At 60.7% G+C, this 126,664-nt stretch overlaps 2 protein-coding genes across 14 annotated transcripts in view; one reads left to right on the top strand and one right to left on the bottom strand.

Moving 5' to 3' along the window:
* The first annotated feature begins 32,320 nt into the window (after positions 1-32,320).
* TNK2 (tyrosine kinase non receptor 2) lies at positions 32,321-113,258 on the top strand. 11 transcript variants are annotated; one of them, XM_073359082.1, is made up of 17 exons: positions 32,322-33,706; positions 51,283-51,601; positions 76,544-76,721; positions 78,754-78,824; positions 81,579-81,788; positions 82,400-82,552; positions 82,862-83,139; positions 83,438-83,564; positions 86,054-86,200; positions 87,279-87,373; positions 100,342-100,536; positions 104,079-104,170; positions 105,200-105,304; positions 107,797-109,109; positions 111,581-111,676; positions 112,169-112,296; positions 112,992-113,085. In XM_073359082.1, exons 2-17 carry the CDS (start codon positions 51,404-51,406, stop codon positions 112,996-112,998), a joined length of 3,393 nt encoding a protein of 1,130 aa, XP_073215183.1. In that variant the 5' UTR covers positions 32,322-33,706; positions 51,283-51,403; the 3' UTR covers positions 112,999-113,085. The 11 variants fall into 11 exon arrangements, with proteins under 11 accessions (XP_073215181.1, XP_073215189.1, XP_073215183.1 ...); XM_073359084.1 differs by having other exon boundaries at positions 105,200-105,244; XM_073359080.1 differs by lacking the exon at positions 112,169-112,296 and having other exon boundaries at positions 32,321-33,706; positions 112,992-113,258.
* Positions 113,259-117,366: 4,108 nt separating this feature from the next.
* Positions 117,367-126,664, bottom strand: part of MUC4 (mucin 4, cell surface associated) — an 18,759-nt gene continuing 9,461 nt past the window's right edge. For 2 of the 3 annotated variants that reach the window (XM_073359092.1, XM_073359091.1), the window contains exons 5-13: positions 126,161-126,325; positions 125,613-125,768; positions 123,247-123,377; positions 122,419-122,507; positions 121,626-121,805; positions 120,262-120,414; positions 119,455-119,574; positions 118,702-118,746; positions 117,367-117,616 (exon numbers count right to left, since the gene is read on the bottom strand). In XM_073359092.1, coding sequence (XP_073215193.1) covers positions 117,612-117,616; positions 118,702-118,746; positions 119,455-119,574; positions 120,262-120,414; positions 121,626-121,805; positions 122,419-122,507; positions 123,247-123,377; positions 125,613-125,768; positions 126,161-126,325 — 1,044 coding nt within the window. In that variant the 3' untranslated portion in view covers positions 117,367-117,611. Of the gene's footprint in view, positions 117,617-118,701; positions 118,747-119,454; positions 119,575-120,261; positions 120,415-121,620; positions 121,806-122,418; positions 122,508-123,246; positions 123,378-125,612; positions 125,769-126,160; positions 126,326-126,664 lie in introns of those variants that run through there. The other variant, XM_073359093.1, reaches the window with a different exon arrangement.

A 126,664-nucleotide genomic window follows, 5' to 3' on the forward strand; every position in this document is an offset into this window, starting at 1 on the left:
TTATGGGGCCCTGCGTGATCTGCCCAGTTCACCTGCGTGATCTGCCCAGTTCACCTGCGTGATCTGCCCAGTTCACCTGCGTGATCTGCCCAGTTCACCTGCGTGATCTGCCCAGTTCACCTGCGTGATCTGCCCAGTTCACCTGCGTGATCTGCCCAGTTCACCTGCGTGATCTGCCCAGTTCACCTGCGTGATCTGCCCAGTTCACCTGCGTGATCTGCCCAGTTCACCTGCGTGATCTGCCCAGTTCACCTGCGTGATCTGCCCAGTTCACCTCCCTTCAAAGCTACTGCTTCAATATCTGCAGATTGGAGCAGAGGTCACTGCATGAGTTACTCAGTGTGTGTGTGAGGTTTTCTTTGTGCTTTAAATGCTACAAGCCCAGGAAGTAGCCTGGCATACCCTGGATGGTAAGGTGGCTGAAACACATCAAGGACAGCCTTAGATTCTGAATCACTGTCTTCTTTGTGCCCAGGAACAAAATCAGGCATCCATGCACTGGATCTAGCAAACTAGGGCTGCAGTTCCACCAAAATGCTATAGATGGGGCAATTACCTGCCCAGGCTAAGACTTCTCAGGGTATGTCTACACTACAAAATTAGGTCAAATTTATAGAAGTTTGTCTTTTAGAAATCATTTTTATATATTCAAGTGTCTCCCACAGAAAATGCTTTAAGTGCATTAACTCAGCAGAGTGCTGCCACAGTACCAAGGCAAGCATCAACTTCCAGAGTGTTGCACTGTGGGTAGCTATCCCATAGTTTCCATAAATGAGATTCAAAAGTTTGCAGTTCTTTTCCTGTCTACCTGGCCAGTGCATCTGAGTTGAGAGCGCTGTCCAGAGCAGTCACAATGGAGCACTCTGGGATAGCTTCCAGAGGCCAATACTGTCAAATTTTGTCCACAGTACCCCAAATTCAACCTGGCAAGGCCAATTTAAGCACTAATCCACTTGTCAAGGGTGGAGTAAGGAAATCAATATTAAGTCAAAAAAAAGGGGCTTCATCATGTGGACAGGTGCAGGTTTACATAGATTTAATGCTGCTAAATTCAACCTAAAGTCCTAGTGTAGACCAGGGCTCAGGCTGGCAGCCAGCCTTGCCTGCCCTCCACCCTCACTGCTGGACATGGACAATGGGCTGCTGCTTCCTCCCCCTCCTGCTAGGGGAGCAAGTAGTCATGATTCTGGAGTCTAACATACTGATATCAGTGATCAGGAACAGCCAGCATGGATTCACCAAGGGAAGGTCATGCCTGACTAATCTAATCGCCTTTTATGATGAGATTACTGGTTCTGTGGATGAAGGGAAAGCAGTGGATGTATTGTTTCTTGACTTTAGCAAAGCTTTTGACACAGTCTCCCACAGTATTCTTGTCAGCAAGTTAAGGAAGTATGGGCTGGATGAATGCACTATAAGGTGGGTAGAAAGCTGGCTAGATTGTCGGGCTCAACAGGTAGTGATCAATGGCTCCATGTCTAGTTGGCAGCCGGTATCAAGTGGAGTGCCCCAAGGGTCAGTCCTGGGGCCGGTTTTGTTCAATATCTTCATAAATGATCTGGAGGATGGTGTGGATTGCACCCTCAGCAAATTTGCAGATGATACTAAACTGGGAGGAGTGGTAGATACACTGGAGGGGAGGGATAGGATACAGAAGGACCTAGACAAATTGGAGGATTGGGCCAAAAGAAATCTGATGAGGTTCAATAAGGATAAGTGCAGGGTCCTGCACTTAGGACGGAAGAATCCCATGCACAGCTACAGACTAGGGACCGAATGGCTAGACAGCAGTTCTGCGGAAAAGGACCTAGGGGTGACAGTGGACGAGAAGCTGGATATGAGTCAGCAGTGTGCCCTTGTTGCCAAGAAGGCCAATGGCATTTTGGGATGTATAAGTAGGGGCATAGCAAGCAGATCGAGGGACGTGATCGTTCCCCTCTATTCGACATTGGTGAGGCCTCATCTGGAGTACTGTGTCCAGTTTTGGGCTCCACACTTCAAGAAGGATGTGGATAAATTGGAGAGAGTCCAGCGAAGGGCAACAAAAATTATTAGGGGACTGGAACACATGAGTTATGAGGAGAGGCTGAGGGAGCTGGGATTGTTTAGCCTGCAGAAAAGAAGAATGAGGGGGGATTTGATAGCTGCTTTCAACTACCTGAAAGGGGGTTCCAAAGAGGATGGCTCTAGACTGTTCTCAATGGTAGCAGATGACAGAATGAGGAGTAATGGTCTCAAGTTGCAGTGGGGGAGGTTTAGGTTGGATATTAGGAAAAACTTTTTCACTAAGAGGGTGGTGAAGCACTGGAATGGGTTACCTAGGGAGGTGGTAGAATCTCCTTCCTTAGAGGTTTTTAAGGTCAGGCTTGACAAAGCCCTGGCTGGGATGATTTAACTGGGAATTGGTCCTGCTTCGAGCAGGGGGTTGGACTAGATGACCTTCTGGGGTCCCTTCCAACCCTGATATTCTATGATGTACATAGCTGAACAGCTGTTGCCAAACTCCTTCCCCCTCCCCCCCAAACCCCATGCAAGGAAGGAAGAGTACAGATGGAGATAAAAGCTGGAAATGGGATTTCCTGGTCCTGTATCTGGCACAGGAATACATTTCAACAGGTGGGGATTATATATAGGAAAAATGCATTCCTTCCAGACGACAGCTGTTTTCATGTCACCTGCATAGAACTAAACATTTAGGTAAAACTTTGTGCCACTGACAATGTCCCTGTACTGATGTGAGTAGTGGAATCACGCAGGGAGTGTCTGGGACCTGGCAAACAACCACCTTGCAGGCAGGGGTTTGACCTATCAAGTAAAACCAGCCAGATCCAGAATACTGGAGATAGTTGAGGGTCTCTTCTCTCTCTCTCCCCCAACTAACATGGTTAATGGACTGTGTGAGAAAGGAGGCTAGTTAACAGATGCTGACAGTCCAGCATAAGCACAAGGAGCAGCAGGCTCAGTGGAAGGGACATGTGCTCAAGGAAGTGGCTGGTAGCTTGTAACAAAGACTCACCCTGGCCCAGAGCTGTGGTAAGTTTTGTTTCTGGCTTACTCCCCTACCGCAGTCCAATGATTTGAGTGTCTGAAATCTCATCCTTCTCCTCCCCAGGGAGAATCAGGCAGGCTTCTAGCTTGCTGTTGGGATGGGATGAGGCAGTGCCCGTGCAGTGGAAATATTTGCAGGGGGGGCCTGATCCATGCTTCTGCCCCTGCACATTCCCTGTACGCTGCATGCATAGTGTGGGGGGTGAGAGCCAGACCTGGAGCAGCTGCTATGGTGCCTGGGCTTGGGCTGGGGACCAGCTCTCCCCATCTGGCACTTGCTGGCTGTCCAGGGCAGGGCTGATGAGCAGGGATGAAGGTGGGTACCTCCCTGCCATGATAGACTGGTGTGGCCCCAGGGCACAATGAAGAGGAGGGCCCAGGCCTCCCCTTGGCCATTAACACCCTCTCCAGTGCAGGGAGAAGTCCTGGTTAGTCCAGGCCTCTGATGGCAGGGGAGGGAAAGGCCTAACTGGTCTCTCACAGGCCTGGTCCTGGTCCTGGTAGGTGTCAGCAACCAGTACAGCCTGGACTCTGCAGCAGCTCCTTTGGGGGCTACAGCTGTGACTGCTATGGCAGGTACCTGCCATGGCAGACAGGCAGCCTTTGCTCTCCTGGTCCTATCTGGTCACATTCCCTCACTAGCCAGCTCTGGTGCTAGAGCTGTTGGCCAAGACAGTAGCAGCCTTCAGCTCAACCTGAGTCCAGGGGACTTGTCCAAAGGCAGGTGCCACCGCCCTCACCAAGAAGCTCTGGCTTGTCCCTGTTTTGGCCAGGGGAGCGTGACAGGGGCAAGGTTACTAGGTTCCTCCTAGGCTCCATGAAACATCTGGCTTCCATGTCATTCCAGGGTACCAAATTCTCCTCTTTGTCAAGGTCATTTGGAATTCTAATCGTGTCCTTCGAACTGCTTGCAACCCCTCCCAGCTTGGTGTGATCTGCAAGTTCTATAGGTGTGCTCTCCACTCTTCTTATCCTAGCCTCTAATGAAAATATTGAACAGTGCCAGACTCAGAGCTGACTCCTGTGGGACCCCACTAGCTACATCCTTCCTGGCTGAGCAGATCATTGGTAACTATTTTGAGTGTGGGCTTTCAACCCATTGTTTGCCCACCTCACAGTAATTTCATCTAGGCCACATTTCCATAGTTCACTTACGAGCATGTCAGGTGGGGCTGTCAACAGCCTTACTAAAATCAGTAGTGTATCTTAGGAAGGGAGGCAGTGACCCCACGAATTGAGAAGCGCTGGCTGGCAATAGGGTGCAATGGCGTTGCATCATACATCAAGCCGCAGCCTGTTTTGAAGAGACTCACCTTGCTGAAGAGGCTGAGAAAGGGGAGAGGAGGAAGGAAAGGGTACGGCATCCCAGCCAGGAGCTGTGCTCTCTCCAAGCAACCGCCTCTCGTGTGTGGAAAAAACCTATAGAGCACAGATTGGACTCCTCAGACATCTTAAGTCTCATCAGTGACTTTCTTTCCCCCAACAGACATCCTCATATCAAGGGATGGCCGACAAAAATCAAGGTCTGTCAAGTCTACTGCATCCCCCCCATCCTTTGCTGGGGTTACTGGCTTAGTGAAGGAAATCTGGGTGCAGCGTGATTTGTTCTTGAGAGATGAATGCTGCCTGTTCCTTAGCCCTCTGATCCTCTACCCTAGAAGGTCCAGGACTTTGGCCGGGTGAAGCCTGAAGCCCCTTGCAGGGCAGCAGAACTAGCCTTTCGTTGGCCCCTTTCCATGCCCTGGGAGGGATGGACACAGCTTGTGGCCTAGCTTAAGACTTAATTCCTGGTAGCTAGCACCTGTGGCCAGAAGGGTGGGAGAACTCAGAGCTCATGGCCGATCTACCAGCGTTACATTCTACTATGATGTGGTCATGCTGTGTCCCCATCCTCAATTTCTACCAAAGATCTTGTCAAGGTTCCTTCCCCACTCTGAACTCTAAGGTACAGATGTGGGGACCTGCATGCAAGACCCCCTAAGCTTATTCTTACCAGCTTAGGTTAAAAACTTCCCCAAAGTACAAACTTTGCCTTGTCCTTGAACAGTATGCTGCCACCACCAAGCATTTAAACAAAGAACAGGGAAAGAGAGCACTTGGAGATGTCTTCCCCCCACAAAATATCCCCCCAAGCCCTACACCCCTTTGCTGGGGAGGCTTGAGAATAATCCTCACCAATTGGTACAGGTGAACACAGACCCAAACCCTTGGATCAATCAGGTTCTTAAAAAGAATTTTAATTAAAGAAAAGGTAAAAGAATCACCTCTATAAAATCAGGATGGTAAATACCTTACAGGGTGATCAGATTCAAAACATAGAGAATCCCTCTAGGCAAAACCTTAAGTTACAAAAAGACTCAAAAACAGGAATATACATTCCCTCCAGCACAGCTTATTTTACCAGCCATTAAACAAAAGAAAATCAAATGCATTTTCTAGCTAGATTACTTACTAACTTAACAGGAGTTGGAAGGCTTGCATTTCTGATCTGTTCCTGGCAAAAGCATCACACAGACAGTCCCCTTTGTTCCCCGCCCCACTCCAGATTTGAAAGTATCTTGCCCCCTCATTGGTCATTTTGGGCCAGGTGCCAGCTAGGTTACCTTAGCTTCTTAACCCTTTACAGGTGAAAGTGTTTTTCCTCTGGCCAGGAGGGATTTTTTAGCACTGTATACAGAAAGGTGGTTACTCTTCCCTTTATATTTATGACAGATCTCATCAGATTTCTGTATCAGTCAGGATACCTATTTGCCAGTAGTCTTTTTTCCCAGCCCTCACTCCTCAAGAGAAGTGGCTAGTCTCCTCACCTTGGGCATTAGGAGGGTGCTCATCTTCTATCTGGACAGGGCGAGAAGCAGTGAGGCTTCCCCCAGCCAGTTTGTATTCTTTGCTGAAAGAATGAAGGGCCAGTTGATTTCCATGCAGACTCTATCAAAGTAGGTATCTGGTTGCAGCCCAGCCTGCTATGAAGCCACCGGGCCACATCCCCCTCCCACAGTGACAGTCCACTCCACCGGGGCTCTGTCCAGTTCTATAGCCTTCCTTACGGACATTCCTATTCGACATTGGTGAGGCCTCATCTGGAGTACTGTGTCCAGTTTTGGGCCCCACACTTCAAGAAGGATGTGGATAAATTGGAGAGAGTCCAGCGAAGGGCAACAAAAATTATTAGGGGACTGGAACACATGAGTTATGAGGAGAGGCTGAGGGAGCTGGGATTGTTTAGCCTGCAGAAGAGAAGAATGAGGGGGGATTTGATAGCTGCTTTCAACTACCTGAAAGGGGGTTCCAAAGAGGATGGCTCTAGACTGTTCTCAATGGTAGCAGACGACAGAACGAGGAGTAATGGTCTCAAGTTGCAGTGGGGGAGGTTTAGGTTGGATATTAGGAAAAACTTTTTCACTAAGAGGGTGGTGAAACACTGGAATGCGTTACCTAGGGAGGTGGTAGAATCTCCTTCCTTAGAGGTTTTTAAGGTCAGGCTTGACAAAGCCCTGGCTGGGATGATTTAACTGGGAATTGGTCCTGCTTTGAGCAGGGGGTTGGACTAGATGACCTTCTGGGGTCCCTTCCAACCCTGATATTCTATGATTCTATGATTCCCATAGCGGAAATTTGACAGGCTGCAACCTGGTGTTCAGTTCGCACATTTGCCAAATGCTATCCGTCCCATGTGCAAGGTGGATGCAAGCTCTGGCGGTGCTGTCCTCCCAACTGCCTTCGATCAGCCTCTTCAGTGTCCATCTCCATGTTGAGTCACTGCTTGGCAGTCTCCTACCATGGAGCACCCATGGGGACATAATTCCAAAGGAGAGGTTGCTTACCTGTACAGTAACGTGAGTTCTTCAAGATGTTTTGTCCCTATGGGTGTTCACTTCCTGCCCTCCTTCCCCTCAGCTGCACAGTCTTCTGGGCTTTGTAGTTGAGAAGAAACTGAAGAGGCAGAGGGTCCATCCCTCTCTGTATACCAGCTCTGGAGCATAAGGTTGTGTAGTGCACAGGTGGGGGCCCACAGACACTGCTAATCAAAGTCTCCTGGTCCAGAGCTGTTGTATTAATTTGGATTAAATATATGGGCTGAATATTAAACAAGGTTCAGTGTTTGGTATACAGAGATCTCAACATGCTTAGTACCCTGGCAAACAAACTATTAAACATTCTTTTATTAAAAGTACAGAAAAAGAAGGAAAAATAGTTAAAGCATTTAAGGGATTCAGCCGGAGCTGATAGAGGTGGCTGTGACAGGATCCATGGGGTACAACCTGAAATTGTGGGACCGCTGTGCCCCCTTAACTCTCCAGCTTGGGCTGTCTCTCACAATCCTATGCTAATGACAAGCAGTAAACCACTCCAGGTGCTGTGATCACTCAGCCATCAATCAACATGTGGACACACTCCCAGCTGAATTGCATTAATGCTCTAAGCTGCTCATGAACTGTATAGAGACACCAGCAAATCTCCACAGCCTTGCACCTTGGTAATGTACCATCTTACACTGCTTAAGACTTCCTTGGGCAGTGCAAGCTCATTAATTAGTTCTCCGCTCCATCAAAGGGTAGTGGGCATGCAACAGCCCTTGTAATCTGAGCAGATTCCCCAAGCACTTTAGACAAATTCACTGGTAAGGATAAAACATTAGAATAAGTGTATTAACTACTGTGACGGGGCAAGGCCAGATGGCTATAGTAAAGTAATGGGAGACAAATATATTAGTCACAGGCTAAACAAATCCCTGTTACCAGAATAAGCAAATGGCAGCTGCTCCAGGTCAATTAAGACACCTGGGGCCAATTAAGATCTTTCCAGAAGGCAGGGAGGACAGCTAGGTTGATTGGGACACTTGAAGCCAATCAGGGGCTGGCTGAAACTAGTTAAAAGCCTCCCAGTTAGTCACATGGGGGCACATGTCACGAGCTGTAGGAGGAAGTTGTGCTGTTGGAGAGACTGAGCAGTACATACCGTATCAGGCACAAGGAAGGAGGCCCTGAGGTAAGGGTGAAGGGGATCATGAGGAAGTGGGGGCTGCTGTGGGAAAGTAGCCCAGGGAATTGTATGTGTCCTGTTTCTAAAAAGTCAGCTATCATAGCTGATACTATTAGGGTCCCTGGGCTGGAGCCCAGAGTAGAGGGCAGGCCCAGGCCCCCCTTTTGCTCCCCCCCAATTAATCACTGAGACTGAGAGACAACAGAGATTGTGCAAGGGAGGATAGCTTCTCCTCACGTCCCTCGCTGGCTTATGATGAAAATGGCTCAGTAGTCTGTAACCCTTTTCTCTAGAGAGAGAAGGGCTACGTGGAGGGTCACAGTGAGCCTCTGAGGCTAGGGAAATCTTTGCCAGGAAACACGGGACCCACGGAGACAAGGACAGAGCTTTGTCACACTACAGCAATGGTTCTCAAACTTTTGTACTGGTGACCCCTTTCACATAGCAAGCCTCTCAGTGCAACCCCCCCTTACATATTAAAAACACTTTTTTATATATTTAATACCACTATAAATGCTGGAGGCAAAGCAGGGTTTAGGGTGGAGGCTGACAGCTCGCGACATCCCCCCCAATGTAATAACCTCGCGATCCCCTGAGGGGCCCCGACCAATGTTCCCTCTAATTTTTGACAGGCTGTGTGAGCAAAAAATTTCATCTGTGCAAATTCTTATGCTTCTGTACAGATTTTTGTGTATGCGGTGTTTCGCCGTGTGTGCAGGGTTTAGGATCTGTGTGCGTGCACACACACAGCTTAGAGGGAACAATGGTCCCGACCCCCAGTTTGAGAACCCTTGCACTACAGAAAGAGAGATTTTAAGTGATAAGTGTTGGTTATATAAGAAATAAAAATAAAACCGCAGTCTAAACTCTACAAACTAAGCAAGATTTGAATCAAGCAGTTTCTCACCCCACTAGATGTTCCAGGCAGTCTACAGTTTTTATTATACAGGTTGAATTTCCTTCTCAGCCTGGGGCCAGTCTTCCCAGTGTTCTTGTTGCCTCCTTCATAGAATCATAGAATATCAGGGTTGGAAGGGACCCCAGAAGGTCATCTAGTCCAACCCCCTGCTCAAAGCAGGACCAATTCCCAGTTAAATCATCCCAGCCAGGGCTTTGTCAAGCCTGACCTGGACACAGTACTCCAGATGAGGCCTCACCAATGTCGAATAGAGGGGGACGATCACGTCCCTCGATCTGCTCGCTATGCTCCTACTTATACATCCCAAAATGCCATTGGCCTTCTTGGCAACTAGGGCACACTGCTGACTCATATCCAGCTTCTCGTCCACTGTCACCCCTAGGTCCTTTTCCGCAGAACTGCTGCCTAGCCATTCGGTCCCTAGTCTGTAGCTGTGCATTCGGTTCTTCCGTCCTAAGTGCAGGACCCTGCACTTATCCTTATTGAACCTCATCAGATTTCTTTTGGCCCAATCCTCCAATTTGTCTAGGTCTTTCTGTATCCTATCCCTCCCCTCCAGCGTATCTACCACTCCTCCCAGTTTAGTATCATCCGCAAATTTGCTGAGAGTGCAATCCACACCATCCACCAGATCATTTATGAAGATATTGAACAAAACCGGCCCCAGGACCGACCCTTGGGGTACTCCACTTGATACCGGCTGCCAACTAGATATGGAGCCATTGATCACTACCCGTTGAGCCCGACAATCTAGTCAGCTTTCTACCCACCTTGTAGTGCATTCATCCAGCCCATACTTCCTTAACTTGCTGACAAGAATACTGTGGGAGACCGTGTCAAAAGCTTTGCTAAAGTCAAGAAACAATACATCCACTGCTTTCCCTTCATCCACAGAACCAGTAATCTCATCAGAAAAGGCGATCAGATTAGTCAGGCATGACCTTCCCTTGGTGAATCCATGCTGGCTGTTCCTGATCACTTTCCTCTCATGCAAGTGCTTCAGGATTGATTCTTTGAGGACCTGCTCCATGATTTTTCCAGGGACTGAAGTGAGGCTGACTGGCCTGTAGTTCCCAGTATCCTCCTTCTTCCCTTTTTTAAAGATTGGCACTACATTAGCCTTTTTCCAGTCATCCGGGACTTCCCCGGTTCGCCACGAGTTTTCAAAGATAATGGCCAATGGCTCTGCAATCACAGCCGCCAATTCCTTCAGCACTCTCGGATGCAACTCGTCCGGCCCCATGGACTTGTGCACGTCCAGCTTTTCTAAATAGTCCCTAACCACCTCTATCTCCACAGGGGGCTGGCCATCTCTTCCCCATTTTGTGATGCCCAGCGCAGCAGTCTGGGAGCTGACCTTGTTAGTGAAAACAGAGGCAAAAAAAGCATTGAGTACATCAGCTTTTTCCACATCCTCTGTCACTAGGTTGCCTCCCTCATTCAGTAAGGGGCCCACACATTCCTTGGCTTTCTTCTTGTTGCCAACATACCTGAAGAAACCCTTCTTGTTACTCTTGACATCTCTGGCTAGCTGCAGCTCCAGGTGCGATTTGGCCCTCCTGATAACATTCCTACATGCCAGAGCAATATTTTTATACTCTTCCCTGGTCATGTGTCCAACCTTCCACTTCTTGTAAGCTTCTTTTTTATGTTTAAGATCCGTTAGGATTTCACCATTAAGCCAAGCTGGTCGCCTGCCATATTTACTATTCTTTCGACTCATTGGGATGGTTTGTCCCTGTAACCTCAACAGGGATTCCTTGAAATACAGCCAGCTCTCCTGGACTCCTTTCCCCTTCAAGTTAGTCCCCCAGGGGATCCTGGCCATCCGTTCCCTGAGGGAGTCGAAGTCTGCTTTCCTGAAGTCCAGGGTCCGTATCCTGCTGCTTACCTTTCTTCCCTGCATCAGGATCCTGAACTCAACCAACTCATGGTCACTGCCTCCCAGATTCCCATCCACTTTTGCTTCCCCCACTAATTCTACCCGGTTTGTGAGCAGCAGGTCAAGAAAAGCGCCCCCCCTAGTTGGCTCCTCTAGCACTTGCACCAGGAAATCGTCCCCTACGCTTTCCAAAAACTTCCTGGATTGTCTATGCACCGCTGTATTGCTCTCCCAGCAGATATCAGGAAAATTAAAGTCACCCATGAGAATCAGGGCATGCGATCTAGTAGCTTCCGTGAGCTGCCGGAAGAAAGCCTCATCTACCTCATCCCCCTGGTCCGGTGGTCTATAGCAGACTCCCACCACTACATCACTCTTGTTGCACACACTTCTAAACTTAATCCAGAGACACTCAGGTTTTTCTGCAGTTTCGTACCGGAGCTCTGAGCAGTCATACTGCTCCCTTACATACAGTGCTACTCCCCCACCTTTTCTGCCCTGCCTGTCCTTCCTGAACAGTTTATAACCATCCATGACAGTACTCCAGTCATGTGAGTTATCCCACCAAGTCTCTGTTATTCCGATCACGTCATAGTTCCTTGACATCACCAGGACCTCCAGTTCTCCCTGCTTGTTTCCAAGGCTTTGTGCATTTGTATATAAGCACTTGAGATAACCTGTTGATCGCCCCTCATTCCCAGTATGAGGCAGGAGCCCTCCCCTCACAGACATTCCTGCCTGTGCTTCCTCCCGGTATCCCGCTTTCCCACTTACCTCAGGGCTTTGGTCTCCTTCCCCCGGTGAACCTAGTTTAAAGCCCTCCTCACTAGGTTAGCCAGCCTGCTGGCAAAGATGCTCTTCCCTCTCTTCGTAAGATGGAGCCCGTCTCTGCCCAGCACTCCTCCTTCATGGAACACCATCCCATGGTCAAAGAAACCAAAGCCTTCTCTCCGACACCACCTGCGTAGCCATTAGTTGACTTCCACGATTCGACGCTCCCTACCTAGGCCTTTTCCTTCCACTGGGAGGATGGACGAGAACACCACTTGCGCCTCCAACTCCTTCATCCTTCTTCCTAGAGCCACATAGTCCGCAGTGATCCGCTCAAGGTCATTCTTGGCAGTATCATTGGTGCCCACGTGGAGAAGCAGGAAGGGGTAGCGATCCGAGGGCTTGATGAGTCTCGGCAGTCTCTCCGTCACATCGCGAATCTTAGCCCCTGGCAAGCAGCAGACTTCTCGGTTTTCCCGGTCAGGGCGGCAGATAGATGACTCAGTCCCCAGGAGGAGAGTCCCCGACCACCACCACCCGCCTTCTCCTCTTGGGAGTGGTGGTCGTGGAACTCCCAACCTCAGGACAGTGCATCTCATGCCTTCCAACCAGCGGAGTCTCCTTCTGCTTTCTCGTCCCAGACATATCATCTGGTCCACTCTCCGCAACGGTACCTGTGGAGAGAACATGAAAGCGGTTAGTTACCTGTGTCTGTGTTACTGGAACCCGGACATTCCGCTTACCTCTTCTGGAGGTCACATGTTGCCAAGCTTCTTCACTGGCCTCTTGGCTCCTCTGTGCGACCTGCTCTCTATCTGTAGAGCTTTGTGCCCCTAGAAGCCTATCCTGAGTTTTGTCCAGAAAATCCTCAGTTTCCCGTATGCAACGCAGGGTTGTTATCTGTTGCTCCAGACCTTCAATCTTCTCTTCCAATATGGAGACCAGCTTGCACTTTGTACAGACAAAGTGTCTGTGTCAGTGTCAGTGTGGAAGGAGAGAGGCCCAGTGGTGATGTCATTGAACCTCATTTATACTTTCTCTCACATGTTACTGTGACATCTTATGAACTTCCACATACTTTTGACAGTCGAGCTCACAATTAGGGGAAATGTCTAGGCCAAAACCTCTCAAAGAACTCAAGGTACTGGAAGGCAAATAACCTCACCCCCTCACTCATTTACAAAACCAGCTGAGGACTCTGCCAGATTTGATTGGTGCAGCCAATAAGCACGTTCCGACGCTAAACATGACTAACATCCCCAACATGGGAACTTTGATGTGGTCATTGCTGTCCTGTCTTCTGACCTTTTGTTCTTCAAGTTCATTGACTGTCGCGATTGTTCCTCACCTTACCAGTATTGACCACTATGGCTGAGCGGAGCTTCTCTGCACTGCAAAAAAACTGAAGACCTTTCTCAGGATGATGACAACCCAAGAACGTTTACACAATCCAATGCTTTCGTATGCGCATAAACGCACTGCGGATGGAGTGAAGATATCTGAAATTGCAAAGGAATTCTTTTCAGCTAATGACTGGCACATCCACTTTTGGGGAACATTTTAAGACCAGGCTTCTTTTCTTGTGTGACTGGTTACTCTCACCAACTCAAGCTGGTCCAAGATATCACCTCACCCACCTTATTTCTCTGGTTTCCCCATTGTCGTTGTGTGTCACAAAATTTACCCTCATTTTAGTAAAAACGTCCTACCGTTCACAAAGCATGCGAGTTTGAGGAGCGGTTTGGTGGGCGCGAGTTCAAGCAGCGCGGCTTGCTGTGGGGTGTGTCATGTATGGAAAGACCTGGGTCTTGAGGGGCATAGGGGCTCAGCTTGATACAGGGCTTAGTACATTTAGGGTTCAATAGGCACCTTCAAAGCCAGCTCACCCTGGAGAAGCCTGCTGTGGTACAAGCATCTAGGAACCTAGGCACCTACTCTGGTTTTGGTTGGGAAGAGCAGGTGGAGGGGCAAGAGCTGGTGGTGGGCTCTCCCCCCAGCCTTGTCTACACTCGGAGATGTTGCCAGTGTAGCTATACCTGCAACACCCCTAGTGTGAGCAGTTATCAGTAGACAAGGGCTTATACTGGCATAAGCTATACCAATATAACTGTGTCTACACGAGGGCTTTTTCTAGCATAGCTATGTTGGTAGAAGATCACAAGCCTAGTCAACATAGCTATGTTCGTAAAACTTCAAGTCTGGACAAGGCTGGAGGGGTAACCTAGATGCCGTGGTGTAATGGTGTAGGTGAAGCCCATGCGCTGCACTACTGTGTCGGTTCCCCAGGGGTGCGCTAAGTACTGATAGCTGCCTGGCAGGAATTCCTCCATGTGGCAAACCTGTTTCTGGTCTTGGTACAACATCTGCCTGCTCCATACCAACTTCACGTGCTACTCGTGCCACGTAAACAAGGGCATGCTCTAAGTGGGTTTAATCAGTTGCCAGTGGCAGACCCGTGACTGTGGTGTTGCTAGCCAAACCTCAGCTGTTTAACAGTCAGATTGATCTCCAGCAGAAGTTCCCAGAGGTGTGGTCCACGCTCCGCTGATGGTCTCTGGGCTTGTCATGTGATGGCAGCTGCTTGGTTGCAAAATACTTCCCTGATTACCCTTCTGTCTAAGCAGAGGTGTAGTCATCATGGGGACTAGGTATGGGAACGGAAGGGGAGCCAGCCTCAGGTGGTCCACACCACGAAAGTTAGAGTGGCTGGTTCTGGCGTAGGCTGGCACTGAACGCTGCAGCTTTTTGGGAAGAGCTCTCTCAAGCCAGAGGAACAGTCGTCTTCTCTGAGCATTAGTAAACGCAGCGCCAGCTCTTGGCAGAAGGTGCTGCGCCATCAAGCTCCCAGGTCCGCTTCACATAGCCATGCGAGTGCTGTTCTCACCTGCACGGTTTGTCCCTGGAGCAGGTAGGAGCAAGGGCTAACCTCCTGGTTGCAATGTCCGTACTGTCACTTCACCACCACCACCACCCCGGCTCACGAGGTAAGTTCGGGTTTTCTAAAAGCCAATTACTTAACAGTTTGATAATGTGCTTTCAGTGTGTGAAACATGCTTACTAGCTAACCGTTTTAAGGCCTTAGGTAGGTGGAGAGCATCCAGAGCAGATGAGGTAATATTAGCAATCTGAATGAATGGAGTCTGGTTGCTTGCTCCCAAGGTCTTGTTCATTGAAGGCAGCCAACATCCCCAGTTTGTGTTAAAAAATAAAATAGAGGCAAAAGTCAAATACTGGAGAACAGGCCCCCAGGGGCTTTCAGCTAAGCCATCGATACCCATTTTCAATTACTTTGAAGTTTTGTTAAGTCTTCGAAATGATTGGCTGGCCATGAGAGGCTCACCTGGCCAGGGGCAAGGTGACTAACACGCATTCTATTTAAGTAGCTTCTTGCTGGAGCTAGAGCATGTCACGTACACAGCTGAAATGCCTCTGGGTGAAAGGTTGGAACGTGCTTATAGCATGTCTGTTGAAGCCAAGTCCTGTTGTCTTCCGTTGAGGAAAGAGGGAGGGCAGCTACAAAGCCCGCTGAAAGTTTGCATGGAAGTATCAGCATGAAAACTAGACAGCGGCCTGCATATGCATCGGCTTTTTACTCAGTTCTAGGGCGGTTGTGCTCCATTGATGCTCCATGGTGGTAGGCACTCTACATGGAGCTGGGGTGTGTGAGACTCACCCTGAAGGTAAGACAGACCAAGTGGGAAGAGAGGAGGTGGTAGCCACGTTCCTCAGCTGAGATGAGACCTCTATCATATCCCCCCTTAGTCGTCTCTTTTCCAAGTTTTAACCTCTTCAAACAGAAGCTGTTCCACACCCCTAATCATTTTTGTTGCCCGTCTCTGCACCTTTTGCAGTTTTAATATGTCTTTTTTGAGATGGGGTGACCAGAACTGCACGCAGTATTCCAGCTGTGGAGGTACCATGGTTGCTAGATAATACTAGGAGTTCTTCGCCACCCATGAAAGGGGCACACGGATCCCATGGTACAGAGAGAGAAAGGAAAAGGGCCAAGCCACTCGCAGCCTGATGTCACCATATGGGGCCAGAATGTGCCAAGCTGATGATGTTCTCCAGAATCATCATTTTGTTGATCTAGAAGTTGATCTAGATGTTTCTGCAAACATTTCCTGGCACCCCTGGGGCCAATTCCTTGCCCCTCCCTGTCTGGACGTGGGTAACTCAGTGTTGGCCCAGTGTTTGGAGCTGGAGCTGCAGCGATGGAAGTGGGGTGCTAGCCCCAAGGAGCTCATGTGCTGAGGGCTTCACTCTGCCTCTGGCATAGAGAGCTGCAGGCCAGGCCGGGATGTTCTGTACCTTGGCGCGGTGGAGTACCTGCTGAGGGCAAGGCGCCATGCCTGGAGGGGCCTTACCTTTGTACAGCAGAGTGCCGGCTGGGCACTTGGGGAAAAACCGCCAGCCAAGCTGCAGGATATGCCCTGCCTGTAGAACAGGTGTGACCAGTCTCTGTCCCTCACACCCCCACCCAGCCCCAAGGGACAGCCAGAGCTGGGAGAGGCACCTGTGGAGCTGTGGCTTGGGGCCATACGCCGTCCCAAAACACACAGATGCGGGCTCCCTTTGCCCAGTTCTGTCCTCGCACGCAAGGCAACCAGCTTGTTCCTGCTGTGCTGGGCATAAGGACAGCCAGGCTCTTACGTGGCTCCCTGCTTAGCCCCTCACACCGTCCTGGCCCTTTCCAGATGCTGCCACACAACACCCATCTCCCCGCGGAGCGCTTCCACCTCAGAGCTGGGCTAGAACTGGGGCCCCTCTCACTTCTCCCATCACCCCTCTCCCAGGGAGCGGCTTCCACGCCCTTCAGCAGCCTGGAGGGTAGGAGTGGTGTCCTGGCCATAGTGGCCCCATTCCCTGATGGAGGAAGCGGGCTCTGAGGTGTCCCCTGCCGAGCCACAGGGGGCTGGACACCCCCTCTCCCAGGGCGGGGAAGAAGCAGCAGGGGACAGAGCTGCCAGAGGGCAGCTGCCGGGCTGCTACCAGCTCGCGTAGGGGCCTGCAGCTCCCTGGGCAGGGCCTTGGCCCGATAGCGGCCAGGTTGGCGGCCCCTGGGCCTTGAATTGCTTCATGCAGATGCTTTGTTAAAACAGCCGGTGGGGGGCTCAATTCCTGACCGAGTGAAGTGAGGCCGGACCCTTGACGTGAGGGTGTTTCTCGGCCTGTCTGTCTGCACGTGTAGCCTGAGTGCTTCTGCACCCTGCAGCCAGGCCGCTCCAAAATGACCTGCCCCCGGGGCCCCAGCTCAGCCTCGGAAACCCAGCCCAGAAGGGCTGCCTGGACACACTCTGTCCTCCAGGCGGCATTGTCACCCCACTGCTTGGACCCCAGCTGCAGCCACGTCGAGACCCCCTGGCTTCTTCACCTGTAACTAGCCCCCCCTGTCGCTGGGGGCCGGCTGGGGGGCGTGAGCCTTCTCTGGCCCCTTAGCCAAGCCTTTCAGCCTCCTTTGAGATGACTAGGGCTCTGAGCCGCTACAAATAAATACAAATAGGGCATTATACTGATTAATCACACATCACCCAAATGATCTGTCTAATCTGTCCCCCCACCCTGCAGCCCTCCTGGGCGTGCAAAGGCAGAGAGGTGCTGTCTGCAGCTGTATGGCATGGCGCGGTTCTGTTCATCCCTGCAGGGTGAGGGGGTTGCTGTGCCTGCGGCCCAGTGGGTTTGGCTCACTCTGGGTGTGGCGCTGGTCCTCCCAATGGCTGGGGTTGCTCCGCTAGAGGCAGGCATTTTGGGGCAGCAGGTGGTAGGTAGCTAGCCTGGCAAACAGCCCCGGCTGGCTGGTCGTGCAGCCCCGTTCGCAGGCGTCCGTCAGCGCGGTGAGAGTTGTAAAGGGCCGAGCTTATAAAGGCGGCATTACTGATCATGCCTGGGTAGGCTGGAGCCAAGACATGCCAAGCTGGGTTCGAGAGGCGGCCGAGTTACCGCACGCGGGGAGCAGGGGAACATTTCCGACATGTCCTAGCCAGGTCTGCTCCGGGACTCCCACCAGATAATGACCGAGCCTGCAGGATCCTGGCTGGGTCCCAAGGCCAAATCTCCCACATGGCACCATCCCCGGGGTGCAGCCGGGGGAGCCGTAGTGCAGTCTGACGAGAGCCAACACACAGCATGAGCCAGGAGCATAAGGCCTGGGCCCGCAGCCTGCCCGAGGAGACCTGCTGAGCTGCGGGGTGCACGGTGTGGGGTCTGGGTGAGGAAGCCCTCAGGGATCTGGGGAGCCAGGCAGCCTCTGCCACTCAGGAGATGCTGTGTAGTGCTGAGCAAGTCTTGAAGAGCCCTCCCTCCCCTCCAACTGCATGTTCTGAACTCCCCATGAGGCCGCTGACCCGGACCCCTGTTCGCAGCCTGCTGGCCTCACCTCTCGCCCAGCCTGCCAGGGAGCCGTGGCCAGAAGTTGGGGCAGTGCTGGGGTGACAAGGTGGAGATGTCGGCCCAGCTGACGGAGCCCCGGGAGGGCCAGGGAGCCTGCGGGAACCTTTGGCAGGCTGGGCCGGGTCTGCGATCGTCAGCACTGGGGTAGCACTGTAACCGAGCAGGCTGCAGCTGGGGGAACGCTAGCTCCGCATCAGGATCCTAGCGTTTCGGCGGGGGGAGGGGTGGTAACAACGAGCCCGATCCTGCTCTCCTCCACACACAGGCTTTGGGGGCGCTGCAGGGCCATGCCCAACACCCTGAGCAGGGGGCAAAAGAAAGCTCCTTCTGTTTCCACCCTCCAGAAATTTCACAAGCAGCATTAAAACCAGACTCACAATCCCACTGGCTGCATTAGCCCCATGGCTGAGGACCTCGCCCACTGTGGCCCCAGGGTGAAAGCTGGCAGGCTGTGTGGTGCGGACAACCATCAACTTCACCCTCCGGTGACCAGCGTTGGATCAGGGGGCCCAGGCAGCTCCTTATGTAAGCAGTGTCAGGATGAGCTCCACCCTGACATCTGGTGGTGAGGAGTGGCAAGTTGTGGAAAAGAACTTCAGGGGCCGATCTCATTTGCATAGGCACACCCACCACGCCTAGAATGAGACCATAGCTGCCCAAATGGTCACTTTGGCTGCTGTGGGATCCCCAGTGTCTCTGTTATTGGGGCAGGAAGAATAAATTGTTATTACCCTGATTATGGGAACTGTGCTTGGAACTGTACGTGGCCTTTTGTTATGATGGAGGGATTCACCATCAACTAAGTAGCACTCGCTAGGCAAGGGTCATGGGTTCCAAAACTGTGTGAATGGAGAGAGGCTGGGGACAAGTAGTAGTACTTGGTGGCATGGGCCCCTTGGTGAGGGCCTTACATGCTGATTGCACTTCCTCCTCTCTCCACTGTGGAATATCAGAGCTAATTTTGATTTCATTAGAAGTCTAGTTATAGGCTGCTGAGCTCACTTTGGGCTGACAGTGCACCAGCACTGGGGCTCCCCTACTATAAGCTGAATTCACCTAAGAGCTGAAATCACTGAGTGTTGTGTTAAGTAGTGGGGGAGCCTGAAGATATATTGTGGAGCAGTTTGCGGGACGGCTGGTGAAGCAGTTCGACGCGGAGCAGTGTGTGGATGGCAGGAGCTGCTTGTGGGCCGTGGAGCTGAGTTCGTGGGGCAGCTGAGCGAAGGAGTTCGTGGGGCGGCTGGCGGAGCGGAGCGCAGCTGAGCGAGGGAGTTTGTGGGGCGGCTGGCGGAGCGGAGCGGAGCGCAGCTGAGCGAAGGAGTTCGTGGGGCGGCTGGCGGAGCGGAGCGCAGCTGAGCAAAGGAGTTCGTGGGGCGGCTGGCGGAGCGCCGCTATGGAGCTATGGGGCGGTCAGCTTCAGATCACGTAAGGTGCCTCTTACCCCCGTCCCATTTCCACCCAGGTTGGGAGGTAAAGCTCCGCCGATAAACTTTCGAACTCTGGGGCTGCCCTGACCAGGGACAGAGACTTTTGGGGCATTGGACTTTTGGGACTTTGGGTGATTTGGGGTTGCTGGACTCAAGAACCAAAGGGAAAAGGGCATGCCCCAATTTGCCTGGGGTGGGGTTGTTTTTTGCTCATGGGTTGTGTTATGAATCCGGTTGGTGGTGTTTCCCCAACATGAACCCGGCCCTTGTTGCTGCCAACTCTGACGGGCAGAAGGGTTACATTTTTGGGGGCTCGTCCGGGATGAGAGATGTGAAAGGGCTTTTCGAGAAATCATTACTTGCCTAACTCATGCTCCAGTCCTAGTTTTTGCTGACCCAAGCAAACCATTTATCCTGCATACTGATGCCAGTTTGGAGGGTCTGGGAGCAGTCCTGTACCAGGAAGTGGAAGGCAAATGTAAACCGGTAGCCTTTGCCAGCCGAGGATTGTCTGATAGTGAAACTCGCTATCCCACCCACAAGCTGGAGTTTTTGGCCTTGAAATGGGCCATCACTGAGAAATTTCGAGACTACTTGTATGGTGCTCAGTTCCAGGTGTGGACAGACAACAACCCACTGACTTATGTGTTAACAAGTGCTAAGCTGGATGCTACAGGGCAGAGATGGGTGGCCGCCTTGGCTAGCTATGAGTTCAGCATTCAGTACCGATCAGGGAGAAGCAATGTAGATGCAGATGCATTGTCCAGGCGTCCGCAGGCTCCAGAAGTTGCTGTGATACCCACAGATGGAGTGAGAGCTATTTGCAGTGTGAGTCGCCGAGAGCCAGAGGCCCGTGAAGACTTTCAGGGATGTGTTGCAGAAGCTTTGGGCCTGCCCCCTGAATGCATGCCTTCTGCTTCGGTGAACTATATTGCATTAGACCAATCTCCTTTGCCCATGCTCAATGCGGCTGACTGGCAAGAAGCCCAGCGGCAAGATATTGACATTCGTGATACACTACTTGCCAAAAGGGAGGGGCGAAGCCCAGCTGCGGTTGTCCCACCTAACCCGGAGGGTAAACTACTATTGAGAGAATGGACCAAACTAAAACTGATTCAGGGAGTGCTACACCGAATGACCACTGACCCTTTACAAAAACAACGAGCACAACTAGTACTGCCAAAAAAGTACAGAGCCCTGGCCATGAGGGCCCTGCATGATGACTTTGGGCATTTAGGGATGGAGAGGACCCTGGAACTTATTCGTAGTAGGTTCTATTGGCCCCGAATGGCTGAAGATGTTCGCAGGAAATGTGAGACTTGCGCTCGATGTGTTCAAAGGAAAACTCTGCCCACGAGGGCTGCATATCTCAAGAACATCACCAGCAACAAACCTTTGGAGTTGGTATGCATTGATTTCTTGTCTGTGGAGGTAGACAAGAGGAATGTTGGAAACATTCTAGTAGTGACTGACCATTTTACACGGTATGCACAAGCATATCCCACACGTGATCAGAGGGCCACCACCATTGCTCGAGTATTGTGGGACAAATATTTCTCAGTCTATGGATTCCCGGCTCGGATACACTCTGATCAGGGGCGGGATTTTGAGAGTCACCTTCTGAAGGAGGTGCTGAAGATAGCAGGAATTAAAAAGTCTAGGACAACGCCTTATCACCCCCAAGGTGATCCTCAGCCCGAGAGGTTCAATCGAACCCTATTAGATATGTTGGGAACTTTGCGACCAGAGCAGAAGGCAACCTGGAGCCAGCATGTCGCATTTCTGGTGCATGCCTACAATGCCACAAAGAACGATGCTACGGGAGTCACCCCATATCTCTTGATGTTTGGGCGAGAACCAAGATTACCCATAGACTTGTGCTTTGGTGTATCAGAGGATGGAGATAGCTATGAAACTCATCAGCAGTATGTATCCCGACTAAGAGAAAAGCTGCGGGATGCTTATCGCTTAGCTACCGCTGCGGCTCGGAAGAACGCAGACCGCAACAAACATCGATATGATGCTAGAGTGCGTTCGCAGGAGCTCCAGCCGGGGGACAGAGTCCTGCTGCGAAATTTGGGTATTGCTGGCAAACACAAGATAGCTGACAGATGGAAGGCAATACCTTACCTGGTGATGGAAAAGCTGGGAGATCTGCCAGTCTACAAGATCAAACCTGAAGACGGTCCAGGGCAAATAAAGACGGTGCATAGAAACCTTTTGCTCCCTGTGGGGGAATTGGTAAGCACCCCTTGTGAGATGGGCCACGGCAGGGCCGCCGGGCAGAACAGAGGTGCTAGACCAAAGCCGCCATCCAACACAGACAGTGGGCCCCCTGCAGCTAACTTACCCCTATTCTGCACATCTGAGAGTGAGTCTGAGGAGGAAGACACAACCCTGGTGTATCCTGGGATGGAGACAAGATTTCAGTCTCGATCAGCTGAACCAAACGAGAGTTTTCCCTCTTCCGCCCTAAACCCAATGGCGGAACTATTTAGGCCCATTTCTGATACCCCGGTGCTGCTGATGAGACCCCCCTGTGATGACACACACAGGTTATTGGACAATGGGGACAGACAGGTAGAGGATGTCCTGGGCACCTTGGACCCTCCAGCGTTAGAACTAGGAGTGCAGGGGCCTACGCCAGTAGCCGAGGGACCCTCCAGGGAAGCCTCTCCATCCGTCACTCAAGAGGATGTTCCCCCTACCTCGGCAACAGAGATTCTCAATAGACGAGACAGGGTGATAAGACCAGTGAAACGGTTAACTTATGATGCACCTGGGGTGACTAGTGAGGAGCCAATACATTTAGCACACAGGCTGGTGGAAGCTAAAGTGGGCTTCCTGAGGCCCTTTGGAGGAAACCAATGAGTTGGTATAAAGGGAGTGTGATTTGTCGGGACGACAAAGTCTCGGCTGGGGAGAGGATGTAAGCAGTGTCAGGATGAGCTCCACCCTGACATCTGGTGGTGAGGTGTGGCAAGTTGTGGAAAAGAACTTCAGGGGCCGATCTCATTTGCATAGGCACACCCACCACGCCTAGAATGAGACCATAGCTGCCCAAATGGTCACTTTGGCTGCTGTGGGATCCCCAGTGTCTCTGTTATTGGGGCAGGAAGAATAAATTGTTATTACCCTGATTATGGGAACTGTGCTTGGAACTGTACGTGGCCTTTTGTTATGATGGAGGGATTCACCATCAACTAAGTAGCACTCGCTAGGCAAGGGTCATGGGTTCCAAAACTGTGTGAATGGAGAGAGGCTGGGGATAAGTAGTAGTACTTGGTGGCATGGGCCCCTTGGTGAGGGCCTTACATGCTGATTGCACTTCCTCCTCTCTCCACTGTGGAATATCAGAGCTAATTTTGATTTCATTAGAAGTCTAGTTATAGGCTGCTGAGCTCACTTTGGGCTGACAGTGCACCAGCACTGGGGCTCCCCTACTATAAGCTGAATTCACCTAAGAGCTGAAATCACTGAGTGTTGTGTTAAGTAGTGGGGGAGCCTGAAGATATATTGTGGAGCAGTTTGCGGGACGGCTGGTGAAGCAGTTCGACGCGGAGCAGTGTGTGGATGGCAGGAGCTGCTTGTGGGCCGTGGAGCTGAGTTCGTGGGGCAGCTGAGCGAAGGAGTTCGTGGGGCGGCTGGCGGAGCGGAGCGCAGCTGAGCGAGGGAGTTTGTGGGGCGGCTGGCGGAGCGGAGCGCAGCTGAGCGAAGGAGTTCGTGGGGCGGCTGGCGGAGCGGAGCGCAGCTGAGCGAAGGAGTTCGTGGGGCGGCTGGCGGAGCGCCGCTATGGAGCTATGGGGCGGTCAGCTTCAGATCACGTAAGGTGCCTCTTACCCCCGTCCCATTTCCACCCAGGTTGGGAGGTAAAGCTCCGCCGATAAACTTTCGAACTCTGGGGCTGCCCTGACCAGGGACAGAGACTTTTGGGGCATTGGACTTTTGGGACTTTGGGTGATTTGGGGTTGCTGGACTCAAGAACCAAAGGGAAAAGGGCATGCCCCAATTTGCCTGGGGTGGGGTTGTTTTTTGCTCATGGGTTGTGTTATGAATCCGGTTGGTGGTGTTTCCCCAACATAATGCCACATTGTTTCTCTCTGTTATTAAAAGACTTTTGCTACACTCAGACTATGTGCTTGCGAGAGGGGAAGTATTGCCTCTTGGAGGCGCCCAGCGGGGGTGGTATATATTTGTCCCAGGTCACTGGGTGGGGGCTCGAGCCGGTTTGCATTGTGTTATTGGAATGGATCCCCTAGATACTGAACCCGGCCCTTGTTGCTGCCAACTCTGACGGGCAGAAGGGTTACACTTAAATTGGGGCCCTGAGACTCCAGAGGCAGGAGCCTCACCTAGGAGTGGATTGAGCTCTCACACAGCTCAGACTGAATGCCCTGCTTCCCCTGCCAGCAAGCTCTAGGCTGGGTCCTGCTCCACCCCAGTGAGCTCTGGGCTGGGTCCTGCCCCGTCCCAGCATGCTCTGGGCTGGGCTCGCTGTCGTCCCAAGATGCTCTGGGCTGGGTCCTGCTCCGTGCCAGCATGCTCTGGGCCGCGCTCGCTGCCGTCCTAGCATGCTCCGGGCTGGGTCCTGCTCTGTCCCAACATGCTCTGGGCCACGATCTGTGCCATCCCAGCAAGCTCTAGGCTGCGTCCTGCTCCATCCCAGCGAGCTCTGGGCTGGGTCCTGCTCCGTCCCAGCATGCTCTGGGCAGTGCTCGCTGCCATCCCAGCATGCTCTGGGCTGGGCTCGCTGTCGTCCCAAGATGCTCTGGGCTGGGTCCTGCTCCGTCCCAGCATGCTCTGGGCCACGCTTGCTGCCGTCCCAGCATGCTCTGGGCTGGGCTCGCTGTCGTCCCAAGATGCTCTGGGCTGGGTCCTGCTCCGTCCCAGCATGCTCTGGGCCACGCTTGCTGCCGTCCCAGCATGCTCTGGGCTGGGCTCGCTGTCGTCCCAAGATGCTCTGGGCTGGGTCCTGCTCCGTGCCAGCATGCTCTGGGTCGCACTCGCTGCCGTCCTAGCATGCTCTGGGCTGGGTCCTGCTCTGTCCCAACATGCTCTGGGCCACGATCTGTGCCATCCCAGCAAGCTCTAGGCTGGGTCCTGCTCCATCCCAGTGAGCTCTGGGCTGGGTCCTGCTCCGTCCCAGCATGCTCTGGGCAGTGCTCGCTGCCATCCCAGCATGCTCTGGGCTGGGCTCGCTGCCATCCCAGCATGCTCTGGGCTGGGTCCTGCTCTGTCCCAACATGCTCTGGGCCACGATCCGTGCCATCCCAGCATGCTCTGGGCTGGGTCCTGCTCTGTCCCAGCATGCTCTGGGCCATGATCCATGCCATCCCAGCATGCTCTGGGCTGGGTCCTGCTCCGTCCCAGCATGCTCTGGGCAGTGCTCGCTGCCATCCCAGCATGCTCTGGGCTGGGTCCTGCTCCGTCCTAGCATGCTCTGGGCCGCGCTCGCGGCCGTCCTAGCATGCTCTGGGCTGGGTCCTGCTCCGTCCCAGCAAGCTCTGGGCTGGGTCCTGCTCCATCCCAGCATGCTCTGGGCAGCGCTCGCTGCCGTCCCAGCATGCTCTGGGCCGGGCTCGCTGCTGTCCCAGCATGCTCTGGGCTGGGTCCTGCTCTGTCCCAGCATGCTCTGGGCCATGATCCATGCCATCCCAGCATGCTCTGGGCTGGGTTCTGTTCAGTCCCAGCATGCTCTGGGCCACGATCCGTGCCATCCCAGCATGCTCTGGGCTGGGTCCTGCTCTGTCCCAGCATGCTCTGGGCCATGATCCATGCCATCCCAGCATGCTCTGGGCTGGGTCCTGCTCCGTCCCAGCAAGCTCTGGGCTGGGTCCTGCTCCATCCCAGCATGCTCTGGGCAGCGCTCGCTGCCGTCCCAGCATGCTCTGGGCCGGGCTCGCTGCTGTCCCAGCATGCTCTGGGCTGGGTCCTGCTCTGTCCCAGCATGCTCTGGGCCATGATCCATGCCATCCCAGCATGCTCTGGGCTGGGTCCTGCTCCGTCCCAGCAAGCTCTGGGCTGGGTCCTGCTCCATCCCAGCATGCTCTGGGCAGCGCTCGCTGCCATCCCAGCATGCTCTGGGCCGGGCTCGCTGCTGTCCCAGCATGCTCTGGGCTGGGTCCTGCTCTGTCCCAGCATGCTCTGGGCCATGATCCATGCCATCCCAGCATGCTCTGGTCTGGGTTCTGCTCTGTCCCAGCATGCTCTGGGCCACGATCCGTGCCATCCCAGCATGCTCTGGGCTGGGTCCTGCTCTGTCCCAGCATGCTCTGGGCCATGATCCCTGCCATCCCAGCATGCTCTGGGCTGGGTTCTGCTCTGTCCCAGCATGCTCTGGGCCACGATCCGTGCCATCCCAGCATGCTCTGGGCTGGGTTCTGCTCTGTCCCAGCGTGCTCTGGGCCACGATCCATGCCATCCCAGCATGCTCTGGGCTGGGTCCTGCTCTGTCCCAGCATGCTCTGGGCTGGGCTCGCTGTCGTCCCAAGATGCTCTGGGCTGGGTCCTGCTCTGTCCCAGCATGCTCTGGGCCACGATCCGTGCCATCCCAGCATGCTCTGGGCTGGGTCCTGCTCTGTCCCAGCATGCTCTGGGCTGGGCTGGGCTCTTTGCCGCATGGGGCGGAAGGTGCCGTTCCAATGTCCCTGCTGCACTCTCATAGGGACGCACCACAAGGCCGCGCTCAGCCATGCTTTCAGGACCGCGCATGGCGTCGCCACTCACCAGCTCTGGCCGTGTTCTCGCAGCGACGGGATTGGGCTAGGCTGGAGCCCGTGTGGCCACTGTGTGAGGAGGAGCTGCAGCCCACTGACACATCTGAGCCCTCTGACGGGCTGCCTGCCTGGGGCTGAAGAACCAGTCAGAGCTGCTGTAGGAGGAGCGCTCTCTCTCCACCGCCCCCATAGCACCCCGTACTTGCAAGACGGTGGGGGGATCGAGAAGCCCAGCACCCAGGGTGGTCCTGCCCCCTCACCCTCTCCTGTGAGCAATGCGGACAGGATGTGGACTCTGCTTCTCCTCCTCCCTCCCTGCAGCCCCTGGCCTGGGAAGGGGCAGAGGAGGATGAAGAACCCCAGGGGCTGCCCCCTCCCCGGCCAAGCCTAGAAGTGGGAGGGGACCCCACTGCAGCCACCCCTGCCCCAGGCTTTGGAGAGAGGAGTGAAGAGCCCCAAGAGGGCAGACAGCTCAACTGACGAGGGGGCTGGGGAGGGCAGCCGTGGGGTGAACAGAGCCAAGGTCTCCCAGCTCCAGCCCCTCCCCACAGGCCCAGCTCACTGCTGAGCAGCACTTGGTGCTGGAAAGAGGCCTGTCATGCAGGGCTCTCAGCCTGACACCACTCACCAGCGCAGCATCCCCTGGGGGAACTGCCAGTCTTTGGGTCAGGCCCTGGAACCTGCGACACGGTCTGCACACTCACCGGAATTTCTCCTGCAACCAAGCCTGAAGGATCTGCTCCTCTCAGGGCCTTTGAGGCCTGATCCAAAGCTGGCTGGACTCAGCGGAAAGACTTGGCCCTGCCGTGCACAATGCCTGGATCCAGGGATGTGCCCCATTCCAAATCCCCAGCCCTTTAATCCCTCGAAGTAACGAACAGGGCCAACTCTGCTCTGCCGTGCCAGTGCGAATCCAGAGTGACTAGGCTGCAATGGGTGGAGTTACTCCTGATTTACCCTGGGTTAACAAGAGTGGAGTCTTGTGGCGTTGAAAAGTGGGTTGGAATTGTAGGCTGTCGCGGCCATTTGTAAGGGGTTTCCTGGTCCTGCTTGCAGGCTAGAGGGCGATCAGTCAATCTGCAGCCAGCTGGCCTAGGGTAAAGGTGGGGTGAGTTGTGCCTCACTGTTTCAGGGAGCAGTCTGCTTTGTCTGTCTCTGTTTTTAGTTCTTGTGTGTTAACATTCTGCATTCTAGGAAATAAAGTCATGGTATGTTGCAGCCTTCCAGCAAGAGTAGTTATGTTTTTATCTAACACATGTACGTGCTGTGAAACATAACAAGTCTGGCTCGATGTCTTCCAGCTGCCAGTTGGAACCGACTGTGGCAGTCAACTGCAAAGGCAGAGGGGAAGTGCTTGGGAGGGACTTGCCCAGGCTCCAGTTGCCTTGCAGGAGTTAATGAGCGTGCCATGCAGGCAGCAATGGGCAGCTCCTGAGTGCTTGGTTCTGCTCTTCAGGTGCAGGCTCGGGCTTGGTCCCAACAGCTCCCTGTTGATCTGCCACTGGATAAGGTTGCACTTTAGGCTGCCGTCCATGCAGGTGCAATCAGGCCTGCTTCTCTCCAGGCTGTTCCCACCTCCAACCCCTTGGGCTAGCGGCTAGCGGACTGAGCCCATCTCTTCTCTAACTTTCTCTCCTGTTCTCTCTCTCCCAGTAGTGCTAGCAGCAACAGGAACAGACACTGGGCCTCGTTTTTAGCGGGGGTGAAGCACCAGTGAAGAGAGGCTGATTTACACTGGCTGAGGATCTGGTCCTTGGTGGGCGCGGGTGTGGCAAGCAACCATGCCATGTAGGGAGGATAGGGGTCCATAGCTGGGGATGGGTTGGGGGTTGGAAAGGTCCTGCTGCCTCGGGCCAGGGCCCTGCCTGCCGGCTGCACCCCAGCAAATCAAAACAAAATCTCAGCCCTGAGGTTGGTTTTGCTCTGTGTTTATCTGTGTCATTGACATGCTCTAATGCTCCGTCCCAGCATCACTGGCACCTAGTGGCCAGAACAGCGCCTCACCATGGCTACCAGCCCAGCATCCATGCTAACCAAAGGGGCGCACAGCCAGAAACGAATGGACCCTCCCTCTGGCTGCCCCTGCCTCTGGGCAGCATCTTCAGCACCATAACAAAGGCAGGGAGGAACAGGCCCAACAAGCAGGGACTAGGGGGGCGGAGGGCACTCAGCGCCAGGGGTATGTGTCTGTGAGGGAGAGACAGCAAGAGAAAGGCAGCACGTGTGTTCAGCGAGCATGCCTGTCTCTCGAGGTCAGCTCTGTCTCTGCAGCCATCCTCTATGCACCCGTCCCTAGAGCCTAGTGCAGTGGGTTCCAGGCTTTTTTCATTGGCGGACTCCTTTGGCAATTTTGAATGGAGGGGCGGCCCCCCTTGGAAACCCCTCGTCTGTGTACATAGCTGAATTCGGGTCAGTCTAAAGACAGAATTCAACTGGAAATGTTGCAGGTGCAGGACAAGGCATTTGACGCAGCGTCAGAAAGTGCGCTAAGTTGTTGGCTGCTATGGTACGGCCAACACTTCAGGGTTTGGCCTGTAGGTGGGGGTGCGCGCGTACTTTTGATTGCTCAGAAAACCGGAATATCTGAACAGGATCAGAAACTTTATTTTCTCAAAAAGAAAAGGAGGACTGGTGGCACCTTAGAGACGAAAGCTCACGCTCAAATAAATTGGTTCGTCTCTAAGGTGCCACCAGTCCTCCTTTTCTTTTATTTTCTCAGTCACCTGTTGCGGACCCTTTAGACTTCGTTTGTGGACCCTGGGTTAAAAAACACTGGCCTAGTAGTGTGCCTGTCTATCCATCCCCACACACACCCATCCATCTCCATACACACCCCTCTACCCACCCATCCCCCCCGCAACCCCACCCCCATTTCCCCCCAAACACATCCCCTCTATTCATCCATCCACTCATTCATCCCCATACACACCCCTCTACCCACCCATCCCCACCCCATCTCCCATACATTCATCCCCAAACACATCCCCTCTACCCACCCAACCCCAAACCCACCCATTCCCCTCTACCCACCCATTCCCCATCCATCCCCATACACACCCCTCTACCCACCCATCCCCCTCTACCCACCCATCTCCACCCCATCGCACATCCCCCACACCATCCATCCCCATCCACACCCCTCTACCCACCCATCCCCCCATCCCCCCACCCCCATTTCCCCCCAAACACATCCCCTCTATTCATCCATCCACTCATTCATCCCCATACACACCCCTCTACCCACCCATCCCCACCCCATCCCCCATACATTCATCCCCAAACACATCCCCTCTACCCACCCAACCCCAAACCCACCCATTCCCCTCTACCCACCCCCCTCTACCCACCCATTCCCCATCCATCCCCATACACACCCCTCTACCCACCCATCTCCCCATCCCCCCCACATCCGCCACCCCATTTCCCCCCAAACACATCCCCTCTATTCATCCATCCGCTCATTCATCCCCATACACACCCCTCTACCCACCTATCCCCACCCCATCCCCCATACATTCATCCCCAAACACTTCCCCTCTACCCACCCAACCCCCATCCCCACCCCACCCCAAACCCACCCATCCCCCTCTACCCACCCATTCCCCATCCATCCCCATCCACACCCCTCTACCCACCCATCTTCACCCCATCCCCCCATCCATTCCCACCCCATCCCACATCCCCCACCCCCATCCGTCCCCATCCACACCCCTCATTCCACCCATCCCCCCACCCCTCCATCCATTCCACCCCCACCCCCATCCATTCATCCCCAAACACACACCCCTCTACCCACCCCACCCCAAACCCACCCATTCCCCTCTACCCACCCATCTCCACCCCATCCCACATCCCCCACCCATCCCCATACACACCCCTCTACCCACCCTTCTCCACCCCATCCCCCCATCCATCCCCACCCCATCCCACATCCCCCACCCCCGATCCATCCCCATACACACCCCTCTACCCACCCATCTCCACCCCATCCCCCCATCCATCCCCATCCATCCCCACCCCATCCCACATCCCCCACCCCCCACCCCCCATCCATCCCCATCCACACCCCTCTATGCACCCATCCCCCCACCCCTCCATCCATTCCATCCCACCCCCATCCATTCATCCCCAAACACACACCCCTCTACCCACCCCACCCCAAACCCACCCATTCCCTTCTACCCACCCATCTCCACCCCATCCCACATCCCCCACCCATCCCCATCCCCACCCCATCCCCCCATCCATCCCCACCCCATCCCCCCATCCATCCCCACCCCATCCCACATCCCCCACCCCCCATCCATCCCCATCCACACCCCTCTACCCACCCATCCCCACCCCATCCCCCCATCCATCCCCACCCCATCCCACATCCCCCACCCCCCATCCATCCCCATACACACCCCTCTACCCACCCATCCCCACCCCATCCCCCCATCCATCCCCACCCCATCCCACATCCCCCACCCCCCATCCATCCCCATACACACCCCTCTACCCACCCATCCCCACCCCATCCCCCCATCCATCCCCACCCCATCCCACATCCCCCACCCCTGATCCATCCCCATCCACACCCCTCTACCCACCCATCTCCACCCCATCCCCCCATCCATCCCCACCCCATCCCACATCCCCCACCCCCCATCCATCCCCATACACACCCCTCTACCCACCCATCCCCCCACCCCTCCATCCCACATCCCCTCCCAACCCCCCCAACGCACCCCTCTACCCCCCACCTCCATCCCGCCCCCGCCCTGCCGCAGGCCGCTCGCCACGTTAACCCCTCGCTGCCCAGGGCTCGCGCCGATCGGGACCCCCCCCCCCCCCCGCGGCTCGGCCCCGCGGGCCGGGCGCGCTCCTCGAGCGCGGGGCCTGCCCCTTTAAGAGCGGGCCCGTGGGGCGGGCGCGCGCAGGCCGGGGGGGCCGGAGCCGCCTGCGAGCGGGGACTGGAGGCTGCGGAGCAGCCGGCCCGGGGGTCCCGGTGCGGCCGGGGAGCTGCGCCGCCAGGGGGAGCGGGGGGGACAGCTGTGGGGTGGGGGAGGGCCAGGGGGGCAGCAGTGGGGTGGGGGAGCCCTAGGGGGTGGGGGAGGACCAGGGGGGCAGCAGTGGGGTGGGGGAGCCCTAGGGGGTGGGGGAGGACCAGGGGGGCAGCAGTGGGGTGAGGGAACCCCAGGGGGCAGCAGCAAGGCAGAGGAGCCCCAGGGGGTGGGGGAGCCGCAGGGGGGCAGCAGTGGGGTGGGGGAGCCCTAGGGGGTGGGGGAGGACCAGGGGGGCAGCAGTGGGGTGGGGGAACCCCAGGGGGCAGCAGTAAGGCAGAGGAGCCCCAGGGGGTGGGGGAGCCGCAGTAAGGTGGGGGAGCCCCAGGGGGTGCGGGAGCCGCAGGGGGGCAGCAGTGGGGTGGGTGGAGCCCTGCGGAGGGGAGGACCAGGGGGGCAGCAGTAAGGCAGAGGAGTCCCAGGGGGTGGGGGAGCCCCAGGGGACAGCAGTGGGGTGGGGGAGCCCCAGGGGGGCAGCAGTAAGGTAGGGGAGCCCCAGGGGGTGCGGGAGCCCCAGGGGGGCAGCAGTAAGGTAGGGGAGCCCCAGGGGGTGTGGGAGCAGGGGTGTGGGGGAAGTCTGAGGGGGGCAGGAAGCAGGGGGAGTCAGGAGCACAACAGCTGCACCATCAGGGGGCAGGGGGTGCACGCAGGGGAGCAGTGGCACTGTCAGGAGTTGGGGCTGGGGTGGGGCGTTCAGGAGTCCGGAGGCCTGAGCTCAGCCGTGCAGGAGGCAGGGGTGAGCCCAGGGGTGCAGGAGTCAGGGGGGATTCTGGGCCTGGGGGAAGAGTATCAGGCAGCAGGGGGGACAAGGCCAGGGGTGCGGGAGCAGTGGGCGGCTGGGGGGGCCAGGCCAGGGGTGCGGGAGCAGTGGGCGGCTGGGGGGGCCAGGCCAGGGGTGCGGGAGCAGTGGGCGGCTGGGGGGGCCAGGCCAGGGGTGCGGGAGCAGTGGGTAGCCAGAGAGGTGAAGCCAGGAGTGTGGGAACAGTGGGTGGCAGTGGGGACAAGGCCAATAGCGCAGGAGCAGTCGGTGACCAGAGAGTCTAGGCCGGGGGTGCGGGAGCAGCGGGCGGCCGTGGGGGAGAGGCCAGGGGTGCGGGAGGCAGTGGGAGGCAGGCCGGAGGTGCGGGAGAAGCGGGTGGCAGTGGGAGAGAGGCCGGGGGTGCGGGAGAAGCGGGTGGCAGTGAGAGAGAGGCTTGGGCTGCGGGTGGCCAGAGAGAAAAGGCCAGGAGTACGGGCACGGGTGGCAGCTAGGGTGAGGCCAAGTGTGCGGGTACGGGTGCCGGGGGGGGTGAGGCTGGGGTTACAGGAGGAGCATCTGGTAGAAGAGGGAAGCCTGGGAGTAAAGTATCAACCTCAGGAGGAGGGGACAGTGAGCTCAGGGGTGCAGGAGCGGGGTGTGGCCCTGGGAGCCCCCCAGGAGCGGGGTGTGGCCCTGGGAGCCCCCCAGGAGCGGGGTGTGGCCCTGGGAGCCCCCCAGGAGTGGGGTGTGGCCCTGGGAGCCCCCCAGGAGTGGGGAGAGGGCCCGTGGGTTCAGCACCAGCCTGAAGGGGAAGGGGAGGCGAGCCCAGGAGTGCAGGGGGGCCAGCAGGGAGAGCAGCAGGAGACAGGAGGGTTTGTCAGGGGCCTGCAGGAGGAAGGGGGCCTGAGGCCGGGCGTGCAGGAGGAGGTTCTCGGGCTGGGCGTGCAGGAGGAGGCCCTTGGGCGTGGGGTGCAAGAGCAGCCTCAGGAGCCTGAGTGGCTGAGCCCAGGTGTTCAGGAAGCCGGGAGGACCCTGGATGTACAGCAGCAGCCGCAGCGGGGGAGGCGGCGAGCAGCACAGGTGTAGGGCGTGAGAGGAGTGAGCCCAGGAGCCTAGCAGTGCCATCCCTTGCCAGCGAGCCTGGAGCTGAGCATCCCCCCATAGGAGGAGCCTGGAGGGGCGAATCCTGGAGAGTCCCAGCCGTAACGCCACTGCCAGCCTGGGTGGCCAGGAGTATAGGAGCAACACCACCCTCATCGTTCACGCACCGAGCCTGGGCACCAAACAGCAGCACCCTCCCATTGCTACACAGTGAGCTTTGCACTGTAAAGCTGCATGCAGTGCTCCTGGTCACATATGCCAACAACTGCTGGAGCATGCAGTGAATCTGGCAACATGGAGCAGCAGCATTTTACTAGCTTAGAGTATAGCAGAAGCAGCAACGCCTTCAGCGTGCAGTGAGCCTGGCAGCGTGCAGTGAGCCTGGCAGCGCGCAGTGAGCCCGGCAGTGTCCTGCGCAGTGCTGTGCAGTGAGCCCGGCAGCGTCCAATACAGCAGCCTCGCCGCCAGCTTGGCCTTCCTGGAATTTAATAGCAGCAGTGCCTTTCCCGTGCAGTGAGCCTGGCAGTTTATACCCTCTCCAGCCTGGCAGCTTGGCAGTGCAGCAGCTGAGGAAGGAGGTGGCCCTGTGGGTACAGTGGCAGGGCCGCATCCAGCCCAGGAGTACGGCAGCGGTGAGAGACGGTGTGGAGTCTGGAGGGCAGGAACTGGAGGTAGAAACTGACAGGTAAGGGAATGCTGAAGACCTGTGTCCCCACAAATCTGCAGCGCTCTCCCTTGTGTGTTCTCGTCACATGCCCAGGGGCCGCTTGTGGAAGGGGAGCATGCGCTCACGGGAAGTGTCTGGCCTAGGCAAATAAGCGCCTAGTGAATGGCTAGCATGTCTGTGTGCAGCACTGGCCTGTGCTGGAGGGAGTCAGGACAGCTCATCTGTGTGTCATAGGCCCCACACTACTGAATTCTCTTTTAGTTTGGGCAACAAGGAGCAGTTCAAGTCCTGCTACTGTGGATTTTGAGACTGTGGCATGCAGCACAATGACCCCTTGAGTGTGTTTCCCTTCAGACAAGGTTTCCTGTAGGTTCCCTCATAGCTGGTTTCCCTTGTCTGAGGGGAAATGGGCAGAGCTCAATTTTTCTCCCAGTTACTGTGGGCGGAAACTGATGACCTGCACACTGGAGCTGCCGCGGTGGAAAGGCTCAACAAGAAAGAGGCCCGGGGCTGTCACGATCTGGGCACTGAACGACACCCATATTTGTGGGAAGGCAGAGGCCCTTGGCTAGAATAAATACTGTGTGATTGCGAACTGCTCTATCACTGCATCCCTCCCTTGTATGCGCATGCAAACTGCTGCATCTGTGCCATGTCCATGCAGGAAACCTGCAGCCAGTGTCCTTCATGCAGCCTGACACTCCTGTCCAAAGCTCAGAAAGGCTACCAGGCACCGAGCCAGATGGCGTGAAACGTGATGGGCCACTGACCAGGCCCCATTGGGAAGCCCGGTCCCCCTCCCACTCTGGTGCACCATCCCTCGGACAGGAGAGGGTGCTGAGATTTCTGTCGGGCTGATCCAGAACCCAGCTTGAGGATCCCTCTTACCTAGCAGCCCCTGGCTAGTGGCTGTTTGACAAATTTGAAATCCTTCCAGCCCCACACTGGCAACTAGAAGGGGAAGGAGGGGCGTCTCAATCCCACCCAGGCTGTTCTGACCCTCCTCTGGCCTCTGTTGCTAAGGCCCTCCTCCCCTGTGGCTACCGCGACTCCAGTGCCTGAATTGGCTGGGATTTGTGCAATGTCATGGCTGCCCTGGGGATTCTGAACAGTAGGTGCAAAACTGACTGGAGTTGGGTTAATTTCACACTGCCCCTGCTTGGCAAAACTCTGAGCTGCACTGGAGCTGTCTGTCTGCAGACTCAGGCAGATGATGCGGTATCAGGCTCGGATCTGGGCCATGCTGGGGTGGCATCCTCTGCCATAGAGGCTAGAGACCCTTTCAAAAATCAAAACTTAAACCCTGCTGAAACTGCTAGCTGGACCTTCCTGCTTCCCCAGGACAAACTGCTAGCTGAGAGGTTTCAGAGTAACAGCCGTGTTAGTCTGTATTCGCAAAAAGAAAAGGAGTACTTGTGGCACCTTAGAGACTAACCAATTTATTTGAGCATGAGCTTTCGTGAGCTACAGTGGCTCACGAAAGCTCATGCTCAAATAAATTGGTTAGTCTCTAAGGTGCCACAAGTCCTCCTTTTCTTTTTGCTAGCTGAGAGGGCAGGAAGGTTGCTGCGGGAGAAGATGTTGTGTAGGAAGCTGCTCTGGGGCACTTGTCTATGTCACCGTCTCAGGGAAAGGGTTAACCCCAGCCCCAGACTGAATTGCCTTTGACACCGTTGTGTGACTCCCTTGACTTCTCAGATACTTGGGGCCATGTTGTGCAGACAGACAGGGCAGTTCTTCCCTGGGCTACTGCAGACGCACATTTACCCTCCCCACGTGCTCCTTCTCCCCAGTGCTCTGAGCCACCCGTTGGACAAAACCCTTCCTCTGTGGTAGGGAGAGGCCCTGCTGCTTTCCCTGGGTACTGCTCTATGGGAGGGCCAGGTGGGGCATGCCTCCTCTTCCCAGTGGCTGTAGGACCTCCAGCTGTCTCCCTGAAGTGCCCCCAGAGGACTCACAAATAACTCGTCCCAAGGGCTGAAATAACAGCAGTAGCCAGCCCACCTGAGAGCTGGGGGACTCGGGGGCTGGCTGTACCACAGCAGAGGTGCTCAGGCTGTGGGGTCAAGCAGCAAGGGAGCTGGGTCAGAAGGCGAGGAGGGGGACTGCATTCCCGACTCCAGAGGGCGTAGAGCAGAATTTCAGAGAGACACTATCCGCATATCCCAAAGCAGAATTTCTTTGCCTCTCTTCTCCTGTTCCTACTAATACGGCTACTGATCGGGCCATGCTGGCCCGGCTTGCTGCTTCCCTTTTACCAACCCCATGGGGAAACACTCTTGCGAACATTTCTCCTCTGACTGGGTTTGGCAGATCCCTTAGGTGTTGGGGGACTCGGGACTCCTGGGTTCCCTCCCCAGCTCTGCCGCTAGCTTGGGCAAGTCCTTGATCTGCTCAGAGGTTCAATTCACTCACCTGTGAAACAGGGATGATCATTTCTGCCACTTAGGTGTGTGCAGATAGCACGCACAGTGCAAGTGTTAACTACGTATAATTACCGTGCTGGCAGAGTGGCTGGAACATTGCTGAAGCAGACAGCTAGGGGGCTGATGATTGTCATGGTGGTGCTGGCTGCAGGTTGGGTCCCTGAAGCTCAAGGGTGTTTAGACCCGCACTTGTGTTGGGGGCCTGTCCCCCTCGGGTGCCTCTGATCTGGGTTAATCTCCCCTGCAGGGCTCTGCTTTTCCCACTTGCTTCCAAGAGGTCACTGTTCTTATCACGCCGAGCTCGATGCCAGCGCTGGGACTGAAAATACCATGGGCTGCACCTCCAGCAGCCCCACTGCGAGCAGCCTCTCCTAGCTGGCTCAGCCCTCCCTCCTCTCAGCTCTGGCATGGGTACTGCTCAGCTCCCACTGAAATCCGAGGGAGCTGCCGACCCCAGCTTGTCTGGTGTCTGGCCAGCGCAGTGCAGACCTGGACCCATCCCGCCCTTGGCCCCTCCGCTGAGGCTGCCAGTGAGGGGCTGCTGGTAGTGTGGACACCTGCCTGCTAGGAACAGCTGGAGGCTAGGTTGCTTCACAGAGGGGGGTGGACAGCCAGAGCTGCTAGCCTGGGCTGCATTCAGGTCAGCACCAGGTTCTGTGACCTGGTACCGATCCCTCGAGCTGCCCAGGCCTCACTGGCCTGGGTCTCGATAGCGCCGTGCTTTGGGCCGGGACTGGGGAGCGGGCTCTGGGTGCATGGCAAGGCGGGCAGGGGATTGTGGGTAAGGCTCCGGGCTGGCGCGCTGCCCGTCTCTGTGATTTCCCCTCTCTCTGGCTCCTCGGCAGCTGGCAGCTCTGTGGCTGCGCCCAGGGTGCTGCGTGTGGGTGTCGGGCTGAGTGACTCAGTCTGCGAGTGGAAACCCTGCGAGCGCTTTGCCCATCCTGGGAAAGGCAGCTGGGTCCCCGGGCCTGCGTGTGCACCTCGGTGTGCGGGGACTGGACCAGGAGAGCCAGACACCCAGAACATCCTGCCAAAACAGAGGCTGGCTGCTCCTGTGCAGCTGCTCCCAGCCCATTGCTGTGAGGCCCCACAGTGGAGAACGGCTCCCACAGCAGGGCCATAAATCCTCGCCTGCTGCCAGGCTGTGTTAGCTTCCAGGTGGGGTGCAGCTCTGGCTGGCCACCAGGCTGGCTCTCGCCAGGGTCCTCCTCCCGGGGAAGCCCTCGGGAGGGGTGGGGACTTGCTCACTGGCTCTCAGGTGCCCTGTGGCAGGCACCATGCCTCGGGCAAGACAGCAGCACCCTCAGCTAATGGGGATCCAGCCAGGATGCTCCATTCTGCATCCCTCCGTGTCCCCCGCCAGCTTCACTGGGAGGAGCTATTTGCTTCCTGTTATGAACTGCTGCGCAGTGTTGCTGGGTGGCCAGTAAACAGCTGCGCATTCCACCCCAGAGGTGGCTGCATGTCTGGTGAGTGAAGCAATTTGTAGCGTGTACAGCGTGTTGGAATCTGGCTGGAAGGAACCTTACAGACTCTGCTCACTCCTGTAGAGTGGAGGAGTCTAGCGGGGAGAGGGAAGGATGGAGGGGGCGCTCATTGGCTGTGTTGCATTCTCCTGCCTGGTTCTCTTGACTTTGCTGGTAATTAACTGTGCTCTTGGCCTCTTCCATAGCAGGATCGCCTTGCCCTGCAGCTGGGACCTCACCGGGCCTTGCTCCCAGTCAACCTGGCAAGGGCAGGGTGGCTTAGATCCCCTGCAATGAACTGGTGAGAGAGAGGGAATGTCCGTGTCCATGACCACTGCTGGCCTGCCCCATCCTGCTCCTGCGGGACTCCGTGTGAGGAAGGGGCATTTCCATGCACTGGGGTGGGAGCAGGATCTGGCCCTGCTTCCCCTGTGGGCCCCACAGGGGCAGCAGTCCTGCAGCTGTGCTCAAGCTGTGCCGTGCACCGGAGGTTGGCTGAGCACCCTGAGCACAGTCCTGGCAGCCAGAAGCTCTCGAGTTCCGTCCTGTCTCTGCCACAGACTCCCTCCGTCAAGTCGCTGCCTGCGCGTGCTTCAGTTTCCCGCCTGTAGCAGGGTGATCCTGGGGCTGTGTACTTGTCGGGTGCTGAGCGCGTTAATCAGTGGCTATGCCAGTGCCATTAGCGCAGGGAGCTCCGTCTCAGGCCTGCTCCCGCTCCCGCTGAAGCCAGAGCTTGCCTCTGGATCAGTCTCTGAAATAGCAGCCAGCCCTGAGCAGGCCCAGCCGCTGCTGCTCGTCCGCCCTCGGGGTTCCTTTGAGAGAAGGGTGCTGCTGGCTCCTGTGAGTGCTGGAGCAGAGCTCAGACACCACGGCACTGTCTTGGCCCCAAGCTTTCCATTCCCCTGCTGTGCAGGAAGGCCTGGATTTGGGCTTAGGTTAGAGGAGATAAAGGAGCCTGTTTATAGCCCTCGGGCTCAGCCAGTCACCTGTCTTCTGCCCCGGATAGCTCCTCTGTGCCTCTTGGCGTGGGGAGAAGAGTCCAGTGTCCACTTTACAATCCAGGCTCGGAGAGGCTGATTCAGGGGTCTGAGCTAGGTTCTGCACAGCTGTGCAGCTTCCTGTGGTGGGCTGATAGGAAACACAGGGTAGGCATAAATGGTCAGCTCTCAGAATGGAGAGAGGTAAATGGTGGTGTCCCCCAGGGGTCTCTTCTGGGACCGGTCCTATTCAACATATTCATAAATGATCTGGAAAAAGGGGTAAACAGTGAGGTAGCAAAATTTGCAGATGATACAAAATTACTAAAGATAGTTAAGTCCCAGGCAGACTGTGAAGAGCTACAAAGGGATCTCTCAAAACTGGGTGATTGGGCAACAAAATGGCAGATGAAATTCAATGTTGATAAATGCAAAGTAATGCACATTGAAAAGCATAATCCCAACTATACATATAAAATGATGGGGTCTAAATTAGCTGTTACCACTTAAAAAAGAGATCTTGGCATCATTGTGGATAGTCTCTGAAAATATCCACTCAGTGTGCAGCGGCAGTCAAAAAAGCGAACAGAATGCTGGGAATCATTAAGAAAGGGATAGATAATAGGACAGAAAATATCATGTTGCCTCTATATAAATCCATGGTACGCCCACATCTTGAATACTGCGTGCAGATGTGGTCGCCCCATCTCAAAAAAGATATACTGGAATTGGAAAAGGTTCAGAAAGGAGCAAGAAAAATGATTAGGGATGTGGAACAGCTTCCGTATGAGGAGAGATTAATAGGACTGGGACTTTTCAGTTTGGAAAAGAGACGGCTAAGGAGAGAGATGATATAAGTCTATAAAATCATGACTGGTGTAGAGAAAGTAAATAAGGAAGTGTTATTTACTCCTCATAACACAAGAACTAGGGGTCACCCAATGAAGTTAATAGGCAGCAGGTTAAAAACAAACAAAAGGAAGCATTTCTTCACACAATGCACAGTCAGCCTGTGGAACTCATTGCCAGGGGATGTTGTGAAGGTCAAAAGTACACAAAAGCTTATGCTCAAATAAATTTGTTCGTCTCTAAGGTGCCACAAGTCCTCCTTTTCTTTTTGGGCTCAAAAAAGGATTAGATAAATTCACGGAGGAAAGGTCCGTCAAGGTCTATTAGCCAGGATGGGCAGGGATGGAACAACATGCTCTGAGTGTCCCTAGCCTCTGTTGGCCAGAAGCTGGGAGTGGCGCCACGTCCTGCGGCTCCCATTGGCTGGGAGCGGCGAACCGCAGCCACAGGGAGCTGAGGGGCTCCCTGCCTGCAGACGCTCCTGGTAAACAAAACGTCCCGACCCGCCAGCGGCTTACCCTGACAGGCCGGTGTGGTCAATAGCTACCGGTGTGGTGCTCTGCTCTTGTTCGATGATGATGATGATCGGCCGTGTGCGTGTTTCCTTTGTGTGCTGCCCCGGCTCTGCGCAGATCGCTGGCACAGCAGACCCCAAGAGAACCCCCAAAGACCACAGACTCCAGTAAGGTACGAAGGCACTCGACCAGATTTATTGTCAAACGAAGCACAGTAATAGTTCCCTATAGACTCTACCGGACATACTATGAATATGTGCCCCCGGCAACGGACACAGCTCAGTCAGTGGCGGGACACTCCACTGCCCCCTAGGCTGGATGACGATGTGCCCTTCCAGACCCATTCTTCTACAGGTGCAGAACAGATTACTCATCCCTCCTGACGTATTGAGGTGCAGCCCCTTTATTCTCCCCTCTTACATGTTGGTTCAAACAAATATATCCAACATGTTGTCCTTTTGACCACGTCTTTAAGATGCACCTGCCTGTTCCTTGTTATCTCTGAGGAGTGTTCTGATGCCATCTTGGCACAAGTTCCTCTTATTAGCACTTGTGTGGATGCACCTGCTTCTAGCAGCCCTCTTCTTGCCAACTTCTGTGAGTGGGGCCTGCCTCTGGCTCACAGCCCAGCCTTTGCTTTGCAATGCCTGCAAGTACTTTGGTTTAGGCTTCAGGCCTCAGACTGGGCCTCTGAAACAAGAGTTTGTTTCAGGGCCTCATCTTACTACAGCTGGGAGCCAAAGTTTGCCGACCCATTTATTGATGTCAATACTGCAGCCTTTTAAAGTTGCAAAGGCTTTGTTTAGTGGACCAGGTTGGCTTGAAAGGAAGACTAAAAGAGCAGTGCTGCAGATCTGCATGACATTTCACCCATGCGTTCCGCAAAATGCTCTGCCTTACCAGCCAATCAGAAAAATACAATGAACGATAGTACTGTAGCATTGGTGTCAGTCCGCTGCTGTGTAATTTGATCTCTTCATGCATTTCTACCAAAGGACCTCATAAGTCTTGAGCCAATATGAAACTATAACGTGCAGAATCGATGGAATCTCTAATAAAATTGAAATAGCCTGTTATCCCCACAGACATGCCAATCTACAGGGCTGCTTTGAAATAAACAAAGAACGATAATAATTTGACACTGGTAAAACAGGTGACATTCCTATATAAAGTCCTACAAAATCTATAGCTACAATAACAATAATCTATTTTCATACTAGTATTTAAAATGAACGGTGAAATCAAAAGAAAAAGGTCTGCTTATGATGCAGCGTTCAAACTTAAAGTTGTTGAATATGCAGATGCAAACAACAATTGCTCCGCTGCTCGTGAATTCTGAATCCCTGAGAAGCAAGTAAGAGAATGGCGAAAAAATAAAACAAAGACATGCCAAGAAGCAAGAAAAAATGACCAACGAGGTGCGCTTCATTTCCTGAGCTGGAGAAAGATCTAATTGGGATGTTGAATGTTGACAAGATGGGTACATTGTCACGAGAACTGGAATTCATCTGCGTGCTCTGCAAATGTCGAAAGATGACAAATACAAGTCAGTAAAGCCATCAATGTTTGTCGCATCAGCGGGTTGGTGTACTCGCTTCATGAACCATCATAGTCTCCGTCTTCATCAGCGAACATGATAGCGCAAAAGCTGCTGAGAGATCTGGAAGAAAAAATAGAATCTTTCCAAAGGTTTATTATAAAATATCGAAAGGAATATGCATTTGAACTGTAACAAATAGGAAATATGGGTGACACACCGATGACATTCGATCTCCCGAGCAACAGACCGGTAACTGGTGTTGGTGGAAAAAACAGTTTTAATTAAAACCACTGGCCATGAAAAAATCCATTTTACCGTGGTTTTATCGTGTTTGGCAAACTGATCAAAAGCTTCCTCCTGTTTTTATTTTTAAAAGAAAAAACTTGCCTAAAAACATGAAATTTCCTGCTGGTGTCATCGTACGAGCACACGAAAAGGGATGGATGGATGAAAGTGGGACTATTGAATGGCTGGAAAAAGTGTGGAATAAGAGACCAGGAGCACTTTTCAAGAAACCTGCTATGCTCGTTTGGGACATGTTCAGGGTACACAAGATGAATGAGGTGAAAAATGTGGCCAAAAATATGAAAACTACTTTGGCTGTAATACCTGGAGGCTTAACTTCAGTTCTACAACTGCTTGATGTCTGCCCGAACAAACCCTTTAAAGACAGGCTATGCAAAATGTGGTCTGAATGGATGTGCTCAGGCATGGCGAAGGTGACAAAAGGTGGGAATCTTATGAAACCTGAAAGCAATCTGGTCTCCCAGTGGATCAAGGACGCATGGGTGTCCATTCCCTCGGAAATGATAGAAAAATCATTTCGGAAATGCTGTATGAGCAATGTACTCAACGGGTCAGAAGATGATGCCATAATTTAATGATGACACAACAGAGGCTGATGATGAGAAGGAATCTGAGTCTGAAGACGACACTGCCGACATCTGCAATGAAAATACAGGTGCAGCTGTGACTGAAGCTGAGTTTAATGAACTGTTTGGTGAATCAGAGACTGATTCAGACTTTCAAGGATTTTAAGACTTTTTAAAGTCTCGTATTGTTCTAAGTTACTTGTTTTAAATATCCATTTACTGATTTTAAATATTGACTGTAATTTTGAAGGTGAATACATATTTGTTCAGTTGTTATAACAGGTTTTCTGTTAGATTACATTAAAATAATTCTAGCAAAACTTTTGAGTGTTTCTTGTGATGCCAGCTTTTAAAATATAGCAGGGGTTGGAAAATGTTGGCTCCCGGCCTGTCAGGGTAAGCCGCTGGCAGGTCGGGACGTTTTGTTTACTTGGAGCGTCTGCAGGCACGGAGCCTCTCAGCTCCCTGTGGCCGCGGTTTGCTGTTGCCAGCCAATGGGAGCTGCGGGAAGTGGCTGGGGACGGCATTGGCTGGGGACGGCAAACCGCGGTCCCTGGGAGCTGAGGGGATCTGTGCCTGTGAACACTCCAGGTAAACAAAACGTCTCGACCCGCCAGCGGCTTACCCTGATGGTCCGGGAGCCAAAGTTTGCCAATCCCTGAAATATAGGGTCGGCTTATGAAAGGGTCATACAGTTTTTACTATCTTTACCTATCCATCTTGGGGGGTCGGTTTATAGGTGAACAGGCTAATGAACGAGTGTATATGGTAGATAAATTCATGAAGGATAGGTCCATCGATGGCTATTAACCAGGATGGGCAGGGATGGTATCCCTAGCCTCTGTTTGCCAGAGGCTGGGAATGAGCGACAGGGGATGGATCACTTGCTGATTAGCTGTTCTGTTCATTCCCTCTGGGGCACCTGGCCCTGGCCACTGTTGCAAGACAGGATACTGGGCTAGATGGACCTTTGGTCTGACCCAGTGTGACTGTTCCTATGCTGCTCCTGCGTGTGTATTACTGTAGGGTTGCTTGGAAGCTCTTGCTGGGCTGCTCTCGCTGCTTGCTAGCATTGCTCCCAAGGCAGCTCTGTGCACGCGGGCTTACTGGGGGCTGCCCAGGATTGTTGTGAGTTCATCGGGGAGTTATTGCCGGGCTGTTTGGCAGGCCTGAGCTGGGGGGCATGTCTAGCTGCATTGATTTGATGAGTTAGTCTTTCTGGAGCTGTCTAGTGGGTGTGCACCGCTTGTGCAATGGTGTGTGTGGGGTGTGTGCGCACTAGTGCAATGGCATGCACGGTGTGAGCACACGCGGCTGTCCGTACGTGCGCGTTGCTTGTCCAGTGGTGTGTGTGCTACTTGCGCAATGGCATGCGGGGTGTGCATGCATTTCTCGTGCAATGGGGTGTGGGGTGCATGTACACACCTGCACGCTGCTTGTGCAGTGGCATGTGGGGGGTGTGCACACGGCTTGTGCAAGTGTGTGTGTGAGTGTGCACGTACGCATGCACGCTGCTGACACACCCCTGGCTGGTCGCGTTCAAGGTTCCAGCAAGGTTATTTTCAAAAGCTGTGTCCTGTTGTGACTGCACTATTGAAAATCATTCACTGGCCAGATCAGGGAGTTAGAGGGAAACAGCCTCTGTTTTGCTTTGCAAGGGGTTTGTTTTGTTCTAGAGAGTAACACTCTTTGTAGCTTTTGTCGCACACAAAGGGCTCCTTGCATCGCTTCTTCCCCCCAGCTCCATGTGTGCCACCTCCCATCCCCCTCTATTTCAGGGACTCCCTCAGGCCCCACATTCCTCTTTCATGCCAGGGGTTGTGCCCCCGAGTCTCCCCTCCATTCCTGTTCCACATACCAGGGTCCCCTGGTCTGCGCCCGGGTCATGGGCTCTATGTTGCCTTCATTCCCTCCTCTGTTACATGTCCGGGGCTCTGTCTACCTCATGTCCCCTATTCACCCCCCTCCTTCAACATTAGTTCTTTCCTTCCTTTCTGGAAGTTACATCACTCAGGATGTCAAGAGTTTCACTCTGTGGACAAGATCAGCAGAGCTGAGTTTGGGGAGAAGAATGTTATGCGGGAAGGCGTTAATGGCAACCAGCCACTAACTGGTGCTTTGAACTGTAGACAGTTAGAGGGGGTTGAAGCTGAGGGGCGTGTTAACCGGGTGACCAGGGCTCTGTGCATCCCCACTTCCCTGTCTAGCTTTCCAATTCCCCCCCCCTTCTCTGCAGATCGGGGGAGTTCTGCCCCTTGATGCCTGGAACGTGCCGGGGCGTTTTGGAGTCAGTCGGTTGCTGCGTTCCAGCATTAAGGCATTGCAGAGAAACTCCACTGCGTGCAGGCTGGACTCAAGCACCTGCGTGCGAATTGAAATGTTTCCCCTGACCCTTAGAAACAGAGAGGCCCTATCTGAATGTGGGGAGCTGGAGACTGGAACCACCAGCTCCCTGCCTGGTGCCTAAGGGCATCTCTGCAAAGGCTGGGGAGAGGAGGGGCCAGGTCAATGCTTTCTGTAAGGTCTGCTCTAGCCCAGCTGCAAGCGACTGCACTGGCTGCAGGAGTGGCTGGGGGAGCCTCTGGTCTGTGCCACGCAGCTTGTCAGACTATAGGATCGTAAAGGTCCCGTCTGCTGGCCTGAGACTGACTCATTTATACACGGAAGGAAGGAAGTGACTTTTTCTGGGATTTGGCTTGTTTCAGTGGAGTTGTGTAGCCATTGCAATGTGAAGCCCCAAAGCCGAGGGCCGGGTGAGAAGCCAAGGGATCACGCGGGGAAATGACTGTCGGTGGGGTTCAGGGCACTTGGAGCCTACAGCTGGATAACCATATCGCTAATGTAGGGGAGTTCAGCAAGCTAAGGTATGGGTGAGCAAGCCCCATGCTTCAGGACCAGTGGGTGCAGGGTTCAGGAATCCTGCCCCTTTGTACAGCCTTGCACAATTGTCCTGCTTCACCATGAGCCTGTTTTCCCACCCCTGGAGCGTGTGTTGCTGGCAGCAGGTCAGGTGATCCAGTGCTCTGACTGGTCTGGCAAACCCTGCATGCCTAGGGCACTCTGGCTGCCAGAGGAGAGATGTGCTTGTCATGCAACTGACTGCCCAGCAGTCTTCCCCCCACCCCCCTCCATTCCCACCTGAGACTTCCCCTCTCTTCCTGGAGATGGCCCTCATAGGTGTCCTGTCACATGGTGTGCTGGCAGGTGCTAAGTGCCCTCGCTCCTCAGGGAAGCTGCTGGGACTCGAAGGCACCCGGCACCTTGCAGGATCAGAGGGCATAAGAACGGCCATGCTGGGTCAGATCAACCGTCTTTCCAGCCTGGCACCCTGTCTCTGACGGGGACCGGGACCACATGCTTCAGCGGGGATGAACAGAACAGGGCAAGCGAGTGATCCAGTCCCAGCTTCTGGCCGACTGCGGCTTAGGGACATGGGGTTGTGTCCCGGACCATCTCTGCTGACAGCCATGCATGGACCGCCATGTGCAGCTGGCGGGCTGTGAAGGGCCAGCTGTGGAGGTTACTCTCTTGAGGCAAGCCTGGGGAGGTTTGTAGCCCCCTGTGGGCTCTGGGTTTGTCTCTCTCCCTCGTGGCCTTTTGCACCTCTGCCCTTCACACAACGATCTCCGCAGAAAGCTCCTTTGTGGCTCTGTCTCCCGGGGCTGGAGCAGAGACAAAGGGGCCCTTCTCCCCCTGGCAGCGAGTGGGAAGCGAAGCAGGCGCGGTCTGGCCCCTGCTCCCCTGGAACAGCCCTGGCAGAGGGGCTGGCAGGGGACTGAGAAGGCAGCTTGGGGCTGGTGGTGGTCCAGATGTGGCTGGTGGCATGCCAGATGTTGGCATTCTAGGCTGGGGTGGGGTGGCCATTCCACATGCGCCATAGGATGCGTCTGCTCCCAGGAGCAGCCCCGGCATGCTGCTTCCGGCACAGAGGCCTCCCCTGCGCTCTGGTCTCTGTTCATTCCCTGGCCTTCCTAGCTCTTGACTCCTGGTCCCCTGTGGTGCCCATTTGATCCCCTCCCCAGGGGCCCTGCTGTGCCAAAGTGTCCTTTGCCCTCTAGTGCTGCTGAGGGCAGCTGCCTGCCCAGGGGGTTTTGTCTCTCTGCTCCCCAAAGGTTCCACTTTTGGGCTGTGGAGGAGGAAGCATCTCCCACCTGCGGCCCCAGAGGACCTAGCTGGCAAAGCCCTCTGCACCGCCCAGCTTGTCGGGGTGCTGGGAGTATCCCCCACAGCTGGGCGCTCCCCCTTGGCAGCTGGCAGCCATTTGTGGGTGCCAATGTGCGGTGGTCACTAGTCTGTGACCAGCTGGGCTGAGAGCCACCAAGCGCCGTCCATGCTAGCGTCGCCGGGCTGGCAGGCCACAGCAGCTTTGGGGCATGCCTGGCCCAGGCTAATTTGAACAGGCAGCTGGGAGGTGAGGGGACCAGAGCCAAGCCATGCCAGTGAACCCACCGGTGCCCATTGTGCCATGTGAACTGCTGGGGGGGAGGGAGTATATGTGGGTCTCTGCCTGGGCCCACTGTCCCGCCTCGTCTAGGAGGGGAGTGCGCGTCCCCCAGTGGGCATGGCTGACTGGGGTGAAGGCCAGACTTGGGCTCTCTGTGACCCTGAGCAGGTCCCTGCCCCTCCCTGTGCTCGGTGGGGGAGAGGCCGGTCAGTGCCCAGGCCGCAGGCGCTCTAGGGGCCGGTTGCCAGCTGTACAGTAGTGGGGATGCTACACGGGCACCGTCTCCCAGTGTCAGTGGAGCCGCAGGCTCCAGCCAGGTGGGGAACACGCGTAGTTGGAGCAGTGGAGGGGCTCAGGCAGTACCATGGGGTGGGGGGGGAGAGGGAATGCTGTAGATGGGACCTAGCGGGGCTTTTCCCTCTCCAGCACGTCCAGGGATGGTGAGAGAACAGACGCCGGGGGCTGTGATCATCCCTTAGAACCCCCCTGCTCCCCCATTTCCAGGTGTGGCACATCCCTCCCCCTCCCCCCACCGGGCCGCCAGGTGCACTCCCCCTCCAGTGCGAGGTGGCTGAGCGCCATGCAGCTGCGGCGTGGGCAGGAAGCCGGGGACGTGGGCTGTTGGTGCTGCGGAGCCGTTGGGCAGGTCGGCTGGTGCAGGAGCAGGTCTGAACTCCCCTGGGTGGGCGGAGAGGGGAGCTGGGGGGTTTGGTGGGTGGAGTCTGTGCTGGTCACTCGCTCATGGCTCCCCCAGCCTGGCCTTGGGCTGCAGGGTGCTGCGTGGGCTGGGTTGCTCCCCAGTGCTGCCGGGGCCAGGGGGTGTAGCAACTTCCACTCCCCTCCCTTGGGCATAGCCCTGTGGGTGCCCACGGGAGCCCCTGCACTGCCTGGCTTGTTGGGGGGCAGGGGGAGCCACCCCCCCAGCCCTCTCCATACCCACCGAGCTGAGACACCACAACCCCCTTCCTGGCATGTTCCAGGGTCATTTGGGTGGCTGCTGACGTGATAGCGGAAGCCATGGCTGCGGGGACTGGGTGGGAGAAGGCTGGAGGGATCTTCTGGCTTCCTGCTGAATGGGCCCTGGCCTTGGGCTGGCCGTGGGAGAGCCGGATGCAAGGCTCTGCCCTGAACACCCTGACGCTCCCGCTGTGGCTGGTGGGAATGGGCAGATTAGAGCTGCTGGGGAACAGATACCTGCCAGGGTGAGGCTGTGCCCGCCGAACCAGCCTTCTGCCCTCGGGGTCCCCCACCAGCCTGGGGTACTGGAGGGGGCTCTGGGATTCTCTGCTGCTTGGCAGGCCCAGAGTACATGGCTCTCCTGGGCTGGGCTGCAGCTGGAACTGCTGGGAAGGGAAGTGAGTGGAACTGGGGTAAGGGCACTTGGGGCATGGTGAGATGGGGGGCAGTGCCATGAAGCATGGTCAGGGTCCCCTCCGGGGGTGCTGCATTCGTCTGGCACCTGGCTGTGCACTCCTGGCCCACTCCAAGGCAAGCCTTATCTGTCCGGTCCCCTCTGCCCCCCTGCAGCCACCTGTGTCTCCAAGACAGTGGGTGGTGTGGGTGGCAACTGCCTTCTAGCGGCAGGGTCGGGGGTGAGGATACATACCCTGCCCTGCAGCTTGTGCCCTGGGACGGAGACCTGTGGCTTAGCGCCCAAGGCCCTAGCTTACATGTGATGTTGCTGGTACCCCCAGTGTCCATGTGTGCTGCATGGGGGGGCAGTTGGATGGTGGGTTTGAGGCTCTTGTGTCACCATTGGGGCTTGTCCCCCAGCAGCCATATCCCTAGGGCTCTCTGTCTGGATGCCCTGAACAGCACGTGACAGTGCCCTGGCCCACATGCTCCCCGGCCCCTTCCAAGGCCCTGTGTGCATCCAGCCCGGAACCACCAACAGTGGGCCCATGGTCCTGACTGCCTAGGGTTACACTGTCCCTTTAAGAGCCTTAATTGCTGAGCAGATGTGCACTGAGCTGGGGCCTTTCATCTCCACCCTCTGCAGCTTCATTTCCTTTCCTCTGGCCCCTCTCAGGCTCCTGTGGGTGGGGCCTCCTGCCTGGGGGATGGGTGAATAGCCAGGGGCCACCCCTGTGTAAATGCACCCAGAGGCATTTGGATCCCAGCTGGTACCAGTCAGAAACCTTGGGTTGATCCTGCCCTGGGAGAGGGAAGGAAGGAGGCCCGGTGGGGAGGGGACTGGGGTGTTCCCTGCTCCACCCTGTGGGACCTGGGCTGAGCCGTGCAGCAGCTGCATGGTGCCAGGTGCTGTACGCTGTGCTGACTGTCTGACCTGTGCACCGGCTCGCACGTGGTGAGTGGGGGCGAGACATCCCCACCTCCTGGGGGCGCTGTGGGGCTCAGCCCATCAGTGGCGCTGCGGGGCCCTGTCCGTATCCAGCTCAGGCCCCGGGGCCTCTGTGTGACGGGGGGGAGGGCTTGGGCCAAGGGGAGTTTTGTGGCGTGAGAAGCTCTTGGTGAATGTGAGTGTCGGGCCCAGAGACCCCCCCTGCCACTGCTGGGTCAGCCGCAGCCTCCGGTGTTGCTCCTGGGAGAGGCTGCTCCTGTCTGGCCACGGGGTCCCGCTGGCCCCCGTGCAGCCTCCCGGGGGCAGATCTCCCTCGCCCGGCTGGGGACTGTCATGCCGCAGTCCCAGCATCTGTGCTGCGAGCACAGCTCCGGGGCCGGAGTGAACAGCTTGGCGCGGTGGCTGGTGCTGGCTGCCGAGTGGGATTCTCACCTCTTCTGGACACGGTCCAAAGGAGCCAGCAGCAGGGGAGGAAATGGGCCTATTAATTAGCAGCTGCAGTAATTGGTGCAGCTACATTAGAGCGTGGGGGGTGAGGGGGGAGATGCTGAGTCTGCCTAGGACTGAGGAGCTCATGGAGGGTTCTGGTTCATCCTGTACCGTGTGTGTCAGGAGCGGGGGGCCCTGGCAGAGCTGGGTGTGGGGAGCCCAGGGCTGGGCTAGCAGGGGGCTGCGGGTCAGGAGTGGGGGGCCCCGGCAGAGTTTGGGAGGGAGCCCAGGGCTGGGCTAGCAGGGGGCTGCGGGTCAGGAGTGGGGGGCCCCGGCAGAGTTTGGGAGGGAGCCCAGGGCTGGGCTAGCAGGGGGCTGCGGGTCGGGATTGAGGGGCACTGACAGAGCAGCAGGGGAGCTCAGGGCTGGGATAGTGGTGGGGCTGTGGGTTGGGAGTGGGGGACACCGGCAGAGCTGGGTGTGGGGAGCAGACCATCTCTTCCCTCTAACCAGACCTCTTGGCCCTTTACTGCCAGGAACAGGCTGGTCCCCTCCTCTCCCTGTTCTCAAGGCCCCCGATGTGGGTTGGCTGCGCCCTGGCAGGGTCCCTGAGCGCTGGCTTGGGCGGGGGTGGCTGAGACACGGCTCCGTGTTCCTCACACGCCGGCTCCCCCAGGACTGGGAGCAGGGACAGGACGTCCCAGCTGATCCAGCCAGGGCCCTGAGTCAGAGAGGGGTTGCGTGAGAGCCCCTGATGTGGGGGGAGGGGGGTGAGCACCCACTCAGTCAGGGGCAAATGCCAGAGCGCAGCTCTGCCCCCCCTCCACCCCCCGGACAATGAGCTCATTGACTCCCAGGCCCTGGGAGCTGATGGGGGAGGGCACGGGGCCATTTGTGGACGGCAGCTGAGCCATGGCCTTGGCTGCAGCCTCCGGCCTTACAGCCAGGCTCTCCCCGCTCCAACGGTGCCCCCGTGGGCTGGGGCCCAGCTGGCTGCTCAAAGGCGGGTGGAGAGCCTCGGCCATTGCCAGCTGCGCGCACTGCAGGGAGATTGCTAGAGGCTGGGCTGGGCTGCCAAGGTAGGGGTACAGCTGGGGCAGGCCGCGTCCCAGGGGTGGGGGCCAGTGCTCCCTTCCTCCCCTGTGGTGTGCATGGGGCTGCACTCCATCCCAGAGGGGCTGCGTGCCAGGGCTGCCGACTGGCCAGGCAGAGCAGGGCTCTGGGGGCAGTGGGGGGAACAACAGCATCCATCTTGGGGGCCGCTCAAAGAGGGATCCTGATTCCTCCCCACTAGGGTCCCGTGGCCTGGCTCTGCCCCGGTGCCATGGGGAGCTGTGCTCTAGCAACCCCGTCTGTATGTTCTGCCCTGGGCAGAGCTGGAAGGGTCCCTGACTCTGGGATCCCCCCTCCCTGTCCCAGAGAATGGCATGTCCGGCCTCCCTGTTTGCATTGGCACCTGGGCACGCCGGGGGCCAGCTGCAAGGAGCCTGCCTGCCTGTCTCCACCAGAGCCAGTGAGCAGGTGCTGGGTTCGAGCCCAGTCCCTGGTCCCCTCTCAAATGGGAGGGTGGCACTTCCCCTGCGGGGCTGGTTTCCCTCTGGGGTTGGTGCCTGGAGGGGGGTGGGGGCTTTGGCATGGAGTCATCCCGGCCAGGCAGTGACTTCGCTCTGCACCCTGGTGGCTCCGGGTGGCAGCACCCTCCCTGCAGAGCGTGATGCTGTGCCCGGCTGGAGGAGATGTGCCCTGAGACTGGGACCTCTTTTCTCTCTTCCAGACTGAGCCCATGGGCTGCCACAGCCAGGCCCCGGCCCTGGACGGACGCGCTGGCAAGTCGCAGGGCGCCACCCTCTGGATCGTGCTGGGACCCCCCCTGGGATCTCGCGCCCTGGAGGCGGATGGGCCAGGATTATCGGCGCTTTAGGACTCAGCCCCCCTCAGTCCTCTGTACAACTCAAGACTCTGTGGGAGGCCAAAACGGACGCCCTCCCGGCCCCCCGGAATATCCCCCCAACGCTGCTGGAGCCCCCCTGCCCTCTGACGAGTCCCCTGGGGCAGGACCGCAAGGCCCAGACGGAGCAGCGCCCGAGCCTCAGGTAGGGCCCTCCGCTGCACTGCACTGCCAGCCTTCCCGCGCTCACCAGAGGCCTGTCCCCACTCACGGGCCGGCAGCACCAGTGCCGGCTGGGAGCGATCTTGCCAGGCCCACAGGACCAGACACTGGTGTGGATATGGAGGGGTTTGGTGTAACTGAGAACAGGTTCTGGGCTGGGGGTCCCTGCAGGGCTGGGGTTCTCTGCTGCCTGTTTCTCAGCAGGTCCTGGGCCTAGCAGGGTGTGATTGGGCCAGACTAGCTGCTCAGGTGGGTGAAGGAAGTGCAGCGCTCCTGTTTTCTGGGCTGGGGGTTTGGTTCCCCTCCACCTCTGCCAAGGCCCCCCAGCCCCTGCCCACACCCTCCACCGATCGTCGGCGGGTTGGTGTCGGGTGCCTGGGACGGTATCACAAACTGAGTGAAGTGCGCTCTCCTGTGGCCAAGCAGAAAGGTGCCCAGCTGAAGCCAGCTCTGTGCCAGGGTGGTGCTGTACCCAGCTCTGGACCGGAGGGAATTGCCTGTTTTCAGGCTCTGGGCTGGCTCCCAGCTGCCCCCACCTGGGCTCTCCTGATGCGGCATTTGTGACTCACGCCACATCCCTGCCTGCCAGTCGGCTTGTCCTGCTCCGTCCGTAGCGCTGCGAGCTGGGGTCAGGGCTGGGCTCGGGAGCCTGGTTCATATGTGGGTATATCTCCCATGACTGAGGGCAACCCAGCTGCTCAGGGTGTTGTGAGGGAGTTTCCTTGGGGGCCCACTCTCCTTAGGGTGGTGCCAGGGATGCTGGATGGCCAGGAGTGGAGCAGGACACGCTCCTCTGGCAGTCGGTATCGGCCCCCATGCCCAGTGTGATGCCGGGGGGTGCTGTGCTCCGGGGAATGGGGCCTGGGGGCTGAGTAGGGAGGGGCTTTCTGCAGTGCTGACCCCCATGCCCAGATTGATGCCAGGAGATGCTGTGCTGCAGACAGACGGGGGGGGGGGAGGAATGTCTGAATAGGGGGCACTCTTAGGCGGTGGCAAGGGGCACCGTGCTGCAGGCAGCAGGGGGGCTGGGGCTCACCAGGGGGTGCTCACATGTGGTGCCGGGGATACTCTGCTGCAGGGAGTGGGGGGGCTCAGTAGGGGGCGTTCTCAGGTGGTGGCGGGGGGAGGCATTGTCCTGCGGGCGGTGGGGGGCTCTCAGGCAGTGCCACCCCCATGCCCAGTGTAATGCTAGGGGGTGCTCTCAGACAGTGGCAGGGGGCTCTATGCTGTAGGTAGTGGGGAGGCTCCCTGGGGGGGCTCTCATTCAGTGCTGGGGGCTCAGTAGGGGGCGCTCTCAAGCAGTTCCAGAGTTCTGTGCTGCAGGCAGTGGGGGGTGGGGGCGCTCTCAGGGTACTGGGGACTCAGTAGGGGGCACTCTCAGGAGGGGCTGGCCCCCATGCGATGTGGGGGGTACCATGCTATTGGAGGGTCCATCTTTTGGCTGAGATTTAAAGCTGGCTGCGACTGACTGTGGTGAAAGCTGCCGCTTTTTGCAAGGGCGCATTCGCGAGCCCAGCGCGCTGGCCAGGTGCCAGCCCCTGAAGTTATTGGCTGCTTGTGTAACTTCCTCTGCAGCTCCAGCATCCTAGTGAATGGCTGACACCTTGCGCTGCCTACTACAGGGTGGAATTAGAATGGCCCCGCTGTGGGTCAGAGCCCCCATACTGCTTACAGTTAATGGAGAGTCTCCTTAGGCCTGGGTTTTTGGAGCAGGAGGGTCTGAGCTCTGTCCCTGTTGCTGCCGTGGAGTCCCGGGCAGCCATGCTGGGTGGCACAGGGCTGGCCCTGGAGCCCTAGACTGCTCCTGATTCGTTAGTGTCTTTTCCTTCCTGTTCTGTCCATGGTTTCTGCAGCTGTTGGGCAGTTGCTGCGTTTCACCCTTGTGGTGGAGACGACCTCCTGTACGTACACAGGTTTTCAAGGCACTTTGGACTGGGAAAGAGCCCTAGAACCGGATCTACGTACCCCACTCGCTCCCGCCTTGGCTGCCCTTCCGCCTCTCAGACCGGCTGCCTCCTTGAGCCACGGCCTGGCTTCTGGCGCTGCTGCGGGGTGGCGCACTTGGGGTGCGGGGAGGGTTGGGCTGTTCCTTAAAACAGTGAATCCCTTCCTGGAACCCCCCCGGCTTAGGCTCCAGGAGCCCAGGCGCTGATCCCGCTGCTGTGCGGAGGCAGGGTGAACAAACCACCTGGGATTAGTAAGGGGGTGGGAACAACTGATTTAAAGTCTTCCCCCCCCCCCCTTGAGCCCATTGACAGCATCCTGGCCCCAGCGTTTGCCACAGGAACTGTTGCCCATCAGGGTATTTCCCAACCAGCAAACCCAAAGCTCAGACATAGATGGGGCTGTGGCTGGGTGGGTGAGGCTGGGTGCTGGGCTGCAATGACTCTCTGTAGCCACAGAAAATCATCCAGCCAGTGTCCTCTCCTGGGAGCGGTGTGATGGTTCAGAGGCTTTGCTGCACTTGAGGCCCAGAAGTCAGGACAGCTTCGTGGCTGCCACTGCGCTGCCCGGAAACCTGCCTCCTGCTCCAGAAACACAGGCCCCTGCTGTGCAAACAAAGGGAGAATCACCACTTGCAATATGGGGCCTGTGACACACAGTTGAGCAGTACAGTTTCATGCATGCTCCCTCCCCATTATTGGGGGCTGGGGCTGGATTGATGGTGCACAGGACAGGGACAATGGCAGGGCAAACTTCCCTCACCCAGCCCCGCCATGGAGGGACCCTATGCCACATAAGGGGGCCAGTCTTCAGGGCCCACCCAGCCCTTGGCCGCTCTGCAGTGGCCACCAGCAAGGAGAAGGGTGGTCAGGGACTCAGCTGGGATACAGCCGGCCACCCCTGCAGCTGCAAGGCACCCCACCTGTTCCCGGCCACTGGAGCCAGCCAGGGCACAGCTCGGGGTTAGCGTTCCCTGCTGGCTCCGGTGGGGAGCAGAGGGGGCATTGGGTAGTGGCTGGGCAGCCACATCTGAGATCTGGGCTGCTCTGTGTCAGGCACGGGGTCCCACGCGGCATCGGCCTGCGGGCTGTAGGGAGGATGGGGGGCCAGGACATGTCCCGTTCTCTCCCCCCCCCCCCATGTGGATCCCCCCAGACTAATCTGCTGTGAAGATTGCCTGTGCCCTGAAACCCGTCTCCCGGTCCCTCTGCAGGCAAAGGGAGGGGCACCGGACCTGCCAGCCAGCCCCTGGGCCCTTGCCACATACAGCTCAGCATATGGAAGGGATTTGAGGGAGGCAGGCGGCTTAGGGCTGGCTTGTCCTGGGTGTGGATGGGGGCACAGGGTGGGCTGCAGCCCTCCCCTCGGCGAACAGGTTCCTCTGTCGCCCTGGCTGGCAGGAGCGGTGGCGCGTCCTCCAGCCTCTTCCGAGAGTCTGTGTCGCGCCTTGCATTGCATCCCTTCTGCTGTGCGCCGAATGCAGCCTCCCCAGTCTGCCAGCTGCTGCCTGGCGTGCCCAGACTTCCCCCTGCTCCGCACTGCTTGCCCCACAGCATCCCCTAGTGCTGTGCCAGAGCTGGGGCCAAGGCTCCGACCCACCAAGCTGGCTGCTCTGAGAAGAAGGGGCATAGACACGGTGCCGGGCATTCTCCCCTCTTCCCCGTCGCCCGCTGGCGGCTCGCCCCACACTCGGGCCGGGGCGCGGGGCCGTGGGCTTGCATGTGCCATAGCTCCCGGGTGGGCGTAGCCAGGGCTGCTGAGCCGCAGCACTGGGACTCGCTGGGAATGGGGCGCCGGGGCAGATCCTAGAGTGCTGTGCAGTGCAGACGGGTCATGGCCGTGCCCTGTCCGCCCGCCCACTTTCCACAGCGCAGAGCTCAGGGCTCCGTCTAACCCCTTTAGAGCCCCTCTCCCTGGTACCTGCATGGCCTGGCGCCTGCTCCCCCCCCCTCCTTGGGGTTCGTACCCTCCGTGCAGGGCTCTCCCCGGGGGGCTGCACTGCCCTGGCTCTTCCGGCACCCCTTGGGAGCAGCAGTGCGGTCATTAATCATTGCTCCGGTGACACGTTAATGGCCCCTACTGTTCTGGGCGGGGGGCAGCATCCCTGGGGGCCGGGGCTGCCCAGGGCCCAGCTGGGGGGTGGTTACCCACACTAGCACCCTGGGAGCAGCGGGTACTTGTCTGTCGGCTGTTGTAGTTTCCTGTGTGTGGGACCTGGCAAATGGCCGGGTCGGTCCCCTCCCCATGGGCCCGGGGAGCTGTACGAGGCAGGGCAGCCCACCGGCAGCGCGGGGGATGGGCCTCTGACAGACACGGGAGCTCTGCTGGGGCTCAGCGGCAGTGGGTGGGGGGATAGCTCCCCTCGTGCTGTGGGGCAGATAGTGCCTTGGGGCCTGTGTGCCATATGGGCCGTGGGGGGGACTCTGGGGTGGGGGGGGACTGTCTGCATGTGCCTTTGCTGTGCCATGGGGAGTCCCCCAAGCCACCGAGATCAGCATGGCCCACGGGGAGGGGCACCCCTCAGTGCGGGGGGCTGCGGGGACCCAGCTTCTGTAAGCCAGCGGCTCTTCACCCAGGTGCCCGTTCCCTCCCAGCAGTGGGGCGCTGGGTGCCACGATGGGATGTTGGCATGTTGTGGGGCCTGTGGCATCTGGGATCTGGGGAGGGTGAGGGGGCAGGGTGGATCCATGGAGCACCTCCAAGGGGCGGGTATGGGGGGCTGCCGGAGCCAGGGCAGTGCCGCCTACCCTTGCTGTGTCATGGGAGCAGGTCAGCAGTGCCCTCCCAGGCCGGCACAGCTCCCTTGTCGGGGGTCCCCTCGGACGGGTGGCCGGGAGCTCGCAGGCAGAGGGCCCATTCCAGGGGATGTTAAGGTGGGCGTGGGATTGGCCCCGTGTCACTGTGGGCAACTGGGGCTCCTTCTGCATGGCTCCCTCTTGCCCCCGTGTGCTGGGACCGGGTGGTGGAGTCATCGCAGGTCAGTGTCCCTTTGACTCCCGGCTCCGTGACTCGCCAGTGCCTTGTGGGTGTCACTTGCCAGAGGTGACCCAACCAGCAGGGCTCGTGGCAGAGCTGGCTCCCTGGGGAGTGTCCCTGAAACTCTGCCTGGCCCTGCCCCGGGAATGAACGGCCTGCTGCAGCTGCTGAGCTCACTGCCATGTGACCAGCCACCCGAGAGTGGCAGACTGTAAACAAACGCCGGCCGGCTGTGCCACGGAGCCCTGGGACTCCAGCCCTGGCTGGCGAGATGCAGGAGGTGAGTGGCGATGCGCCAGCCCCCACGTGCAGGCTGCCCCAAGCCCTCTGCCCACGAGCTCCCTGCCACCCGTCCGAGGGGATCCTCTGCCCGCAACCACTTGGAAGTTGCTGGGGATTTTAAATGTCCCCCACTGCCTGGGATGTGAATGGAGCCTGAAACTGACCAGGCTGGGTTGCTGGCATTGCCCAGTGTGCCAGGAGAGCAGCTTCCCCCCCCCCACTCAAGTGAGTGACACCCAGAGGGTTTATAGTGACCAGGGCGGGAGTATAACAGACAAATCTTATCCTGGTGCTCCCCCGTTTGCTGTGTGATGAGTAGTGGGGGTTGAAGCGTGGCAGGCAGGGGGTGGGCTGTGCACAAGATACCGGTGTGGGACAGGACATGTGAGGCGGATGGTGCGAGGTGGTGTCTGGGGCATGGGGCCGGGGCTATGCGGGGGCTGGAGAGTGCCCAGCCTGTGGCTGCCTCTGGCTAGTGAATGAATCTCTGTTCCCAGTGGTGGCAGGCAGGCAGGTGGGTGTCTGGGGAGGAGCTGGCCCTCTGCCGATGCTCTTCTGGGTTGGCCGTGGGAGCAAGTTCCGCGTGGGTAGGAGCTAGCTGTGGGATGGGACATCTGGGCCCCCCGTTGCAGGGACCCCTCATGGGCACCGTCGGTAGAGGGGCTCAGCTGAATGGGCCACAGGGGCCGAGCTACCCTCTGCCCCCAGGAGGAGCTGGGTGCAGGGGACGTTTGCTCTGCCGGGCTGCAGCATGTTCACTTGGTGTTCGATAGTAGCCCCCGCAGACCCTGCTGGCAGCCGGGCAGGCGATGTGTCCGTCCCCATGCTCTGCCTGTCAGGTCAGAGCTGGCATAGCACACGTGTAAGTCATGGCTGTCTGGCATGCCAGTGCCGTGACACACATGTGCAGGCAGGATGCGCCTCACCAGCTTGTTACAGCCCCCCCCCCCCCCCCCGGGGCTCTTCCCTGGCTGAGCGGTGAGCTCAGCCCTGTGGGATGAGGGGAGGAGACCGGGGAGCTGTGCTGCAGCCGTGTCCCACGCTGGGGTGCTCTCCATGCCACCTGCCTGCTAGCACCCCTGGGCTGGGGACGCCCTTGGGTGGCGTGCAGAGGAAAGGCCCCTGAGCCTGGCTCTTCCCAGCTCCCCATTGGTCATCCCCCCCCCCGGGGGGCGGGGGGACAGGCTGCCCCTCGTGCGGTGCTTCGTGCACTCTTAGCAATGGGGCTCCTGCCCTGCCTTGTCCACCCACCTCCTTCCCTCCCTCCCTCACTGCTGGCTCCCCGGCCTCAGGATGCCCTGCCTCTGCTCAGCCCCCAACCCCAAGTCCAGAGATGTCTGCCAGTGCGGCCCCCCGCTGTCTCGCTGGAGCCCCGCTAGCTTGGGCTCTAGGCTCCCGGGCCCAGGGATCTCCCATGCTGCAGTTGCTCCTAGACTCGTCCCAGGGCTGCAATGAATCGCCGAGCTCCCTGGGGCTGGGCTGGGCGGGTCCCCTCCAAACGCCCCCTGAGGTGAAGCCCCCTGTGGGGGGCTGTGGGCTGCCCTGACATGGACAGCAAGGCAGCAAGGCGAGTGTGGGGGTGTATGAGAGCCCCCCACCCCCACTGGGCCGATAGCTGGTGTCTGCCGAATGTAGACAAGATCCATGGCAAGAGGGAGAGCTCCTGAGCGACCCCCTCTGGCCAAGCTGGGAGCTGCATGGCCGAGACACCTTCCTCCACAGGAGGGTGAGTCAGGCTGCCCTGGGGGAGGAAATGGGGGAGGGGGAAGCTCGCGCCACTTCACTCATAGGCAAGGGTGCTTTAAAAGGGCCGTGCAGTGACACAACAGGGATCGAACCCCAGGCTTCAGGGCAGCAACCACTCTGCAGCCAGGGGTCAGGAGGAATCTCCCCACCCCGGTGGCATCATGTGGCACAGGGATCACGCCCATGGGCACTGGCCGCCGGAGCAGCCCGGGGGCTGGACTGAGAGCATGTCTCTGTTCCAGTGGGGCAAACCCCTGCATACCTCCAGATTGAAGGTAGTCTTTGAAGTGTGGCCCAGGCTTGGGGGTAGGTGCGGGGAGGGACTACGCCCCACAGGCAGGGAGCGCAGAGACATTGATTGTCCCCAGCCATGCAGGGTATTGATGGGGCCGGGCCAAGGCACAGGGGGGGCTCCGTGCTGGGAGGGGTGCTGGCTCGCCGGCCTTGGACATGGGGCAGCTTCATAGAATCCTAGAATATCAGGGTTGGAAGGGACCTCAGGATGTCATTTAGTCCCACCCCCCGCTCAGAGCAGGACCAATCCCCAATTTTTGCCCCAGATCGCTAAACAGCCCCCTCAAGGATTGAGCTCACAACCCTGGGTTTAGCAGGTCAATGCTCAAACCACTGAGCTGTCCCTCTCCCCCTTGGACAGTGCAGGCCGCGCTTCCTGAGGGGGTGCTCTGAGGATCACTCAGGGCTTCGACTGAAGCCTCAGCCCAGGGATAGTGGGGAGCAGGGCTCTGGGGGTAGACAGGCAGCTGTTGCCTGGGCCCCCAAGTCACCTCCCCCCCGGGTCTGCCGTTCCGCTGGCCCTGGGAGGGGAAGGCTCTGTATCCCCTGGCTCAGTCCCCTGAGGCTGGCCCAGGTGGGCTGGCCTGGGGCGGGCCTGCGAACAGCCAGGCTTCTCCATGAGGAGGGACAGGATTGGGCTCCCCCCCCCCCCCCCGCAGCATCCACCTGGCCAAAGCATCTTCCCCTGCTCTGGCCGTGGGGGCCTGGTGGGTCTGCACCTGGGCTGGGTGCTGGGAGAAGGTCTGGCAGGTTTGGGGCGGGGCTGGGTGCTGGGGCATGGGTGCTTGGGGGGTCCAGTGGGTTTGCGGCTAGCTGGCTGCTGGGCGGGGGCTGGGCAGCGGGTCTGCACCTTTGCTGGGTGCTTGGCAGGTTTGCAGCTGGGCTGGGCGCTGCTGGGGGGGGGGGGGGGCGCTCTGCACCTCTAGGCGCTGGTGTCAATGGGCTCAGCCCAGGGTGGGAAGCTTGGGAGGAAGCGCCACTGGGTCAGCTGCTCCCCCCCCCCCCGCCCCCGGCCTCTGCCTTCTGCAGTGGTGGCTATTGCAGCTGGGCTCCCAAGGGTTAACATGCTGACCTTCACCTCCCCGGGCAGAGCTGAGATCCTGGCTGGGTCACAAACAAAGGGGAGGGTGGGGGCCTCGCCCTGCTGCCTGATTGTCCCCTCTGCGGGAGACCCAGACTGGAATGTGGGGGGTTGGGAGTGAGGGGGACCGGCAGAGCTGGGGCTAGAGGCAGGGTTGCCCACTGAACAGTCCTGTATTACAAGGGTCCTTATTTTTTCATCTGTACAAGAAGAGGAGTTGCTGAGCGCTGCAGGAAATACCCCTGGCGAATGGGGGTGAGTCCCGCTCAGTGTTGGTATTATTAATTTGAGGATATGAGGGGGCAGGGGTGCTAAGAAAACAGTCCCTTATTTTTGAAATACAATGTTGGTGGGGAGCCCAGGGCTGGGACAGCAGGAGGCTGCGTGTCAGGACTGACGGGCGTGGGCAGAGCTGGGGGTGGGGAGCCCAGGGCTGGTACCAGGGGCCTGGGTGTAGGGATTGAGGGGCGCTGGCAGAGCTGTGTGTGGGGAGCCCAGAGCAGAGACAGCAGGGGGGTGGGAGTCTGGATTGAGGGGCACGGGCAGAGCTGTGTGGGGGGAGCCCGGGGCTGGTACCAGGGAGTTGTGGGCTGGGATTGAGGGGTGCTGACAGAGCTGTGGGGGGGGATCCCAGGGCTGGTACCAGGGGGCTGCGAGTCGGGATTGAGGGGTGCGGGCAGAGCTGTGTACTAGGGAAGGTTGCTCTGGTCTGGAATACGTTCACTTCCCTGTACTGATGCCAAGGCTGGGTTGGGCGCTTGGGTTGGGCTGCTGATGCCCAAGGTTGGGCCCTTGCAAGCAGGTGAAGGGTTCTTATAAACCAGCCCAGCCCCACGCATAGGGGATGTCTGGGGTTCCCCTGTGGGGCAGGCTTGGCTTAACCAGTGATGGAGGGAATCACACCCCCTGACCCACATGGCCCGTACCCACACGGGCAGAATACCCCACCCCCCAGCAGGGCCTGCCTGCTCGCCCCCATCCAGCAGCTGGGCCTCTCTCCCCTATCTCCCGCCCCCCAGCAGGGCTGCACCTGAGCCCCCCAGCTCTTGGGCTGTCCCGCTCGCCCCTGTCTTCCCCCTCACACACACACACCCCGGGCTGAGCCCTGCCCCCCAGCAGGGCCTGCCTGCCTGCCCCCACCCATCAGCTGGGTCTGTCGCCCCTGTCTCCCCCCCGCCCCCCAGCAGGGCTGCCCCTGAGTCCCTCAGCTCTTGGGCTGTGCCTCTCGCCCGTCTCCCCCCCCCCCCCCACGCACACCCTGGGCTGTGCCCTGCCCCCCCGCAGCAGGGCCTGCCTGCCCCCACCCATCAGCTGTGCCTTTTGCCCCTATCCTCCCCCCCCCAGGGCTGCCCTTGAGCCCCCCCAGCCCTTAGGCTGTGCCTCTCGCCCCATCTCCTCCCCACACACACACCCCGGGCTATGCCCTGCCCCCCCTCTCCCCCTCCACAGCAGGGCCTGCCTGCCCCCACTGATCAGCTGTGCCTCTCTCCCCTATCTCCCCCCCCCCCCCCCAGCAGGGCTGCCCCTAAGCCCCCCAGCCCTTAGGCTGTGCCTCTCGCCCCTCTCTTCGCCCACCCCCACCCCACCCCACAGCAGGGCTGCCCGTGAGCCCCCCACCCATCAGCTGGGCCTCTGCGCCCCTGTCTCCCCCCCACCCCACCCCACCCCGAGGTGTGCCGTGCCCTGCCCCCCCCAGCAGGGCCTGCCTGCCCGCCCCCCCACTCATCAGCTGGGCCTCTGCACCCCTATCTCCCCCCCCACCCCACCCCGAGGTGTGCCGTGCCCTGCCCCCCCCAGCAGGGCCTGCCTGCCCGCCCGCCCCCCCACCCATCAGCTGGGCTTCTGCGCCCCAATCTCCCACCCCCCACCCCGAGGTGTGCCGTGCCCTGCCCCCCCCCAGCAGGGCCTGCCTGCCCGCCCGCCCCCCCACCCATCAGCTGGGCTTCTGCGCCCCTATCTCCCACCCCCCACCCCGAGGTGTGCCGTGCCCTGCCCCCCCCAGCAGGGCCTGCCTGCCCGCCCGCCCATCAGCTGGGCTTCTCGCCCCCGTCTGCCCCCCCGCTCATGGGCCGGGCCCCTCTCCCCCCAGCTCCGGCTCCAGGCCCGTGCCCGGCCGGGGGGGGGGGGGGGGCGAGCCGCCATCTTCCCCCGCTGGGGGCCGGGAGCATGTGCGGAGCGAGGCCGCCGGCCCAGCCCGGCCGGGGAGGATGCGCCTGGCCGGCCCCGTCCCCTGCCCCGCCGCCGGGCCGGGCCCGCTCCGAGCCCTCGCCCTCGCCCGGCGCCCCGCTGAGCGCAGCCGCCGGCATCCCCGCGCCCCATGCGGCAGGCGCCCGGCGCGCTCTCGCCCGGCTCCCCGGGGGCCGCTGGGCTCCGCTCGCCGCAGCCGGCCCGCGGGGCGATCGGCCGGGCCAGAGGGTCAGTACAGCGGGGCGCCGCCGGGGGCGAGCCTGGTTCCGCCGGGCCCTGGGGTAGCAGCGGGGGGCCGTATCCCCCGAGGCGCGAACCCCTGGAGCGTCGGGGGCCGGCTGCTGGGCCTTCAGGGATGGTGTGGGGCAGGGGGGCCCTCTCCTTCGGGCGCGGCTTTGCTGGTAGCCCCGCACCGTGCAGCTGCGGCCCTTCACGAAAGCCGGGGGACTGTTCTCCCCATTGAACAGCTGGGGAAACTGAGGCACAACGAGGGGCTGTGACCCGGCCAAGGTGCCCCAGCAAGCGAGAACCCGGGGTCCCGGCTCCCTATCCCGCGGGGACCTGCGAGGCGGGCTCCTCTTTTAAACGTGGGTGAGGGGCTTCTGGGTGCAGCCTGGCTTTCCCGGGTGAGAGGAGGGGGGCTGGCAGGGGCAGGGCTCCCTGCCCCGGGGCACTGTCTGGATCTGGCCTCCAGCAGCTGGGCCAGTTCGGCGCCAGCCCTCCCCACTGCTGGCTGGTGCTCAGACCCAGATGGATCCCAGCACCCATGAATCTGAGCCTTTCCTAGCCTGGCACAGGGCAAACTGCCCCATGGGTTGGCATAACTGGCAGTGTGATTCATGTCTGGACTGAGGTGCAGCTGGGGGAAGGGGGCTGCGAGCTGGGATGGCAGGAGGCTGCTGGTCGGGGTTGAGGGGCACTGGCAGGGATGTGTGTGGCGGGGGATCAAGGTACGGGGGAGTGCAGGGTGGCAGCAGCAGCAGGGGGCTGTGGGTTGGGACTGAGGTGAGCTGCCAGGCAGTGGGTGGAGGGGACCAGCCTAGGAGCAGCAGGAGGGGGGGCAGGTACAGGAGTGGGCAGCGTGTGGGGAGCTAGCCCAGGACCCTGGTGCTCTCTGGCCCCTGTTTTCTAAAGCACAGGTGAAGAACTGCCTTGGAAGGAGGCAATCGGCTTCCCGTGTGGGGCTGCAGCCTGCCCTGTCCAGCCCGGGACCAGCCCGGGCCTGGCACTGTGCTGTATCCGGGGAAGGGAGCATGCTGAGAGGGGCTGGATCCCTGGCCGTGGGCTGGTCCGTTCTAGGCAGAGAGTGGGCAGCATGGCATGGGATTCAAGGGGCAGCAGGTGCATGGATGCCCTGCTGGCAAGCACCCCAGGTGGGCGTGTGGAGCAGGGGTGTCCTCAGAGCTGTGGGGATGGGGGCTGCAGTCAGAAGACCCCGCACCCTTCCTGGGGGGATGCTAAGGTCGCGTGCAGCTGGGTCACCAGCTTGCTGCATCTACGGTCTTGGACCAAGTCCAGGCTTCCAGCTGTTTCATGGAAATGGGCAGGGCTGGGTTGTTCCTGGGCCGGGCTGGGCGCGCTGGAGCAGCACCGGGGTGTGTGTGGCCCAGTGTGTGCTGTTGGATCCAGGCTGTATCCACACACCATGCCAACGAGCTCTAAGCAGGGCGAGATGGGAGCGTGTTTCCCCTGCCAATTGCCACAAATGTCTGGAGCTCGTCTGGCTGAAGTGCAGAAAATACTGTCCTGTCGTTGGGCACCGGGGCATTGGTGGGCTCCCAGTTCCCCCCCCCCGAGCGGCAGTTGGACCCGCTGCGTTTGCTGGGAGGAGCCTGAGCAGGTGCCGGCCACTGGCAATCGGCTGTGTGGGGTGAGGTGGCCGGCACCTGCTCAGGCTCCTCCCAGCAAACGCAGCTGGGCAGCGGGTCCGACTGCCGCTGGGGGGGGGGGGGGACACCTTGTTCCTCTTGTGTGTTGGGCGCGTCCTAAAACAACTGGCCCTGTTCACCCAGGGAGGGAGTTTTACCTAGTGGTTGAAGGAATGGGGCTTGGCTCAGAACTCCTGGGTCCTATCCCCACACTTGCCGTCCGACCGTGGGCAAGTCATTTAGGCCAGTATATTTGGAAGCAGACAGCACCCTGGGGTGCGCTCGGGGCTGCCGAGCACCCTCTGCTTCAGCCACGCTTGCTGGGAACTGGGGTGCTGGGCACTGCAGAGAGTCAGGCCCAGTGGGAGTCCCGGACATAGGGGCAGCAAAGCAGTGGCCAGCCTGTGAACGTGCCGGCTTCTGGCCTGCGGGACTCGCCCGAGGTCAAAGAATGAATCCAGCCATCCCGGAATGGTGGATCAGTGGGGGCCAGGGCCAGCCCCTGCCATAAGCAGGTGCCCCTCCATTGCCATTGGACGTCTCTCCTGGGCTGTCGCAGGCTGGCTGCGTTGACTGAGGGCTGCCCACGGGGCCTCTGGAATAAGGATGGGAAATGCCCCCTCCCCATCCCCTGCAGTCTATGCTCTGCAAAACCATTGCCACCACCAGGGCCCCTCAGCTGGGCAGGTGATGGGACCCACAAGCCTTCCTGCTTCTGGAGAGGTGGGGGGAAGGGCAGTGTGTGGGGGGTGTTGTATTGTGTAGAGGGATGTGAGCAAATTGGGAGGTGGTGTTAGGGAAGGGAAGGGTATAGGGAGTATAATGTTTAGAGGGGGTGGTGTGTAGTGGGTATGTGGAGTGCATTAGAGGGGGTGGGTGGGTTTATGATGGCAGGGGGGATGCAGTGGGGAGGGCACTGTCTGGTCGGTGGGGAGCAAGGGGGGATGGGGCCAGGGGCGCTGTCCGTGAGTGGTAGGGAGTGGGGAGGATGGTTTCTGTGAACTGTGGGGAGTGGGAGTCACTGTTCGTGAGTGGCAGGGGGTGGAGAGGATGTGGCAGGGGGTGCTGTCTGTAAATGGTGAGGAGCCAGGGGGAGGCACTGTCCGTAAGCGATGTGGGGTGTGGAGGACGTGGCGGGGGGCGGTGTCTGTGGATGGTGAAGAGCAATGGGTCACTGTGCATGAGTGGCGGGAGCTGGAGAGGACACCGTCTGTGAATGGTGGGGAGCAGAAGAGGATGTGGTGGGGGGGCGCTATCCATGAATGGTGGGGAACAGGGGGAGGTGCTGTCCGTAAGTGATGGAGGGGGGAGGACATGGCGGGGGGGGGCACTGTCTGTGGTCAGTGAGGAGCAGAGGGAGACATGGCGGGGGGGCGCTGTCTGTGAATGGTGAGGAGCAGGGGGGCACTATCCATAAGTGATGGGGGGGGGCATGGCAAGGGGGCACTGTCTGAATGGTGGGGAGCAGGGGGGCGTGGTCCGTAAGTGATGGTGGGGGGGAGGGCATGGCAGGGGGGCACTGTCTGTGGTCAGTGGGGAGGAGAAGGGGACATGGCAGGAGGGCATTGTCTGTGAATGGCTGGGAGCAGGGGGGCTCTGTCCATGAGCGGCATGGGGACACGGCAGGGGGGTGCTGCTCTGGCTGGTGAACCTTTTGGGCGATGTCATGGGGCAACGCTGAGCACATGATCAGGGCTGGGCAGGTCTCATACCATCACAGCCCAGGGCCATCAGTGCAGCCAGCAGCCGGGTTTCTTGAAGGACCTGTCGGGTTCCCAGGTGTGGGGGCAGATGGCGTTGCCGGCTGGTGGCTGGGCCCAGAGAGAGGATGGGGCCTGTGCAGTTCATCGGGGCTGTCCCTGTTGCTGGGGGGGCAGAGGCTGGTGGTTTGGGAGCTATGGGGGGTTGGGCAGGTCTGTGCAGCGTGGGGCGGAGCTGGTGAATAGCTGGGAGCTGTAGCCCTGTCCACACTGAGCTGGAGCCGGGCGAGAGCGGCCAAGGCCCTGCTTTGTTCCCTTGCGCAGCTGCTCGTGGCTGGCGTCAGGCCGTGGGAGCACGGTGGAGGTCCTGGGGCGAGCAGAGCCTGGCCTCAGCACTACCGTGGGTTGGGGAGGGTGCTGCCACTGGGAGCCCCTCAGTTGGCTGCTTGTGGAGGGCTCCTGGCTCCGGCGTCTCCTAGCTCCCATTGTCCGGGCTGGAATCCAGCTGGGCCAGGGCAGAGATTTGACTCTGCACTCTGTGTTTAACCCCTTCCCCACTGCGCTGCTGCTCACCCGCCATCAGGTCAGTTTATCAGCAGGGCTGTGCTCGGTTGACAGAGACCCACAGCAGTCAGCTCCGCCACCCCACCCCCCCACCCCAGGAGGCAGAGCAGGGGCATTATTGGGGAAACTGAGGCACAGAGTGACTTGACCAAAGTCACTCAGGGAGTCCAGCAGAGCAGAGAATTGAACCCAAGGCTGCCAATTCCCTGGACCCCTGTACTCTTTTCCCGCCTCCCAGGCGTTTGCTCTGCCCACTAGCCTGCGCCGCCTCTGTTGCCTGGGGGCGGATAGGAGGTCTGCCCTCTGTGTAACCTGAGGCTTGGGGCCTTGCCAGCTGCCCAGGACACTGGCTCAGATGCTGGCGGGCATGTTTGCGGGTGCAGAGCTGCAGTGTGTTCACGCCAGGTTCCTGGCGCACCAGGGGTCGGAGGGAGAGACTCTCCTCTGTGGCCATGGCATGGGGCCAGTTGGGAGCCTGTGTCCCAGCCCCCCTTTGTGCCAGCCTGTGCCCCCCCAGCGTGCTGGCCCTGGGGGGAGAGGGAGTCCCTTGCATACGGGGCCGGCCTTGTTCTGCCCTTGGCATGGTGGTGCCTGGCAGCCCTGAGCTGGCCGCGCTCCCCGCAGCGCTGCCTGGGCCTGCATGCCAATGAGCCCCTCGCCACAGCTGCAGGGCGCTGTGTAATAGGGGAAGCAGAAGACCCCAGCTCCTGGCCCACTGCCCTCCCCACACACAATGTGGCTGAAAATCCGCTCCAGGCTCGGATAGGGCCTGCTCCTCGCCTCCCACTGCAGCTTTGGGGGTGGAGGCACTCAGCCCCTGGCAGCATCGGGCCCGTGCACACGCCTGGGGGATACCCCCATCTCTAGGAAGAGGGGCAGCGACCCTGCTGTGGCTTTGGGGCTGGGCCTCTCTGGTCTGGGGACAAGTGCGGGCCTCAGCCCTAGCCGTGCTCCTCCTTTGCCCACCGTGCAAATGTGACCTGCTGTCCCAGCGCTGTGGGGCAGGGTGCATGCAGCAGCCCTGGGGGGCTCTGGTGGAGCGGTTGGGGGTGGTGTTTGGAGAGGGGGGGGGCAGGGCCATGTGATGTGTGACCCTCTGCACCTGCTCTTAGCGTCTGTGTGGGGGGAGGGGGCAGCTGCTCTGAGCCGCACTGGCCACCTGCTGCCCTGCGTCTCGGGGCTTGAGTCATAACGCGGATGCTGCCCCAACCTCCAGGCCCATCCCCGCAGGGAAACCCTCCGCTCCAGCGGGGCTTGGCGCTGACTAGCACAGTGCCTCAGTCGCTAACGCCCACTCCGTAGTATGGACGCACCCTCCTACCAGCCTAGTGCCGCACAGCTCCCCCGTGTGCAGGGCCTCCCCCGGCTCGCTGGGCCCCAGTTCCCAGAGCGCCTCAGCTGAGGGCCGGGCCCGGACATGGGCCGTGCCCCTAGGGGGCCGCGCACATGTTCCATTAACTGTTCCCGGCTCAGCGGAGCATGGGGCGGGGGGTCAGACTGCGAAGAGCAACGCCAGCCTGTCTGTGTGCGCAAAAGGCGAGCGGTGCGTGGAAGACAATGAGCCGTGCAGGCTGCTAAGGAAGGGTCGGGGGGGGGGAGGGGGCTCAGTTTTGGGAGTCCGGTGTGTGGGAATTAGTGCCAGCCCCAAAGTCTTCAGCCCACTGCCGCTGACAGCGGCCCGCCTAGGAGCTCACAGCTCCACGCCTGCCTGGCCAGGTGGCAGCTGCAGCTGCCCCAGGGAAGGGTGCCCCGTGGGGACAGAAGAGGGCTGGGCCTGGGGGGCAGGCGCAGAGGCAACTGGCTTGGCAGCCCAACTCGGTTCTGAGGTGCCTGTCGCTAGGTTTGGGGGAGCTGCGGACGGGATGGTCAAACCTTGAGCACGGCCCCGAGCGACTCCCTGTGTGTGCAAAGCACCATGGGTAAGACCCAGCCGGGGACAAGAGGAGCAGTCTGGAGCTGGGGGGCTGATCCTGCAAGGGTAGGTGCTCTCGGCTGCCAACAACGTGCTGCTGGGAGCAATGACACGGCAGGGAGCTTTCTCAGTCAGTGCTGGCCCCAGTACCCCAGCGTGGCACTAGGGGGCGCTAGCCTCTCAGTCAGTGCTGGCCCCAGTACCCCAGCCTGGCACTAGGGGGCGCTGGCCTCTCAGTCAGTGCTGGCCCCAGTACCCCAGCCTGGCACTAGGGGGCGCTGGCCACTCAGTCAGTGCTGGCCCCAGTACCCCAGCCTGGCACTAGGGGGCGCTGGCCGCTCAGTCAGTGCTGCCCCAGTACCCCAGCCTGGCACTAGGGGGCGCTGGCCGCTCAGTCAGTGCTGGCCCCAGTACCCCAGAGCAGTGCCAGGGGGCGCTGTGCTGCAGGGACCAGGGTGGGGGGCTCAGCAGGGGGCACCGGCCGGGGTGCTGTGGGGGAGAGCGGGGTGGGGGGCTCAGCAGGGGGCGCTCTCCCCTCAGTGAGAGCTGGCCCTAGTGTAGTGCCAGAGAGCTCTGTGCTGCAGGGTGGGGGACTCAGCAGGGGGCACTGGCCCCAGTGCAGGGCCAGGGGGCGCTGTGCTGTGGACGAGGTTATCCTTGACCCACATCTGGCAACGGGTGCTGAAGATGCAGGCCGAGGGGTATGAAACCTACCAGGTGTTTGATCTGGGGAAATCCGGCTGGGCCAAGCTCTCTTCCTCCCACCCCCTCCAGCTTCCGCAGGAGTGGTCGGAAAGCAGCCCCCCTATTCCGGAGCAGGGGCCGCAGCCAGGTGCACAGGCCCTGAAGGGCTGCAGGGTGAGGGCAGAGGAGGGCAGGGCAGAGCCTGGGCTATTCTCTCTCACGGCACCAGCGATCTCCATGGAGCTGTTGGCTGCGCCCTCAGCCAGCTGTTCTCCTGCGGGACCGGCTGGAACCGTGGGCAAGACAAGGACACAGTGTTAGGGAGCCAGGCCAGTGCTGCTCCCCCGGCTTGGACCGGGGACAAGCCCCCACACTGAGCCATCTGGCAGGTGCACGGGGCGGCGGGGAGCACAGGAAATGCCCTGCTATGGTCCTGCATGCAGCTGGGGAGGGGGAGACGTTCCCTGGCGTGACCTGGCTGAGTTCCCAGGCGGGGCTGGGAGGGGGGCCCCCAGGCTGAATCTCAGGGAAGCAGGGACCAGCCCCATCCAGCTGGCGGGGGCTGGGGATGGGCTGCGAGATCCCCTTTGCTGGTGATGCTGAGTGCCCAGAAGTGGGGCTAGCTGGGCTCACCCGGCCGTGGGGGCCAGTCTTTCAGCCGGGCACTTTGTTGGCGGTGCGGGCCTGACGGCGGCAGGGCTGACAGCTGCCCTGTTCTCTGCAGCCGTACGGGGCAGATCCTGCCTGTGTGCATGGCACACTGGGCTGTCTCCAGAGGGGGCCGTCCAGTGCTGTTCTCACCCCCGCTGTCCCTGTACCCAGAGCAGCTGGGGCCAGCCCTGCTAACACCCGGCCATGAAGCCAGCCTTCACTTCTAGCTCCACTCCCCCCCCCCCCCGGCCCACCCATCCTTAGGACTAAAGGGATGTTCTCCTCCCCCCTTCCCACTCTGCTGTCTCATGGGAGCTCCCAGACTCTGAGCAGGCCCAGGGCAGCCACATGCCTGTGGCCACAGGGTCCCACCCTGTGGTCCCACCCTGCAGTGGCCTGCCTCCTTCCCTCCCTGGGGACATCCACCTGGCATTGTATAGCTGGCTCCTGGGAGTCGGAGTTCCCAGCCTGTGCGTCCTCCTGGCATTGTAACCTGAGGTTCCCAGCCATGCTATCCCATCCATACTGACTCAGCTCCGCAATTCCAGCTGCGTCCACACTGCAAAATGGCAGGGCTTGGACTCCAGATCCGGCAGGCCTCGGGCTCTGACCCACCCCCTGGCAGGGTCCTCGGACCCAGGGCCTGATGGGTTTGTGTGTGGCTGGAAGGGGGCTCGGGTTCAGCCCTGACTCAGAGCCTGGTCTTAGAGAGCTGCTTAGGGTATGGGCAGAGAAGAGAAATTGCTACCAAGCTGTCAGAGGATCTATAGCTCCGTTCACCCTGTGATCTCAAAGCACTTCTCAGCCCGAGTGCCCCGTCCCGTTCCCACTGAAGTTAGTTGAGAGCAAGATCTGCCAAGCTAATTCCTGTCAGGCAGGTTTTTGCCATGATCCCCAGAGGGGGAAACTGAGGCACACAGCGGCATCGTGCCTGGCCAGGGCTGCTGACTCCCAGGCTCTGCTCTGGCCTCTGAACAGCCCTACAGTGGGGAGGGGGGATTTCTCTTCGCCATTGGGCTCCAGGTCTGTTAAAGCCAATAGCGCTTGGCTCCCCGTTAGTGGCGTGAGCCCCTGACGGCTCAGCCGAGACGGGGTTTCTCTGGAGCATGTTCTGCTTCCTTCCCTCGGGATCACTGGGCAGGAGCCTGGAACCTGGCCCTAAAGGCTCATCCCCCAGCTGCTGTGTCCTGCCCCCAACCTCTCCCCCCGTTGTATGTATGGCACCTAACCGGGGTGTTGCCAATAGAGGGGCTGGGAATGGGCCATGGGAGCTGATGGACTCCCCAAGAACGGGAGCACTGGAGGTGCATGGAGTTCCCCTGATCTCACTGGAGGTCAGTGGAGCAATGGTGGCTCTGGCCCTGGTCCTAGCCAGACGGCCCTGGGGCAGAAGAATGTGGAGAAGGCCCGTGGCGCAGCGTGAGGCTGGTGGTGGTTGGGGGTTATTGGATATGTGGGACTTGCCTGGGGGAGAAAGGGGGGATTCGTGTGACTCAGCCACCCACTGGCCCTTCCTACAGCAGGTTGTCCTCTGTGCACTCCCTGGTGGGCAATGGTTAGTTCAGGGGTTGGACTAGGGGCCTCCCTTCTCAACCTCTGTCTCTCGGTTCGGCTGCGGCAGCCGAACCGTGCACTGCAGAGCCCTGGCCACAGGCAGAGATTCTGTGCGTGGCACCGTTTGGTCGGGCACTGTGTGCACCCAGAGAGCAGACATGGGCTCACGTCAAAACCCTGGGGGCTCCTGGAGCCCTCGGAGGGCTAGTGCATGAGGCTGCAATGGGCTGATCTCAATGACGTCTGGGGGAGAGATTCCCACATTGACATGGGGTGTTTACGAACTGTTAATAGTGCTTCGCATGTGCCTATCACCAGGGTACCTGGGCCCATGAATGCCTTTCCTTGGGGGCACGCTAATTACGTGGCCTGCCAGTTGGGTTAGTAGCTTTCTCCTGATGGGAAAACTGAGGCATACAGCCTTTTCCAGGGCCAAGCAGCATTTCTATGGCAGAGCCAGAAATAGAACCCAGGCGTCCTGGCTCCCAGTCATCTTGGCTTCTGAATAGCAGGGATCACGGTGTGAGGAGATGAGCTGGACTGTGGTTCCGAGCCTGGCCAAAGCGAACAAAAATAAACCCTCCGGGGAGTGTGAACACTGCGGCTCGGATATCCAGGTCGCTGCGAGCGGGCCGAGATTTTCCTTTCCTCAGTGCAGTCTGTGCGTGGGGGAGCGGGCAGGGGGGTGTCGTGGAGAGATGCACGGGGGAGGCTGTAGACAGGGTGCCTTGTTGGAGGGCTAAGCAAGAGTGCAGGAGACTGAGGAGCTGTGTGAAATCCCGAGCCAGAGGCCCACCGGAAACAGCCTCTCCAGCCCGCAGTTAAATCTGACCTCTTGGCTGCTGATCAAAAAGTGTTCCCTGCAAATACCATCGAGTCTCTGTTCCAGCCAAGCTGGCAGCCGGGGAGAGAGGGTGGGAGCCAGCCACTGTGGACCGGAGCGGAGCGAGGGGGGTGGGCTCAAGGCAAACACACACACAAGCCCTGCAGTGTCCGGCCCGCGAAAGCAGGAACAGCCTCTCGGCTGCGGACAGGCTGCAGGGGCCACAGAGCTGGGCCACAGAGAGCGGTGCCCCTGGGAGGAGTCCGGTTTTTTGGACAGAGAAGCCTTTAAAGCGTGGCTCAAAGGCTTGCCGATGTCTCGCAGCCCCTCCGCGCGGATGTCAGATTCAGCCGTACCGTGACGCTGCGCTCCAGCTGGCCACTGTGGCTTCCCTGGGTTACCGGTCCATCGTCTGGGTTTTACGGAGGAGCTGTCCCCACGCGGTGGAGCCGAGCGTGCGTGCCTGCGGGGCCTTGGCAGACTGCCACCCACCTGGCATGGCACAGGGGCAGCGGGCTGGCCGGGGTGCCGCAGAGAGCCCGTGAGGGGCTGATCTGGGGTGACACCCACGCAGGCTCCCGTGTGGTTCTCCTCTCGCCAGGCGGGATCCTTTTATTCTGTCTAGAGGTTGCGGCTGCGCTCCCCAGGCTGTGCAGGGCACACAGGGACGGCAGCCCTTCACCCAGCCCGGAGCTCCAGCCTGCCGCCAGTACCGGACCTCGTGGAACCAGTGACAGCCGTGTAATGCCCGAGGCCCCGGGGGGAATCCTGGAAGGGCCCTTCTCCTCTGACCTGGTCCCCCTCGCGTGAGTGACTGGGGCATAGAGAATAGGGGTTCCCCAAGCCAACAGCCCCTTGTTCCCACCGGTGCCCGGCGTGGCGGAGGAGAGATGCGTCGCTTCGAGGTGCTGCGCCGCTCCTTCCCGTTCCTGGCCCACTTCCGGGTCTATCGCGTAAGTCAATTTCGGCTCGGTTCCCACGGGTGAGCCCCCTGATGCGTCGGATCTGCATCCCGCCCCTTCATCCCGGGGCTGCTCTGTCCTGGCCGCTGCATGTCACGGAGCGTGAGCCGAGCCCTGGGGGGCTGCGGGTGGCGTGGCAGGGTTTTGCTGGATGGGGGGGCTGTGGTTGGGATGGCACACAACCCTGCCTGGCCCACAAGGTCTGACGCCGCCCAGAGCCTTAGCCCCTCCCCCTCACAGGGACAGAGCTTGGACGCCCCCCACCTGACTCTACCGGCCACAGGGAGCCCTGCACCATCCTTGGGGCTCCCTGCTCCATGTGTCCCTTGCACCTCACCACATGTGTTGGGCTGTACCCCAGCTTGGCAATGAGGCGACTGCCCCCCCACCCACGGGAGCTGGGACACTCTGGCCATGCCCCGGCTGGCTGCCGGCCGCACCCACCCTCCGTATTTTTAGACCAGACTATACTGCGGGGAATTTTAATTGTTGGCTGTAACCCAAGAGCTCCGGAGACAGAGCCCCAGGCCCGGGCTTTGTCTGTGGATGGTGGGGGCGGGGGGCTGTGTTAGGGGGCTCAGATTGGCCTGGAGTGATACCCCCCCGATTGGAGGTGCTGCAAACAGAGTTGGGAGGGTCCCGGGATGGAGTGGGAGGGGGGCGAAGTGCTGGGTGCCACTGGAAGGGAGGGAGGGAGCACCCTGTCTTCTGCTTCTCGGTCATTGTATGGCCCAGCCCCCCATGGCGCCAGGCACTGCACAGACCCAGGTGGGCGCTGCCCCAAAGACCTTACAGCGGGAGGCCGTGGCCGCGGTGCTGCATGTGCCCAGAGGAGGGGTTCTCCTGGCAGCATGGGTTGTCCAAGGTTGGTGGAAGAGCTCAGCTGGGGAGTGAGGAGACGCAGCCAGCCGGATTGTAGCCTCTCCACAGGGCAGCGTGTCCGGGGGTGGCGTGAAGGGCAGCGCAGGTGGGAGGCACATGTCTGGAAATGGAACAAGCGGGTAAAGGAGACTGGACAGGACAGATCTGCAGCGGGGGCCGTCAGTCGTTGAAGAGCTCTGCCCAGCATGGTGACTGCAGGGCAGCTGAGCTCTGGGGCTGGAGGGGCCCATGGGTGTGGGGCACACAGGGGCAGCCCCGATGGCTTGGCTCAGGCCAGGCTGGTGCTTTCCCGGTTTGCCATGTCGTTTCTGGAGCGGATGTCAGGGTGCGTGGGGTATGGACAGGAGCACTGGGGAGACAGCCCATACCTCCAGGGGTAGTAGCAGGTTTCCTCTCCAAACATTAGGGAACAGTCCCCTCTGGGAGCTTGGGGCCCCTGCAGAGCCAGCCTGGGGTCACCCTGCTCTGGGAGTTGGCCCCCAAGGGGGTCTCATCGGTGCTGGGTGCGGATCAGCACAGCCATGCTGCCGAAGTGGATGGGGAAGGGGTGCCCAGCTGAGCGCTGCCCTGGGCCTGGCCTGTGACAGCCTTGGGGGGCGCAGGATGCCAGGGGGATTTTGTCCCCCTCAATGAACACAAAGATGTAGCACCACCCATGAGCCATGTCCCTGCATAGCCTCATGGGCAGCGCCAGCCTTTCCTGCCACTCAGAACGGGGGGGCAGACCCTCTGCTCGTGAGGCGGAGCTGGCAGCCAGATGGGAGAACTGGAGCTGGCTGTGGACAGACGCCGCCAGGGACGGACAGACAGATAGGCCCAGGGACACACTGGCTTTGAGGGGAAGCCAGAACCTGTCTATGGAGCAGGGCACATGGGACGTCCATGCCCATGTGCCCAGGCCCCACTGGCCGGAGGGCCAGGATCGGGGTGGGAGGGGGCACACGCTCAGTTTTATAACCCAGACCTGCCGTCTCCAGTTTCCATCCCAAACATGGGCACGGGAAGCAGATCCACCCGTGCCTTGGCTGGCGTGCCGTGCCTCGGCGGTGCCAGGGGGTGGGCGGCGGGGTGAGAGCCTGGCACCCCTGCCAGCTGCAGTGGCCTAATGCAGCTTTGCTTTTATCGCTCTCTGTGCTATTGATAACCAGGAGCTTCGCTCGGAGGGCAGGGGGGTGACGCCGATGGGCACCATCTGGCCGCTGGGGAGGGCAGCAAAACCTCCTGGCCCCTCCCCGGCTGCTCTGCCCACTCAACCCCAACGGCTGGGTCAGGAGCTGATGGCAGGTCAGCACAAGCTGCAGCTTGTTTGAAATGCTGCCCGCTGTGTGCCCTGCCTCTCCACCACCCTCCATGAACCCTGGGACTCCAGGATTTCAAACCAGGCTCCCCCCTGCCTCCCCCCCCACTTCGGGGGAGCTCCGTGCACTGCAGGGGGCACAGACTAGTGCTGCTGCTGTGCCAGCGGCTGGCCTGGCAAGCTTGGTGCTCCCATGCCAGCCCAGAGCAGCTCCACCACCTGAGCTCTCCCCGTGAGCACACGTCTCAGCCAGGGTTCCCCTCTCCCGGGCATTGCCGGTGGGCACGGGGCTTTCGCTGCCGGGGCAGGGGGAATGCAGCAGCTCCCAGCCTGCACTGATGCATCTGATCTGTGTGCCCTGCAGACGAGGAGCATGGCACAGGGAGCAGTGAGCCGCTCCCTGGTGCCTGGCTGACGTATGGCGGGGTGACGGGGCTCCCATTGGTTCCTGGTGGGGGGCACGGGGCAGGGCTGGCCTGTCCTCTCTGCACCCGGGTGGCGAGCGGCTCGTTAATTCTCTAGCGCTGGGTCTCTGGGCTGCCCTCGTGGGCACCTGCCTGGGAACGACAGAGCAGCCTCTTATACCCTTGTGGATGGCACCCGTCGTGCCCGGGGTCCCAGCCAGGGTGGGGACTGATGAGCTGGGCACTGCAGGACCGAGGACTGGGTTTCCCCAGGGCAGCAAAGTCCCCTGGGCAGTCATGCATCATGGGGTTCAGTTCTGGAGTGAAATCTCCCCCAGATGCCAGGTGCTGCCCGGACACCGGGCACATGGGGCTGGCAGGAGGAGAGGGCCTTGGCCTGCCGGGTCAGATCCCAGTGGCGGAGGAGCCAAGCCGAGCCACCAGCTGGGGTGAAGGGGGCTGCTGGGAAGGGGACTTTCATATGTCTCCTTATGTCATGTCCTGCTGAGTGGTGAGGGGGGCCAGCTGGCAGTGCTCCCCCATAGCCCACCCAGCTGGCGCCTTGGGCGGCCCTGTGCAGGCAGTGGGGTGCCCTGGTACCTCTGAAGGCCTCGTGTAGCCGCAGATCCCCTCTCCCTGTCTGTCCCAGGCTCTGCTTCGACCTCGGCAGCCCAGTGGCACTGGGACAGCCCTGCTGGCTCTGGGGCGGATCCTGTCCCTGGGCAAGGCGATGGCCAAAGTCTCACTGGCTTCTCCAGGAGCAAAATCTGGTCCCCGGGAATTCCTGTCCCCCGGCTCTGCCCGTCCCGGTTGTGGCAGGGCGCGTAGTAGGGCCAAGTGTGCCCATCCCCAGCTGCTCAGCGACGTGGCTGCTGCCGCTATGACCAGCCCACGGCCGCTGCTTCAGCTGGCGCAGCTAACGGAGACACTCCAGCCACTATTAGCCATACAGGGCGTGGGACTGAGCAGTACATCCCACGCTAGCGATGCCTCCATCGGGGGCCCAGGTAGCCGTTCGGGGGAGACAGGTTCCCCGGCCGGCGTGGGCTGAGACAGGGCAGTCGGTGCCCGGAGCCGCAGGCTGCCCCCTAACCCCGCTCTCTGGTCTCTGCAGACGCTGCCCTGTGGCATGGAGTCGGACGAGGGCACAGACTGGCTCCTGGAGCTCCTGGCCGAGGTGCAGCTGCAGCAGTATTTCCTGCGCATCCGCGATGACCTCAACGTCACGCGCCTCTCACACTTCGAGTACGTCAAAAATGAGGATCTGGAGAAGATCGGCATGGGGCGGCCTGGTGTGTATGACCTCTGACTTCCTCCCAAGCCCCCTTGCTGCTCCTCCCTCACCTGCAATCCGCGCTGCATGTGTCTCTGCTGGTCCCCCCCTGCTCCTGCAACCCGCGCTGCATCTGTCTCTGCTGGTCCGCCCCTGCCCCTGCAATCCGCGCTGCATCTGTCTCTGCTGGTCCCCCCCTGCCCCTGCAATCCGCGCTGCATCTGTCTCTGCTGGTCCCCCCCTGCCCCTGCAATCCACTCTGCATCTGTCTCTGCTGGTCCCCTCCTCCCCCGCACCTGCAATCATGCAATCAGCGCTGCATCTCTCTCTGCTAGGGTTCCCCCCCCCCCCGGATTACATGGCTTTGTTGTTGGCGCTCCAGGTTTGTTGTTGTAGGGTTAACACCTCTCCAGCATGGCTCCCGGTCCTCCAGGAAGTCCTGCTGGGCTTCCTCTCGGGGGTCTGGCTGTCCTTGTTACCCACACAAAATTCTCTGTTACTCACACACTCAAGGGTACCCACCTTTACCCAGTTCCTAGGGCTCCAGGCATAATCCTCTTAATTTAAAAAAAGAAAAGGAGTACTTGTGGCACCTTAGAGACTAACCAATTTATTAGAGCATAAGCTTTCGTGAGCTACAGCTCACTTCATCGGATGCATATCGTGGAAACTGCAGCAGACTTTATATATACACAGAGAATATGAACCAATACCTCCTCCCACCCCACTGTCCTGCTGGTAATAGCTTATCTAAAGTGATCATCTGGCCATGATCACTTTAGATAAGCTATTACCAGCAGGACAGTGGGGTGGGAGGAGGTATTGTTTCATATTCTCTGTGTATATATAAAGTCTGCTGCAGTTTCCACGATATGCATCCGATGAAGTGAGCTGTAGCTCACGAAAGCTTATGCTCTAATAAATTGGTTAGTCTCTAAGGTGCCACAAGTACTCCTTTTCTTTTTGCGAATACAGACTAACACGGCTGTTACTCTGAAACCTCTTAATTTAGGCACCCCCACCCTTTCCCAGTTCCTAGGGCTCCAGGCAAAAAGCACCTAACTTTACCCCTCTGAGGGCTCCAGGCAAACACCCTTTCCCTGTGGACTCAGGGCGTAATCTTTTGCAGGTTTATGGGGTCTTTTACCAGTGAAAGAGCCTTACACAATGATATCCTACATAACCTCTATTTATTAACAATCACCAAAAACAGACTGCACATGCTACGCACAGTGCTCACCACTCCCAATAAGACAGATGAACTTTTCTGGATGGCCAGTCAGGATCAGGTCCATCTGGGGCACTCCAGTTTCTGCACAATGTCATTGGCAGAGTGTTGAGGTCTGGCTGCTCTGATCTTTGAGGCTGTGTCCTGGAGTTGGTTCCCAAAGAATTTCCTTTTGGACCCCAGTTTATATAGTGAAATTTGAGTCCTTTTTAGCTATATCTTAACCAATCATTATACTAAAATTTTACTAACCAATCCTAGCATAGTGTAACAAAATTCTCTAACCAATCCTATCCCACCACCTTAATTAATTTACACCTAGCATTTTAATTAATTATGTAAGAGACAGAAACAATTAAAGAACCAGACAGAGACCATACAGACAAACAATAGAGAAGTGGGGACCATAATGACAAAACAATAAAGAAATGAGGATTTCACAACTACAACTCTTGATAAGTGATTTCTTGACAGACAGGATGCTATCAAACTAAGTTTTCTTTAGCCATCTTAAGATCTGTTTCTTTATCTGGTGATAGTAGGTGCCATTAGGACAGGATCTCCTTCTTAACAGCCTGGTATTACATTGTTTTAATATAATTTAGATGGAGTGTGAGGATGTGACTTCCTGCTTCTTAGCTAATGGCTGCTCTTTTAATCTGGCTGCAGAGGAAGGCCTTAGGTTTTAGGCCTTACAATACGGCTGCAGACAAAGGCCTTACATCCTGGGGTGGGGTGGAGGCAGATTCCCCTCTGGAGCTGGCGGAGGGGTGCCGCAGGAGGGAGCAGGGTGAGCTCTGTGACCATCCTTTTGTCTCTGCAGGCCAGCGGCGGCTGTGGGAAGCCGTGAAGCGCAGGAAAGCCATATGCAAGCGCAAGTCGTGGATGAGCAAGGTAGCGCCTGGGCAGGGGCACCCCGGGGCACCGGGCTGAGCGGGAGGTAGAGCGGGGAGCTGGTGCAGCAGCCTGGTGTCCTGGGGGCATTGGGCCATTCACGGGTGAGAGCCCTGGCACCAGCAGCTCCATTTCCCAGATGGGGAAACGCAGAGCGGCCGCGGGACTGGCCTGAGGCTGCAGAGAGTGCCCCAGACACACCGGCGCAGCCCTGCTGGGCGCAGGGCAGTGAAGGCTGGAATTTGGCCCGGTGGCTTTAGATGCCCAGCGGCGTTGCCATCTGCTGCCTCCCACAGCCCTCGCCGCTGTCTGTGTCCCTGCTTTGAGGGGAAGGGAAGCTCCTCACACCCGCTCACCCTGAGCCAGGCTCTCTGCGGGATCCCCAGAGGGGAACAGCCTGGGCTAGGGTTGCCAATTTTGGTTGGATGAATTCCTGGAGATTTCATCACATGACATAATAAAGATTAATCTTTAAATCCTGGAGACTGCAGGCCAATCCTGGAGGGTTGGCAACCCTTGCCTGGGCTGGAGCCAGGAGCCGTTCTGCCAATTGCTGGAGAGCAAGGGAAAGGAGTGGGCGGCAGAGAGCCTGCTGGGAAATGTAGTCCTGCCGTTATCTGTGGGGCCGCACAGCTGGCCGGAAGCAGGGCCTGCGTCTCCAGGGGGGAATCCTGCGTGGGAGGAGGGGGGCCAGTTCTAGGAAAATGGAGCTGTGGGCCAGGGCTCTGTGACGTGCCCCAAGCCCTCCAAGTGCACGGGCTGCGCTGGGAGCTCATTTCCCAGCCCTGGCATTAGCTCTGGAAGAAGTGGGTGACTGAGAGAAATTGACAGAGGCTGCAGGGTCCTTTGATCACGAGGCGGTGGATTGCAATAACCGGGCTCGAGGGCAGCGACTGGCTGCCCCTCAGCGTGCACGGGGAACCCTGCGGGTCGGAGGGTCAGTTCACTGGCTGGCTGGCTGTTTGTGGGAGCTGGCTGGCTGGGGCTGGTGCTGGCGTTGGTGAGCGCCCCTCTGCCCGAGGGGCAGGCAGGAAATTCCTTCCCCCGGTGATCAGTCTGTGTCCCCGGAAGCCAATTAAGTGTTAAGTAGCTGAATATGCATCACTGCCCGGTGCTGCGTCCACACGGTGCCCGGGAGAGTCCCCTCAGGGTGCAGCGAGTCTGTCATCTCCCAAGGGGTGCACTCTGGTGCCAGCCACGTGAGATTGGGGGGCCCAAGGGTGCTGCCCCCTGACTCAAATAGGCGTCTCAGCCAACGCTCTGCCCGGGCACCATCCACGCTGTCCATGGCCTGCACCCTGCTTTTGTTCTTACCCACACGTCCGTGGCACTGGCCTTGTGCCAGGGCTGTGCCAAACGCACCAAGGGCGGTGGTCCCTGTCGTGGAGAGCTGGGTCTCAAGCCAAGATGATGGGCACAGACCAGAGGAGGACCCAGTAGGGTCAGCAGCATGGGACCGAGGGGTAGGAAGCGTTCTGGGGCCGTCCGGAGCATGGAGCCTGGCGTCGGCCCCGTGATAAGTGCTGGGTTGGCACCCATTCAGCAGTAGCACAGGCTGTCAGTAGGGAAATACAGCCACCTCTGGGGCAGAGCGTGGCAGCTGTGTATCAGCACCCAGCAGCACTTGGGCAGCTGGGGACAGGAAGTGGTCGAGTATCCGCATCCTGCTGAAACTCCCCGGGGTAATCAGCGCGATGGGGGCTGCCTCAGCCAGAGCGCCTGGCCACGGCTCATCTGAAAGAGGGCATCTCCTCACACCCCACTGGGGATCTGGGCTTCGTGCTAGCTTGGAGGGGGCAACGCCCCCTGCTGAGTCATTCATGCCGCTCCCTGGGGCCAGCACCCCCCAGTTTCACAATGGGGCACTGACTCGGGTGGGAGAGCGCCCCCACTGGGGCACGGCAGCACAACCCCCCAGCTCAGCACAGGGTCAGCATTGACTCCAGCTGATATGCTGTCTTCCTTTTCCTGTCCCAAACTGCTGGGAAGCTTTGCTGTGTGTGCTGTTCAACGGCTGCCGCGCTCCACCCCAGAGACAGCTGCATTGGTGGGCTCAGAAGGGCGACGGAAGGTGAAGTGCCATGGATTCATGGGTCAGGGGCACTAGACAACAGCTGCCAAGGACAGAGCGAGAGAAGTGCTTGGAGCCTCCCCGGCCTTTGCCTCCCGCGAGGGCTTTGGTGTGATGCCACTCCAGGGGTGTTAGTAGCTTGGTCAGACCTTACAGCCGCAGGCCTGGGCGTGCACTACTGGGCTGGAGCAGGCTGCTGGGTCTGTTCGTACCACTGTCTCCCATTCCTCTGGGCTGTCCTGTCCCATAGCAGGCTCTGACCCTGCCCCAGGGCCCGTCCCATCCCTGCCCTGGGACCTGACACCTCTGGGCTGGCTCTGCCCACGCGCCAGCCTGGGCTGCCTTTCCCTCCCTCAGCATGCTGGCCCTCGACTTCCATTACAAAGACAGGTCAGTGCTGCTGTTACAGATGGGGAAACTGAGGCGCAGAGCGGGGCTGTGAGTCAGAGCTGGGGGTAGAACCCAGGAGTCCGAACCCTCCCAATCCTCTGACTACATAAAGGTGCTGCCCTAAACCCTCCTCCCACCGTGAGCTCTGCAGTGCCTGATGTCGGGGCCAGAGGCCGGTGTGCATAGAGGGACTGCCTGATGCTGGCAGAATCACGAGGCATTGACTGGTGGTGTCTCTCCACCCCCAAGCCCACATGCCTGTGACCCACGCCTCTGCCTGTCTGTCTGTCCAGGTGTTCAGCGGGAAGCGCCCCGAGGCAGAGTTCCCGCTCCAGCCCCAGGCCCCCTTCCCCAAGCTCTCCAGCCCGTCGCCCGCCGAGGAGGGGCAGCAGGCCCTGACCTGCCTGATCAGCGAGAGGGACCTGATGCTCTTCGAGAAGCTGGGCGATGGCTCCTTTGGCGTTGTGCGGCGCGGCGAGTGGGGCACGCCCACTGGCAAGATGGTAAGGGGCCCGGAGCACGCCAGGGCGAACCCAGTACATGGCCCGAGGGGCTGCGTGATCCCAGCAGGAAATGGGGCTAACTCAGGATTGCCTGGCTGAGGCCCTTCGCTGGGCTGAGGCAGCGAATCCAGGCTGGTCAGTTTCCCCATCGGCATCGAGTCGGGATCCCAGCACCACCATCCACCCCTACCAGCCCCCGAATCTGCAGATGGCTCTGCCCCTGCCAGGGCGCCCACCCCCTGGGTGCCAACACCGTTCCTCATGCCTGGCCCGGGACGGTCAGTCTTCTGCCCTCCACTCTGGATCTGTCCCTGTTACCACCCGGGGTCATGTGGACCTAGAGACTGGACTGGGACCACTAATTCCTTTCATGCAGGGCCTGCCTTTGAGTCTCCCAGCCTGAGGCAGTGCTGGGGCTGATGCTCTTTGCAGCCAGTGCCACCCCCTTCCCCATCGCTCCCATGCCTGGGGTGTGGCAGGGGGGCTTGGGGGACTGTGTGAATACCCATCCCCTGCATGCCGGCCACTACGGCCTACCCCAGAGGTGAGCAAATTGGTCCCCTGGGGTGGGAGCTGCTGCAGGGACCTCACTGGCCTGTGTTTTCCCGCAGCTCACCGTGGCTGTGAAGTGTCTCAAGACGGATGTGCTGAGCCAGCCGGAGGCGCTGGACGACTTCATCCGGGAGGTGAATGCCATGCACTCTCTGGACCACTGCAACCTGATCCGGCTCTATGGCGTGGTGCTCTCGCCCCCCATGAAGATGGTGAGTGTGAGAGCATGCGGGGGCATTCATCCCCCCGGGCGGCCCAGTCCCAAGGGAATGGCTGGGGGGGCAACTGCGTCTCTGGTGCTGAGGGCTGGCTCCTCCAGGCGGGATGGACCCCCAGGCTTGGTGCGTGGCTGTGTGGGCACAGAGCCCTGTGGCACCATGGGGCAGGGATAGACTGGCGTGTGGCTATGTGGGTGCAGAGCCCCATGGCACCACAGGAATGGAGCCCATCCCCATGGATTGCCTCCCATCCCGCTCTCCGTGGCTGGGGCCTGACTCAACCCCTCTGCCCCATTTGCCCAGGTGACGGAGCTGGCCCCGCTGGGCTCCCTGCTGGACCGGCTGCGGAAGAACCAGGGCCATTTCCTCATCTCCACGCTGTGCCAGTACGCCATCCAGATTGCCAAGGGCATGGCCTACCTGGAGTCCAAGCGCTTCATCCATCGCGACCTGGCTGCCCGCAACATCCTGCTGGCCTCCAGCGACCTGGTCAAGATCGGCGACTTTGGGCTCATGCGGGCGCTGCCCAAGAACGACGACCACTACGTCATGCAGGAGCACCGCAAGGTGCCCTTCGCCTGGTGAGCCCCCGCCATGTGCATTTCTCTCGCAGCACCCCCCTGCCAGCTCAGTGCCTGGGGCCTGTTAGCTGTGGGTGGCTCACCCCCCCACGCCTCCTTGTCCCTCCAGCTGGGCGTCCTGCCAGCCCCCTTCCAGGGAGAGGGAAGTGGCATCCTGGGGGGCAGCTGGCTTGGCTGGCCCTCGGCCCCTGTGTGGGGGGACCCCAGAGGGCTGGAGCTGAGCAGGGAGCCCCACTCTGCCAGGCTGGATGGGGCCGCCTGCGGGGGCGTCAGTAACTCTGCCAGCCCTTCTCTGCAGGTGTGCCCCGGAGAGCCTGAAGACGCGCACCTTCTCGCACGCCAGCGACACCTGGATGTTTGGGGTTACTCTCTGGGAAATGTTCACCTACGGGCAAGAGCCGTGGGTCGGCCTCAGCGGCAGCCAGGTACCTAGCACAGCCCCATGCCACGTGCCCTGGGGCCTGCACTCTTGGGCCTGGCCCCTCTGGGTAGGGGAGACGCCCTCTGCCCCCCGCATATGGGGATTTCTGCGCCTCGCGCAGACAGCATCGCTCAGGCCCAGCTGGCATCACTGAGCTGTGGCCCCTCAGGGCCGTTCCGGCAGAGCAGGAGGGAGGGGCTGTCGCAGAGCAAGGGGGCATTGAGGCCTGGGGATCCCAGGGAGTTTTTTCAGGGGCTCCTCTCCCCTGGCGGCGCACGCACTGCACCCCTGAGGGAGCCTGCCGGGGAACGTCCGGCTTGTGCCTGTGGGCGCCTGACAGGATAGGCACTTTGAGCTTCTTCCACGCCCAGCTCAGCTCACTCCTGACCCACAGCCCCCTGCTAGCCCAGCCCTGGGCTCCCCACACCCAGCTCTGCTGGTGCCCCTTGTCACGGAGTCCCTGGGCGATGCTCGGGAACTGCTCCCTACGAAGCCAGGCAGGACTCTGGGGAAGTCTCCTCTGTGGGAGCAGCCTGTCTGCAGGACACAAAGCTCACCCGGCTTCCACCTTGCTGGGTCTGACCTCGGAGCATTCAGCCTCCTCTGCCCCTCCGTGCGCTTCCCACAGTGAGTCCGCCCAGGCGGGGTCCTGGGGAAGCCAGAGGGTCCTGCCCCCCAACTCCGCAGTCAGACGGGACTCTCAGCCAGCCAGTAAAACAGAGGTTTATTAGACGACAGGGACATGGTCTAACACAGAGCTTGTAGGTGCAGAGAACAGGACCCCTCAGCTGGGTCCATTTTGGGGGGCAGTGAACCAGACAACCACGTCTGCCCTTCACTCCATGTCCCAGCCAGCCCCAAACTGAAACTCCCTCCAGCCCCTCCTCCTCTGGGCTTTGTTCCTTTCCCAGGCCAGGAGGGCATCCGATTCCTTTGTTCTCCAACCCTTTAGCTCTCACCTTGCAGGGGGGAAGGGCCCAGGCCATCGGTTGCCAGGAAACAGGGCCGTTCTCTGTGTCCAGACCCCTGCACACACCTGTCCTCTAGGGCTCTGCAACGATCATACACCCTTACCCCACCCCCTAGATACTTAAGAACTGCATAGGGGAAACTGAGGCACCCCCACAATATTCAGAGGAAACATTAAGAACAGTCCCACTTGGTCACACCTCTCAATCCCAACCCGTAGGCCCCTGCTAACCCCCACTCCTGACCCGCAGCCCCCTGCTAGCCCCCCACACCCAGCTCTGCTGGTGCCCCCCACTCCTGACCTGCAGCCCCCTGCTAGCCCAGCCCTGGGCTCCCCACACCCGGCTCTGCTGGTGCCCCTCAATCCCGACCCGCAGCCCCCTGCTAGCCCCCCACACCCAGCTCTGCTGGTGCCCCCCACTCCTGACCTGCAGCCCCCTGCTAGCCCAGCCCTGGGCTCCCCCCCCCCCAGCTCTGCTGGTACCCCTCAATCCCGACCTGCAGCCCCCGCTAGCCCCCCACACCCAGCTCTGCTGGTGCCCCTCACTCCTGACCCGCAGCCCCCGCTAGCCCCCCACACCCAGCTCTGCTGGTGCCCCCCACTCCTGACCTGCAGCCCCCTGCTAGCCCAGCCCTGGGCTCCCCACACCCAGCTCTGCTGGTGCCCCCCACTCCTGACCCGCAGCCCCCTGCTAGCCCGGCCCTGCGCTCCCCACACCCAGCTCTGGGCTCCCCACACCCAGCACTGCCAGTGTCCCTCACTCCTGACCCACAGCCCTCTGCTAGCCTATCCCTGGTCCTTCTTCATCAGAGATCCCTGAAATGGGAATGGGCTGAGACCTGCCCGATGGATTTTGGCTTGGAAGCTAGGGCATGATTTGAACGGGGTCTCCAGGCTGGGGGGCAAGCATGTTGGCCCCAATAACCCTAGGCAGGGAGGAGTGTTGTGGTTAGGATGTCCATGGCCCCTCAGTTCTGATGGCTGGCGCCTGCCCCTGGCCCACCCTCTTCGACTCCCAGGTGCCCGCTCCCGGCCTGTCCCGGGGCACCCTTCAAGCCAGGCAGTTAGATTCCTGCTTTCACTGGTGGGTTGGTGCCCGTCAGTCACACTAGAAGGGGACTCTGTGCCCCACACCTGACCCAGACAGGCTGTGTCCATCCCCACGGCTAATCCATGCAGCTCGCCCAGCAGGATTCCTCGCTGATGGGGAGGGCCAGGCCTCCGTCCCATCAGCACTGGCCCCACCCGTCCCCAGGGCTTGTCCCTCGGCTACAGAGCTGAAGGATCAGCCCAGAGAGGGAGGCTTGGTGCCCAGGGCTGTTCCCGCCCGTTACATGCTGCAAGCCTCAGGCCTCTGCCAGCGCCTCGACCAAGCCCCCGTCGGGCAGTCTTCCTCCTGCGCCTGGCCAGTCTCCGCTCCCGCCTCTGCCAGGTGTGACCCCGTCCAGCCCCCTGCCATGGCTGCCCGAGCCCCCTCTGCTCCGCCCGACCCTGACCGCGGCCTCTGCCCTCCATGCCCGCAGATCCTCCACAAGATTGACAAGGAGGGCGAGCGGCTGCCACGGCCCGAGGACTGCCCTCAGGACATCTACAATGTCATGCTGCAATGCTGGGCACACAAGCCCGAGGACCGGCCCACCTTCGTGGCCCTGCGCGACTTTTTGCTGGAGGTAGGCAGTGGGGGGCGGAGGGGCAGCTGGCCCTGGCTTGCGTGGGTCCATGCCCCTCTGTGCCACCCGACCTAGGTGTCCTCCCTGGAGCTGTGCGCCAGGCACCGAGCCCCTGCAAATCCTATTCCTGCCGGAGGAGCCGCCGACGGCCAGCAGTGCTGCCAGCTGCGCCCCTTCCTGTGGGAGCCCAAATACGGGCCAAGCTGCTCAGAACTCCGGGGCCCGGCCCCGCTGGTTTCCTGGGAGTCTGGGGCCTCGGGAGGCCCTGGGCCTAGGTGCAGAGTGGGGCCCATGGGCCCACAGGTGCTGGCTGAGCCAGCTGGAAGGAGCCCTAGAGCTCCCCCATCTCTGCCCCTCCCTGCCAGGCCCCTGCGCTGTGCAGAGCTGGGGGGGGAATGGGGAAGTGACGTGCCCCCAGGGGGGGCACGGCCAGGCTGACGGGGAGAGGTGCATGCTGGACCCGTTGTCTCCATATGGAAGCTGTGGCCAGGCTGCGCTGCCTTCCCCCCAGCCTTCAGCCTCAGCTCTGGTGGGGGACAGACTCGACTTGGCCGCTGGCAAGCACCCCGTGGGCCTTTGGCAAGGAGCGTGCGGTGCCCAACCGGGGGCACCTCTGGCCTGGAGACTTCCCCTCCCCTGCTCAGCATGGCGCTGGGAGGGGAGTGTGGCCTGGTGGTGAGAGCAGGGAGCAGGCCCCGTTGCAGATTCACTGTTAGGAGCTCTCTCGGGGAGATTCTGGCCGTAGGGGTGGCCTGTGCTCAGCGAGCAGCCTGGCCCCGTGCAGCCAGGGCAGGGAGGGTGCTGCCTGGCTCCAGGCTGGCTGGGGCAGCTGGCTCCATTCCTGCAAGTGGCTGCTTCCTGGCCTGTCACCAGCCTGGCCACGTGGGGCCCAGGACTCTGGATCTGGGTGTCTGGCTATCGCAACAGGCCCGGCCCAGGGAGCCCAGAGCCCTTCTGGGCAGAGGCTCCTGCTGTGAGCTCTCACCTGAGGGGTGGGTCAGGCCCAGCCGTAACGTGGACGGCTCTGGGGGGACCCTGGCGCTGCCAGCCCTCACCCCCCGGCTCTCTGCCTTCCCAGGCCCAGCCCACGGACATGAGAGCCCTGCAGGACGTGGAGGAGCCGGAGAAGCTGCACATCCAGATGAACGACGTCATCACAGTCATCGAGGGCAGGTATCGTCTGGAGAGTCCTGGGGTGGCTCCACGGCGTCCCCCCTGCCTCCCCCCCCAGCTTCTCTCAGCCCCCCCTTCCCTGGGGCGGCTCCACAGCCAGCGCCTCCCCCCACCGCCCCCTGCTCCCATCAGCCCCCTTCCCTCCATGCGCTGAGTGCCCGTGGTTGGATGGGGGGGTCCTGGCCTGTCATTGGCCAGACTTGGCTTCTGACCCCAGCTGTGTCCCCAGGGAGCACGGCCCAGCCTAGTCCCCCGGCTCTGTGTGTCCCCAGGCTGCTGCGTCGGGTGCCATGACAGGCTGTGTCTGCTCAAGGGCTGAGGGCTGGAATCGCAGGCAGGCTGCAGGTTGGGGCTGAGGAGTGATGGCTGAGCTGGGGGGGCAGGGGGCTGAGGGGTGATGGCAGAGCTGTGGGGGGGGGCAAGGGGCTGCAGGTCGGGGCTGAGGGGCGATGGCAGAACTGGGGAGTCAGGGGGGCTGCAGGTCGGGGCTGAGGGGCGATGGCAGAGCTGGAGGGGCAGGGGGCTGCAGGTGCTAAGCTCTGGCTGAGGCTGCGTTGGGCGCTGTCTGCATGCAGGGTTCGGCCGCCCTGATCCCTGGGGTGATGCTGCGCTGCCCTGGGCCTCTCCCTCCGGCTGCTCCCAGCTAGCTCGGGGCAAGGCACTGCTGGGCTGGGGTGACGGGCAGCTAAGCTAAGGACCGGGAGCCGGGGCCACGTGGTGCACGGCAAGGGGCTGAGTCCTCCAACCCCCTTCCAGAGTGGGGAGAGCTGTCCAGTGCGAGGATCCTCCGTCTGCCACAGATGGGGAAACTGAGGCCCAGTGAAGGCAAGGGCTACGCACATGGTCCCCCAGCAAGTCAGTGGCGGAGCTGGGACTGGAACCCAGGAGTCCTGCCTGCCGGCGCCCCTGCTCTGACCACTTGACCCCACTCCCTGCGTGCCCTGCACACCGAGTGCCTGAGAAGCGAGCCCCAGGGTCTCTGCGAGCACCCGCAGTGGCAGGTCAGAGACCGTCCCAGCGGCACTGGCCCCGCCCGTCTCCGGGGCTTGTCCCTCGGCCACGGAGCTGAAGGATCAGCCCGGAGAGGGAGGCTTGGTGCCCAGGGCCGTTCCCGCCCGTTACATGCTGCAAGCCACTGCTCTGCCTTTGCCTTTGTCCGTCCCCCGCAGCCCTGGGTGAGTCACTTCCCTGGGTGCTGCTGCACTTGTTAGTTTGCCCTCCCTTGTGAGCAGCCGGAGCGCTGCCCTCGGCACGCACGCCCCCGCCCCCGCGGCCACTCCCGCTGCTCACAGTTATCTGAGACGCCTGGAGCGGGAAGCCACGCCAGGGGTAAACTGGGACAGCTTCCCAGAACTGAGCAACGGTGGTGGGAAGGGGAGAGAACAGCTGCTCCTTCCTTAGCCCTAGCGTGGAGGGTCCTGGATGCCCCAAGCCCCCTGCGCGCTGGATCGGTGGCTTATGTGTGGGTAAACTGAGGCACATAGTGGTGATCGTGACCGGAATAGAGCTGGGATCTTTTAATTCCCAGGAGCCTCCTGCTTCCTATCTGCTTTGCTGCTGTTCTGGCCCCACGCTGCCCTGTGTCTGTGCTGGCACAAGGGGCAGGGGTCAAGAGCCCCCATCCCTGGGTGTTCTGGGCGTGCCAGGGAATCTGGTGCTGCACATCCCAGGCCTTCATTCCCAGATGGCCCCCCAGCGGAGGGCTGGAGAGAGGACAGGGCATCTGGAGACCCTCCAGAAGTGCTGAGCTCTCGGGACCGAGCGAAGGGTTTTGGGGGCAGGCTGGGGGGCTGGGCAAGGTGGCTGCTGGAGGGGCCGAGGGCTCTGAAATGGCAGAATCGGAACCAGGTGCAGAGGGTCTCAGCATGGGGGGGGCAGCGGGACCAGGGGGCCCTGCTCCAAGACAGGCAGAGTGCAGCCCAAGGGCCATGGCTAACTGCAAAGCCCCGCAGTGTGTTTGGTGGTATCCCACCCAGGGGGTGTTTGTGCGGGAACACGTGTGTGTGTGTGTAGACACAGAATCCTGCCAGCTTTCCCCTCCAGCTCTGCAAGCACCCCCGAATCCAAGCCTGCAGTCTCCCGTCCTGCTCCTCTCATAGAGCGAGGAGGGGGATCCCACCCCACCCGGGCTCTCCCAAGGGCAGCAGCCTGTGTTGCGGGGGCCATGCCTTTCGTCACGGCAGAGGGGATGAATCAGGCAGGACTGTGTGTCTTTAGGGACCGGCGATGACTCTTGCACGAGGGCTGGCAGTTTAATTGCAGGGAGGGATTCGTCAGCGGAGCCGGAGCGGAGGGTGTAGTTAATGCAGAACCAGTGTGTGCACGCCGCCCCGATTGCATCATGGTCTGGGGCCGGGGCTGAGCCGTTCCAGCTGCCGGAGCTGGCGGGTTTAGCCACTTTCAGGCAGACGCTCTCTGGGCCACACGCCGGGAGCACGCTGGCCCTGACGCGGGGCTCGGCTGGGCTGCCCGCCTGCAGCGAGGAGCCGGTTCGGCGCGCGCCTCGTTCCCTGGGAGACCCGACGGACCCGTCTGAGGTGAAAGGCAGGCTGTGCAGGGCCACTGCCCGGTGGCTTGGGGCTGGGGTTCTGCTGCGGCAGGGTCTGGGGGGCTAAGGTGAGCGCGGGCTGGGGGCCTGGCGTGTACTGTGAAAGAGGCCACGGGAGCTAGAGGACAGAGCCCAGGACCAGGACTGGGAGGGTCTGTGTTCTTGTTGCAGTGACCCCCTGGGGGAGCAGGGGGCAGGCACACTGCTCAACCCACCTGTGCCTCAGTTTCCCCTGTGAAAGGGGCGGGCCATGCTGGGCGGCGGGAAGGGTGAAGTAGTGACACGGGGGAAGGGAAACATCTTTGCAATGCCAGTCACTGAGTGCTGCTTTTGCCACGGGACCATTGGCATCGGTGGTTCGGACCAGTGACCGTGGGGAATCGGGGAACCTGGATGGCAGCAGGTGGCATCGTCCTGTTCCCAAAGCACCAGCCCGAACAGGCGCAGTTCGTGCTTTGCCACTGCAGCTGCGGGAGCTTCGGGCCAGGCCCGACGGGCTCGGTATTGGGGGTCACTCGTGCACCACCTGCCGCCGTGCCCTGGGGAGCTGGGACCCAGGAGATGGCCCAGCACTGCGGCAGGCGGAGGCTGGCGGGGTGGGAAAGGCTGCTGCCCGCAGGGGTGTGCTGCAAGGGCCTCGAAACCAGCCGCTGCTGGGAGATATCTCCCAACCGGCCGCCATTCCCTGTGGCCGTGTGCGTCGGGCCGGCCTTCCCTGCCCAAAGCTGGGGGGTCTAGTGGGAAGCGCACGGGACTGGGAGCCAGGAGACCAGGGTTCTAGTCCTGCCTCTGCTGCTGGTTTGCCAAGTGACTTTAGACAAGCCACTTGCCCGCTTTGTGCCTCAGTTTCCCTGCTTGTGAATGGTGGGATAACTGACCCCCACCCGCTTGCCTCTCTTTGGGGATTCTCTGCCATATGATAATCAGAAGCTACCAGCCTGTAGGGCTAAAGGGAGTCCCCGAGGGGAGAACAGCAGCTAGCTGCATGACACGAGTTTTGTCCGTTGTCAGACCTGCTCCATCCCTTAGGGGAATGGTCCCCACAAGCCCTGGAAGGCTGTACATACAGTGGGACCTACTTTAAACTCATTTGCTCCTAGCCAGAGTCCACAGAGGGAAATAGACCCCCAGTTAATATAGCAGGACCTACCTTAAAGCCCGTTAGGTTCTCTCCTTTGCTTGGGCCAGTGTGCAGGCCCCCCTGTCTCCCCAGCATTAAACATGAAGGGCTGCGAACTTCGCACCCTCGGGGCTGGGCCCAGCGTCCCGGCTGGGGGACACTAGACGGGCCCAGCGGGGGGTGTCAGAGCAGAGGGGTGGGCTCCTGGCCACAGGGCACTGGCCCCTCGGGGAGCAGAGGTGGCTGGGGTGATGGAGGGGGAGAAGGAGCGGGGAGAGCCACGGGGGCCTGGCAGAGGGCTGCCCTGGCGGGGAGCAGCCCCCCCAGGCGAGGGAGGAGGCGCTGGTGCCAGCAGCTTGCTCAGGGGTCCCGGTGCTGAGTAATATCCTGGGCCCCGGAGCGGAGCCGGGGCTGGGCCGGCAGGCAGGGCTACCAGCCGCGGGCTCAGAGGTAAACAGGAAAAGGGCTGAGTCGGGCCTGCCGTGAGTCACAGGTAGTTCCAGGAAACGCCAAGGCTCAGCCTGGGCGGGGATCCCGGCGCCCCCTCCCTCAGCAGCCGGGGGAGGGACCCAGGGATCTGCGGGGGTGGGGGGGTGCTTCAATCCCTGTCATTGACAATACCCCTGCCCCCGCCTGGAAAGCTTTACAAGGGGCTCTGTGTCCTCCCCCCGAGACTCCCCTCCGGAGGCTTGTGGGGCTGCTGCTGAGGACGGGGTGATGTTGGTGGGCCAGTTGGGGGGGCGCACTCCACTGGGGGGTGCTGAGCCCGGCACCCCCTCCTGGCACTACGGGGGAATTGCGCTGCGGGAACTGGCCCCAGCGTGATGCTCGGGATGCTGCGCTGCCAGGGGTGGGGCTCAGACGGGGGCGCTCTGCACTGCTGGCTCCAGTCCTCACTGTGGAGCAGGGGGGGGTTCAGTAGGGGGTGCTGTGTGGAGGTCAGCGGGGAGTGGGGGGGGTTCAGTAGGGGGTGCTGTGTGGAGGTCAGCGGGGGGCGGGGCGCTGCAGGGAGCGGTGTGGGGTTGGCTGGGGCATTACGCTGGAGGGACGGGGGGTCAGCAGGGAGTAGTGGGGACTCAGTGGGGGTGCTGCATTGTGGGGAGCGGTGGGGGGGTTGGTGGGGAGCGGTGGGGGCCCTGCGCTGTGGGGAGCGGCGGAGGGTCGTTGGGGGCGCTGTGCTGTGGGGAGCGGCGGAGGGTCGTTGGGGGCGCTGCGCTGTGGGGAGCGGCGGAGGGTCGTTGGGGGCGCTGTGCTGTGGGGAGCGGTGGAGGGTCGTTGGGGGCGCTGTGCTGTGGGGAGCGGCGGAGGGTCGTTGGGGGCGCTGTGCTGTGGGCAGCGGCGGAGGGTCGGCGGGGGCCGTGCGGGGAGCGGCGGAGGGTCGTTGGGGGCGCTGCGCTGTGGGGAGCGGTGGAGGGTCGTTGGGGGCGCTGTGGGGAGCGGCGGAGGGTCGTTGGGGGCGCTGTGCTGTGGAGAGCGGTGGAGGGTCGTTGGGGGCGCTGCTCTGCGGGGAGCGGCGGAGGGTCGTTGGGGGCCCTGCGCTGTGGGGAGCGGCGGAGGGTCGTTGGGGGCGCTGTGCTGTGGGGAGCGGCGGAGGGTCGTTGGGGGCGCTGTGCTGTGGGGAGCGGCGGAGGGTCGGCGGGGGCCGTGCGGGGAGCGGCGGAGGGTCGTTGGGGGCGCTGTGCTGTGGGGAGCGGCGGAGGGTCGTTGGGGGCGCTGCTCTGCGGGGAGCGGCGGAGGGTTGTTGGGGGCCCTGTGCTGTGGGGAGCGGCGGAGGGTCGTTGGGGGCGCTGCGCTGTGGGGAGCGGCGGAGGGTCGTTGGGGGCGCTGTGCTGTGGGGAGCGGCGGAGGGTCGTTGGGGGCGCTGTGCTGTGGGCAGCGGCGGAGGGTCGGCGGGGGCCGTGCGGGGAGCGGCGGAGGGTCGTTGGGGGCGCTGCGCTGTGGGGAGCGGCGGAGGGTCGTTGGGGGCGCTGTGCTGTGGAGAGCGGTGGAGGGTCGTTGGGGGCGCTGCTCTGCAGGGAGCGGCGGAGGGTCGTTGGGGGCCCTGCGCTGTGGGGAGCGGCGGAGGGTCGTTGGGGGCGCTGTGCTGTGGGGAGCGGCGGAGGGTCGTTGGGGGCGCTGCGCTGTGGGGAGCGGCGGAGGGTCGTTGGGGGCCCTGCGCTGTGGGGAGCGGCGGAGGGTCGTTGGGGGCGCTGTGCTGTGGGGAGCGTCGGAGGGTCGTTGGGGGCGCTGCGCTGTGGGGAGCGGCGGAGGGTCGTTGGGGGCCCTGCGCTGTGGGGAGCGGCGGAGGGTCGTTGGGGGCGCTGTGCTGTGGGGAGCGTCGGAGGGTCGTTGGGGGCGCTGCGCTGTGGGGAGCGGCGGAGGGTTGTTGGGGGCCCTGCGCTGTGGGGAGCGGCGGAGGGTCGTTGGGGGAGCTGCGCTGTGGGGAGCGGCGGAGGGTTGTTGGGGGCCCTGCGCTGTGGGGAGCGTCGGAGGGTCGTTGGGGGCGCTGCGCTGTGGGGAGCGGCGGAGGGTTGTTGGGGGCCCTGCGCTGTGGGGAGCGGCGGAGGGTCGTTGGGGGAGCTGCGCTGTGGGGAGTGGTGGAGGGTCGGCGGGGGCCGTGCGGGGAGCGGCGGAGGGTCGGCGGGGGCCCTGCGCTGTGGGGAGCGGCGGAGGGTCGGCGGGGGCCCTGTGCTGTGGGGAGCGGCGGAGGGTCGGCGGGGGCCGTGCGGGGAGCGGCGGAGGGTCGTTGGGGGCGCTGCGCTGTGGGGAGTGGCGGAGGGTTGTTGGGGGCCCTGCGCTGTGGGGAGCGGCGGAGGGTCGTTGGGGGAGCTGCGCTGTGGGGAGCGGTGGAGGGTTGGCGGAGGTCGTGCGGGGAGCGGCAGAGGGTCGGCGGGGGCCCTGTGCTGTGGGGAGCGGTGGAGGGTCGTTGGGGGCGCTGTGCTGTGGGGAGCGGCGGAGGGTCGTTGGGGGCGCTGCTCTGCGGGGAGCGGCGGAGGGTTGTTGGGGGCCCTGCGCTGTGGGGAGCGGCGGAGGGTCGTTGGGGGCGCTGTGGGGAGCGGCGGAGGGTCGTTGGGGGCGCTGCGCTGTGGGGAGCGGCGGAGGGTCGTTGGGGGCCCTGCGCTGTGGGGAGCGGCGGAGGGTCGTTGGGGGCGCTGCGCTGTGGGGAGCGGCGGAGGGTCGTTGGGGGCGCTGCGCTGTAGGGAGCGGTGGAGGGTCGTTGGGGGCGCTGTGGGGAGCGGCGGAGGGTCGTTGGGGGCCCTGTGCTGTGGGGAGCGGTGGAGGGTCGTTGGGGGCGCTGTGGGGAGCGGCGGAGGGTCGGCGGGGGAGGTGCGCTGCGGGGAGCGGCGGAGGGTCGTTGGGGGCGCTGCGCTGTGGGGAGCGGCGGAGGGTCGGCGGGGGCCGTGCGGGGAGCGGCGGAGGGTCGTTGGGGGCGCTGCGCTGTGGGGAGTGGCGGAGGGTTGTTGGGGGCCCTGCGCTGTGGGGAGTGGCGGAGGGTTGTTGGGGGCCCTGCGCTGTGGGGAGCGGCGGAGGGTCGTTGGGGGCGCTGTGGGGAGTGGCGGAGGGTTGTTGGGGGCGCTGCGCTGTGGGGAGCGGCGGAGGGTCGGCGGGGGCCCTGTGCTGTGGGGAGCGGCGGAGGGTCGTTGGGGCGCTGTGCTGTGGGGAGCGGCGGAGGGTCGGCGGGGGCCGTGCGGGGAGCGGCGGAGGGTCGTTGGGGGCGCTGCGCTGTGGGGAGTGGCGGAGGGTTGTTGGGGGCCCTGCGCTGTGGGGAGTGGCGGAGGGTTGTTGGGGGCCCTGCGCTGTGGGGAGCGGCGGAGGGTCGTTGGGGGAGCTGCGCTGTGGGGAGCGGTGGAGGGTTGGCGGGGGTCGTGCGGGGAGCGGCAGAGGGTCGGCGGGGGCCCTGTGCTGTGGGGAGCGGTGGAGGGTCGTTGGGGGCGCTGTGGGGAGTGGCGGAGGGTTGTTGGGGGCGCTGCGCTGTGGGGAGCGGCGAAGGGTCGGCGGGGGCCCTGTGCTGTGGGGAGCGGCGGAGGGTCGTTGGGGGCGCTGTGCTGTGGGGAGCGGCGGAGGGTCGGCGGGGGCCGTGTGGGGAGCGGCGGAGGGTCGTTGGGGGCGCTGTGCTGCGGGGAGCGGCGGAGGGTCGGCGGGGGTCGTTCGGGGAGCGGCGGAGGGTCGGCGGGGGAGCTGCTCTGCGGGGAGCGGCGGAGGGTCGTTGGGGGAGCTGCTCTGTGGGGAGCGGCGGAGGGTCGTTGGGGGCCCTGTGCTGTGGGGAGCGGCGGAGGGTCGGCGGGGGAGGTGCACTGTGGGGAGCGGCGGAGGGTCGTTGGGGGCGCTGTGCTGTGGGGAGCGGCGGAGGGTCGGCGGGGGCCGTGCGGGGAGCAGCGGAGGGTCGTTGGGGGCGCTGTGGGGAGTGGCGGAGGGTCGTTGGGGGAGCTGCGCTGTGGGGAGCGGCAGAGGGTCGGCGGAGGTCGTGCGGGGAGCGGCGGAGGGTCGGCGGGGGCCCTCCGCTGTGGGGAGCGGCGGAGGTTCGGCGGGGGTCGTGTGGGGAGCGGCGGAGGGTCGGCGGGGGCCCTGCGCTGTGGGGAGCGGCGGAGGGTCGGCGGGGGCCGTGTGGGGAGCGGCGGAGTGTCGTTGGGGGCGCTGCGCTGTGGGGAGTGGCGGAGGGTCGTTGGGGGAGCTGCGCTGTGGGGAGCGGCAGAGGGTCGGCGGAGGTCGTGCGGGGAGCGGCGGAGGGTCGGCGGGGGCCCTCCGCTGTGGGGAGCGGCGGAGGGTCGGCGGGGGTCGTGTGGGGAGCGGCGGAGGGTCGGCGGGGGCCCTGCGCTGTGGGGAGCGGCGGAGGGTCGGCGGGGGTCGTGCGGGGAGCGGCGGAGGGTCGGCGGGGGCCCTGCGCTGTGGGGAGCGGCGGAGGGTCGGCGGAGGTCGTGCGGGGAGCGGCGGAGGGTCGGCGGGGGAGGTGCGCTGTGGGGAGCGGCGGAGGGTCGTTGGGGGCGCTGCGCTGTGGCGAGCGGCGGAGGGTCGTTGGGGGAGCTGCGCTGCGGGGAGCGGCAGAGGGTCGGCGGAGGTCGTGCGGGGAGCGGCGGAGGGTCGGCGGGGGCCCTCCGCTGTGGGGAGCGGCGGAGGGTCGGCGGGGGTCGTGCGGGGAGCGGCGGAGGGTCGGCGGGGGTCGTGCGGGGAGCGGCGGAGGGTCGTTGGGGGAGCTGCTCTGCGGGGAGCGGCGGAGGGTCGTTGGGGGCCCTGTGCTGTGGGGAGCGGTGGAGGGTCGGCGGGGGCCCTGTGCTGTGGGGAGCGGCGGAGGGTCGTTGGGGGTGCTGTGGGGAGCGGCGGAGGGTCGGCGGGGGAGGTGCGCTGTGGGGAGCGGCGGAGGGTCGTTGGGGGCGCTGTGCTGTGGGGAGCGGCGGAGGGTCGGCGGGGGCCGTGCGGGGAGCGGCGGAGGGTCGTTGGGGGCGCTGCGCTGTGGGGAGCGGCGGAGGGTCGTTGGGGGAGCTGCGCTGTGGGGAGCGGCGGAGGGTCGTTGGGGGTGCTGTGGGGAGCGGCGGAGGGTCGGCGGGGGAGGTGCGCTGTGGGGAGCGGCGGAGGGTCGGCGGGGGCCGTGCGGGGAGCGGCGGAGGGTCGTTGGGGGCGCTGCGCTGTGGGGAGCGGCGGAGGGTCGTTGGGGGTGCTGTGGGGAGCGGCGGAGGGTCGGCGGGGGAGGTGCGCTGTGGGGAGCGGCGGAGGGTCGTTGGGGGCGCTGTGCTGTGGGGAGCGGCGGAGGGTCGGCGGGGGCCGTGCGGGGAGCGGCGGAGGGTCGTTGGGGGCGCTGCGCTGTGGGGAGTGGCGGAGGGTCGTTGGGGGAGCTGCGCTGCGGGGAGCGGCAGAGGGTCGGCGGAGGTCGTGCGGGGAGCGGCGGAGGGTCGGCGGGGGCCCTGCGCTGCGGGGAGCGGCGGAGGGTCGGCGGGGGCCCTGCGCTGCGGGGAGCGGCGGAGGGTCGGCGGGGGCCCTGCGCTGTGGGGAGCGGCGGAGGGTCGGCGGGGGTCGTGCGGGGAGCGGCGGAGGGTCGGCGGGGGCCCTGCGCTGCGGGGAGTGGCGGAGGGTCGGCGGGGGTCGTGCGGGGAGCGGCGGAGGGTCGGCGGGGGCCCTGCGCTGCGGGGAGCGGCGGAGGGTCGGCGGGGGTCGTGCGGGGAGCGGCGGAGGGTCGTTGGGGGCCCTGTGCTGTGGGGAGCGGTGGAGGGTCGGCGGGGGCCCTGTGCTGTGGGGAGCGGCGGAGGGTCGTTGGGGGCGCTGTGGGGAGCGGCGGAGGGTCGGCGGGGGAGGTGCGCTGTGGGGAGCGGCGGAGGGTCGTTGGGGGCGCTGTGCTGTGGGGAGCGGCGGAGGGTCGGCGGGGGCCGTGCGGGGAGCGGCGGAGGGTCGTTGGGGGCGCTGCGCTGTGGGGAGCGGCGGAGGGTCGTTGGGGGAGCTGCGCTGTGGGGAGCGGTGGAGGGTCGGCGGGGGAGGTGCGCTGTGGGGAGCGGCGGAGGGTCGTTGGGGGCGCTGTGCTGTGGGGAGCGGCGGAGGGTCGGCAGGGGCCGTGTGGGGAGCGGCGGAGGGTCGTTGGGGGCGCTGCGCTGTGGGGAGTGGCGGAGGGTCGTTGGGGGTGCTGTGGGGAGCGGCGGAGGGTCGGCGGGGGAGGTGCGCTGCGGGGAGTGGCGGAGGGTCGGCGGGGAGCGGCGGAGGGTCGGCGGGGGCCCTGCGCTGCGGGGAGCGGCGGAGGGTCGGCGGGGGCCCTGCGCTGCGGGGAGTGGCGGAGGGTCGGCGGGGGTCGTGCGGGGAGCGGCGGAGGGTCGGCGGGGGCCCTGCGCTGCGGGGAGTGGCGGAGGGTCGGCGGGGGTCGTGCGGGGAGCGGCGGAGGGTCGGCGGGGGCCCTGCGCTGCGGGGAGCGGCGGAGGGTCGGCGGGGGGTCGTGCGGGGAGCGGCGGAGGGTCGTTGGGGGCCCTGTGCTGTGGGGAGCGGTGGAGGGTCGGCGGGGGCCCTGTGCTGTGGGGAGCGGCGGAGGGTCGTTGGGGGCGCTGTGGGGAGCGGCGGAGGGTCGGCGGGGGAGGTGCGCTGTGGGGAGCGGCGGAGGGTCGTTGGGGGCGCTGTGCTGTGGGGAGCGGCGGAGGGTCGGCGGGGGCCGTGCGGGGAGCGGCGGAGGGTCGTTGGGGGCGCTGCGCTGTGGGGAGCGGCGGAGGGTCGTTGGGGGAGCTGCGCTGTGGGGAGCGGTGGAGGGTCGGCGGGGGAGGTGCGCTGTGGGGAGCGGCGGAGGGTCGTTGGGGGCGCTGTGCTGTGGGGAGCGGCGGAGGGTCGGCAGGGGCCGTGTGGGGAGCGGCGGAGGGTCGTTGGGGGCGCTGCGCTGTGGGGAGTGGCGGAGGGTCGTTGGGGGAGCTGCGCTGCGGGGAGCGGCAGAGGGTCGGCGGGGGTCGTGCGGGGAGCGGCGGAGGGTCGGCGGGGGCCCTGCGCTGTGGGGAGCGGCGGAGGGTCGGCGGGGGTCGTGCGGGGAGCGGCGGAGGGTCGGCGGGGGCCCTGCGCTGTGGGGAGCGGCGGAGGGTCGGCGCGGGTCGTGCGGGGAGCGGCGGAGGGTCGGCGGGGGCCCTGCGCTGTGGGGAGCGGCGGAGGGTCGGCGGGGGTCGTGCGGGGAGCGGCGGAGGGTCGGCGGGGGAGCTGCTCTGCGGGGAGCGGCGGAAGGTCGGCGGGGGCCGTGTGGGGAGCGGCGGAGGGTCGGCGGGGGAGGTGCGCTGTGGGGAGCGGCGGAGGGTCGGCGGGGGAGGTGCGCTGTGGGGAGCGGCGGAGGGTCGTTGGGGGCGCTGTGCTGTGGGGAGCGGCGGAGGGTCGGCGGGGGCCGTGCGGGGAGCGGCGGAGGGTCGTTGGGGGCGCTGCGCTGTGGGGAGCGGCGGAGGGTCGTTGGGGGAGCTGCGCTGTGGGGAGCGGTGGAGGGTCGGCGGGGGAGGTGCGCTGTGGGGAGCGGCGGAGGGTCGTTGGGGGCGCTGTGCTGTGGGGAGCGGCGGAGGGTCGGCAGGGGCCGTGTGGGGAGCGGCGGAGGGTCGTTGGGGGCGCTGCGCTGTGGGGAGTGGCGGAGGGTCGTTGGGGGAGCTGCGCTGCGGGGAGCGGCAGAGGGTCGGCGGGGGTCGTGCGGGGAGCGGCGGAGGGTCGGCGGGGGCCCTGCGCTGTGGGGAGCGGCGGAGGGTCGGCGGGGGTCGTGCGGGGAGCGGCGGAGGGTCGGCGGGGGCCCTGCGCTGTGGGGAGCGGCGGAGGGTCGGCGCGGGTCGTGCGGGGAGCGGCGGAGGGTCGGCGGGGGCCCTGCGCTGTGGGGAGCGGCGGAGGGTCGGCGGGGGTCGTGCGGGGAGCGGCGGAGGGTCGGCGGGGGAGCTGCTCTGCGGGGAGCGGCGGAAGGTCGGCGGGGGCCGTGTGGGGAGCGGCGGAGGGTCGGCGGGGGAGGTGCGCTGTGGGGAGCGGCGGAGGGTCGGCGGGGGCCCTGCGCTGCGGGGAGCGGCGGAGCGGTAGCGGGGGCGCTGTGGGGAGCGGCGGAGGGTCGGCGGGGGGCGCTGTGGGGGCAGTTCAGTGGGGGCATTCTCCCCTGAGAGTCAGCGCCCCATTGTGGTCCTAGGGCTGCTGCTTGTTCCTCTGTCAGATTCGATTGGAATCTGAGGTCCCAACCAGCAGTGGCCATTGACCATCCCGCAGCAATTTCTGGGGCAGTTGGGCGTCAGCCCAGTGTCCTGGCCAAACCCCACCTGGGGCGTTGGCACACGGCTCCCCAAAATTCCTCTATTGTTTCACTGCCCTGCAGTGTCGTGTTGCTGTGCCATGCTAAGCAGCTGCCACCTTCCACCCCAGAGGTGGCTGCATTTCACTAATGGGTACAATGATTCCGCTAGGCTGGTGACAGCCTGAGGGGCAGGGCAGGGCAGGCTGCCCGTCGGCATTACACGCCCCCACCTGCGCACCTCTGGCTGGCCTGTGCACAGCTCTTCTTGCCCTCAAGTGATCCCATGGAGTCCAGGGCCAGAGAGGGCGTGTCGGACTGGGCACCAGGACGCCTGGGTTCTGCTCCTGGCTCTCGTGGGGGGAGCAAGGCAAGTTGGTCCAAGCTGGGACCTGGGACTCAGGACTCCTGGGTTCTGTTCCGGATTCTGCTACTGACTGGCCGGGTGAGCTTGGGTGAGTCACTTAGCCCTGGGTGCAAAGCAGGGACAAGCCTGGCCGGCGCGAGGAGGGCTGTGCGTCCCGGCAGGGCCCTGCGGTGCTCACCTTTCCAGAGCCCGAGTCTCTCTTGGCAGCGCTGGCCATGGCTAGACGCTTTCTCGTGTCAGTAACGAGGGCCTTTTTGTTCCTTAGGGCTGAGAATTATTGGTGGCGGGGTCAGAATAAGAGGACCCTTAAAGTGGGGCAGTTCCCCCGAAACACAGTGACCTCCGTGGCAGGGCTGTCGGCCCACGACATCAGCCAGCCGCTAAAAAACAGCTTCATCCACACTGGCCATGGAGACACCAACTCCCAGCACTGCTGGGGCTTCCCCGATAAGATCGATGAGTAAGAACCACGTCCGTCTGCTCTGCTTCCCTCTGCCTTTCCTCCACTCCCCGTGGCCCCGGGTGCAGGGACGGGTGGGGGGCACGAGTCGCCTGCCCTCTGTGGGCTTGGAGCCTGAGGGGACGTGGGGGGCCCGTGTGGCTGTTTGGTTTGCTCTGGCTTCAGGCCAGTCCACCCTGTCCACGACCCTTCCCTCCCTGCCCCCCGGAAGAGGCACAATCTGCTGAGGAGCCCGCAGCGAGCCTGGGCACCAGGGGGACATGCCAGGAATCGTGCCGCATGGGGGCCACATAACTGGTGGCATCTAACTTCCTCCCCCTCTCTTCGTACTAACGTGCATGGCTGATCTCCCCCAGCCCCTGCTGGGGCTTTGGGAGGGGCCCGGGCACACCAGCCCTCGGGCAGGGGGCAGCAGGAGCTGGCAATTCAGCAGGAGGCGCGGATCCCTGATCCTACCAGCTGCTGTGCCCCATCGGGCGCTATCAGCCGGGTGAGTGTCCAGACCTCTCCTGGCTCCCCTGGGCCCTTTGCCTGAGAGTTTGGGGTCATGGCGCTGTGTGAGCAGGGCGGGAGGCCTGTCCTTGAGGAACCCCTTTCCCTTCTAATGGAGTGGGCCCTAAACTGCCATGTGTTGCTCTGAGCTGTTAAACAGCTGCCTCGCTCCACTCCAGAGGTGGCTGCATTTCAGCGAGGTGGGAAGTTCTCCCTGTTGGTTGTGCATGATTATAGCATACATGTTAGTTCCAGCTTCTGTTAAAACCTCCCTTTCGTGGTTGCTCACAGATTTCCAAACCAAGTCTGTGACGTTGCCCATACTCGCTCTCGGCTCCAGGGAGAGGTTTGCTCAGTTTTGGTTCTGCCATTTTGGAATTCTGTGTGTCCATGAAAAAACCCTACATCCCCGTGTGTGACACAGAGAAACGATGCAACTACTGGGGGTCAAACTGGGCTTGTTTTGTAGATCCCGTTGAGCTCTAAGAAATAAGCTTCTTTTGGGGAATCAGGACAGTGGGTTTAAAGTCAGAGGCACGTACAGTTCCCCTCCCCCTCCCCCCCCCCATGCTTGTCCAGCTCTCTGGATGTCTGAGACATGCCAGGGGTCGTGCCAGGAGAGTTATAGCCTCTTGGTTCCCATTCCCACCAAGGCACAATGCCAATAACTTCAGTGGGGCGGGGCGGTGCAGAAACTGGTGACAAGGCTCAGCTCAGCGAGCCGGCTCCCGCGGAGGCCTGGAGCAGCAGCGGGTGGCTGTAGAATTATGTTCAAATCCCCACAAAGCAGCCTCTGCCCCCGCCCCGGCTGGGATTCTTAACACTGGCTTGAATTCCTCGGGGGGGCTCAGCGGCGGGTGGATCCCGTCTGAGCCCGGTTGTGGTCTGTGACCTGGGACGTTGTAGCGTGGACAGGAGCCCTCCTTTGGGGTATGGCTGTGCAGCAAAAGCTGGGCCAGCTGGCACAGGGCCTGGCAGCCTAGTCTCGCAAACCAAGGATGTGCCCAGGGTCCACGCCAGGCTGGCACCACCCGCACTGCACAGGCTGCACCGCGGTCGTGACGCACTAGCTGGATTCCGGCCAGCCCACGTCCAGCTGTCGGGCTCAGGGAGGCCGCCAGGCAGGGGGCGGCCCGGAGAGCAGGGCGGAGGGGACGTGGTACCTGGGGAGCTGGGTCGTGCCGCCTGACCTCAGCTCACGGCTGGCATGGAATAAGTGGTGATGGCTGGGGCTGGGTACGCGTCCCTGTACACCGCTCTGCCAGTGTCCCCCAATCCCGACCCGCAGCCCCCTGCCACCCCAGCCCTGGGCTCCCCGTCCCCAGCTCTGCCAGTGCCCCCCAATCTCGACCTGCAGCCCCCTGCCACCCCAGCCCTGGGCTCCCCGTCCCCAGCTCTGCCAGTGCCCCCCAATCCCGACCCGCAGCCCCCTGCCACCCCAGCCCTGGGCTCCCCGTCCCCAGCTCTGCCAGTGCCCCCCAATCCCGACCCGCAGCCCCCTGCTAGCCCAGCCCGGGACTCCCAGTCCCCAGCTCTGCCGGTGCCCCCCAATCCCGACTCGCATCCCCCTGCCACCCCAGCCCTGGGCTCCCCGTCCCCAGCTCTGCTGGAGCCCCCCAATCCCGACCTGCAGCCACCTGCCTCCCCAACCCTGGGCTCCCCACCCCCAGCTCTCCCGGTGCCCCCCAATCCCAACCCGCAGCCCCTGCTAGTCCAGTCCTGGGCCCCTGTACACAGCTCTGCCAGTGCCCCCCAATCCCGACCCGGAGCCACCTACCACCCCAGCCCTGGGCTCCCCACACCCAGCTCTGCCGGTGATCCCCACTCCCGACCCGCAGCCCCTGCTAGTCCAGCCCTGGGCTCCCCAACCCCAGCTCTACCGGTGCCCCACAATCCCATCCCGCAGCCCCTGCTAGCCCAGCCCTGGGCCCCTGTAAACAGCTCTGCCGGTGCCTCATACCCAACCCCTGCCTGGCTGCACTCTGGCACTAAGCTCCCCGCCCTGCTGCTTATCTTTATCACCCTCTGCATCTCCCCCAAGTCTTTCCCAGGCCCTGCCCAGCAGGAGCCCTGCACTGCCCTGCCCAGGTGCGGAGCATGGGGATGTGGCACCCAGGCTGACATGTACCCAGGGAGAGGGAACCTACGCCCAGGCCTCCGGATCCCTCCCTCTCACTTGCCTGGCACTTTCCCACCACACCCTGCTTGGCATGGCTCACCCAGGGAGAACCCAGCCCTGCCGCTGCCATCCCTGGGCACTGGCCCCGGCCTTGCCCTGTGCCCTGGCCCTTGGCTGCTCCTGGGGTCCTGGCCATGAGGATGGAGCTGGGGGAGGGGCTCTGGAGATGGTCTGAGTGGGGCCAGGGGAGTATGAAATCCCCTCGGAACTCAGCCCCGCAGAGCCGCCAGGGGGCGCAGCCCATGGGGTCTGAACGGCGGAGACCTCCGCTGTCATGGGAGCTGAGTGTATGGCCCCTGGGGCACACATGCACCAAGGCTGGGAAGAGGCCGGGTGGCCTGTGGTTATGGCAAGAGGCTGCGATTCTGGGGACCCCACGTCGATCCCCTGCTCTGCCACTGACATCCTGTCTGACCGTGGCCACATCCCTTAGCAGCCCCCAACCTGTACCCAGGGGTGAGAATCTGGCCCTGCCCCATGGGTGGGGGTTGCCAGCCGCTGGGGATTGGCCGTGCTGAGGGCCAGCCACAGTCAGTACCTGGGAGGGGCAAGAGTGGCAAAATGGGAGCTCCTCGGCCGGGAGGGGTTAGCAGGCTGTGCTGGTCTCTGGGGCCAGCCCAGGGGAGACCCGAGTAGCCCCCCATGCCCTGCCACGTGGTTCTCCCGCCCTGGGAGGCCCTGCAGACAGGCTGCACCTTTCAGCCACCATGCCCTGAGCCGACGGAATGGGACTGGGCTCCTGCCTGAGAGGGGCAGCGTCATGTGGCCGGGTGCCAGGAGTGCCCGAGGGCCGGGCTCCCCACAGCACCGGGGTGGTGAGCCCCTGGTGCGGGGCGTGCTGCTGACCGTCCTGCATGTTCTCTCCCTTCAGGCTGTACCTGGGAAACCCCATGGACCCTCCCGATGTGCTAGGCGTGGACCTGAACGCAGCCAGACCCACCCAGCTCCCGGGCCGGGCAAAAAGTAAGCCACACTGCCATCCTGCTGCGGGCACTGCCCAGACAGTCATGCCTGCAACCCATGCTGCATGGCCCGTAATGGTCCTGGACCTCAAACTACCAGTCCCAGCATGCAATGCTCTGTGGGACCCTGGCACCTGCTGTCCCCAGCACTGTTGCCTGCTGGGACCTGTAGTCTCCACAGGCCGCTCCTGCCCCTTAGGTTAGGGCAGCTGCAGTAGGAGCCCCCGGCTGGGCTCCCAGGTCGCGTGGTGCCAGGGGGAGGAGAGCATGGGTGCAGGGACGAGCGTGCCCAGCGAAGCGGGCGTGTTGCTCCTGCCGGCCTTAGACCTTCCTCCCTTCTGTCAAGGGAAGCTCTCCCCGGCGCTCGACCGTCTCCATGGCTCTATTGTGGCCGCTTGGCGGAGCTGGTCGAGTCCCGGCCCCCGAGCCCTGGCCGGCGGCAGAGCTCCTCCCGCCGCTCTGCCGCCCCAGATCTCCTGCCCTTCCAGCAGGACCCTGGCTTCTGCTTCCTGTCCGAAACTGTCGAGCGGCTTTGCTGAGCTCAGCTGCCAGCCCGGAGCGGGTCGCTCCTTCCCTGCTGTGTTCAGATGGTGCTGAAGCCCTAAGGGTCCCAGGAGGGAGGCCCCTGGCACTCCTGTCGGGCCGGTTCCGTGATGAGCTTCAAATGCTTGGGCACCCTTGAAAATCTGCCTGAGGTTTGGGTGCCCAGCTGGAGACCGCTTGGCCCTGACTCTCTGCAGTGCCCCATGCCCGCCGCTCCCAGTGACCCAGGTGGAGCTGAGGGGGCTCCCGCCCAGCTGGCTCCAGTGGGGCATCCAGAGTCAGGGGCCACGTCGGAGAAACCCGGCGTTAGCTGTTCCAGCCGGATCCCCGGCCAGCTGTGTTGCTGCTCCCTGGGCCCCGGCAGTCCTGCCTGCTACCTGCTCCATTACTAAACCAGCTGCCTCCCGGCTTCCTCTGGCTTCCCTGCCTCTGCGCTCTGCCAGCTAACCCCTCCTCTCTCCTCTGGGGCCTCTCTCTTCTGCTGCAGGGAAGCCACCGCCTCGGCCACCACAGCCGGCCATCCTCCTTTCGAGTAAGTTGGGCCGTTCTCCGCTCCTGTCCTCTCTCTTCTCTCCTCACTCCTCTCTGCCAGGTACGGGGGCATGCGGGGCGCTTCCGGCCGGGGAGCTGCTGGCTCCCTGCGCCGAGATGCCAGTGCCAATGGGGTGCCTGCCAGTGCGGGCACAAGGAGAGCCCTCTTGCCAGCCAGCCCCGCGCATAGACACAGATGAGCACACGCCCTGTGTGAGCGCGGGCAGTGCCAGCTTCCCCGCATGGCCCTGCTCGGAGTGTCCCAGCCCTGCTCCCCTCCAGGGGCCAGAGGTGAGTCCATGCTCCCTGCCCCATTCAGTCCTTCGTCTCTCGGCTGAGCTGGCCGGCTGCAGCAGAGGCTGGTGGATTCCCCTGGCCTCTCCCACCACCAGACACACCCGACTGGCACACACACCCAGGCTCCCCGTGGGACCAGCCCTCGGCTCAGTGACTCAGGCCCCTCTCTGCTTCCCACCCGCTGGCGACTCCGAACCCCCCCTACCCTGTCAGGGTCCGGCTCAGGCTCTCACTGGCCTGGACTCCGCTGCATGTACTAACCTCTGGGCTGGGCTGGAGGCAGATAGAGCAGGCGGGAGGCCGCTAGGCGGGCAGGGGCTGCGGTGAGAGCTGGCACCTCCAGGAGTGTGCCCCTGGGGAGCAGAGCCCAGTACATGGGGTAGGGGGCGTTGGATGTATGCAGCGAGCTCTGACCCCAGACCTAGACCTCTAGGGCAAAGCTCAGGGATACCTGGTCCAGGAAAAGCTTAAACAGAGAGACTGAGGAGGGCAAGGTAGAGGGCAAATACATGATGGTCCTGGGTTCGGATCCTGCATGGGTCAGGAGTGAACATTGAATTTTGGTGGCCTCCCTTCCTAAGCCCCAGTGGCTGCTTGTCAGTTTCACATGCCCATCATCCGGGAAGCCTGTGCTGAGGAAGGTGATCAGGAGCAGTCAACATGGATTCACCAAGGGCAAGTCATGCCTGACCAACCTGATTGCCAGAGGAGATAACTGGCTCTGTGGATATGGGGAAAGCAGTGGGCGTGTTATTCCTTGACTTTAGCAAAGCTTTTGATTCGTCTCCTACAGTATTGGACTGTAAGGTAGAGAGAAAGCTGGCTAGATTGTCGGGCTCTCCGGGTGGTGATTAATGGCTCCATGTCTAGCCGGCAGCCAGTATCAAGCAGAGTACCCCAGGGGTCAGTCCTGGTGCCAGTTTTGGTCAACATCTTTATTAATGATCTGGATGATGGGATGGATTGCACCCTCAGCAAGTTCACAGATGACACTAAGCTGCGGGGAGAGGTAGATACGCTGGAGGGTAGGGATAGGGTCCAGATTGACTTAGACAAATTGGAGGATTGGGCCAAAAGAAATCTGATGAGGTTCAACAAGGACAAGTGCAGAGTCCTGCACTTAGGACGGAAGAATCCCATGCACCGCTACAGACTAGGGACCGACTGGCTCGGCAGCAGTTCTGCAGAAAAGGACCTGGGGGTTACAGTGGACGAGAAGCTGGATATGAGTCAGCAGTGTGCCCTTGTTGCCAAGAAGGCTAACGGCATATTGGGCATTAGTAGGAGCATTGCCAGCAGATGGAGGGAAGTGATTATTCCCCTCTATTCGGCACTGGTGAGGCCACATCTGGAGTATTAGTTTTGGGCCCCCCACTACAGAAGGGATGTGGACAAATTGAAGCAAGTCCAGCGGAGGGCAACAAAAATGATTAGGGGACTGGAACACATGACTTATGAGGAGAGGCTGAGAGAACTGGGGATGTTTAGCCTGCAGAAGAGAAGAATGAGGTGGGATTTGATAGCTGCTTTCAATTACCTGAAAGGGGGTTCCAAAGAGGATGGAGCTAGACTGTTCTCAGTGGCAGCAGATGACAGAACAAGGAGTAATGGTCTCAAGTTGCAGTGGGGGAGGTTGGATATTAGGAAACACTGTTTCACTAGGAGGGTGGTGAAGCACCGGAATGGGTTCCCTAGGGAGGTGGTGGAATCTCCATCCGTAGAGGTTTTTAAGGTCAGGCTTGACAAAGCCCGGGCTGGGATGACTTTGTTGGGGATTGGTCCTTCTCTGAGCAGGGGTTGGACTAGATACCTCCTGAGGTCCCTTCCAACCCTAGTCTTCTACGATTCTGTGATTCTAAGCCTGTGCTCAGGAGGGGCCCAGGGCTGGGCTAGCAGGGGGCTACGGGTCAGGACTGAGGGGCGCTGGTGGAGTTGGGTTTGGGGAGCCCACGGCTGGGATGGCCAGGGCCTGTGGGTTGGGACTATCAGCCCTTCTCAGGCACATGCTAAACTGCCCTGCAGTTGCCCCGAAAGCCCCACGGCGGGAACAGCACCATCTCCTCCTCCCGCAATGTGGATCCAGATGGGGAGGGGCCCAGAGTTCCCACCAGGGCTCCGGGCCGGGCGCAGCACTGCCTGGAGAAGGGGCCCTCAGCAGGGCCTGTACCCATGCTGGGCAGGTGCGGAGGTCACCCCATCAGTGCCTGGCCCATGGGCGTCCTGCGGTGCTGAGATCTCCCCCTCCCTGTGTTCCAGAGCCCTCGTACGACCCCGTCAGTGGGGAGGACAACTCCCTCTCCACGGGCCTCAAGCGGCTGTGCCTGAGGAAGCCGGGCCCCACAAAGGGGCTGAAGCTGGTGAAGCCTTCGGCCTGGGTGTCGGGCACCAAGGTGGGCGAGCGGCAGCCGAGCCGGGCCAAGGGCGGGGTCACCTACTGTGGCGAGGCACCACTGATCGACTTTGGGGACGAGCCTTCCCCCACCACCCCCTCGCCAGTCGGGGAGCTGGGCGCCCCCTCCCTCGCCAGGCTGGCCATGGAGGCTTTCTCCCTGCTGGACAAGACGCCCCCCCAGAGCCCCACACAGGCACTGCCCCGGCCCCTCCACCCCACCCCTGTGGTGGACTGGGACGCACGGCCCCTGCCCCCGCCGCCGGCCTACGACGACGTGGCCCAGGACGAGACCGACTTCGAGGTGTGCTCCATAAACAGCGTGGAGGGGCTGGTGGGGCGGCCGGCCTGGGCCGAGGACGAGAAGGCGGCGGGGGCGTGGGGCTCGGCGCCGCTGGAGGACAACCTCTTCCTGCCGCCCCACGGGGCCAAGCAGCCGAGCCTGGCGCAGACTACCGAGATCTTCCAGGAGCTGCAGCAGGAGTGCATGAAGCGGCTGCACGTGCCCCAGGGCCCCAGCGAGGACAAGCCGCAGATCCCGCCCCGCGTGCCCATCCCGCCCCGGCCCCTGCGGAGGAACGAGCCCGGGTGCTGGTCGGGGGAGCTGTCCCCGGCCTCGGGGGGTGAGGAAGACCGGCCGCCCCAGATCCCGCCCCGCGACCCCTTATCCCAGCCCACCTCCAGGACTCCCAGCCCCATGGCGCTGCAGGTGGGCTCCCCGCAGCAAAGGGCCAGCCTCTGCTCCCCCTTGGCCCTGGCCGCCTGCCTCTCCACCTCCCCGGGCAAGGCCATGCCCACCACGCAGAGCTTCGCCTCGGACCCCAAGTACGCCACGCCCAAGGTCATCCTGGCGCAGGACAAGGACAGCGCCAGGGGCCCCTGCATCCTGCCCATTGTCAAGGACGGCCGGAAGGTGAGCAACACCCACTACTACCTGCTGCCCGAGCGCCCAGCCTACCTGCACAAGTACGAGAAGTTCTTCAAGGAAGCCCAGAGCCCTGAGGAGCCGGCGCCCCGCGTGGTCAGCACCGCCGCCGTCCGGCCCAGGGTGCAGCAGTCCAACTGCTCGGCCAACAACAGCAACCCCGGCCCCCGGGGGGCGCTCGGGGCCTCCTGCAGCGGCCAGACCATCGTCTACGACAGCAGCGACGGCTGCCGGGCCGCCGAGAAAGTGCAGCTGGTGAGTGGCTCCTCCCGGGGCGATTGGCGAAGGGGGCCAGTGTGGGGTGGGGCCAGCTCAGGGCCCAGCCGGCGAGCGACGGCGGGGCCTTGCCCCTGGCCGCGGGGGGAGCAGCTGCAGCGCTGCACCAGCTCTGGTGTGGGACGAGGCCGTCCCTGCCCCGCAGAGTTCGCAGCAGGGGGAGAGCCCAGGGGCCAGTGCGGGAAGCTGACTCTGCTCAGCCTGGGAGAGCAGGGCTGTGCCACAGATTCGTTGCCTCACCTGGGGCACATCCTACCCCTTTGCCGTGCCTCAGTTTCCCCACTCTCCCCAGGCTCCTTTCCCAGAGGGGGCAGGCAAATGAATTGGGTGCGAACGGGCCGAGCCCCTCAGAGAAAGGAACCCTGCGCATTTTCCACGTAGCAGGCGCGCACCAGGTGGGTGCCCGACTGTGGGGCAGCGTGGGGTGCGATGCCTGTGCCCTACCCACTCAGTGGGATCCAGGCTCCAGCCCCTTTCGCCATCGCTAATGTCAGAGCCAGCCTGCCCCGCTCCAGTGCCCAGGCAGTGAACTCTCTGGGGCTGATCCTGCTTGGTTGGACCTGCGTGATTCCACCCCATGTGCCCCTGCCCCTCATGTAGTGGTGGGGCAGACACCGACCCCGGCACGCCAGGCCTGACAGTCACATGAAGGGCACCAGTGGGCTCAGCTCTGGCTGGCTGCCCCCCAGTGCCAGGGCAGGCTGCACGGCTGCCTCTGCCCAGCGAAGTGCAGTCACTGGAAAGTAGCACCCGGGGCAGGGGGAGGCCACCCTGCCTGGGAACGGCTGGTGTGACGTGCTGCCGGGAGCCCCGAAAGGGAGGGCGCTCCCGCTCTGCCCTCTGCCTGCTCAGGGCAGGACTACCCAGCCTGCGTCACTAGTGTCTCCCCTGGCAGGTTTGGGCACCACCCTGGCTTAAGTGCCCCCAGACCCTGTGCTGGGCTCTGCGCCCTGGAGCTGATCGGGCTACACAGCTCGGTCCCTCCTGAGCACAGCTTGTTGCTGCTGGCCCCGCAGCAGCCAGGCGCATCGCGCTCGCGGATCCAGCCGCCCCCTGAGCCCATCCTAGGGCAGGGCACCAATAACCCCTGTGGGGGGGCAGGGCGTGAGAGTGACAAGCCGGGCTGGAGCCGGCCCCCTGACCCAGACGCCCCTGCAGCTGGAGATCCCGGCCCAGGAGGGGACGGGGGACGAACAGGCTGGGACCTGGCTGGGCTTGGATGAGCTGGCTGGAGGGCCTGGCAGCCAGGACACCTGGGTTCCGCTGGCGGCCCGAGGGGCCGTGTCTCCCGCTCTCTGCACCTCGTTTTCCTGTTTGTGCCTCGGAGATACGGAGCCGGGAGCCGTCCGTGGTCAGCAGCCGTTTGGGCCAGAGAGCAGGAGATCTGCACCAGCGCCGGACGGCATGTTGGGGAGCAGACCGCCGGGGCCAGGGGTGGGACGACTCGGACGCTTCCCTCCCCAACCCGTGCGGCTCATGGGGCGGGGGGGGTGACCCCCTTTCCCCTGGTGGAGCCCCAAGGCCAGGCCCTGTCTCTAGCGAGTGCTGCAGGGTCTGTCTGGAGCGGGGCCCAGTCCTTGCCCTTGAAGGCCTGGGGGGCCACCTGCTGTTCCAGCATGAGATTGCAGCCTCTCGCTGCTGGGGCCCACAGAGCAGCCTGCCCAGTGGGGCCTGGGGAGGTCTTCGGGGGAGCCACAGGCTGCGGGGGACGTTCTGCTACAAAGAGGGCAGCCATTCCCCGCTGACCCAGCCTGGGCATCCCGCAGCCATTGCAGGTGGGCGAGGCTCAGGACTCCTGGGTTCTTTTCCTGACACTGAGACTGTCACCCTGGCCAAGTCACTGTCTCTCCCGCCCCTGTGTGCCTCAGTTTCCTCATCTGTAAGTGGGGCTGAGGTGAAGCTGCTGCCCAGCGGGGGCGTGAGGGTGGCTGATGGTCCCAAACGGTTGGAGACTGGGTGAGCTCCATGTCACCGATCTGCATTGCCATTGCTGCTGGGGCCCAGACGCCATGAGGATGGGCACCTCAGCTGTACCCACCTATACAGATTGCGCTGGTTGCTTTCCCCCAGCATCCTTACTGACGCCCATAACGCAGCCTTTGGGTGCTGCTGAAACGTCTGGGGAGCCCAGAGGCGGCTGCTGCAGCCGCGTCCCTGCCCTGGCCACATGAAACCAGCCCTCCCAGTCAGTGCCACCAGAGCCCTGGGCCCCGTGCTGCCCCAGGAGCCTGTGCGGAGGGGGATGAGCTGCCCAAGGACAGCCTGCCCACATGCCCACGGCCGGAGTCCTGCCCCCACCCTGCCTCGGCGTGCTGCTCTCAGACTCTTCAGTGGGGCTGGGCAGAGCTCCCAGCTCCCCCCGACTCAACGGGCTGCGAGCCCTCGGCTCCCTCCCAGCCCCCGGCAGTGCCAGCCTGTCCGGACCGAGCGCTCACGGGCTGTGTCCACAGGTGCAAGAGATGGTGCACGGCGTGACCACCGAGGAGTGCCAGGCCGCCCTGCAGAACCACGGCTGGAGCGTCCAGCGGGCCATCCAGTATCTGAAGGTACGGGGCAGGGGCCGGGCAGCTCTGGGACCCCCCACCCCGCAGGCCGTGTCCGGAGCAGTGCAGTGCCTGCAGGGACGGGCCGTGGTTTTTGGGTGGGCAGCAGGATCTGAGCCCTGGCTTGTGTGACGGCACCAAGCCTGGAGCGGCCCGCTGGGGGTGGCCTGATCCCACCGGGGCGGGGGGGGTGCTGTTCGTACACTGGTTGACGCTCGATGCCGGAGGGCCCAGGAGCAGAGCTGGGCACGTGCGCCCAGGTCATGCCCCTCCCGTCCGACCTGGGTACAGTCAGCCACCGCTGGCACCGTGTCTGCCTATCAGACCCGCCATGCGGGGATGAAGAAGCGCAGGGGAGCCCCCGCCCCGCACTCTACGCATGGGCCAGGCTGGCCCAGCTCCTGGGGAATGGCAGGATTCTGCGTGGACAGCGTCCCTACCCCTCCCGCTGCCCGGGGCGCCCCCCACTCACCCTCTGTGCCCTGTGGTTTGCAGATGGAGCAGCTTTTCTGCCTGGGCCTGAAGACCAGGGGGGAGTGCCACAGGGTTCTGGAGATGTTCGACTGGAACCTGGAGCAGGCCAGCTGCCACCTGCTGGACCCCGCCAGCGCCGCCAGGCAGAAGTAGGCCACCCCCTTGCCCCAGCCCCACCCCTGCGCTGGCGTGGCGAACCCCAGGGGTTCACAGCCTCAGCATGAGCTCTCGGGGATGCCCCTTTTGTAACCCGACAGCTGGGCCCCTCCGGGGGCACCACAGGAGCTGTGGCCTGCCCGGGCCGGCCAGGCTCCATCCCGTGGCTGCTTGGTGACCTCTGCCAAAGGAGTTGCAGCTGTCGCCCAGCAGGATGGACGCCACTCTCGGAATTGGCCACGGAGCCCAGCCCCCGTCCCTGGCAGGGTGCGGGCAGAGCTGGGCTGGAGAGACGGGGGAACGGACACAGCTGTGTTTCCCCAGGGGGTGGGGCCCAGCAGGGGAGGAGCAGGGGCTCAGGGCCAGGCTCTGCCCCTGCGGCCTGCGGGAGCCCCTCCCTGGGAGCTGTGTGGGGCCCCCAGCACATGCTCCAGCCGATGACAGCGCGGCTGCCCGTGCAGGCAGGACTGGGTGGCCCGGAGCAGAGCCTGCTGCCCAGCATGGTTGTGGGGAGGAAGGGCACATTCCAGCCCAGGGAGGGACTGGCCAGGCAGCCGGTGGGGCTCAGACCCAGAGAGCAGGGCCCAGCTGCAGAGGGCCTGATCCTGTGGGGCACCCCTGTGAGCACAGAGGGCCCGCTGTGTCTCAGGATTGGGCCCCCAGCTCACCTGCTCCCCTTGTTCTGCAGGCGGTGACGGCGGCAGGCCGGGAAGCTGAGTCAGACCTGGAGCGGGCACCTGCCACCTCTGCGGTGCCTTCCCCCCACATTGGACTGAGCCGGCCAGAGCGTGGCTGGAGAGCCAGGAGCAGGGCTGAGAGCCTGACCAGGGGCTCAGGACTGGCGAGGGGCAGCCCCCAGGATCCCGCTGGGGGTCACCCAGGAGCTCGCTGAGGAATTGTTTTGTAAAGAGAAATGTAATTTTAATATATATATAAATATTCTATTGGAGAGGAACCCGGTGCCCCCCAGCTGTGTGCTGCGCCCTGCCTGCCCCTGGGCCTCGGCTAGCGAAGGGGCTCAGGAGCGGCCTCCCCTGCCCCCGGCTCCGGTGCCAGGGAGCGCAGAGCAAGAGAGCAGCACTCAGCACAGATCCTGCCCCCCTTGGACCTGGCTCTTCTCTCCCGAGCTCCATGCAGCCCCAGGCCTGGCACAAAAGGGACGAGCCATCACCCACAGGCCCCTTTCAGCCTTGCATACTTCCCGGGGTCTGCAGCACCAGGAGCCAGGCCCGGAGGGCACCCTGCGGCAGGCAAGGGCCAACGTCCCGCTGACCAGCCCTGCAGCAGGCCCATGGGCCCAGAGGAGAAGGGCAGACCAGCCCCTGCGGCCCTTCCATGGCAGGGGGTCAGCATTCAGCCTGGTGCCACCTAGCCCTGGACTGACTGGCAGAGCAGGCGGGGAGCCTGGGCTCACTCCATAGAATCATAGAATCATAGAATATCAGGGTTGGAAGGGACCCCAGAAGGTCATCTAGTCCAACCCCCTGCTCGAAGCAGGACCAATTCCCAGTTAAATCATCCCAGCCAGGGCTTTGTCAAGCCTGACCTTAAAAACCTCTAAGGAAGGAGATTCCACCACCTCCCTAGGTAACGTATTCCAGTGTTTCACCACCCTCTTAGTGAAAAAGTTTTTCCTAATATCCAATCTAAACCTCCCCCACTGCAACTTGAGACCATTACTCCTCGTTCTGTCATCTGCTACCATTGAGAACAGTCTAGAGCCATCCTCTTTGGAACCCCCTTTCAGGTAGTTGAAAGCAGCTATCAAATCCCCCCTCATTCTTCTCTTCTGCAGGCTAAACAATCCCAGCTCCCTCAGCCTCTCCTCATAACTCATGTGTTCCAGTCCCCTAATCATTTTTGTTGCCCTTCACTGGACTCTCTCCAATTTATCCACATCCTTCTTGTAGTGTGGGGCCCAAAACTGGACACAGTACTCCAGATGAGGCCTCACCAATGTCGAATAGAGGGGAACGATCACGTCCCTCGATCTGCTCGCTATGCCCCTACTTATACATCCCAAAATGCCATTAGCCTTCTTGGCAACAAGGGCACACTGATGACTCATATCCAGCTTCTCGTCCACTGTCACCCCTAGGTCCTTTTCCGCAGAACTGCTGCCTAGCCATTCAGTCCCTAGTCTGTAGCTGTGCATGGGATTCTTCCGTCCTAAGTGCAGGACCCTGCACTTATCCTTATTGAACCTCATCAGATTTCTTTTGGCCCAATCCTCCAATTTGTCTAGGTCCTTCTGTATCCTATCCCTCCCCTCCAGCGTATCTACCACTCCTCCCAGTTTAGTATCATCCGCAAATTTGCTGAGAGTGCAATCCACACCATCCTCCAGATCATTTATGAAGATATTGAACAAAACCGGCCCCAGGACCGACCCTTGGGGCACTCCACTTGATACCGGCTGCCAACTAGACATGGAGCCATTGATCACTACCCGTTGAGCCCGACAATCTAGCCAGCTTTCTACCCACCTTATAGTGCATTCATCCAGCCCATACTTCCTTAACTTGCTGACAAGAATACTGTGGGAGACCGTGTCAAAAGCTTTGCTAAAGTCAAGAAACATTGGCAAAACTCCATTGGCAGGGCTGGGCGAGGGCAGACACTGGCTCATCAAGCACCAGCCATGCCTCTGCCCAACCTAGGGGAGGAGCGTGGGGAGAGAGCCCAGCCCAGGCCTGGTGCCCTAGGGCACAGAGCTCACTGTGGGGCCAAAGCCACCCCCGCATCAGCCCCAGGGTGAGTACTTTGTGCCCCCACCCGATTCCTCCCCAAGGCTGCTTCGCTTCCGCCCCATATTAGTGGCCTCGTCCATCACACCAATGGGACAGTGCCCAGTGACCCAAAGGGGAGGCACGCGGGGGGGAGAAGAGCCCACTGGCACTGCCTGAGAGGTGGGGAGAGTGGCTGCATGTGCAAGGATCAGGGGGCAGAGGGATTGGAGGCAGTGCCCATGGGCCCTATCTGGGAGGCAAAGAGATGGGGCAGGCCCACAGACACGAATGGGGCCAGCACCCGTGGACACTAAGGGCCAGAGGGCTGGGGCAATGCCCACGGGTATCGTCGGGGACAGTGCCAAAGGACACAGGGATGGGGCGATGTCCATGGGCGGGGGGCTGGGCCCATTGACACAGAAATGGGGGCAGTGACCATGGGCATTGGGATGCCCTTTCCTTGCGGAGGAAGCTAGTCCAGGTGAGTCTGAGGGTTGCTTGCACCTGGGGCCATTGCTGTGGCCACCCACCATTCCCTGCAGAAGGGGTCTGCCCTGGCAGCCCTGCCCCTGCCCCCCCACAGCTAGAGTGCAGGGGAGCTGCACGGGGAGCACGTGGCCCCGGCCTGGACAGAGTTTGAGACTCGCTTTGACACGCACAGCAAAGGGCCCCGGCTGAGGGTCGCCCACCATCACCTGCTGCTGCCCCTTTAATGCCCTTGAATTGGGCTCATCAGGTACACACACACCCTCCGCTAAACAAATGGGCTGCTCTAGTGAGCAGAGCAGGGTCCCGGACGCCTGGGTTCTGGTCCTCATTCTGTCTCTGACCTGCTGGGTGGCCTTGGGCAGGTCCCAGCCGCTCATTGGGCCTCAGTTTCCCCTTCTCCAGCATGCAATGATAGGGTACGGGTGTGTCCCAGCTCATCCATGCCTGTGAAGCGTGTTATGGGCCATGGTTGGTGGGCTATAGAAATCCTCCGTCTGTGCCCTTAAACCCACCCCCACCCCCCAGTACTCTCACCCCTGATCTGCTGGGCCCCAGGCTGTGTGCCACGCCCTGGCTGGATCCCGGGCCCCAGTGAATGGGGGGGTGGGCGGGGGGTGGAGAACGGACTTGAGTCCTCACTGCATGAGTCCTCACTCCCAGCAGGGCTGGCTTAGTGCCAGGGCTGCAGACTGCCCAGGGGACTGTACCCACCTTTCCCAGCCAAATTGTCCCAGCTGTGGAAGCAAACCGAGGGGAGGTTTGAAGGGCTGCTGAAGTGAGGGTGTATTTGCTTTGCAAGGCCAGCGCCGCAAAGGGAATGCGGAGTTCCCGCCCCTGTAGGTGAGTCAACACAGCCAGTCAAAACACTGGCGCCCTGGTCTGGCCATTAGCGTAGGGGCGGGCGTCGGGCCTCCTCGATTCCCAGGCCAGACGGCACCGGGCTGATCACCTCGTTGGAGCTGTGTAACCCAGGGCAGAGGCTTCCAGCCCGCGGTTCCTCCATCCAGCCCCTCGTTTCTGGCGGCGCAAGAGCAGATCTCTTCAAAAGAGACGTCCAGGCTTGCCGTCAAGTGCGGGCGGCTCGGCCGCGTTCCTGGGGCGCTGTTGCAAAGGTTAGTTTGCCCCGTTGTGAAAATGCTGCCCCGTGTGCCCACGTTGACTTTACCTCCCTTCCCTGCCACCAACTGGCCTTTGTTCGGCCTCCGGCTGGGGAACTTGTTCATCTTGTGGAGGAAATTCACCCGGGCCCAGATGTCCCCCACAGAGCCCCCACACCGCTGACGGCCTCCGAACAGGGCTGAGGGAGGACTTACCGGGTGCCATTCGCAAGGCCTATGCGCCACTCCCATTTATTGTGCGTGTCCGCCCTGGAGCCCAACTCCCCGCTTCTGCTCAGCCCAGCCGGGAGCAGAAACGTGCCACGGGCCAGAGTTACTGACTGTCAAACGCTCACAACAACCCGCTCTCCAGCTGCCTGATGTCACTGGCACTAGTCACAGGAGCCAGTCCAGCAGGAGCAGCCCTTTTGTCCAAGGTTAAGTGGCTCTCCTGGCTTTGTGGTTCCTTCCCTTCTGCTTGCAGCTCCCTCCTTTTGCAGCCAGCAGCCCCCCTCTCACTCTTCCTTTCACTCCCTTTGAAACGCTGTTCAGTGGTGATCCACCACAGAGAAAAGCATTCCACAGCGCACCAGCGACCTCCCCCCGTAGCAGGTTCCCCAGCCATGGGCACGGGCCCGGGTGACCCCCTACGCTGGTGCTCGAATACCCCGATGGTCGGCGTTCCTGCCACCGCCAGGTCGGACTGCGTGTTCCGAGCACGCTGCTGGCACACGGTCACTGGTGCGAATACTCTTCCAAGTCTTTATTTGCAAAGAGGAATTGCTCTTTGGGTAACACGGACGCCCTCTTACAAAACCTGCCGGATTTCCCCCCCAGAGCGTCCCAGCAGCTCTGCGAATCGGGAACGCTTCAGCCCTACCCTCCACGGAGGAGATCTCCCATCGTGTTACGGGTTCTTTACGGGTCCCATTTAGCGAAGCAGGGGCGAGGGTGGCCGTGGAGAACAGCCAAAGGCCTGGAGCAGATGGAGTCTCAATCTGTAACGAATAAAAAGAAGCGCCAAGGGCTTCTGCTAAAGAAACACCACCACCAGCAGGCGTACCTAACCGTCGTTTACCGGAAGGCCTGAAATGAAGATGGCGGGACCTAGCTTGAAGTGTCGAACATTGGCCCATGGCATAACTGCCTTCACGTAGCGAGCCTAGACCCACACCTGCAGCAGCACGGAGGTGGCTGAAATGGGACATTCGCTACCCGGCTTGCGGAATAACACCCATGTGCGAAAATTTGTCCTGCTCATGCCAGGAAAATCCTGGCAGGCTTCCAAGCTGCAGACCAGTCAGTGAACAAACCCCACAGAAATCGTACATGACTAGCGACGCCCATCCCAGCGCGAGTGAAATCAGCGCGACCCGCGTTTCCTCTCGCCAAGGGGGGGGGGAGTTGATGAAAATGAGAGGATCGTGCAATAACACGGGACAGCTGTCGGCTCTTTGTCTCCCTGGCCATGGCAAACGCATTGGACAGAATGAACCAGGCCCGGATCTTCAAAGATCCAGCTTCTTTAGGTGCATCACTCCTATTGATTTCAACGGGCGTTAGCCCCAGGACCAGCCCCTGGGGAGTGTATCACAAAAGCCAGAGCCCAGGATGCGAAAGCAATGACCACAGCTGCCAGGGAACAAGGCTAGTGAGCTACCACCCATGGGGCAGCACAGTTAGGATCCACACAAATTACTCACTTACTGCCCCCCTCGCAAAACCGACCAGGCACATTTATACCGACAGATCCTGTGCTCTGAGGAAATGCAGCTCCCTCCGCTGAGGGTCCCTTGCTCCCTGCACACCTTGGGGCTGGAAGCCCCATAAAACAACAAAGGCCCTGGTAGGGCACTGCAGGAATCCAGTTCCTGCACTCAGCACCCACAGCTCCCGTTGGCTTTCACTGGTGCTGCAGGTGCTCAGCACCCTGGACAAATCAGCTCCTCCACGTCTGCCTGCTGGTGGAGCTCCCCAGTTCTCCGAGCTGCTCTGCCTGCTTTCAGCTAGTAAGAAAGTTCTCGGGCCAGGGGACCAGGGTACAGGAAGGAACGCAAAGCCCGGCCCCGCCCAGCGTGCTCACCTCTTCCTTCCTCGGAATAGCTCTCTGCCTCTTCTGAGGACCTTGCTGTTGGAGAAAGAAAGAGAGGAAATGGTGTGGGCTGGCATCGCGTTGTTCTTTACTCTCACTTGAGTCTAGCATCCTCCGATTGTGACAGCTTATTAACAAGCTGGGATCCTGGTCTAATAACATGATCGGTGCAGGAGAAATCAGAGCTTTTACCAAGAAGCATATGACTTGCTATACTGGCTCTGAGCAGTGACCCATTGAGTCTAGTCTCCGGGCTTCAACAGTAGCCAGCTCAAGAAGAAGGCATGAAAAACTGAGCGTGAACAGTTTTACACTGTGTAAATTTCTCCCTGTGGCACTTCAGTAGTGCATAGGCCTGGCGCTGGCCCGCTACACAGAGATCCATTTCACTGCAACCTTTTCCCCTGTCCTATGGATGTCCAAAGTACAACCATACAAGCTGAGACCCATAGAGCCAACCAGCTCCAGATTCTGTAAAAATCCTCACCTGGCCCAGTGGGTTCTGCTTGGAAATCTTGACACCAGGTGTGCAGAGAACTCAGTACAAGGGGATGAAAATAACGTAAAGGTGGAGACAGAAAGCGACCCATGCACGGATTCTCTGGAGTGCTTTTAGCTTTTGCTGCTGGCTGTTGTTAAACTAGCCAAAGGTGCATTAACGTTCAGCCCCCAGCCCCTAGGAGAATCACGCCTAAGCTGGCAGATGACAGGTGCACTCCCTGCGTCCCAGCTCCAGGAACTCACTTTGGTTTGGCAGCCTGTATCCAGCACAGCTGATCTTTGGTCTCTTCTGACTGTACTTAGCACAGAGCTGGGGGCTCCCCGCCTGCCGGCAACACCAGTCATGCAACTTTAACTCTGTATCTGGAGATGGAAATTACAGCGCAGTGTTACACAGGGAAAGGTTACAAACATCTGCCAGGAAACTGGGCAGAATCCGATGCCCCTTGGAGTCAGTGAAGAAAACACCCCATTTCTGTCAGTAGCTCTTGGATTGGGTCCCACGCGTCGCTCCTCCCTTAGCAGACAAACTGACAAAAGCTGATGTGCAGAGAAGTTAAAACGGTTCATAAGCCTTGTTTATGAGCAATGGCAAATGCCGAATCAGCCGTGTGATGCAGCGCGGGGGGCCCAATCCTGCAGTCTTTGCTCACCTAACTCTTCCATTAGAGCCAAGAGGGCATTTTAATTAACCCAGGAACTCCACCCCAAGCCCTTTCGAGTGAAAAAATGTCAAACACCGGGAACTCATATTTCAGAGCAATTTAGTGACATTATTCTCATTAGCGGGATCTGATCTTAGTAATACGCCGATCCCGCTGCAACCTGGTCTGCCCTGTCTCGTGCCTCCAGCACTTGGTGTGGACCAGTTAGTAACAGGTTGGGAATTGCACTGGGCAGGCACCCACTGGCCTCACAGCTACCCAGACAGTCAAAGAAAAATCTTAATGTCCGTGGAAAAATCACCAAAAAGCTGAGGAAGGCCCAGCCCACGTGGCTCCCATTGCACGACGGGGGAGCCAGTTGCCAAAACTCCTCAGACGCGCTTACCACGGTCGGGGGACACTTGGCGTGAGTCCTTCCAGGATCTCTCCTGCCGCCCGTCAACGAGCTCGTTCTGGCTGTTGTAGAGACAGCGGACACCGGCGCCGTATTGGTTCGGGGAGGCTGGATACAGCATCGTCACACGGTCGTCCGCCAAACCTGCAACAACCCACCAGTTGCGCGGCAGCCCCGGAGCCGTGCAGCACAAAAGGCCTCTCTGGCAGTGCAGCCCCTGGGTTTCCAGCCCAACCCAAAGCCCAGTGAAGTCATGGAAAGGTTCCCCTGGATTTCAGCAGGCTTTGACTCAGGATCTTAGCAAGCCAGTTCCCACAAAGCTCCTCTGAGCCCCTGAACTCACATACTCTTGTGTCGGGATTTATTCTCCAGCTCACCATGCAATGGGGATATCCAGCAATACCTGGTTTCTAACTGGGCATTCAGGACCTTTGACGGCCCCTTATCACAGCCCGGGTCAATTCATTATGCATCGTGGCTGCTGCGGGCTGTGGTGATTCCAGGGTCCACTCACGCTGCAGCAACAAACGTAAGGGGGGGCGGGGCAGAGACACACCCCAGAATCATTAAATTACAACCGAGTGTAAACGGATAGAGGGACCGAGTGAAGTTGGAGCTGGGTGAATTTCCTGCTGCTGTCTCTTTCAAGCCTCTCTAGGCAATGCTTCGCTCGCAAAGGGGAGACATGAGCAAACAGTATCAATTCACCTGCAAAGGCTAAATCCCAGACAAAGTAGCCTGGTCGAGTGCTGGGCACACAGGCTGGATGTGGCCTGTCTTTGACCTGTCTCAGATCACAGCAGGAGAGAGGGTTCATGGACCCTGCAGTGCCTCAGTCTCCCCACTGTGTACAGAGTTAATTACCAATGCTTGCCTGCCCCTAGGGGTGTTTTGAGGATAAACGAGATAAAATGGCTAAGCACCATTCTTGAGAAGACAGCCCAAAACTACAGGGGACAGAGTTTGGGGCCTGAATGGGCTTGGGACCCATGGTGAGTTGTATATCCGCTGGCAGGAACCGGGATTCTCTCTCCCCACAAGAGCTGAGCTGGGATCATTGCTTAGGGAGGGATGGGTCCACGTAACTAATTCCCTGTCATTGCAGGGGAAGAGGTACTGGGGGGATTGCACCCCTTCTCGGCTGCTGGGTCTCTATGGAGACGAGCAGGTCCGGCCCTCTCTGTGGGGCAGGAGCTTTCTCCATACTAACCCGTAACAGCCTCGTAAGGAGAAGCCATGAGTCCATCTCATTCACAGTGAAGCGAGGTGCCATGTTAGAGCTAACCTCGCTCAGAGCGTGGTGAGGACTAGATCTAACAGGCCCATCTGGCCCTGGCATTGTCAGCATACCCCACCTCCTCGGCTCTGTCGGTAGTGCCGATCCAACGCTCCATGTCGCAGAGAGCAAGGGCAGGACGGCAGATCCTTGTTCCAACCCGCTGGATCTTGCTGGGTGCTAAGCCAGGCCAGACACCTCAGTCTGTAGTTCACACGCACATGACTGGCTAGACTGTATATCCACAGCCCACACAGATCTAGGGCAAAAACAATCAACAGGTTTTGCCTTCTACTGAGTCAACAGCAAGATTGTACTCGCTCAGGCAGAGAGAGACTTGACTAAGCTGAGTTCTTGGACAGCTCTGACCATACAGGAGACTAACTGGTGATATTTTCTGAAATGGGGTGGTAACCCGGGCCTTGTTACAGCCTCCGAATGTCGCCATTGGAACGCTCCAGAAACTCACGCTCCGAGTCTGAAAGCACCATCGCGGTCGCTCTGGGGATGGTCTCTCAGCTAGGCACTGTCACTGTGAGTGGACGTAGGAATCATCCCCGGTTTGCAAAGTAACAGGCCATGGGCGCAGCCAGTCCTGAGGGGCATGTCTGCCTGGGTCCAGTACCGCGCAAGGGGCATTCCTGGGGAGTTAGCTGAACATCCAGGTGGCCATTCAGCGGTTCATCAGGGACCAGTAACTCACCGTGAAAGATTGGTCCCACTGACAGCCCTGGGAGTTTTGCCCTGGTTTCAAGAGAGCCAGGAGTTCACCCACAGCGTCTGGGAGAACCTGGGAATCTCTCACCTCGGCACAGTCTTTGCCCATCTCCACTCAGCAGCAGAAGGAAACCCTTTGGCTGCGGTGCCCATACCTGTGTTGTAGCCTCTGACCTGGTCGGGGCGATATTTGGCGGCTGGGGGCCTTCGGGTCAGATCAGCATTTCGGTAAAGTCCATCCCCGCTGAACAACAAAGCAAACCCTACATCACCCTTCCTGGCAGGAGCAGGGTTCGTCTCCACACCAGCCCCAGCAAGTTCTCTAGGAACAACTCCCGGCCTGCCAATCCCATCGCCCACCTCATACGCAGGGGGGATGGGGGCACACAGCTGATCAACGGAGAAGCACCCCCAACTCACAGAGCACAGGGCTGAGCCTATGGCCGTCTCGCCAGGAAGCAGCTATGGTGCTGAACGCTCTGAAGCTTCCATGCCTTTGCTGGCGGGGTAGGGCTGCTTTTAAGGTTTCACGGAGTGTGCAGAGAACTGCCGCCATTGAGTGTAGCCTGTTACTGAGGAGACACACACACTCTGCTTTCTCCCAGGGGAACTTGACTTTGAGTCGTATTGGACTTGTTTGGCTTCATCTAGACTAAAAGACTGAAAGCCTGTGCTGGTCTCTGGATCTGGAGAGAGTCAGCCGGGAGTGACTCTCTCATTCATTAACTTGCAAGCAAAGCAATGGACAGATCCCTTAATTGTGATCAGTCCAAAGTTCACAAGACACCCAATGCTCAGTTATATTTGTAAATCCTCAGCCTTCAAAGGGGTCGCCTGGATTTGAACTACACAACACCCTCAGGAGACAGAAGGGCACGGTCAACGGCACATTATGGTAGTTCTGAGGTTGCAATGTTACCCAGCTACAAAAGGGTAATTGGGATTCGAATTAATGGCTCCATAGAGGAGTGAGCATACAGCACCTGGAGTAGCCCATCAGCACATTGGTCAAACCCATCTTGGTGTAATCCCATTGCATGCCGCCATCTTGGTAAAGGATGAGGACATAAGACTTGATTCCATCCGTGGTGAGGACAGCCTGGTATGTGTTTGTCTAGAGAAACACAAAATGTGCGGGTAAGGAAGAAGGGGCTGTGTTCCACAAAGTGTAAATGAGGGGGTACAAATCACTATTCAGTGAGAGGCAATAAACAGCACTAATGCTAACGAGGAGTTCTCTGTTCTGACAATGGGGCGTAAGGGTGAATCTGTGCAACTCCCGGAAAGCATGGCAGTAATAAAAACCTGACACAGGAAGCAACAACAGGTGTAATTCTCGAAATAAGTGTCACAGGCCACCAAAGAATGGGCAAGCAAACTTGGCCACCAAAAATTGTCAACATTTCTTATTTTTCATGGAAAGCATTGTTAGGATATAGATATTCAGGCCTGTCTGTAAAGGCCTGTACTCTAAGAATTTAAGTGTATTCTTATCACTTGGCTAGTTATAGAGGTATAAAAGAAAGAATCAAAATCACTGTCTGCCAGTGTAAGGGCCTTCTCTTACTGTGATAGTCTGAGGCCCTGTTCTTAGGCTAAGGCCTCTGGCTAAGCAGCAGAGGCAGCCATAAACTGGGAAGCGACCGGTCACATCCTCACATTCCAAACTAATCACATTGAAATAAGGTGCTATTGGGCTGTTAGGATACAATCCTGTCCTGACCATGCCGATTGCCTCCAGAGAAAGGGAAGTGCCTAGAAGATGTGAAAGGAAACGTAGTTTGATAGCATCCTGTCTGGCAAGAACTCACTTATCAATAGCTGGGGTGTGAAATCCTCACTTCTGTATTGTTTTGTCATTATAGTTCCCACTTTGCGATTGTTTGTCTGTCTAATCTCTGTCTGGTTCTGTGATTGTTTCTGTCTGCTGTATAATTAATTTTGCTGGGTGTAAACTAATTAAGGTGGTGGGATATAATTGGTTAGCTAATCATGTTAACAATATGTTAGGATTGGTTAGTTAAATTTCAGAGATAATGATTGGCTAAGGCATAGCTAAGCAGAACTCACGCTTTTACCATATAGTCTGCAGTCAATCAGGATGTGGGTGGGTGGGAAATGGGAACAGGGAATGGGGCTGGGGAAACTGGAATCATGTTTTGCTAAAGGGGGAAATGGGAACAGGGAATGGGGGTGGGGAAATGGGAACAGGGACACAGGCGTAAGGTTCTGTGGTGTCAGAGCGGGGAAGGGGGACACTAAGGAAGGAAACTGGAATCATGGTTGCTGGAAGTTCACCCCAATAAACATCGAATTGTTTGCACCTTTGGACTTCGGGTATTGTTGCTCTCTGTTCATGTGAGAAGGAGCAGGGAAGTGGGAGAGTGAAGGAATAAGCTCTCTAACAAGCGTTGTGACATTTTAGGTCTAAGGTTTTATCAAAAATGTTATTAAAATTGTCAAACACTTTAATTTACTGAAAATAGCTCTTTTGGTCAAGCAAAGCTTCCCATAACCACTTTGAAAAGGTTTCCAATAAAAATGTGTATAAATGCCAAATTGAAAATATATTTTGAAAAATAATTCCAGATCACCAAAAAACGGGCTTATTTCAAAGGGTTTGAAACAAAAAACTTAAAAATTGGTTTCAACATGTGATAGTTTTTGATCAGCTCCGTACGCAATTGATCATGTAACAAACAGAAAGATTATATTACTTAGAGTGTCTCAATGAAAAGTGAGCATAGGGGGCTTTATCTAGAGACCCACCTAAGCCCTCTTTTGCATAGGTCTCATGCATGGAGTGAATTTATCTTTGATAAATGTTCAAGTGAAACACTCAAAAGTTAACTTGCTTCTCCCAACGAGTGCACAGGAGTAATGGTACCACGGGTTCTGAATTCATGCCCGCTCTAAGTTCACAAACTCAGTCTATCGTAGGTCATCTGGCCCTCGTCATGAGCATCTGAGCACTTCACAGTGTTTAATGTAGGTACTGTCCCATTTTACACATGGGAAACTGAGGCACAGAGAGACAGGGACTTGCCCAAGGTCACATGGGACCTGTGTAGTGGAGCAGTAAACTGAACCCAACTTTTCCGAGTCCCAGACTAGCATCCTAATCACTGAATCGTCCTTCCTCAGAAGTTCCCCAGAACATTTGGAAATCGATCCAGACCAATCCAGAAGTAACAGCGCTCTTGAGAAAAGCTGCCAGGGGTGTCTAAATATGCCCCGTGTATCACAGGACACAGACACAATGCAGCAGCCTAAGCCTGACCAAGACTGGGAGGTACGGGGCAGGAAGCCACTTTGACAATAGCTTCCTGAAGCCCACGTGGCCACTTACCCGAGTGACAGGCTGCCGTGCTGGAAAGGCCGGGGCCTTCTCCCAGGTGATCTTAAGGGTCCATTTTGCAGAGTACGAAGTCTTCAGGTATCGCCGAATCTTGGCCTCCACGTCTTGGACAAACGGGTGTTCGGCAGAATCCAGAGTAACAAACTCCTGTGGGTTTTGCACAGGTATGTTACACCTCCAGGGCAGGGAAGTGCAGAACTAGCATTAGGCATGCGAAGGTATCAAAGGCGACCGGAACCCCCCGGCTCACTCAAGCATTCCTCCCATTGACTAAGGACTTAAACAATGCTTAGGCCTTACGCAGACCCTCTGCAAAGGGGCGAATTTCATGCCGAGTGAGGATGGACTCAGACGTTAGGGGACCAGCAGGAACTGCTGAATCTGGCAAGGCCTGTAAACCCCACTGCTCGGTCATCTCCACAGCGGCAGGCTATTCAACAACTTGCTAAATCATACGCTGCATAATGCGAAGAAGGGCAGCCTAACTGAGCCTGCCGTTGAGCACGTCTCGCTGGGCCTCACCACGTGTAAAAACTGACCTGGTAAAACATGGTGCCAACGCCTTCGGAGAAATCCGCATTAGCCCAAAACACAGCGACCATTGGTACTTTCTCATGGCCAGTAAATCCTCCGGGAGGTGGGTTTGGAGACGGGAACATGTCACTGTCCGAGGCTGGGAAAATGATTTGTCCATTGTCTGTAAACTAAACGACAGTATTCCTTACATTAGCTCCTTCACGGGAGAGATGAAATAATGCCTAACGAGGCACAAGGTCTGTCTCCACAGCCACGAGACACCCGCAGCTGGCCTGTGCCTGCCGACGCCGGCTCGCAGGGCTTGGGCTGCGGGGCTGCTTCACTGCTGGGTAGCCATCTGGAGCCTGGGCTCTAGGACCCTGCAAGGTGGGAGGTTCCCAGAGCTCAGGCTCCAGCCCAAGCCCAGACATCTACACAGCAATGGAACAGCCCCATGAGCCCAAGTCGGCTGGCACAGGCCAGCTGCGGGTTTTCCTTTGCTGTGTAGACAGAGAGTTATGGGCTTG

The sequence above is a fragment of the Lepidochelys kempii genome, chromosome 9 (assembly GCF_965140265.1).
Source record: "Lepidochelys kempii isolate rLepKem1 chromosome 9, rLepKem1.hap2, whole genome shotgun sequence".
Lineage (NCBI taxonomy): Eukaryota > Metazoa > Chordata > Testudines > Cheloniidae > Lepidochelys > Lepidochelys kempii.

Excerpts from the sequence above, each read along its gene's own strand:
- TNK2 (XM_073359080.1), top strand. The coding sequence starts at position 51,404 with ATGGGCCAGGATTATCGGCGCTTTAGGACTCAGCCCCCCTCAGTCCTC. Across the intron at positions 83,140-83,437 it reads CGCAAGGTGCCCTTCGCCTG|GTGTGCCCCGGAGAGCCTGA; the intron begins GTGAGCCCCCGC and ends CCTTCTCTGCAG. Across the intron at positions 104,171-105,199 it reads GCTCCCGGGCCGGGCAAAAA|GGAAGCCACCGCCTCGGCCA; the intron begins GTAAGCCACACT and ends CTTCTGCTGCAG.